At 45.6% G+C, this 141,587-nt stretch overlaps 5 protein-coding genes across 9 annotated transcripts in view; 3 read left to right on the top strand and 2 right to left on the bottom strand.

The window, feature by feature from the left end:
- The window catches only part of RSRC1 (arginine and serine rich coiled-coil 1), a 362,234-nt gene extending 352,951 nt beyond the window's left edge, over positions 1-9,283 (top strand). For all 3 annotated transcript variants that reach the window (XM_079100402.1, XM_079100401.1, XM_079100403.1), the window contains exons 8-10: positions 438-544; positions 7,387-7,536; positions 8,109-9,283. In XM_079100402.1, the coding sequence (XP_078956528.1) occupies positions 438-544; positions 7,387-7,536; positions 8,109-8,201 (350 nt within the window). In that variant the 3' untranslated portion in view covers positions 8,202-9,283. The remainder of the gene's footprint in view (positions 1-437; positions 545-7,386; positions 7,537-8,108) is intronic.
- Positions 9,284-24,600: 15,317 nt separating this feature from the next.
- MLF1 (myeloid leukemia factor 1) lies at positions 24,601-44,163 on the top strand. 2 transcript variants are annotated; one of them, XM_079100715.1, is made up of 8 exons: positions 24,601-24,757; positions 31,792-31,939; positions 35,242-35,283; positions 36,100-36,183; positions 37,526-37,654; positions 39,034-39,193; positions 40,709-40,847; positions 42,252-44,163. In XM_079100715.1, exons 1-8 carry the CDS (start codon positions 24,711-24,713, stop codon positions 42,355-42,357), a joined length of 855 nt encoding a protein of 284 aa, XP_078956841.1. In that variant the 5' UTR covers positions 24,601-24,710; the 3' UTR covers positions 42,358-44,163. The 2 variants fall into 2 exon arrangements, with proteins under 2 accessions (XP_078956841.1, XP_078956842.1); XM_079100716.1 differs by lacking the exon at positions 35,242-35,283.
- A 3,434-nt stretch (positions 44,164-47,597) lies between these two features.
- On the top strand, positions 47,598-87,103 carry GFM1 (G elongation factor mitochondrial 1). 2 transcript variants are annotated; one of them, XM_079100397.1, is made up of 19 exons: positions 47,598-47,753; positions 48,634-48,786; positions 49,764-49,896; positions 50,332-50,536; positions 52,780-52,896; positions 55,513-55,663; positions 59,178-59,335; positions 60,016-60,100; positions 63,608-63,745; positions 64,994-65,095; positions 66,689-66,745; positions 68,532-68,669; positions 69,389-69,471; positions 78,072-78,234; positions 80,017-80,161; positions 85,142-85,302; positions 86,042-86,095; positions 86,229-86,371; positions 86,993-87,103. In XM_079100397.1, exons 1-18 carry the CDS (start codon positions 47,706-47,708, stop codon positions 86,358-86,360), a joined length of 2,223 nt encoding a protein of 740 aa, XP_078956523.1. In that variant the 5' UTR covers positions 47,598-47,705; the 3' UTR covers positions 86,361-86,371; positions 86,993-87,103. The 2 variants fall into 2 exon arrangements, with proteins under 2 accessions (XP_078956523.1, XP_078956522.1); XM_079100396.1 differs by having other exon boundaries at positions 86,229-87,103.
- LXN (latexin) lies at positions 69,489-75,298 on the bottom strand. The gene is made up of 6 exons (XM_079100407.1): positions 75,086-75,298; positions 74,032-74,094; positions 72,744-72,921; positions 72,317-72,453; positions 70,076-70,138; positions 69,489-69,832 (listed from the first exon to the last, which is right to left on the bottom strand). The coding sequence occupies exons 1-6, from the start codon at positions 75,212-75,214 to the stop codon at positions 69,734-69,736; spliced, it is 669 nt and encodes a 222-aa protein (XP_078956533.1). The 5' UTR covers positions 75,215-75,298; the 3' UTR covers positions 69,489-69,733.
- Positions 87,104-90,616: 3,513 nt separating the features above from the next.
- On the bottom strand, positions 90,617-119,408 carry RARRES1 (retinoic acid receptor responder 1). Its single transcript, XM_079100406.1, has 6 exons — positions 118,823-119,408; positions 103,124-103,186; positions 100,878-101,058; positions 96,287-96,423; positions 91,391-91,453; positions 90,617-91,311 (listed from the first exon to the last, which is right to left on the bottom strand). The coding sequence occupies exons 1-6, from the start codon at positions 119,096-119,098 to the stop codon at positions 91,162-91,164; spliced, it is 870 nt and encodes a 289-aa protein (XP_078956532.1). The 5' UTR covers positions 119,099-119,408; the 3' UTR covers positions 90,617-91,161.
- Positions 119,409-141,587: the final 22,179 nt, after the last annotated feature.

Genomic DNA, 141,587 nt, shown 5'->3' with positions numbered 1-141,587 from the left:
GCTGTTTTTGTAAGTGTGGCTCTGTAGTATAATTTGAGATCAGATATTGTGATTCTTCCTGCATTGCCCTCCTTGCTTAGAATTGCTTTGGGTGTTCTGAGTTTTTTATTCTTCCAAATGAATTTTAGAACTGATTTTTCTAGTTCTGTGAAGACTGTCATTGGTATTTAGTGGGAAATCTATATGTTCCTTTGAGTAGTCTGGCCATTTTGACAGTGTTAGTTCTTCCTATCCATGAATATGGGAGGTCTTTCCATTTTGTGTCTTCTTCAGTTTCGTCTGTATTCTCTAGTTTTCATTGTAAAGGTCTTCCACCTCCTTGGTTAGATTAATTTCTAATTTCCAATAGAGTTACTTTGTAGAAAGAAAGAACATTGCTTATGTATGGTATTGACAACTTACACCAAAAAACACTCACATTACACCCTCTCTTTTAGAGCAAGCCACCTTGGGAGAACAAGTAAAACGAGTGAAAGAAATCGAAGCCATCGAAAGTGATTCTTTCGTCCAGCAGACATTCAGATCAAGTAAGGAAATTAGAAAGGTAAGCCCACACAGGCATTGATTTGGCCTGAGTAGTCGAGGAGGCCTCAGTCTTGGCGGTGAGTGCCGCCTGTGGCCGGTGAATGACGGCACCGGTGAAGCATGTTCAGGGCGAGAGTAGCTCCTGCGGGAGCACAGGGTGCAGATGGAGCTGGTGTTGATTTTACATTTACTAAAAAGGACAAAGATGTCCGAGGATGGTTCCGAAACAGTCATATGCATTCCATGAAAATACGCAGTTTTCTTTTCAAATGTATACATCTGTTTTTTAAATTGACATTCCCAGATAAAAGTTAGGGAAGCACTTTAAATGATAAAACTATCACCTAAATAGTAGCACTCATCTCTGTTCTGTGTCCTGAGGTATAGCGCTCAACTCCAGTTAAAGGACCTTTGAATTACATTTTTGCTTCTGTTGAGTTTTTCACGTATTCTTTCACTTATTAGTAAGGATGGCTTTACAAATCTATATTCCTTTAGTAGGAAAAGAGTCAGGAAAACACATGTAGTCTTTCATAATGTTCATATAAAGAAGACATGACTACCACCTATCCTAAAATAGTCTACATTTGCAAATGTGTTAACAGCTGTATAATACCCTGATGACGAATGTAATGCTTCATTTCTTTTTCTTCTGATATTAGATATTTAAATAGTGATGTTTAAAGAGATATGACATGTTTGCAAATATCCATTATTATCCTCTCAAAATACATTTTTGTTTAAGGTCACATTGTTTAATATGTTTCCAAAGTTATCCACTAAAATCATTGTGCCAACTCAAATTCCACCCAAAGTGCAAGGTGCCTCTGCCTCTGTGTTGGCCTGCAGGCTACCAGGCCCTCCCGTCACACTCTGCCTGACCTGATGGGCCCCTGCTGTCACAGGCGAGGTGGAAGTCTTTAATTTCCAAACGCTCTTGAAGTCGTCCCTCCTGTTGTGAGTTGGGCATGGGTGCCCACGCAGGCCCTGGTGCTGCAGAGCCACAGGCCTGTGCTGTTAACGTGCAGGGCGTCTTTGGCTTCCGGTGAATCACCATCTCAGCTCCTAATCCTGCAGCTGTGAAATGGACACTCGTAACTACTGTCGCCCATCTTACTTAACATCTTACTTTTGCATATTTTAAGGACCTTCTTCTGACCTAGTAGAATTACTGTAATTTATTTTAAAATTTGCCCTTCTGGTATCTGTTTCCTGATGCCCCCCTGACTTCTCAGTTCTTACTGAACTCTTCTAATCAGTTAGCATTTTCTCACCATGGAAATGCTTATTCCTCTATACTTCATGCCCTGGGTTTTTTTCCAAATGACGTTTTGCTGTTTGACCCAATATTATCTCACTTTAAATTCATTTTTTAATCCAGTGCATCTCCTTCAAGAAATCGTGCATTGAAAGATAGGAAGTGGTATCAACAGGAGAACATGCCAGAAAGCCTCAGCATGACATTTGCATTGGTGGATATACAGTATCAGGAGTCTCAGCCATCTAGCCCTGAACTTGTATTAGTGCCCACGCTTCAGATGACCAGAAGAGCAGTGATAGGCAAACAGTGGCGTCTAAAACAAGGGGCACCTTACTGGCTGGTTCTGAAACGCTGGTGTCTGCAGCATTTGCCAAGGATTCATGGTGCCCCCGAAGCTGAATTGTATATCAGGAGGTGATTAGCAAAGAGAAGTGAGACCTCAAGGGTGGATGCAGGTCACAGGGAACACGTCAGGCTGTCCCTGGTACGTGACAAGATGACTCTCGAGGACTCTGCCCACTCCTCTTGTGACACTTCAAGCCCTGGGTGTGACACTGTGTCTCCGAAGGAGGCTGTTGGGTGCTGGCCGTCCTCAGCTCCAGCACAGCCGTTTCTCAGCTGAGCTGATCCCACTGATCGAGCCAGGGAGCTCGGCACCAAGAGCATCCTAGACAGTGTCTCCTGACACCTGTTGATCTAACCAGTTTACCTCTCTGAAATCATGTCTCTGGCTTGAATAGACAGGGAGTCTGGTAGTTCCTGATGCATCCTTAACTTTAGGAGCCACAATGCGGCTTGTCCCAAACTGCTGTCCCAGACGAGATTGTCCCAGGCCTCAGGTCCTGCCTCTGCCAGGTGGCTCACCTGTGCACAAGAGGGGCTCAAGAGCCAATCCCTGTGGGCCTCGGTCCTCTGCTTGAAGTACCTTTTAAAGCCGAATTTTTCAAATTGAGCCACCAGGTGGCAGTGTCACCCAAAGCCAGACGTTCTGTGGGGCCCATTTTGAGGTTTTATAATCAGGGCAAAATTTTCTCCTACACTTTTCTTCACTTAAATAAAAAAAGCAATTAATGATTCTCCCCACATTTTCCAATCACATGTTGTTAAATAATGTTCATGTTCTGATCCTAGCCTTGGAGAGCTCCGCCTTGTGTTTATATGCACTTCCAGAGAAAATGCTGCTGTACCCCACAGGCAAACACAGGATGAGATGACCCTCATGTCAGATGGGCTCTTGTCTCCCACCTGAAGAGCAGTGGTCCATGGGTGGGCAACCAGAATGACAGCAAGGCACCTCTTGTCAAGGCTGTTCAACATGGACAGCTGCTAGCTCAGCCTGGTGGGAGCATTGTCGGTTCACATGACTGCTCTGCAGGCCACAAGGACTGCCAAGCACTGACCTCTGGCCTCCAGCTGGGCACACTCCCCCTTCCCCAAGCACAACATTGGGCTTTGTGGTTAGATGTCCCCAGTGGTCCCCAAGATATCATTAAGGCCATGAACTCCTGTACCCAATGTTTGGAGACATAAAAATGTTTGAAACCTGGGCTTGGAGGTGTAGGTGTTCACTCCAAATTGTAAGAACCAAGTAAAAACTTTTAAAGCATCTTACTGTGACTGTTTCAGGTACACATTATGCTGTGGTGTGCACACTGGTAAACAGCAGCACACCTTTGCTTCACAGTCACCTCTCCTGTGCACTTGCTCTGGGGACTCAAATCTGCTTGTGACATGAGTCCCTGTAGTACAGCTTGGTCAGCTTTGTCCACTTTTGCTCTCATGTTGACTCAGAGGGTCACCTGTGGTCACTTGCTTTCAGCCTGAAGAAATCCCTTTATATTTTTTGTAAGTTGGGTCTGCTGGAAGGCTCTCAGTTTTTTCTGAGCATGCGTTCCTTGTCTGCCTCTGTCATTGAACAATAGCGATGTTAGATGCAGAGCTTTCGGTTACAGCTCCTGGCTGGGCGCTTTGGACACACTGTCCCAGTACTTCTGTATCCACTGGTTCTGTTGAGAAGTCTGCCTTACTGTCGTGGGTTCCCTTGTATGTGGCACGTCGCTTTCCTCCTGCTGCTCTCAAGATTTTCTCCTGTCTTCAACTTACAGTAATTGTACCATAACATGTCTGTGGGTCTCTTAGTGATTATCCTACTTTGATTTGGTTGACATACCTAGAATTAATTATAAGTATATACTATTAACATACCTGAATTTATTTTTTAATGAATTTGAGAAGATTCCAGTTATAGTTATTATTTCTTGGAATATTTTCCCTGTGCCGTCTCTGCAGTCCTCTGGTAACCTCATCACGTGTGATCTCATCAGTGTGCTGAATGGCATCTATATTTCCCATGTTTCTCTGAAGTTGTCTTTTTTTTTTTTTTTTTTGTACTGGGGATTGAACCCAGGGCACTGAACCACATCCCTAGCCCTTTTTATTTTTATTCAGAGACAGAGTCTCACTGAGTTGTTTAGGGCCTTGCTAAGTTGCTGAGGCTGGCTTTGAACTTGGAATCCTCCTGCCTCAGCCTCCCAAACCCCTGGGATTACAGGTATATGCCACTGCGCCAGCTGGTTCTATCATTTCGTTATTGTGAATTGTGCTGCTATAAGCACACAGGTATCTCTATAGTATGCTGACTTTAATTCTTCAGAAAAAATACTAAGAAGTGGTATACCTGGGTCATACAGTGGTTCCATGCCTAGTCTTTTGCGGAACCTTCATATTGATTTCCATAGTGGTTGTACTAATTTTCATTCCCACTAACAGTGTATGAGTTCTTTTTTCCATGCATCCTTGCTTTTATTGATATTTGTATTCTTGATGGCTGCCATTTTGTCTAGAGTGGAATGGAATCTCTGTTTTTTTGTTTTTTTTTTTTTTCCTTTTTGGTCCTGGGGATTGAACCCAGAGTTACTTAACCACTGAACCACATCCCCACCCTAGTTTTGTTTTATTTAGAGATAAGGTTTTGCTAAGTTGCTTAGGGCCTTGCTAAGTTGCAGAGACCGGCTTTGAACTCAGGATCCTTCTGCCTCAGCCTCCCAAGCCCCTGGGATTACAGGAGTGTACCACTGTTCCCAACTTCAGTGTACTTTTTAACCCAATAAAACTTCATAAACATATCCTTAAATATCTGTAAAAGTAACATTGTGATAAACATAGCATCATTTATTGTTTGATGTAGTGTTCATAAACACCTCCAGATTTGAAAACAGTTGGTAGAACTCTGTAAGGGTTCCTGGACATGCTTAATGACTGCCCAGAGATCTGCCATCAGGATGCTTTTGGCTTCTAGAGTGTTAATCTCTCCCATGAATATGGACCAGCTTCCACTATCATGTATGATTACACGAATGGTGTGAATCTACAGCATGTGCCCCGTGTGTGTACAATGAATCAAAATGCATTCCGTAAAAATAAAATAAAAAAGTAAACGCACTGTTTTTAATTGAGTAAAATACTTTACGAGGATCTTGGATCAGGAGTTGACTTCTGCCCCTGAGCACCACAGAGCACCTGCTGTCAGGCTTGCCCTCCTGCCACTAGGCGGCTTGAGCAGATGCGTGAAGCCCAGTGCTTGGCATCGCCTGGCAAGCCGCACAGCCTGGGATCCGAGGGAGGAGACTGTCCACCCAGAACCCGTTTCCTGCTGTGGCCCTGAAAATGACACCCTGTGGAGTGGTGGCATGCCCCTCATCCTGGCCGCAATGGCCACTGTTCCTTTCCACTGTGCACCTGCCACTCAAGGCTCCTTTCCGGTCTCCTCCTCGCAGGGCACTCGCTGTCCCTCTGGCCGAAGCACTCCCTCCTCCCATGCCTGGCTCCCTCTCTTCAGGTCTTGAATTATGCCCCCCGAAGGATGGCATCCCCGGCCCCAGTCTAAAGTAGAACCCCTCCCTGGTCCCCATCCTCAGTGCCAGCACCTTGTTTATCCCGACAGCAAGTGCTGCAGTTGGGGGAGTATGTCTCCATGTGGTGTGTGTGCTTGTAACCTGTCAGCTCACAGCAGCATATGACCTCCAGTTAGGCCAGGGCATATCTGTTTATTCTCCCTGTGTACCCAGGGCTTCACAATTGGCAGTGCTCCCAACCTGGGGACATAGAACAGTCCTCCAATCCTAAGGTAAATAGGTCTAAGAAAGGAAGAGCCACTTCATGCACAGTTCATTCACTAGACATTTTTCCCAGTGACATCTATTTTATGCTTCATTCATAAGAGTGAATGATTAAAAGTAGGTAAGTCAAAAGAAGTCGGGTGTAGTGGCACATGCCTGTAATCCTGGGGACTCGCGAGGCTAAAGCAGGAGGATTGCACAGCCTGGGCAACTTCGTGAGACCCTGAGCAACTTAGCAAGACCCTGTTTCAGATTTTTAAAAAAAGGTCTGGGGATGTGGCTCAGTGGTAAAACACTTCCAGGTTCAATCCCCAGTACAAAAAAAGAAAAGAAAAGAAAAGAAAATGGAATTTGAAAACAATAAGCATAGAACCAGCAGATGCAGGAAAAAGTACATGGGAATCATTTCCCACTCCTTGCTTCTCCTCTTTCAGTTGTATTTTAACTTCTAATTTCAAATTCTGATCTAACCCATTTAATATTATTCTTGCTACCTTCTGCTGAGCCGTCACCTCCATGGTTGCTTCTTTCCAGGGAGAAGCAAGTTGAAGCTCCTTGAGGAAGCACCACACTGCTGGCTCCCTCAAGGCAGAAACGCTGGTTCACTAATCTTTGTGTCCCCTGCACTTGGTACAGTACATAGCACTTGGTGAATAGTCAGTGTGAAAAGAATTGTCTGCAGTTTGCAAGATGTTGTGATAAATTGTGGTTTTATTTCTTACCAAGATATGACATACCTCTATAAAACATTTTTTTATATTTTTAAATGTCCTAAGTAACCTTAAAAGATAACCTCTGAGTCCATCAACTTATACATGAATAAATAAAATCTGGTAGCTCCATACAATGGAAGATGAAATATCCAGAATAGACAGATCACTAGAGAAGGTACATTAGTTGGCTACAGAGGGATGAGAAGGTTGAAAGGAGGGGAGACAGTTGCTGAAAGGGATAGTAAAGATGACGTAAAGATGATTGGGATAATAGTGTGGGTGTTCTAAAGGCCATTTGCTATGCACTTTGGATGTGTGAATTGTGTGGGGTGGAATCATGTGTGAACAGGTTACATTCGTGTTTTAAAGAGAACCTTTGGTTCTTCATCTCATGCCTAAAAAAAGATCAAGTAAATACTGGGGATTTGTTGCATGCTTATTTATTCAAATTTAGACACAGGATAGATAGGTAGCTAGAGATAGATAGATAGGTAGGTAGATAGATAGATAGATAGATAGATAGATAGATAGATAGATAGATAGATAGCAAGTATAGGCTGATATGCACTGTTTTCTTTAAAATATGTCAGTTGTCAGAAATGGCAAGCATCTCCTCCACATTTTTGTATTTGTTTAAGGAATAATTGTTTCTCATTCAGTAATGAAGGACATTTTGACATGAATTTCATCTCAAAGGAGATAGCAGTTATTCACCATCAGAAATATTCAATCAACTTGTTATTAAATCAACATGTGCTGCATCTTCCAGGTGGTGGAGCCTAGTGAAGTGACGCATGCGACTTCAACAGCAGGCCCAGCGTCAGTAGTTGCTGACCCACCCAGTGCTGAAAGGGAAGTAGACCCTGCCATCCCCACTGCTATCAAGTACCAAGACGACAACTCCCTGGCTCATCCAAATGTAAGATCCTGGAGCCTGTGGGTGTCCATTGAGGTCTAGTTAGCTGAAATCAGTCCAGACTGGTGTCCTTTTATTCTGCACCAAGAAAACCATTGGAGGACACGGGATCCCGCATCCTCTTTGCTACATGTAGGTGGCTGGTCTCCAGCCCTGCGGCTTGTGGTACAGATTTGAATCTAGCATGGCCCAGCTCATCTGGCCTGACTTCTATGCTTAACAAACGGGTGAAAGGAAGAGCTTTTTAGTAAAGAGATTGGAGTTCCTAGTTCTGACTGAGTGACAGTTCCTTCTTTGGCTGTGAGCAAGCTGCAGCTATCATGTTTGTCTATCTCTGAAAGGGTGTAAGTCCACCATCTCTCGGAGGAACTCACACTGGAGGTGCAAACTCATTAACCAGTGTTAGTCCTTCTCCCAGGACCTTCTGAACGGTATTCATTCCCACAGATGGACTGTAATGGAGTAGTAATCTGGGGCCAAACAATATTCAGACCTATGCTGAGAGGGTCTTTCACAAAGGTGGTTTGTATCATATATGGTCAAAGTCACATATTCCTTTCCCTTTTCTATTGCAGTTATTTATCGAGAAAGCGGAAGCTGAGGAAAAGTGGTTCAAGAGATTAATTGCTCTCCGACAGGAAAGACTAATGGGCAGCCCTGTGGCCTAAGCAGTACACCTGTGATTGAACTGACAGTAGCATTGGAAATTTAGGTTTTCAAATCCCAATATTAACTTTTACTCTTAAAGAATTCAGCTGCTTATAAGTAAAAATAATCTCATTTCTTTCTCTCTTTTGTGGGCTTGAATATTTGTTGATTTGTATGAAATTTCACAATGCATGAAAATGTTGTACTGTTAAAACTAATCATAAAAACATCAGTGTTAAAATAACTCATACTCACTAGTGTTTCTTAATACAATGTGAAAAAGTCATGTAAAGACCCAATATTGATTGATTATGTGTATATAATCAATATTGATTGTATACTATAAATTTGAGATTCCATCTGTGAATCTCTTATCTCACCCTATTGAAAATGTTTAGACACAATAAAATGCACCCTAAGCAGTCGAAGCAAAATGAACATGTTAAACTTAAAGGAATAACATGTTTATTTGATGTCTCTTGAAAATTAAATGAAGGGATGGTTTTTGACTGGAGAAAGAAACTACTGGTGCCCCTTTTTACCCCAAAGCAAATCCCAGCTCAGCCTTAGAGAAGTCATTTGCTTATGTGAACCTAGCTAGTTGGTCACGTGCCTCTGCAGGGAACCTGCTCTCGCTCTGGTCATCCCTGGCCACTGCTGTCCCTGTGGAGGGGCAAGCTGAATGCTACCTGGGTGAGGCTCTGTCCTCACCCAGTGAATCACCGTCCACGTGCAGCCCTGTGCGCATACCAGAGGAAGCGCTCTGGCCTCACCTTGCAGAGTGATCGCCTTCCCCGCTGGGCTCAGAGGTCCAGCCACTCCCGTTCTGTCTCATGAAGACTAGTGCCTGCGCCCAGCAAGCAGGAGAGTCCTCAGGGGAGGGTCACCAATGTGCAGGACATTTGGATGCCATCTTTTTAGTATTTCTGGAACTACTAAAATTGTCATCTATTGAAAATGAAAATTGTCTGATGTAAAGCCAGGTATGTGTGGTTTTTAATACAGACACAAAAATTTTCAGTTCATAAAGAGGTTATCGTTTCTGAGGTATTTTGCATTTCATTCTTTGCACAACTTGTAAACTGTAAAAGTCCTGCCATCATCTTGGCAGGTGTAATTTGTTTGTCTGGTCTGGGCAAGAACATGGGCCATCTTTTGTTTCCCTGGTGAGTCTCTGAGAACTGAGACAGATGCTTTCCTCAGTTGCCTGATGTTCCTCATGTGAAAAGTAGTGAAAATACCAGTGTTCCTGTGACAAGAACCCCAAATACAGTCACTTAATTTACAAAAGAGGGGGCTGGGGCTGCAGCTCAGTGGTAGAGCACTTGCGTAGCACGCATGACGCACTGGGTTCGATCCTCAGCACCACGTGTAAGTAAAATAAAAGTCCATTGGCAACTGAAACAATATTTAAAAAGAAAATTTGTAAAAGAGTTATATTTTAAAGCTAAGTTTTTCATGAAGAATACAAATTCAAGTTTTTTTGTATTTTAAATGAACTAAACTTAGTCTCTCCAGGAACTCAAATTCCTCTGTCATTTGATATCTTATTAACTTCATTCACCTGCATTTCTGTATGAAACCACACAAGCCAAGTTCAATGAGAGACCTCTCAGAGCACCACTGACCTGCTGAAGTCAGTGGGGTGACTTTCCTGGCCTCCTCTAGCACCAGCGTAACGAGCAGTGGAACACAACAATCCCGGTCAAACCACTTGAGTAGTGACAGCAGCTTGGACTTACCTGAGGCCAAAAGTGTTCTTTGAAACACTGATTTCCTATGAAATGACAGCTGCTGATAATGTAAGCTGGCTTCTTTCTTGGGGTTGCCAAGTGTGCTTTCAGGAAGATGGAGGGAGAAACTGTTTCTGATGCTCCCCAGGCCCAAGGAGGCCGACACCTGAAGAGAAGAGGGCAGAGCTCTGAGTCCGGTGCACACCCAGCTCACATCCTAGCATGTGAAATGAGGGCACGAGTTGTGGACCTGCCTGCTTTGATTTCTCAGTAAAATGACATTAAAGAAAGTCCTCCATAGAGAACATGCTGTTTGTGCCGAGGGAACATTTGGGGTCTTAATGAAATATGGAACAAATAGTTGCCTGGGATGATTTGAAGCACTGCACTCCAACCCCAGCATGCTTGATACAGGTGCTCTCCACCTGCTGTGGTCACAGCCCCCATCCCAGCCTCGTCCCCAGCATGCCTGCCCTCCCTCCCTGCCCAGGCCATGCGCAGCCCTGCTTCTCCTCATTAGAGACCAGTAGGGACCTACTGTCTACTTATTTGAGAAAGCACAGCCTTCTCCATCAGGTTGTCTGATTACTCAGTGACGTCATTCTAAGTGCCTAGTATCTGCTGGGTGAATGTGTGATGCTTGGGGGACTCACGGGTGAGTCCAGCGGGAACCCGCCCTCCAGAGGCTTACTTACGACACACACATAATAGGAGAGATGGAGCACTCAGTGGCAGAGGGGATGGCTGGATTGTGAAGGGCGAAAACTAAGTGAGAACATTAAAGCAGGCTTCACGGGAGAGATACAGCTGAACCAAGGCTGGAGGGTGAGAAGCCTGCAGCCCAGGCTCTGGCACCCGTGCATCTTGCTGAGGCTACTACAGGACGCTGTGAGCCAAGGGCAGCGTCCTTATGGCGGGGTCAAGTGCAGAACTGGCTGGGCAAGGCAGACCTGGCGTGGCTGCTGGCACTACGTGGTGCATGATGCCGCCCATGGTAGCCAAAGGGAAGAATGGCACTTGCCCTAGCAATCTGCTCTGCACCATCGTGGACAGCATCTTCCGGAACTAAAAGATGCAGTTCATTCGCCTGTCATTACATCTTTCCCCAGACTTTCCTTTGGTTTGGATCTCAAGTGAAAATCTTTTAAGTGGACAAATAAGATAGTCACAAAAATTAGACATGAAATAAAGGATCAGCCGTTGTAGGTTTCTAAACTTCACAAGAGTTGATCCAGGATGGTTGGCACCCCGTCACGCCCTTTCTTCCTTTCCCTGTCTCGGAACCTTGCATTACGGCAGAGCTTATACCGGCTCCTGGCCATCTTCAGCTGAAGCCTCGGATTGTTTCGACAACTTTTGACTGCTGTCCTGCGGCCTTTCTCTGTGGAACTCTTGATGGGAAAGTGGAAGAGCAGGTCCTTTTGATCAGAAAACATCTGAGTCTTTACAGGGAGCAAAAATGGAGGTAAGAAAGAACACTACAAATTCCGTACTCATCTTAACCACGTATCATACAGATGGACATTGATACACATTCACCATTTGTGTTTTTTTTTTTTTTTTTCCTTAATCAAAGAAAATGCCCTGACAGAATATATTTCAACATTAGTTTTGCGATCATTTTGTCCCTGGAATTTGGCCCAATGCCTGACATGGAGGTCTTGATAAGTACTTTTTTGTGAAGGAAGAATTAATTTGCCAGTCTCACATGGGAAGTCCATTTAGCAGCCTGGTTATTTAAGTTGCTCAAGCAGGGCTGTGGGCAGCCCAGTGGTAGTGCGCTTGTCCATCATGCCTGAGGCCAGTGCTCAATTCCTGCACCGAACATAAACATAAGCCACTCAAGCCATTTGGAACCTGTACAAAAATAAAGTGATCTGGGCACAGATGACTTGGGAGCTGGCAATCCCAGTGACTTGGGAGGCTGAAGCAGGGGGATCACCAAGTTCTGAGGCCAACCTGGGCAACTTAGCAAGACCATGTCTCAAAAAAGGACTCAGGATGCAGCTCAGTGGTACAGCCCCCTTGGTTCAATTCCTAGTACCTTAAAAGTGATAATAAATTAAGTAAATAAATAAGTGAGTAGATTTTGTGACCACATTAGTTGATTTCTCTGATCTCTTTCTCCAGCATCTCTAAACTGACAGGCCTTTGGAGATCTTGAACTAGAATGTGCTGCCCCCCTACTGCCTTAGGGATTAGGGGGAAAGGCTGATGTCTGAGCCAGGATCTTGTCAGTCCTACACTTGTGCAGACCTTCATTCTGGTCTAATTGTTTATTGTATAAATATTTCAAATGATGTGGATGCGATCTTACGGGGTACACCCTCTATCTCCTGTGATTTCTCTCCTAGGTCAGTTTTCAAGAAATAAACCCTTCCATCACAGTAAGACAGCACTCCCACTCCACAAGGTAATGGTTTATTTTTAGGTCCTGAGGGATGGCAAAATGATCCCACTGCAGTCCTCAAAGCATGGTGAACTGAGCTGACCTCTTCTTGGCATCTTGTCGCATGTCACTCAGGAAAATCCCACAGTATAAAGCCTGGTATAACTCCCTTCATAAACTTTCTACAAAGGAAATGCAAAATCCCAGGTTTTCAGTAAAGTCCACAACTTCAGTCTGTTCACCTGTACATGTTCCAAGACAATTTTAAGAAACCTAAAATGGAATTAAAAGCATACAAAGCAACTGGGAAATAAATACCAGCACAATGGATTGAATAAAGATTGCATAAGACATTCCATAATTTTATTACTTAGCCATATAGTAGCTTTTCTCTTTCCTCCTGCTTTGGTCAGTCTAATTGATGGAGCAGACAAGTTAGTATGAGAAAAGTGTTTTCAAAATGCTGCGTATTTGAATCAGCCACAGGCTAATCACGTGAGAAAATGGACGGTCATCAAGTTATAATTGACAATAAGCATGCTGTTCCCCGGCTTTTAAGTGTTCATAAAAACAGTTTTTGTACACCTATCTGGAGCGTAAGTGGCAGCCCTTGCCCTGTGTCACCTGACAGCTGCTTCACTCAGAAGGAGATCAATGTGCTGCAGTACCCGCAAGTCATTTCTGAGGGACATTGCTCATTTAATTCCTGACTACCTTGGAAGGGGATTTACAGAGATCCTGGAGAGCTGAGAAAGCAAGTGTCATGAAAACACCGTGCTCTTTCCCTTTCTTTAATAGCAGACGCAGGGAAAGCCAGGGGCTTCCATCCTGAAATCTAAGTGCTCCACGTGAAATGACCACGTGAAGCTCCTTCAGTCTGAATGGGGAGTTTTATGGTTTCTTCCACATTTTGTGATTTTTTTTTTCATTAAGAAGTACCAGAACACAAAAGGAAAAGACAGTCATCCTAGTGCAGCCAGCTTCAAGTGTGAAGCAAGTGCCTCTGACCAGCGGTCTCCTGCCCCACCCTCCCCAGCCTGCCCTGCCCAGAACAGGTCGTCCGCGAAGAGACACGTGGGCTTGCTCCTGAGACGTGGAAGCCCGCAGGCCGGGAGAAGCACCGTCTGCGCCATCTGCTGTCTGACTACATCTCACAACTGCAGAGCCCATCACCTCTGTGCTCGGGTGATGCTGCGTGGATCCCTCACGGGCTCTCTGAGCCTTGAGGCCTGCACTTCTCACTTCCTGACTAGTAAACACATGAGCAGCAGCAAGAAGTAAATGTTCCTCGGGTGATTTCGTTTAAGTGACAATTTTATCAGTCTCTTCAAATCACTTGAGAACTAAAAGGTGATTTTGCAGTTAAGATCAGCAGCTTGAGCTCTGGCCTCTGTGCCCTCAGGATCATCCTTTGCCTCTCTCTCCTGCCATGTCCCGGAGGCTTCACTCTCTTCACATCCAACTTGCCTGGCCCTCTGCCTGCTGCTTGCCTTCAGCCAGAAGGAGGTCCTGGCAGGATGTCAAAGGACAGGAGGGGGAGAAGCAGTGTCTGCCCCCTGCTGGGCCATCTTTCAGTGTGGCTGCTGCTTAGGCCACAACTCTTGTCAGCCAGCCCCTCTGGAAGATGCGGCCTTTGCAGAGTTGCTCAAACCCTGGTTGGTTCCCTGAGCCCTGCCCGCTGCTCGGTATTTAATGACTTCTCTGTGTCCTTGTGAGTGTTCCCTCTGGTTCCTGCTGGGACTAAGCTGAGACAATGGATCATTTAGAATTAAGTACAATTAGCTTTGTTCCAAAATAACAACAGCAACAAAGTAAAGGGGCTTAGATAAGAGATATTTCTCCAGTGAGAAGGCTTAATGGTAGGGCCCAGGCTCCCTCCATGTGGTATGAGAGATGCTGAAACTCTAGCCATCGTGCCCACACTCAGGTGGCATGAAGGTGACTCACTCCTGTTTGAGGTGTAGTCACTTAAAGTCAAAGAAGCTCGTAAACATATGCCTCATCCACTGGAATTGAGCCAACTGATTTGTTGCAGGAGAGATTAGAAATATAATATTTCAGCTCAGTCATGGCAGAACGTATCCCATAATTATGAATCATAAGAAAATATTTTCTTTAAAAATATTGTAAACCTAGCTACATGGCACATATACCCATTCCAGTGTCCACTGATGAGTGTTTCACAGCTGGTGCTGGGTGGCATAACCCCCTGTTCTCCAGAAGCTTCTTGCACAGACATCTGGACATGGAGTGAGTACCATTCCAGCCCTGAACCCCTGAGCACCTCTGCCCTCAGTCCTCACCCAGGCCTGTGCTGGTCAGTGAGCCAGCCCTCCGAAGCTGATCCTGTCCCACAGAGACATGGCAGGAATGTTCCCACTTGACTTGGTGTCGCATGATGTGTGTTCACGGGGGAGGGTCTGAGCACTGGAGCCACCAGCTCACCAGGCCCGTTCGCCTCCTTGCCTGTGTAAGTAGTTTCTGTGTCTTTGCTAACTTCTCTGCTCAGAGAGAGCTTTTCATTCGTCTATTCTAGATGCGTGGAACATGTGCAATTCCATTCTAATTCTACATTTACCAGCCAATCTTCACTTTATGATTTCTGTCTCCATTAGCAGCATCTTTCTGTCAACAAGTATTTTAATTTGCTAAGGATTGAATTAATGAGTGGGTGAACTGATGTGATTGAAACAATAAATTCCATTTTTTCCAGCCTGCACTTGGTCCTGAAAAGCCAAGAGAAATTGTCTGAGGGAAATGGGAGGCGTGACTTCTCTGCTTTGGAAGAAAGATTGAAAGGGTTTGGAAAGATGGAAGGGTAATGCTTACCCATGTCCTTGGCCAAGTATCAGGGTAGCAGACCAACTAGAATTAGGGGTCAAGTTTCATCCAGCAGGGAGGTGCATGCACCTGAGGAACCCTGTGCTCATGTTTCCGGGAAGCAAATGGATGGACAGGAAATGACTGGACAGAGAGTGGGTCCAGTGAGGGAGACAGAGTACAACTCCAACATGGAGCCACAAGGAACAATTACAGTAGGGTATTTGTGACCCTCTGTGATGGTTTCGAACCCTTCTAAAGATTCTTCAGGTCTTTGACTTTGTATCAGTCTCAGTGACCTGCTTGTAACCAACAGATGGCCTAGGGGACATGACCTGGCCTGCATTACCACCTTTTTCAGGAACGGTGTCTGCCTAGTCCTCTTGGAACACACCCCTGGGCCCAGAGCTGCCATGAAGGTGCCTAGCCATATGCATGAGCCACTATGTTGTGAGGAAACTGGGCCCCTGCAGAGTCACCTGTGGGTGTCACCTAGCTCACAGTCCCACTGAAGTGTTTAGCCAGAAACCAGCATGACTGTGTGCAGATCCCAGGGGCAAGGCAAAACATTTACATCCTGGTCTAGGTCCCTCACCCACGGGACCCGTGCACATGATGCAGTGGCTCTTGGAGACCACAAACCCCGGGTGGTTTGTATCAGCAATAATAGCACAAAAAATGCCATTGAGCCATGCACTGGCAAGTACTGATGTTTACACAAAAGTTGGCTTGAAGCTGGGTGACACTGCTGTAAAGGCCATGGCCACACGGCCCAGTGCTGTGACCTGGCTGCAGATTCCACCTTCAGCTTGGCAGCTGCCCCCTAAGCCCACCTCAGGACCCAGCCGACTGCGTTGTGATTTCTGCCAAGGCCAGTTCCCATGTGGAGATGTGAACCAGCACAATGCCTAGGGAAAAAGTGGAACCCATAGCAAAGAGTTCGAAAGGGCCATGGGAGTGTATCTGCCTCTGAGTTCTGGCTGCTCCCGGGGGAGCCGTCTCCTGTTCTGGGAGGCACAGTCCCCAGGCAGATGCACCTGTGAGAGCGTTTGGGTTAAACGTAAGTGCAATCAGAGAACAAGAGGACAGGCGTGGAGACAAACTGGGACACTCAGTGCCTCTGGCTGGACTAGAGCGCATCCGGCGGGGACTGCCTGAGTCAGATGGAATGAGCCGTGATCATCAAAGGGACGGAGAATTAGGAGGGAAAATTAATTCCCAGAAGAAATCACTGTAGATCTCATTATTTCAGAAGTAACCCACCTTAGGACTGTAATTAAAAATAATATTTATTCAAAATAAGCGCCTGCTGGCAGCTTTCTGCAGAATCCGTAATCCCCGTTATGCTCCATCTTCGTTGAGGCAGACGTCATTCATCGCATTCGGGATGCCCTCCAGTCTGACAGCTCTGACAGCACGGGGGCACTTTCTTGCAGAAGCCTTTTTATCTTCACAAAAGAGTTACAGCTCATGCACGTACCTAATGCAGGAAGGCCCGGGCATCAGAGATCCACACCGGCACTTGGTCATGCCAGCAAGCCTCTCCTGATGGGTTTGTTCTCCAGAGGAGGCAGAACAGCACCATCAAGTTAAACAGCGGTGACTTTTCTGATTTTATTCACACCTACCATTCTTTGTTGCAGAAAATTATCAGCTGTTCTATCAAAATGCATAAAATATGACCAGATGAAATACACATTTCAATAAGTCAATGGAGAAAATGGAGAAGAGAAGAGAATGAGAGTAGAAAAAGGTAAATGTGAAGGACATTAATATCGAGAATGTGCAATGTAAAGTTCTATGGGAAGATACACTTTCAAGTTTGCCAGTTGATGTTTGGGTCATATTTCAAGTCTACATAATGCTTACCTCAGAGAGCTTTGTTCTTCACCCATTCTGATCATTTCTGTGAAAGTCCTTAATAGATTCGTGTACCAGGTTAGTCCCCCCATGCATGTCTGCCTGTAACCTATGAATGTGACCTCACTTGAAAATAGGATCTTTGCAGATGTAATTAAGTTAAGATGAGGTCGTACTGGATCAGAGCAAGCTCTAAATCCAGTCCGTGATGTTCTTATAAGGAGAGGGATTTGGATTCAGAAACAGCAGAAAGGTCATGTGATCACAGAGACAGAGCCTGGATTGACTGGGTGAGCCAGGGAACACTCACAGAGTGTCAGCAACCAGGACAAGCCAGGATGAGGCAGGAAAGGATTCTGCCCTAGAGCGCCACAACAGCTTGACTTGAGACTTTCAGCCTTCAGAACTGTGAAACAATCAATTCTTGTTCTGTTAAGCCATCCAGGTTGGGATACTGTTATAGCAACCTGAGAAACCAATCAAATACCTAAACGTTTCCCCCCAAAGGCCCTGGAGTACAGACTCAGTATGAAAATTTGAAAGGGAGAAATAAAGTGAAAGAAATAATGTCCTAAAAGTATTGGCTGGTAAACTTTTGTTTAACATGGATGACTCCTATATTTGCTGACAAGTAACAAAGCAGGTAACAGATAGACAGATGGTCACTATTAGAAAAGCACCTCGGGAGCTGCGGGCCCCATGTCGTTTACCAGCTCATTCTCGTGTGGACTCATGGGCTTTGGCTCTTTGACCACACACATTGTTGGAGTTATTTTTGCCAAAGCTCTCCAGAGAAGACAGTCTTCAACAAACAAATCAAAAGGCAAGCATTTTAGGGCAGAAGCCAAGATGATTTCAACCCACTTTAAGATGGACTAAAGAAAATATAAAAAGTAGTTTGGGGACTGGGGTGTGGCTCATTGGTAAAGCACTTGCCTAGCGTGCCTGAGGCACTGGGTTTGATCCCTAGCACCACATTAAAAAACACTAAATAAACAAAATAAAGGTATTGTGTCCATCTACAACTAAAAATATATTTTTTTTAAAAAGTAGTTTTATACCCAGACCTGAAAAACTTGCACTAAACCTTTGCAACCCAAAAAATTAGTTTATAATCTAAACACCCTACAGAAATGTAGCTACTGCCTCATGACCCTGAGGTTTTAAAATACAAACCTCAGTGATGTGATTGGAACTAGTCACAGCCGAAGTCCTGCTGCCTGGGTCAGGACACGACTCAGCCTCTTAGCTCACAGCTCGCCTTCAGCACGAGCAGAGTTACACCCGGAAGCTGGTAAGTGGATGGTTCCAGGCTCCCGTCTCTTTCCTGCCTTGAACAGTCTCTCCCAGTAGCCAGATCCCAGCTTTGCTCCCTCCTAGCCCTTACCATCAATAGCAGGCTCCAAAAGAAGAATTTGACAGTAAGATGTCCTCCACAAAACAGAGGAAACAGCCTCTCCTGGGTGGACTGTGAACATGCCACTCAGAACCACAGTAAGATGACCTCCACACAACAGAGGAAAACAACCAGTCCTGGGTGGATTGTGAACATGCCTCTCAGAACCACAGTAAGCTGTCCTCCACAAAACAGAGGAAACAGCCTGTCCTGAGTGGAGTGTGAACGTGCCACTCAGAACCACAGTAAGCTGTCCTCCACACACCAGAGGAAACAGCCTGTCCTGGGTGGAGTGTGAACGTGCCACTCAGAACCACAGTAAGATGTCCCTCCACACAACAGAGGAAACAGCCTGTCCTGGGTGGAGTGTGAACGTGCCACTCAGAACCACAGTAAGATGTCCCTCCACACAACAGAAAAAAAAAAAAAAAAAGAAGAAGAATTTGACATTGGAAAGTTCCCTTGGTGAACTCAAATTTCCTTTGGATTTTTACTTCATTGGTGGAAGAACCTGCACCAGAGAGTGCTTTTCAAAAGGAAAGGGCTTTCATTGCTATTAGGTCAAGATAATTCCTTATTGTGCCAGACAGAGCCACACAGGGAGGGGATGAAGGCACCTCAGGGACACAGCACATAGGTGCCAACTACACCTTCCACTGTACCTGGGAGAGGAGGGGCTGCTGCCAGTGAAGTGGGAGCCCAGAAGATTGACTCGGTTCAGTTGCAGGGAAGTGAAATTACATTTCTTGCATATGGGTTTGTGGATGGAGCTTGGCCTCCTTACGCCTGTCTGGAGAAGACTTGAGCATCAGGAGCGGCTCCACGGACGAGCGTGCAGTACGCAGACAGCACCAGTTCCGCCAGGCACAGCGCGGACTTGTGTGTCAAGATCATCCTTCCCATTAATGGAAGTAGCTTGAGAGAGGAAATTTTTTCTAATTTGAGCAAAGATGCTATATGGGCTAGAGTCATCCCTGACGAGGAGTCTGAAGATCTTGGGAACTGTGTTCTTAGCAGGTAAGTCACTTAATCGCACTACGCCTTCCCACACCTTTAGAAGGGTATAAACCCACTGGTAAGACAGCTGGCTAACATGGAGGTGAACACTAGGAACAAAGCATGCATGTTAGAAAAAAAATGGGCCCATAATACAAATTTTTTTTTAATTTAAAAAAAAAATTTTGGTTGTAGATGAACACATTTTTTATTTATTTATGTTTATGTGGTGCTGAGGATCAAACCCAGTGCCTCATGCATGTTAGGCAAGCACTCTGCCACTGAGCCACAACCCAACCCCTATATTTTTAAATTCGAAGGTAAGAAAGACTATGGGTTCCCAAACCGAGTGCCTACGCCTGCAGTGCCTCAGTGGTTTCACAGGGCCACGTGTATCTAGAGGAATGCTGAGCAGGTCTATTTAAGCAACTCTGTATTTCTGTCCTAAGAACTTGCTAACTTTTAAAAAATGAAGCACATGAACAGTTTTAACTCTAAAGTAGTCACAGCTACTAGCAGGCTGTGCCAGTCCAGCACAGCATAACTGCTCAGACCTCGGAAACAGCCGGACGGCTGCCACCGTAGTTTCCTGCTCATTTCTGAGTTTCGGGAAGTGTTCTTTTAATCGTAGAAATTTCCAAACCCTCATTTCCCAAAGATATGACAGTATCTAAAGCAATACAGTCAATCTAATATTGAAATGTGTCATTAACCCCAGCTGCTACGTGGCTCCATGTCCAATATGTGCCAGAGTTCTGTTCCCCCATTGCCTGTGAATTTCCTGTGACATCGCATCCCACAGTGCTTCTGAACACTGTTTAAGACAGAAAGATCCAACATAGGAATCCTAGCTACACTGAAAATTAACCGTGGAGAAGATGTTTACAGTGACCTAATACCTTGGCTCTGGAGAGCAACAATCAAGTCAAGGCCCAACACTCACAAGCCTGCCTGTTTCTTACATGGCACCTGAGATAATGGGAGCTTGGTAGCCTCAGTGTGCGCAGTGGTCTGGATGTAGCTGGCCTTCACCGATGTCCAATGGGTCAATGCCAGTCTGAACTCTCAATGTCTTCAATGGAATTGTGGACTTGACTTGGGTTTCACTCCTTCCTTTGTATGTTCCTGGTCAGTGTTCTTCCAAATTAAACATGAGCAGTTGTGTGACTGGAGACCACACATGTATAAAGACCTCCACACAGATGTGCTCAGTAAGGGATGCATTTACTTTTTCTAAATAGGGAGGCAAAGCAAGATGGTGGAGAGAATATAGACTGGAGTAGGATGAGTTCCAGAGCTGCGAGCTGTGGCCCGGGCAGGCCGGAGTGTGGAGGGCAAGCACAGGCCAAGGTGAGCCAGGGCGCGTCCATCTGCTGCATGATGGCAGCATGGCCAGGCCTGGCGAGGATTCCCACCCCACGCAGCCCTGCAGCCTGCAACCCCAGCACCCACATCCATGACCTGACAACAAGAAATCAGGAGGATTGCAGGATTGACCAATAGCGCTGATGCTTTCCCAAACCCTGATTAGCATAAATTTGGACCATTGTGCCCACTCAAATGCTACATAAGCCTCGAGACTAGCGCACTCAGGCGGCAACCCCTGTGGGTCCCCCTTGCTCCTAGGAGAGTTCTGTTCGTATTCCTCAGGTGTGAATAAATCCTGCTCTTGCATTCTGCTGCCCCGTGAATTTCATGCTTTGGATTTGTGAGATAAGAAGGAAGTTGGCAGTGAGCTTCTGGGGTCTGTTGCAACACTGCAGGGCATGGCCCCCATTAAGGGCTGCGACAAGGAGAGCTTCACACACCACTTGGTGGTAGTGGAGGAGACTTGAGATTCACTGGCTACGACCCTTGGGGCTCACACAGTAGCATCCCTGCTATGATTTAGCTGTTAACACTAAGACAGGCTTTCCTGGCACTAGAGGCTGCAGCTGATAGGATCCCCACCCACCAGCAGAAGTGGAGTTTGATCTCGCGCCCAGTTTCACAAGTCTAGGTTTGAAATGGATGAAGAAGCATCAACTTTGCATGTTGGTGTCTCCATATGTAACCCAGGGCTAACCGTCTGGGCATGCATGCTTAGTATGAGAGTTAGAGAGAATAGGTGCACGGAACACGTAGGACAGTGCGTGGAGCACAGGAAGTCCACAGGGAGCTACTCTCCTACCGGGTGATTTCCACTTCACATGGCTCACCTCTCTGCTGCCTCTGAAGGTGAGCTTCAAGGTGTAGGAATGAAACCCTACATCATGCACACCAGGTTCATGCCACCTTATACCTCTGCACTGATCTGGAATGTTCTTCTGATAGACATCTACTCCTTCCTCTAAGTTTTTGCTTAAATTCACCTCAGTAAGGCCTATGCTCTATTTTCTGCAATTGCAAACCTCCACCCCTCTCCCTGAACAATTGTTCCCCTAGCACTCATTGCTTTTTAATACACTACTTTGTTGTTCATCACAGTAACACAAACCTTGAAGGGCAGAGATTTTGGCGAATTTTGTTCATGGATGCCTTCGTGTGTCTAGCCCATGCAGGAAGGCACTTAATTATTTGTGGAACTGAATTGACTTTATTTGGATTTCATGCTTTGTGGTTAGGGTTCACTTAGCCTGTTGGACTGATTCTGAGAAGCAATTACCTACTTTTATCCTGCACCTTTCATTGCTACTGTGTGAACCTTGGCCAATGGCCTGTGTCTCAGTGGCATTGTGTCTATGTGGGGACAAAAGTGTCTTACTCCAGGAAACTGGTGAGCATCTGACAAGGTCTGCACACACAGCACTGGCATACTCAATAACGCTGGCCGCTGTGACACACTGGAACCAAGCCTAGGCCCCTGTCCTCTCCTGCTCCATACCTCTGCTGCTTGCTTGGTGGGGTGTTCACTCTCCTGACCCACCCCTTCTTTTTTGTCTCCTGCCTCTTACTCATCAAATCAAGAACTGATGGTCAAGGTATCTTCAGCAATCTCTCCACCTTTTAAAAATTTAAGCATTTGCCATTAGATCCAAACTTCAGAAGCTCAGACTAACTTATGCCTAAAATAAAACTTTCATGTTTTAACAATGGGATTCTGAGAAAAATTTCCATGGAACAAAAATGAAATATTTTCACAAGTTTCTTTATTTGATCTTAATCCAGAACTATTACATAGTTCTGTCACATAGCTTACCATATTTCATTTTCTTCACCATTTCACTTCAATTTGAGGTCCGTTTAATTAGCTTAGCCAAACTCTGTGTCAAAATTCAAATAATTAAAAGAACTGGGGATGTAGCTCAGAGTAGAAAGTTTGCCTGAGCAAGACTGAAGCCATGTTCAGTCCCTGGTACTGAAATTGGAGGGATAGTTATAATAATTTGTTTGCCTTAATATCAATTCAGAATTTCATTAATGTGTGTATGCCTTGGGCTTCATTCCAAAGCCAAAGGAAAAGAAAATATCCTATTCCCTGGAAGGGCTGTTCACCTCACTTGAGGCTGTGAAGTCTGCCTTGCCTCATGCCACCGGCCTTAGCAGGAGGAGGTTGACAGAGAACTTGGCTAAAGGTGGGGGTGAGAGGTCCAAAGGATTAAATTTCCAGTTCCCAAAATAACTCAAGTACCCCTGCCACATCCAAATCAGTGTCTGCTGCTTATTCACGCTGGCAGAGTGCCACCTGTCTAGCCTGAGAAGCCATGGATGCCCCTCCTCTTCTCAAGCCCTCCAGACTCTGGGGGCCACGCTGGATTAAAGGTGCACAGGCAGGAAGGATTCTCTTGTACCTGTACCATCTCTTTTAATCTCCCTCTCCCATCTCTAGGCTCTTGGAAGGCCCATATTAATGCTTTTAAAGCTCCGTAATTTGAGCATCACTGTCATGACATCCCCCTTTCCACCTCACCATATCCAAATCCCACCAGTACTATTTCTTTTCTTTCCCTGTCTTCCTTCTTTCCTTTCTTTTTTGCTGTGCGGGGGATTGCTCTCAGGGCCTCATGCGTGCTAGGATATAGCGCTCCCCACCTGTACTATTTAAGTTAGCTCACTTTTTCACTAAAAAATTTAAAGTCTAGCCTCGAATTCAAAATCAGTTTTTGAATCAAAATGAGTTTTCTCGACATAAGTGAAGTCTCCTTTATAAATATAATGAAAACAAAAATACATAGTAATGGAATTTCAGTTGGATATGGCTGCCTGCCCTTCAGCCCTTGCTTCTTATTTCTGCTGTTAGGTCAAGGGGTTTTTCGTTTTTGTTTTGTTCTACATGACAGTAGAGTTATACATGACACATCATACACAAATGGAATATAATTTCTCATTCTTCTAGTTGTACATGATGTGGAATTGCAAAGTTGTGTAGTCATGCATGTACCTACGATAATAATGTCCAATTCATTCTACTTCCTTCATACCCCCTCTTCACACCTCTCTGCCTAATCCAAAGTACCTCTATTCTCCCCTAGCCCCCCACCCCCGCTCTATTGTGAATTAGCATCCCCATATCAGAAAACGTTTTGCCTTTGGTTTGGAGGATTGGCTTATTTTTCTTAGCATGGCATTCTCCGGCTACTTCATTTACCGGCAAATGGCATAATTTCATCCTTCTTTAAGGCTGGAGACGTTTTTATGGGCTTCAAAATGACAGGTGGTCCTTGGAACAGACATGGGAGAGGACCAAAAGAGAGCACCTTTCTCTTTTGCTTTTTGATCCCACGTCTACAAGATATGGCTCAAGCGGTTCGCTCTCTGGGAAACACGCTCTGGGATTAGAGTCACTAAGGGCAAATTTGTGAAATGTGCCTTGCGCCCCCACGCCCCGTTTCCCTCGGGAGCGAGCGCGCCCCTTGCCGACTGAGCTCCAGAGCGCCGTGCACGTGTTTCCTCGGCGGGCACCAAGTGCGGTCGGCGGTTGACCCCAGCTACCAGCCAGTCCCCAGCATGCCCGTCCGCACGGCCTCGCGGTCTACGAGGGCGCGGGTCAGGCACTGAGGGGTACAGTGCCTCGCAGCGTGGCTGCAACCGCGGTTGCCATGGCGGCGCGCGGCAAGCGCTCTGCGTGCGCGCCGCCCGCCCCCTTGTGACGTCACGGACAGCGTCCTATGGGAGGTCGCCTTGCCCACAACTCCTGCCGGAATGCGGCTGCGGTTGCCAAGGCAGCGCGCGTGTCACGCCCTCTTTGTGACGCCACTGGTCGCGTCCAATGGGAGGGCGACCCGACCCGCTCTCCCCCCGGTGAGGCGCCCCAGCCGCTCAGAGCGTCGCGGGCGGGTTGCTGCGCGCGGGCGCGGCGGGGTCGCCGTTTTCCAGCCGGTCCGCGTCCGCGTCCGCCGCGCCGGCGGCAGCCAGGATGTTCAGGATGCTGAGCAATGGCTTCGAGGACGATCCCTTCTTCTCGTGAGTATCAGGCCTGGAGGGAAGGGAGGACGCGCGGACCTGCAGGGTCTGGGCGCGGGGGGGGCAGGGTCCGGGGACGCGGGGCCAGAAGGGCAGAGGACCGCAGGGTCCGGGGTCGCGGAGCGGCACGGGAGGACGTGGGGGCGCGGGGCGAGTCAGGGGACGCTGGGCCAGGAGGACTGAGGACCGCAGGGTCCGGGGTCGCGGAGCGGCACGGGAGGACGTGGGGGCGCGGGGCGAGTCAGGGGACGCTGGGGCCAGGAGGACTGAGGACTGCAGGGTCCGGGGTCGCGGAGCGGCACGGGAGGACGTGGGGGCGCGGGGCGAGTCAGGGGACGCTGGGCCAGGAGGACTGAGGACTGCAGGGTCCGGGGTCGCGGAGCGGCACGGGAGGACGTGGGGGCGCGGGGCGGGTCAGGGGACGCTGGGCCAGGAGGACTGAGGACTGCAGGGTCCGGGGTCGCGGAGCGGCACGGGAGGACGTGGGGGCGCGGGGCGGGTCAGGGGACGCTGGGGCCAGGAGGACTGAGGACCGCAGGGTCTGGGGTCGCGGAGCGGCACGGGAGGACGTGGGGGCGCGGGGCGGGTCAGGGGACGCTGGGCCAGGAGGACTGAGGACCGCAGGGTCTGGGGTCGCGGGGCGGGACTGGAGGACTTGTGAGCGGGGAGGAGCGGACGTTGGGGCGCGGGGCGGGACGGGAGGACGCGGGGGTCACGAGGGTGCGGGCGCGGGGCGGGAAGGGTCCGGGGTCCCAGGTCCTGGGGGAGGGGAGGGAAGACGGGAGGACGAGGGCGGGACAGCAGGGTCTGGGGCGCAGGGTGGGACGCGAGCCCTCGCGGGTGCGCGCCGCGCCGCGCCGGGCCCCCCGACCGCCCTGGCCTCGCGCGCGTTCGCCTTGGCAGGTGCGGGCCCGGCTGGCGACGCCGGCGCAGCTGCTGGCGAGCTAGGCTCTGGGCGCCTTTTCACGCCCGCGCTCGTTCCGAATCCGGCCTGGGAACATCTCTAGTACCCTGTGAGCTCTTAAAGTGGGGACGTTTAGGGCTGCCTGCTCGGTGTGAGTAGGGTGTGACCAGAGCCTCAGGTGTGACAGGTTGCCAGGTGCGCTGTTTGTTTCTTTGGTCGCCTGGCTCACAAAGCTAGCCCAGTTTGGAAAGGGACCCTTTCCAAAGGCCCAAAAGGACAGGGAAGCAGAAGGGGGCCTCCAACGCCTGGGTGAACAAGAGCCGTCACCTTGTGAGCGGTTCCCAGGGAGTAAGGGTATGCCCTGGAAGAAGGCGTCTGGAGTTCAGTGTCGCTAGGGTCCAATTTTCTTTGTTATTGTTGTTTTTTAAAAATTCTTTCTTTGGACATAACATAGTCTAGTTGGATCGTCACGATAGCTAGCTTTGCGAGGCTTCTTTGCCCAAGTGTTTTGCCAGTTTGAATTTTGACTTGCTGCCCTAATTTATTTTGATTCTTTGAATTTTGTCTGTCTTGGAGACCTTTTTTTGTTTGTTGTTTTTTAAAGGTTAAAATGCTACAGCTTGCTACCCAGTGTTTTTAAGTTGTTTTTAAAAATGTTATATTGACTTAAATGTGTTTGTTAGTACTAATTTAAAGCCAACAACATAAAATGGTAATTGAAAAGATAATGATTATTAGAAAGAAATGATTGAGACAAAAAATAAAGTGATTAACATTTTACCTAAAGGTTATTCATTATAATTAAGGGGTACATGGACTCAGGCATTTTATTATACCATTTTAATTAACTTGTTTCGGAGCTCTTGTGATATTTGTGGTCAGTGTCATTTTAATAAGCTTAAAATTTTGTGTTAAATTTTTGAGTTTTCTATTTTAAAAGCCTCTGAGAGAAGACTATTCCTAGATGAGTTCAGTCATTGAGTAGTTCTTATGCAAATGTGTCATCAGTTCAGTGAACAGTGTATGAGTTATCTTATATCCCTGATAATATGGAAAGGAGCAACGACCTTAATTAAGCCATGAATGTAATTAGTGTCTCCTTTCAAATGTCTAGCAGAAGTGTAATTTAAGTGTTGGATGAGTCCTTCAGGGCAAAGCCATGGTTGATAGTCAGGGTCAGGAATAGTAACAGACTACAAATAGTAGGCATGGATCAAAGAGCACTCCTCTGTGCTGAGCACGGAGAAGGCCGTCAACCACCGTGAGCAGGACTTTCTTCACTTTTTGAAGCTGCCTTCAGACGAGGACAGCCATATCAAAAAGTAGAGTAACATGATTGTGATTGCCTTTACAAAACCAATTCATGCTTGTAATTTCTTTTCTCTGTAATTATACATGGAGTAAACACTTGGGGATACAGGAAAAAGAATGAATTAATATTTTATTTCAGATAATATGTCATTTGACTCATCCCTTTTATTCTAACCCCGAAGAAAATGAGTATCCATTACTTAATATGAGTTAAAACACAAGGAATTCAGACATGGAAAACTTGTTAAAACCGACTTATCTTAGGAACATAGAAGGGAAGTGGAACACATAGTCTGTGTCCACCATTTTCTTATGAATACTACCTGGGTTGTGAGCATTGCATGTGGCCTTTTGATTCCCTAGTGGAAAACTTAACAAGGGAAGTAGGTAATAAAAACTGTTCAGTGGTGTTCTGGTGTCCTTCACTCTGTCTCGTAGTTAATAGTATTTTGTTGATTGCTGAAAGCAAATACTGTTTGCATTCAACAAATGCCATTAATTTTGGCATTTTCTAATTAGAGCATTACCATTTTCTACATAGTCCATTAGTTCACAGTTGATCCTAGTGAATACAAACGCATTCTACTAACTTAGAAATTATTGAAAAGTAGATGGATAAAAATATATAAGCTTCTTGAAAATAAAATCAGAATTATTAGTTTCTAACAAAATAGAAACAGACTAATAAAATACAGTAGTCAGATTATTAAATGTTTAAAATATTTGAGTAAAAATAATTCTGTCCTTTTGAATTCAAGTATATTCAGTTTCAGTGTTTACCTTTTCATAACAGTATATGTTAAATGGTTTATCAGAAAGTTAAAAGAAAACTTTTAAAGTGATAGTTTAAAATTTGATGTTTCACTGTGTACTTGGGACTTAAAAAAACATTATGTATCTAACTATGTCAGGAGCCAAATTTATTTCAGCCAATTTTATTTCTGAGGTGCCAGGGACTGGAATCGCTGACCCTGTGCTTGTTAGGCGAGCGCTCGCCAATAGGAGCTATTCCTTCAGCTCTGAGAAAATTTATTTTCAAATGTGTTTTCTTAAATAATACTGTAATTTGGTTAAAATCACAAGTGTTAAGCACATCCTGCCATGCAGTTTTCACTCACGAATACTGCTTTCTATCAACTTGTATTTAATTTTAAAAACTGTGTATATATATATGTGTGTCTGTATATAATACATATATATTTAGATATGTATAGACAGGAAAATTAATTTGAGGTTAAAATGATTTTAGCATCATTTATACTCTCAAGAACACAGATTATAAAACTTTATATATATTTAGCATAAGGCAGACTTTCCTACTTGGTATAGAAAGATGAACTTGAATCTTCTGAGCTACCGAAATGAATTTCTGAACTGGTAAGTCTACAAAGAATAGCTGTGTTCCTACTTACATTGGTTAGAAATGGAAGGCACAGAGCAGACTGGAGGATCTGCCTTCTCTTGGGACTCAGTTACTGTGGTATGAGCTAGCCAGCTCTTCATACGAGCATCACATTGAGCTGACTAGCCTTTGGTCCAGGTTCCTTGCAGGTTTTCACAGGAGTTGCTGTTTCTGTCATCTTTGGGTCTGCAGGAGGTAAGATGCCCATGCCGTAGCGTCTGCTGTTTCTTGTGCACTGCAGAGGTGGTGGGTTGAATGGAGAGCCCTGCTCTGACCTCTGGGCACTGAGGGGCTGAAGCACATGGGGACTGTTCTGATGGTTGGGAGCACTCTCACAGCAGGAAACGAAGCAGTCACAGTATTCAAGGCCACTTCCATGTTTGCTTAGTCAGTCTGTGGAGGGCCCATCCCCAAGATGTTACTTATAGTTGGGTTCAAATTAGTGTTCTGACACCTCTCATTCTAATCACTTGATAAAGACAAGGAGATTACTCAGTTAAAATATAGGGTTGTGATTTTCAACTTTATGCTAAGATCTCAATAGCTACTGTGAACTTAGTACCTACAGTAACTTTTTAAGAAGTATTTTAATATGGAAATTTCTTATAAGTATATTTTGCAAGTGTGAAGATCCTATTTGAGGGTTGGGTTGTAGCTCAGTGGTAGAGCGCTTGCCAAGCATGTGTGAGACACTGGGTTCGATCCTTGGCACCACACAAAAATAAATATTGTGTCCTTCTACAACTAAAAAATGTTTAAGAAAAAAGATCCTATTTCATAGAATGAAGCTCTGTAATCCATAATCCTTGAATTAAAGTAATTTCTCAGGTAGTCTTATTTGGGGTATTATTTCTAGTGTCAAAACTTGGATTACCTGAGGTGTTTTTGTTTTAAGGGACCAGTCTATTTCATTCAAACTAGGGAACATTTTTTTTTTTTTTTTCTTGGCGGTGCTGGGGTTTGAACCCAGAGGGCTTGTGCTTCCAAGGCATGCACTCTACCAACTGAGCTGTATCTTCTTTACGATCAAGAACTGCATAATCTTCTGACCAAATTTTTACTAGGACTATGTACCATAGGAGGGAGGGAGTCCCCTTAGTGAATGGGAATGTCATGTCTGTAATCTGAGAACCTATATAATGAAGAATGAAGCAATGCTTTTTTACTTAGAAGCCCAGATCTCTATATACAGACTAAAGAAAATTGTAACTTGGGCAAAATACGTATTTTTGTGAGAGAATCTTTAAAACAGGAACTCAGTGTGAAAGAACAACAACACCACCACAAGAACAACAAGAACAACACCACAACTTTTGTATTTTAATAATTTGAAAAAGACTTAGCTAAGGGTTTTGACACAAACCTTTTTGGGAGAGGCAATGATTTATTTTCCTGCTTTGTGAGATAATCTGAATGTAAAAAAAAAAAAAAAAAAAAAAAAATATGATGTAGAAAGAACTTTAATTCTAGGACCAGAGTTCTTTGAGCTTGGTTGTAGTTTGAGTTGACGGTCCTGAAAGAGCTGAGGTGGTCATAGTGATAATAAAAATGAGTTTGTGCTGTCTTAAATGAAAATGCACTCTCATGAAAAGTCTGAAAACCATAGAAAGTTTGGTAAAGAAAATAAGGCAACCCATTATTTGGTGTTTTTTGTTTCTATTTTCCACATATGAATTCCTCCCCATTGGGACCCAACTTTATGGTTTAATATTCTGTTTACTCAATATATACCATGAGCACTTCCCTCATCTTTGGCACTCATCTTTTCAAGTGTGACTTTAGAGTCTGCAAAATGTTTGGACACACAGAGTATTTCAGATTATTACAATCGCCACCCAATAGGTTAACAGCATTACAGGTAATAAAGACGTTAGATTTGGGGGCTGGGGTTGTGGCTCAGTGGTAGAGTGCTTGCCTAGCATGTGTGAGGTGCTGGGTTCCATTCTCAGCACCACATAAAAATTAAAAAAAAAAAAATGGTCCTTCAAAACTAAAAAATTGTTAGATTCTAAATGGGACCTCTGACAAAGGTCAACTTCAGATTATGAGCGTTGACCTTTATAAAGCCCATAGAATAGGTCCTGGAATGTCATCATTGCTATATATGTATTTTAAAGTAAATTGCATCCTTTTTTTCATGGGAGGTATTTAATGATGAAATAATAGGGAGTGGCACGCACATGAGTTAGAAAGAGCAGATAAGAGGAGCCAGCATTTACTCAACGAACCACGTGGGTCAGATTCTGGGCATTGTGCTTTCAGGTTACATGATTTAATGGTGTTTGATTTTGTCCTTTTTTCCAACTGTTGAAACAGCCTCAGGAAGAGAGGCTTGAATTCTAATTCAGGTATCACCCACACAGAAGGGTCCCATTCCTCCAAGCTTGGTGTGGGCCTCCTTGAGATAAAATCCCCAGAGATGTGTGTCTGCTGAGCACTCCAGAGCTAGTACATTCCACTGGGGCTTCGGGTGAACAGGAATCTGCACTGCCAACCAACTTGTGGGTTAGTTTGTAATCTCAAAAAGTTTGAGAAACACTATTAAGATTTAGTGGGGTGTGGAAGAAGTGGGGGGGATCCATCCAGATAGAAGATAGATCAGTGGTCTAGACGGAGGAGATTGGGGGGTGGGAGGAATAAGGGAAGAATTGTGGAATGAACCTGACCTGACTGTCCTGTGTGCATTTATGAATGTGTCACAGTGAATCGCACCATCGCGTACGTCCACTAATTAAAAGGGAAAATTAACACCAGAAAGACGGGTAGCGGGAAGGGGAAATCCCGGGGAGTGAGTTAGAGCAAATCATGTTCCCTGCTTTTATAATCATGTCAAAATGAATCCCAGTGTTAAACGTACGACTGAAAAGAACCAAGAGAGAATGTAGCAGATACTTCTGCTGTGCGATGATTCTCATATCTGTAGATCTTAGAACAGAAGTCAGCCTCAGGTTGTCTGTGGCTTTGCTAAAACGTGGCATCTTCATGGTGTTCCCAACAGCAGTGGTTCTCCGTGTTCATATTTCATAAATAAGAGTTAAGTGTAGGCCAGTGTTCTCTATTACTCCTCATCAGACTCTTAACTTGTTGACTACCAGAGTGGCCTCTGCCTTATTATCCAGGTTTCTGGCTTTACCATTTCCTCGGTTTAATCTGCCTGAGATAAATGTTACTTCATATTTACCATTTTTATACAAAACAGGATAAATGAAGGTATAATTTTATTATCGTAATAAGCGAATTATAGTGGGTAACAAGTAGAACAACAGGTTTTCATAAATTGTATTTATAAGTGGTAAGTTTTTTAATGAAGTAATTCTGTTCTTTTTTTTCTTTAATAAGCATATTAGCCCCAAATAATTCTCTGTTTAGCCCACTTGTTATTTAAATTCTAAGTCTTACCATCTTCTCTGTTTTCAGTGATTCTTTTCATTCACACCGAGAAAATATGCGGCACATGATGAGAAATTTCTCTGATCCATTTGGAAGAGACTTGCTCAGTGTCTCTGAGTGTGGAGGGAGAGCTTGCAGCCACAGGGGATGGGATGATGGCGAAGACGCCTTGACTGTGAGTTCCTTGAACTCGTTAGTGAGGGACCTGTCAGGACTTGGGAAGTGTCGCCACACATGTCTGGCACAGCTGCAGCTGCAGGGGCCTCCTGTGCCAGCAGAGCCTCCAGGACCACAGGGTTGTTGAACCACACTTCTCGCCTCAAAGCCTCCTCTTATGTCTTAAATTTAAACAAGCCAGGAAAATTTCCCCCATACACTCTAAAAAGTCTGTTGACACAGTGATGACCCTTGGAATATAAGGTTTATCTTATTGCACCAGGACCCAGTGACCTTCTGCTGGATACCTCTTCTTCAGAGCGTGGCCAACCTCAAGCAGCACAGCATGTTCCTAGGTCTCATCTGAGAGCAGAGCTGAAGGCTGCAACGTTGTCAATTCAGAAAGCTCAAGGATGTTCATGTGTCTCCCCGTTTTCTTTTTTGCCAACTTTGTTTCGCCAACTTTGCTTTCAGCCTGGGGAGTGGCAGTTCTGGAGTCACAAATCCACAGGCTTTCTCTGCTGTTGAAGTGGATCTATGAAACTCAAGGAACTTTGCATTGGCTAATGAGAAACCTCCAGAATCTTCCAGAAAAACATTTTCTTATTTTCTCTTTGCAGTAAGCTTATGTAAAGCAAAATATTTTAGACAGTCCTAAGAAGTTTGATGAAATAAAATCACATTTGCCACTTACAATGAAAGTAGCGGTCACATTCTCTTTCATCAGTATTATTGCCAAGCAACAAATCACAAATTCATTTTCTTTTAATTAGTAGTGCTATCATTATATCTAAAAAATATATATTATAGATAAAATATACATGACACATTATATGTATCTTTTAGTGCTAATCAGTTTACTTAAAAGTTTAAAATTAGCATCAGAGGAAAAATTTTCAACGAGGGCAGAAAAATGAATTATGGACATGAAAAATCATCTGAGCATTAAACTGTTTTTATGCCTGCTCTAACCACAGCAAGGAAGGAATAGCCTCTATATAGCACTTTGTATTTACATGCAGAAATTGGCTACTTGCAGCTTTTATTCAGGAAGCAGGAAGCGGCAGTTTCATTCCCTCACTTGTAAGCACAGCAGGGAGACCCACTGAATTCAATTGAGCTTTCTTATTGAAGGTACTTAAGCAGGCTAGCTGCAGCTCTGCTGATCATCCATTGAAAGCAGAGGTGAGCGTTTCTTTCCTGGACGCTCATGCTCTAAGCACTGAATGTTTAACAGGAACTTGAGGAAGAAGTATACAACCAAATGAAAAGAAAATTTTGTGGAACTGTGTAAGTTTTATAATTTAGCACTATTAGCATTTTACCATGTTTCATATTACATTTGCCTTGAGAAAGTGGCTGTAAGTCAAGAAAAAAATAGCCAAAGTATATGGTTGCATAATTGTGATGATCAAATAAGAAAAGCAGAATATAAAGGTGAGTCAAGACTCACATTTGAATACAAACTAAAATAGCCACTCCTTCGTTCTCATAATTGGACTGCCATAACAAAATCCTTTTGCCTGGGTAGCTTACAAACAACAGAAACTTATTTTTTTACATTTCCCAAGGCTGGGAATTGCAAGAAAGTGTGAGCAAATTCTCTGACGAGCTTGCACTCTGCTTCATAGACATGGTGGAAGAACAGCGAACCCCTCAGGCCTCTTCTGTACACCTCTGCCTCAGGACCTAATCATCCACTCGGGGACTCCACCTCTTCACACTGCTGAGCTTAACCCTACCCCTGCTGACTGGGTTTCAGCATGGAGATGGCAGCGTCCTGAATGTGCACTGTGCGATACGGCAGCCACTAGCCACACACCTTCTGACCTCTTGAGATGTGCCTCCTGCTCACGCAGAAGCGAAATTAGACAAAGGGACAGTATCAAACCAAAAAGCTGCTGTACAGCAAATCCAGACAGTAACAAAGTGGTGAGATAGCCTGGAGAATGGAAGAAAATGTTCACAAACCATATATTTGTAAAAGAACATCCAAAATATGTGAGGAACTCAAAACAACTGAGTAGCAAGAAAACAAGTAACCCTAATTAAAAATGGACAAAGGACCTGAACAGACATTTCTCAAAAGAAGATAGGCAAATGACCAATAGGTACATGAAGAGATTTTCAGCATCACTAATCATTAGAGAAATGCACATTAAAACCACAGTGAGCCAGGTGTGGTGGCATATGCCTGTAATTCCAGCAGCTCAGGAGGATCAAGAGTTAAAGGCCAAACTCAGCAACTGTGCTAGGCCCTAAGCAACGCAGCCAGACCTGTCTGTACATAAAATACAAAAAAGGGCTGGGGGTGTGGCTTAATGGTTGAGTGCCCCTGGGTTCAATCCCCAATACAAAGAAAAAAAAAAAGAAAAACAACCACGATGGGATAGTGCTTCACCTGTTACAGATAGCTCAGCTGGTAGAGTGCTTGCCTCACAATCACAAGGCCCTGAATTCAATTCCCCAGTACGGGGGGGGGGGGGGGGGGGGGGGGGGATGAAAGATAGTACATGTTGGAAAGGATGCAGAGGAAAGGGAACTCACACTGTTGGTGGGAATGTAATTACCTCAGCCATACAGAAAATGGTGTGGCGCATCCTCAAAAAATTGAGAGTCCCCATTGACTGAGTAATCCCACTTCTGAGGATCCAGAGGAAATGAAATCAGGTGCCTAAGGGATGTCTGTACTGTGTATACATTGTAGCATTATTCACAGTAGCCAAGAGAAGGAAAGAACTGTCTAGCAACAGGTCCATGCATAAAAATGTGGTATATGTACATAATGAAATATAATTCAGCCTTAGGAAATCAGCCTACGAGGGGAAATCCTGTCATTTGTGACAACAGGGATGAATCTGGAGAACATTATGCTAAATGAGAGAAACTAGACCCAAGGAAACAGACATTCCTGATCTCACTGGTAGTTGGTTACAGACAAGATTAACAGATCTTATTAAAGTATAGAATAATTGGGCAAAGGAAAGACGACTTAATCATAAGCATTGTACCTTATGTATTAATTAACTCTGGTATGAAATTGCATTTCCTTTGAGAAATGGGTAACTTAATCTGTAGCACATATATTTTCTTTCAACTGCCCAATCATAGAGTAGTCATGCTTCAAGTGACATATGGCCTCCCCATTTGTCCGTCAGACTCTATGATGAATATGAGCAGATGATTGAGAAATACATTTGAGTCTTTTTCATTAAAAGGTTCTGTAGTATTGGTAGCTGTGAGCGAGGTGGTTATTCAGTGTGTTTTTCAGGGACTATTATATATATCATAACCAAAATTAATCGGACATTATCTTTCTAGGCCAGGAGTTCTCTCAGGCCTTTCGGCAGTTTTGGCTGTTTGGTGCGTATTATGAGACATTAATCATTTTAGCAATTTTTCTGACAGATATTTTTCATTAACTCATACTGAATTGGCATGCATCTCACTAATGCTCTTCAAAATGCTTTTTAGTATTTGTACTGAAAACTTCCCTTTCAAATTTTAAATTTATCATATTATTTAGGCATGTCACATAAAAATACACAGTCTTCAGAAATAAAACAGATTTTGATAGACTAAGATTCAATTGCTTTGGCTTCCCAGTTGTGTTTGAGAGTTGGAGACCTTGACATGCTTGCAAAGACTTTAAAGGTGGGGAAAGAGTATGGAAAAGCTCAGACTGGCGGCCCTCACTAGAATTTTGTCACTGGCGTGTCCCCGCTGCTTTTCCTTGCCCACACGTGTGTGGCTGCTCTACCTCTGTCATTTCTCCCATGCTCAGTTCTTTGGGCTTTGGTTTGAGTCTGTGTTACTAGTTTCCAACATACTTAAATGCATTCCAGGTAGTTGCACGAATGTGGGACATTTATATCTTCTCTTGAAAGTGTTTTTCTATTCATTTGTGCTAGATTTGAGTCATTTGGCATATGTAACCTACATACACATGTATTTAGTGTTATGATTCCCTAATCATTTAAAGTGTTTGACAAGTTGCATATGCTTTGTTTCCTTAACAAACTGCTCTCATTTTATAGTTTTTAAATTATTTTTACCTGATTGCTACATGAAATCCCATTAAGTGAACTGGGGAGAAGTTTGTCAGCTCTTTTGGGAAGATTGATTTGCTGCTTTTCCATGGTACCTTGGGCAACTAACATGCTTCCTACTGTCCCGCAGCGTGCCGATAGCAACCCTTTCCAGGCAATGGACCGAATGATGCTAAATATGGGAAACAATATGCAGGAATTACAAAGAAATTTTGTAAGTACTAAAAATGGTGATGAGAACATGGTTTCAGTTATCAGTACCCTATATTAGAGTAGCTATTTATTTATCTAGTCCCAGGGATTGAACCCAGGGGTGCTCTACCACTGAGCCTCTTCCCCAGCTCTTATATTTTATTTCGAAACAAGGTCTTGCTAAGTTGCTTAAGAGCCTCACTAAGTTCCTGAGGCTGGCTATGAACTTACAGTACAGTACTCTATTCTGTATATATTTAAGTAATAACTAAATCACTTTTCTGCCTCAATTTTGCAGATGAAGGAAACCAGGAGAGCAATGAGAGATTCTGACAGTGGACTAGAAAAAATGGCCATTGGCCATCATAAGGTTAAACCTGTTTAACCTTAGTCCACAGCAGCGAAAAATACATCTTACATGTTTAGCCCATACAGTGTACTTACATACTTTATAAATATACCTGAAACAAAGGTTTCATGAGAAAATGATCATAGTTATATGTGTGCTGATAGTTTCCATATCATTCCATGTTTTAAAATTCCTGATCGTGTTCTACTAAATTTATTTCACAGCCTACAAGTGGGAAAAATAACATTAGATATCTTTTGTAATTAAAAAAATTTCAACCTCTAAAACATTATTCTGCTGAGTAACTGACATGCTTAAATATTTATGTGAACTTACTTATTTGACTTATTTGTAACCTGTCTACGTAAAAGGATTTATAGCATCTAAGAAATTAACTTTCAGTATTTAAAAACTCTGAAAACAGACACTTCAGGCATGATGTTGAGGTGCCAGGTAGATCCATACAGTCTAGGTGCTCATAAACTAGTCCACGGGCTCCTGCCTTTCTCCTGTATATTAATGTGGAAAGCACTGGACTCCTTCTGAAGAAGGCTTGACTCACGTACACATTGGTTTGGACTCTGTAGGTTGTTCAGGGTGCCCCAGTGTCAGGCGTTGTCAGTTGTTCTCTAGTGTCACGTACTGATAATCATGGAAAATGTGAAACTTCCTGGCGTTCTTATGGTTGCCAACATGGGCAGGAGTGCACTGGACGGTCAGCCACTGGGCACAAGTCAGTCAAGGGCACAGAATCTTTACTTAAATCTGAGCTACAGGGACCCAAAGACTCAAGTGGATCACTTGTTCTTTGCAAGGAGAAAGGCAACTGGTACAAATAGTGAAGGCTATTAGGACCCCTGAGTGCCTCCTGGATAAACCACACTGGGTGTGTAGGAAGCTTGGTAGAGTTGATAGCTAGTCTTGTTACTTATTTGGACCCTTTGGTATTAAATCTTTGAATCTGACTAGACTCTGAACTACTATTTTTTTTTTTTTTTTTTTTTTTTGCCTCTAGGGTCAGCTTTCAATGGATCCAAATGGACATTCATTTTGTTCTTCCTCAGTGATGACATACTCCAAAATAGGAGATGAGCCACCAAAGGTTTTCCAGGCCGCCGCTCAGACCCGTATGGCTCCAGGAGGAGTATGTATCTCATTGACCTTCTCAGAACTGTGTGAAGTGGGGGTCATGGGCTGGGGGCTGTCGTGGCTACACAAGCCAGAGCTGCTCAGCTGTGTTCAGTTAGGGTACTTTGTTGGTGTCCCATGAGTGAATCCCTTCACATGAATGTCCCTTCACATTACCTTTGAATACTGACAGGGGGACACTAAAAGAAGCCTTTGTGTCATGAATTGCCTACTTAAGTTTATTTGATGAAAATGAATTTAATGAAATGTTTTAAGTATACAGAAAGGATATGTAATGGATACCTTCTTCCAGCCACCCAGCTTAGTCAAATCATGTTTCTCTCATTTGACTCAAGTTGTCTTAAGTAAAAATGTTAACGCTTCCAAAATGTTAACACTTCCAGGGTAGTCCTTCTAGGTCCCTTTTCCCTTTCTTTCTCCAAGAGATAGCTGTTTTGTAGTTTATCATTCTCATGAGTATTTTTATAATTTTATTATTTATGTATCATAAAATATAATGGGTTATTTTTTCAGGTTTTTATATTTTCTGCATTTGGCATTGTTGCATGTGTCCTGTGCAGCTTCTGAGATTATTTAAGTTGATAACAGTAGCCTCACTTTTTTAATTTCAACTTCATGTGTACCTTCATCTTAGAAATTACCAAGTTGCTATCCCACAGTGACTAAAACTGTTGGCTTCTACAGACTGTGACTGTGGAACTCACACTTCTCCACATCCCTGTCAGTACTGATAGTAAAATTTCAGGCTCATTTTGTATTCTTACACACGCGCGTATGCTCTCTGGTGCTGCCCTTGTTGTAATTCAGCAAATGCATTGTGCACATTTTGATTTTCACTTGCTGAAAGCAATGATGTCTTAAGTGTAAACAGTAGAATTGTGGCAATCTTACAGCAAATCGTGTTGCTATCTTTGCCCATCATAAACAGTGTGCTAACACTTCTGTAGAGCTAAGAGCAGCACCGTGAGAGTCAAGCCTGTCAGCATGCCTGGGGAATGAGTAGCAGCCCTTACTTGGGTGGGCTGTGAACTAACTTCTTTTACACTGCCAAAGACTAAGCCCACTGAAGGCAGGACACTTGACAGAAGGGAGGCATCCTTTGTTTCAGTATTTGGTTACAGTTTGGAAAAAAGTTAAATTGTATTTGTTCTGTCCTGGAGTCTTCATTTTTAGCAGTTCAGGAAATATCAGAGACCAGGTGCCAGTTTTACGACATTTGGTGGTAGATCCAGAATGGACTGGCTGCTGGGTAGTTCTGGAGCATGATTCTGTGGCCTTGCCTCCATCCTGGGCCCAGGATATTTAGAGTCAAAGCCATTTATTCTGTATATATTTAAGTAATAACTAAATCACTTTTCTCCCTCAATTTTGCAGATAAAGGAAACCAGGAGAGCAATGAGAGATTCTGACAGTGGACTAGAAAAAATGGCCGTTGGCCATCATATCCAGGACCGAGCTCATGTCATCAAAAAGTGCAAGAACAGCAAGACTGGGGATGAAGAGGTCAATCAGGAGTTCTTCAACATGAGCGAGAGTGAGTGGCAGGCTGCCTCCGCCTCCCATGGGGAAGCAGCTGCTATGTGTGCAGGCTTGGCTCTCTGTAGAACACATCATGAGCTGCGCTTTATGAGAAACGTAACACGAACTGGTCAGAGCAGTAAGAGTGGTCTCAGCGCCAACGGCAGATCTGTCTTACAGGGGTTCTTGGCAATGCAGAGTCTCATTTACTTTTCTTGTCTTATAAAATGTATTTTTTAAAATTGTTTTAATATCAATAAGCACAATTAGTTTTTCGATATGTTTTATTATCAAGGAAGTACATATGAAAAGGATGATATAGAAAATAAAAATCATCTACAACTCAACCCCACAATAAGTGCCATTGATGCTTTAGTGAATTCCTTCCCAGCAGTTTTATGGACACAAACACACAAACATTTTTCAGGTTATATTTGACTACCTAGTTCATTTTGTGTATCTTAACTCACCCACCCCTCTTGTTGTGTTTCAGAAACATTCTAAGCAGCTGCCTAAATGTCATATCACAAATTCACCATCATTACATAAACCATTCTGCATTTTGAGCTGTTAGATCTAAAGATTTTAATTCCTAGCATATGCCATATAAAATATTATATATATATTCATTTTCTTGATTTCATATTCATTCTTCAGCGCATTTAAGCCCTTCCAGTATCTTAACCTAATTATAGTTTTTAATTATATTAAAATGTATTAACAATCTTAATAAACATTTTACTTTTTAATTTTAGTCAATATTCATAAGCTTTTGTATTTTAAAAGTGAAACTATTTAAATTTGATTATATTCAGAAAGTATTTTATTTGCAGAAAGTATTTTGAATAATGTTTTATAGTGAAGGGTTTAAATTATCATGTCATTTTAGAAAACATAATTCTATTGAGATGGAAGTTTGATAAAGTCATTCTTATGCAATAAGAGGAAAGCCACCATATCTTGACCTTTTTGTAATTGTAACCTTTATAATTTTACCACTTGACTTCACTGAGAATTTCATATTATCAACATGCTGGAGAAAGTGTAGTTCAGGAAAACACCACCCGGGAGGAACAGGAACTGTGGTCTTTCCTGGAGGCTGTGGAGCCTGGATTACCTGCTTCTTGACACCAGAAGCTGAGTCAATGGAGGAGCCTCTTAGGGGAGGGACAGCAGAGGCGAGAGTCCCTTGGGTAGGAAGATGGTGAATAGAAAGCTACCCAGAGGGTTGGGGATATAGCTCAGTTGGTAGAGTGCTTCTCTCACAAGCACTAAAGCCCTGGGTTCAAATCCCTAGCACCACAAAAAAAGAAAAAAAAAAAAAAGAAAGAAAGAAAGCTACCCAGAGGCAGCTGCGCAGCACAGATGTCCAGGCAGGCCAGGGAAGCCAGCTGTCAGTGATGGGGAGAGGCAAGGGCAGCAGGGAGGCACCCTGGCCCAGACCTGGTGCCTAGTGCAGCCCTGGCCTCCTGGAGCTGTGGCCCCTGCTGCATGCAGTACTACTGTAGCCTGTGCTTTTGTTTCAATGCAGGCGACGCTCATGCCTTTGATGATGAGTGGCAAAGTGAGGTCTTGAAATACAACCCCGGAGGGCGAACACGCAAAGTGGAGAACACCAGGATGCGCAGTGTTGGTCACGAGAATGCAGGATCCCGAGAGCTGAAAAGAAGGTAAAGGCCATTTCCCAAATAGCGTTTTTAAAGGAAAGTTATCCATTTTTCCTCTTAACCAGCAAGTGCTAAGTCCAAGTCGTATGCACAGTATCTTCCTAAAATATGTAAAAATTTCACATTATGTCTGAATTGTCATCACAAATTTAACTTGGTATTTAAAAACCAATAATATTTTAGCATTGTATGGTCAGTAATTCACTAGCAAACTGCACTTCAGAAGAGGCCAAAATCATCCTAAGGAAAATTGATATACTATACTATAGTTATTTTCACAAAATGAATTCTAATCTGCATGTGGATAAAGTCCCACACGTCACATGAGCTGAAGATACTTGCATCTAGAGGGATGATAAAAAGGAGAGGGAGAGCTGTATTTGGAAGACTAACTTCCCTAAAAGTTCAAATTTTAACATTTATGGTAAATGAATTTTTAGACACTTGTATAGTATAATACATAATGACAACATAGCATATGAAATACCACACTTTATGAATAGTAGATGATTTGGAAGAATTTTACAAAAACTTTAGCCTGTCTTGGAATTATCCTTTGAATAGCTGGGAAAAAATAAATGTATTGAAAGCATACATTATAAATTATAGGTTATACATTTAGTACATATTCTGGAGTTACCATGTAATTTGGTTCTCTGGAGGAAAACTGAAAGCGATACCTAATTCGTAGTTGAAATTACCCTGGAGAGAGCACGGCCTCCTCAGGCCTTCAAGCAGAACTCCGATGAGGGCTGTGTGGAAGGTGGGGGTTTCCTAAGCCAGAGGACAGGTGGTATCCATCCAACCAGAACCTTTTCTTTTGAAGTACTTGCTCAGGAATTCAGAGCCCTAGTATTTTCTATTAAATGCTTAAATACTTGCTCTCATCTTAATTTTAGATAATATCTGTCCCACTTTGAAAAATTGATGGTTAAAAAATCTAGTAGTACTAAGTTTGAATATGAAATCCAGGTCCCAATTAGAGAAGATAAATACTCTTTATGGATGATCTGTGGCTCTAATTAGCAGCAGTTTCTTTTAACCAGTTCTGCCCACCAGCATTTTCTAAAATGTTTTTCTGCAGTAATGAAAATATTATGTATTTATACTGTGCAATATGGTAACTATTAGGCACGTGGCTATTAAATCACACTGGAATGTAGCTGGGACAACTGAGAAATGGAGTATTTTATTTTAATTAAATATAAATGTGGCTAGTGGCTGCTTATTGAACTGTACTATTAAACTGCAAACAATTAGGTCTTAGGTAGACAGCTGTTGCTTTCTTAACTGTTCAATGAAGTAGTGCTTTCTCAAATTACAGTGGTTTGTAAACATGTTTACAATGACTCAGAAAATACTGAGTATTTTACAAGTGGTATCAATATGCATATGTACATTTCTCAGGGAGAAATCTCATCAGAGTCCAGCCCTTGAAGGTGGAAGAAAATCAAAAGCTTTTGTGGACAAACTCAACATCAAAGGATCACCTGTGAAAATCAACAAAAAATAAACAGCCATGCCCTGGACTGATTTCGTGTTGGTTATTTTAATGACGTCGTAGTGCCAGGCCACGTGCGTGGGCCGTCTCCTCTTGTGAAACATCCAGATATTCTTGGACGCTCTAGCTTGTATCGCTCCTACTTTAGGAATGGAACTTTGATTTTCAGCAGTGTGTTCAAATTGTTGAATCTTCTGTAAAACTCTTGAAGACAGTATCTAACTTTTAAAGGTCACATGCTGATTTTGCTTTCTCAATTTTTTTTTTTTATTGGCTGTGTATTCTTATAGAATTTCAAGAGGGATTATATGAGTTAGTTCCATTACTTATGAGTAGTTATAAGAAAGTAAAATGTTGGGCTGGGGATCTAGCTCAGTTTGTAGAGTGCTTGACTACTAAGTACTAAGGCTCTGGGTTCAAATCCCAGCATTGCAAAAAAAAAAAAAAACCTTAAAAAGGAAATTCTCAAATTATGCTTGAATGATGTTAATTAAGGTTTAAATAGTTTATCTCAGATTTTATAATGTGTTGTACAGCCAGCTACCATAAGACTTTAAAAATAATAACCTAAACTAGTAGTGCAAATTAGCTATTATTTTGACAAAGGGAAAGAATAATCAAATAGTTCATTTTCAAAAAAAAAAAAAAAAAAACATTTTGGCTGGTTGTGGTAACAAACACCTATAATCTCAGAGGCTTGGGAGGCTGAGGCAGGAAGATTGCAAGTTCAAATCTGGCCTTAGTCACTTAGTGAGGCCATGTCTCAAAATTTTTTTAAAAAATACAGAAGGACTGGGGATATCGTTTAGTGGTAAAGTGTCCCTGGTTCAATCCTCAGTACACAAAAAATAAAAAATAAATAAAAAATTTTAAATTGCTAATGCACTTGATTATTGTATTCCAACAGTATATTCTTTTTAATGTTACATACTTACCCCTTATTAGAATTTTTACTGACCTTTTCCTCTGATTTCTTAAGGTGACATTTCTGCTCTTTCCCATAAACAGCTGTCTCCACAGCTAGCATTATAAAGTGGGAGGGTCCTTGGAAGAAGTTTTGCTTACCCTTTTTGACATTTAGAAAAATACATTTGGTAGTCTGAAAAGTAGAATGATTGTCTCAAAGTTTGTTAGACCTATGTGTTGTTGAGCAAGGTGTTTAATAATTCAGTTTTTCTTTTAATTATACCATTTTAAAAGTGTGGCCTAGCCATTTTACTCTAGAATTCAATCAATCTATTTTTATGAAAACTAGGAATGAAATTTATAAGAGTATAAAAATCTGAACTCAAGTCTATTAAGATAGTACTTCTATCAAGAAAAGAACAGAAAATCTACTCTGTAATACTGATTTCCTTTTTTAAGTTTAGAAGTAAAATTATGTGACTCTGTTCATTCACCTCTAATGTTGTAACTGCTTATCCTAATTTTCTTTAGTTTAATCTTCTTTAGCCCATTAGTTTTACTTGTGTGTTTTATGCCTTTAGTCACTACAATGCAATTGTTTTCATTTTAAGGCTAAAATTAATTGGCATAATCTTGTGCATACTTTAGTACACTAATACCATTCTAGAACACAGTGGGAAGTTGTCAAAAGGCATAACTTTTTAAATAACACTTTTGGTAAATTGACTTGACCACAAAATTTCAATAGATACTTTCATTGTTCTCCTTTTGCCTAAATTGTTACCTTGATAACTTGAACAATTATGTTCAAATCTGAAAACATATTTTAATAACTGTGCTTAGTAGGGGCTGGGGAGATAGCTCAGTCGGTAAGGACCTGGGTTCAATCCCCAGCACCCCAAAAAATAAAAATAACTGCTTAGTAGTGTAATTTCTTCCCATAACTGCAGAGAATTCATAGAACTTTGTTCCTCACAAATTATTTGCCAAGGAGATAAAAACTGAAGTAAACCTATATTCTTATGACACAATGTTTTCTTAGAGGACACTTATAAAATGTGACACTTAGAGATCATCAGTGCCCTGTATGTGGTCTCAAGTGTATATGATTCTTTTTTTCAATGGTTCTACTTGTGCCCTAAAAAGGACCCAACTCTGGAAAGTTTCTCATAGACAAAGGAGACAGATTCTGATCGCCTGATGCATTCACAGGTGTTCAAAAAGAGAATTAAGACTTGCTAACAAAGTATTCATCAGTATGCTATAGGTGCATAATTGTTTTTTATAGAAATTCTTTGACCATTAACATTTAAACTAATAAACTGATCTTCCTTCTAATTTTTAAGTCTTTTTTTTTCATTTTGTTTTTGTTTTTTGGGTTCTTATTTTTTTTTTATTGTAAACAAATGGGATACATGTTGTTTCTCTGTACATGGCGTAAAGGCATACCATTTGTGTAATCATAAATTTACATAGGGTAATGTTGTTTGATTCATTGTTATTTTTTCCCTTCCCCCCCCACCCCTCTTTTCTCTCTATACAGTCCTTCCTTCCTCCATTCTTGCCCCCCTCCCTAACCCTAACTCTAACCCTAACACTAACCCCTCCCTCCCCCCATTATGTGTCCTCATCCACTTATTAGCAATATCATTCGACCTTTGGTTTTTTGAGATTGGCTTATCTCACTTAGCATGATATTCTCCAGTTTCATCCATTTGCCTGCAAATGCCATAATTTTATCATTCTTTATGGCTCAGTAATATTCCATTGTATATATATACCACAGTTTCTCATTTTTATCTAGTATAAATCATAAAGGTAAAATGGCTTTTTGTAAAAGCCATAACATTTCAGTCAAATATTCAAATTAAGTTTCTGAGTTAATTTACATGCACTGAATGCCAGCTTAAATTGCTGAAAGTAAAGGCAGAAGTTTGCTTTAAAAATTAAGCCCTGAGGCTGGGGATATTGCTCAGTTGGTAGAGTGCTTGCCTCTCAAGCACGAGGCCCCCAGGTACTGGGGCTTGTAGCTCAGTGGTAGAGCCATGGCCTAGTGCCTGTGAAGCACTGGGTTCAATCCTCAGCAGCACAACATAAAAATAAACAAAATAAAGGTGTGCTGTCCATCTGCAAGTACAAAAAAATTTTAACAACAAAAAGACGAAGCCAGAGCCTCAGTTCCCGAAAGCAGATGTCCCGAAGCCACTCTCCCTCCCCTGTGATTACTGGCAGAAACAGTCGCAGAGGTAAACTGTTCCCTCGGTTTTAATGGAATTAAAAAAGAGATGTTCTTGATTATAAAGAAACTTTCTTGTTCCTACATTGATAGGTACAGAATTGTATTAATTTTTATTGATCTCTGAGACTTCAAAATCATCCTCTAAACACTGGACTGCAGTATAGACGTTGGGGGCATGCTGCAAAACAGGTGTCAGGTTTGCCTGAAGACCACTGGCGTGAGGAAGCACAAGCCTGCAGCTTCCAGGAGCCAGAGAGAGAGCGCCTCGCTGGAGAGGAGGTCCCCGGTTCCTGGGGAGGGGTGTGTGCTTTTGTCCACCGCTGCTGGTATTTCTGGATTAAATGATTCTTTCAGCACCCAGTCTGGGACTGACAAAATGCAAAAGGGAAACAAAACCCAGGGGAACCATTGCCCATCTTAAGAGCCAGATGCATTAATTAAAATTGTGATTTTTCAGATTCTTGATGGGAGAATCAGACAATAAACACATTTGTAAAATGCCAGAATACATCCAAGACACATTCTGAAGGAAAACAAAGCAGGGTGAGAAGCAGGGAGGGCACTTCTTGCTGGGGCCTGAGGGAAAAGGCAGGCAGGGAAGGTGCTGGCAGGAGCTGTCCAGTTTCCAGGAAGCCTCTCCACATTCTTAAAAATCTACCTGTTAAGGAAAACACGACTCACACCAACCAAAGCAGAGCGAAGAGCAATCCCACTTTCACTGGGTGGAGCAGTTTCAGCAGAGAGGCCCCCGGGGACTTAAGAGGACCACTCAGTCCCTGGGCCTTAGCCAGGGCAGAGGCAGGCAGGCAGAGCCACAGCAGCACCAGGAGGAGGGAGAGGGGACAGTGTGGAGGGAGCACCAGGAGGAGGGAGAGGGGACAGTGTGGAGGGAGCACCAGGAGGAGGGAGAGGGGACAGTGTGGAGGGAGCACCAGGAGGAGGGAGAGGGGACAGTGTGGAGGGAGCACCAGGAGGAGGGAGAGGAGACAGGTTTGCAGCACCAGGAAGAGCGAGAGCGGACAGTCAGGTATGGAGCACCAGGAGGAGGGAGAGGGGACAGGGTTGGAGTACCAGAAGGGGGAGGGGGCAGTCAGGGCTGGGGCACTAGGAGGAGGGTGGGGACGATGGAGGGAGCAGGAGGAGGAGGGAGGGGGATAGTGTGGAGAGAGCACAAGGAGGGCGGGGAACAGTGCATTGGGAACACGAGGAGGGAGGACAGTGCGGAGGGAGCACGAGGAGGAGGGAGGAGGACAGTGCGGAGGGAGCACGAGGAGGAGGGAGCACGAGGAGGAGGGAGGGGAGCAGTGTGGAGGGAGCACGAGGAGGAGGGAGGGGGACAGTGCAGAGGGAGCACGAGGAGGAGGGAGGGGGACAGTGCAGAGGGAGCACGAGGAGGAGGGAGGGGGACAGTGCAGAGGGAGCACGAGGAGGGAGGACAGTGCGGAGGGAGCACGAGGAGGGAGGACAGTGCGGAGGGAGCACGAGGAGGAGGGAGGAGGACAGTGCAGAGGGAGCACTGGGGGGACGACAGCGCGGAGGAGGCACCGGGAGAAGGAAGAGGACAGTGGGGGGGGCCACCGGGAGGAGGGAGGGGACAGTGGAGGGGGCACCGGGAAGATTTCCTCCCTAGAGCTGGAGGGCTGCTGGGAGGATTTGGAACTGGAGAATCTCCGACGGTGTCCGTCCAGACACGTGGCAAAGGCGCTGGCGTCGGAGCTGCAGATGGCCGCCTTCCACCCAGCGTGGCCGCGCGGCCAGCCCGGAGCAAGGCAGCGGGCGCGGCGAGAGCGCTCACTGCCGGTGGCCGTCGCCCTCCCCTTCCAGCGCCAGGGCTGGCCGCAGGCGCAGGCGCGCAGGAGTCCGTAACGCCGCGCGAAACCAGCCGGCAGAGCCGCGCTCTTTTCCCCGAAGTTCTCTACGGACACCGCCCCACGTCGGAGTACGGGCAGACGGCGGAGTTTAAGGACTGTCACAGCCGTCGCGCTCCGATCGGGCTACGCAGCTCCCCGCGGCGCGGGCTCGGCGCGCGGCGCATTCCTCCTCCAGGCGGCAGAGGGCGCCGGCCGCGCGTCCGCCGGAGGCTCCGCCCCTTGCGCCTCCGCCCCTTGCGCCCCCGTGTGTCGCCCCGGAAGTGCTCTGCTGAGCGGCCGGCGTGACTCCCAGCGCTTCCGGCGGGAACCGGTGCGGCAGGACTGGGCTTGGGGTTAGTTTAGCCATGCTGCTGGTGCGCGCCGCCTCGGCTCTGTGCCGGCGGGGGAGGCAGGTACGTGCGGCGGGCCGTCAGCCCTCGGTGCCCAGGAGGAGCCCTGTGTGCGGCCCCCCGTGCCCAGGAGCTGCCTGAGCCCCGCGTCTGACCCGGTCGGCGGCCTGGGTCATTGACTTGGCGCTCCGCTGCGCGTGCTTTGCGGTGTGCATATCCGCTGTAGGTTCAAGTTCGTAAGCTAAAGCTCGTGGGGCCGGGGCTGGGCCCAGGAGCGGCTTGCCTGGCCTCCCGCCTCGAGTGACTCGCTCTCTCTGGATCAGCAGGGCTGTCATCTTCTCCAAGTCCTTTTGCTGCCTCCTTCCCAGAAGTGGCTGCTGTGTATTTTGGATGTGCAGTTCTGTATAGGAAGAGGATTATGTTTTGGCCATGAAATAGTGCCCCGCCCCTTCCTCGTGTAGTTTGAAAAAGAACTCATCATTTTGTGTAGAGAACCTTTGGAGCTTTTGGGGGTCTGTCTTGACGCTGCTACTTAGGACATGGAAGTCCTTAAAACGCCCTTGCTGTAAGCCACAGTGAAGGGGAAGGGGAGGAAATGCAGAATCCAAACTAAGATTCATCTTTCCTATTGAAGTAGTTGTAGGAGCTATTTTCTGACTTTTTTTTTTTTTATCAGCTTCAGTGTATTTTCAAACTGACATTTGGCAAAGGTATTTGCCCCTTTTTAATTTAGCTAATATTAAAGAGTGTATGTCCTCTGCCGCCTTTTGTGGCTACTTCTTTAGTAATGGTGTTGCAAGTTTAAACATTTCTCCTCTGCCTTTCCAGGCTTTCCTGTGTTCACTGCAATTTTTTGGAGAAAAGATATCCACCATTCTTTCCTTTTAATTGTCAGTTGCCCCTTCTAAAAAGTGCATTGAATTGAACCCTTTTGTTTCTTCAGGTTAATTGGAAGGTCTGCCGATGGTGTTCATCAGGGATAATTCCCAATGAAAAAATCCGAAACATTGGAATCTCCGCTCACATTGATTCTGGAAAGACCACGTTAACAGAGCGGGTGCTCTACTACACTGGCAGGATTGCAAAGATGCACGAGGTATGTGGTTCACAGTTGATGCCAGGTTAATTAGAGATTGGTTTTAATTGTCTTGTGCTTATGATTTAGTGAACTTCATAAAACGTGAGAGAATAATAACAACAGTAACATTGACTCTTTAACCAAAGTCACATACACACAGGTGATACAGAGACTATCATTGTTAGTATCCTGAGCAGATTGTTGTTTAATATTTAAAACCAATAGAATATATCCTTAAGCAGCTGTTAAAATAGTTTTTATATGCTTTATAATGATGAGTAGACATTTATAATGTTAAATGGATACATGGATTTAAAATTATACATAGGTTTGAGCTTAAAAATGCATTGGAAAAAATTATTTTAAAGAAAGTTGAAGCTCCTGAACACATGTATCATGGAGTAATCACTTTGCAGCTTGAACTGTTTCTTCAGGTGAAGAATCTTTGTTAAATCGTATACTTTTTATTTTTTAAAAAATACTTGTTGTCAGTGGAACTATTTATTTATTTATTTACTTATTTATTTATGGTGCTGAGGATCAAACCCAGGACCTCACACATGCCAGGCAAGCACTCTGCCACTGAGTCACAACCCCAGCCCCAAAAATGATATACTCTTAAGAGCAGAATCCTTGCTGTGAATGCCTCTGTGTCCAGCTGGGGCAGAGTGGGAAGGATCTGTTTTCTGAACACCTGCTAATGAACTGAGGCAGGGATGGTGGGAAGGAGCAGTGCAGAGGGAGCAAGGATATTTCCAAGACCAGGATGTTCCCCTGATCTGTCCTAGCAGTAACTGAGAACAGCTGTGAGAGAAGTGTGACCATTAAAATGGGGAAACCTGCCATCAGTTATCTACTGTATGAGATGCTCTGTTTTAACTGTTAGACATCTGAAAATTGTCTAAGTTTACTGTGTAGCGTTTCCATTTCAGTAAGGATTTCTTTTGTTGTTAGGATGCAAGGACAGAAGTCTGAAATGCTGTACTTGTGTTTAGGTGAAAGGTAAAGATGGAGTTGGTGCTGTCATGGATTCCATGGAACTAGAGAGACAGCGAGGAATCACTATTCAGTCAGCAGCCACGTACACCATGTGGAAGGATGTCAACATCAACATCATAGATACCCCTGGTGAGTTAGGGTTTTGCCTTTATTGGAGCTCTGTCAAAGAAGCACGTTGGGTTCTTTGTTCTGCTCTGACCTAGTTAAATTTTGAGTATCAAATTAAAGAAGCATATTACTAATGATTTCCTATTAGAAAAGACAGATGTGAGACCTGAAACACTTGACACGTACTGATTTCCTGGTAAAACAGTGCACATAAATATGAGTGTAAGTCCTCATCTTTCACAGAGTCTAGCTGACTCCGGAGTTGCGCAGGCCCTTAGGTTGTGAAGGAGTGGCCTTGTGCTCTGGATCTGGTGGGAGGCGAATGGTATTGGCGAGCTGAGGAGACTGCATTCTCATCGGAAGACTTCCTGAGGAGTGCTTCCGAGCCTCCTGCAGTGCCTTGCTAAGACTTGAGACTGCCCTTTTAACACCCCGCGTGCTGCTTTGTCTCTCCAGGCCACGTGGACTTCACCATAGAGGTGGAAAGGGCGCTGAGAGTGCTGGATGGCGCCATCCTTGTTCTCTGTGCGGTCGGAGGAGTGCAGTGCCAGACCTTGACTGTCCATCGTCAGATGAAGCGCTACAGCGTTCCTTTTTTAACTTTCATTAACAAACTAGACCGGATGGGCTCCAACCCAGCCAGGGCCCTGCAGCAGATGAGGTACTGAGCCTCAGAAGAGAATGTGTGCTGATCTGGACAGCTAGCCTTGTATCCAGAAGGGCCGATCATAGCATGTTGTCAAACTCTGTTCTTACCTTTTCCTTGCTTAAAAACCATGTGTGTAACATACCTTAGTAAGTGAAGCATCAAATTCAGTAGTTCGGACTATGGTGTGATTTCATTAGCCACTTCCTCTGTGAAAGGGGGGAAAAATGATGAACTCTAGGGAGGTTAAAGATGACTTCAGGGACTGTAGCTCAGTGGTAGAGCACTTGCCTAGCATGTGCCATGCACTGGGTTTGATTCTTAGCACTGCATCTAAATAAATAAATAAAGGTCCATTGACAACTAAAAAAAATATTTAAAAAAAAGATGACTTCAGACGATATCTGGCAGTTGATGTTGTTTTGCCATAATTGGAGAAGGTATAGTCTAGAGTAGATTCTAGAAGTAGTTTGCATTCTGTTTGGACAAACCCGGAGGATGACTTCTGTTTTAGCTTTGAGGGGTTTTGATATATTTTAGTAAATGCCCTTATGTAGCCTGCCACAGAGATGAAATCCCCTTGTCTTCTGATAAGGCATTAGCAGGACGATAGTAAGGCTTCCCTGCGAGCTGCCACCAGTGGTGCTTACAACCTCTCAGGTTCCCCACAGTGTTCCACCTGTTTCCAGTGAGGGGCTCGCTTTTCACCCGTGGATGTGAGTGCAGCCATAATGTCCTGCTCCGGTTTTGTAGCACAGCTAATGGGGGCAGGTGGTAGAGGTGTGGATAGGCTGAGGGTGATGTGTCTAATGACAAAATGGAATGGGAGTGAGATATTTGAGAAAGTGAAAGTGACGTTTTTCTCCTGGGGCTGTTTGTAATGTTTTCTTGGTAAAACTAACGTTTTTACTTTTTGCCCTGACTTTCTTGGACTGAGCAGTAACTGGATTCTTTCTACCTAGTCTTTTCCTGAACTCCCAGGAAAATTGTCTTTCATCATTTTTTGATTACTTTGGTTCTTTTTTTGCTCCACTCCTATTTATCTGCTTTCTCATTTTGTAACTTTAATTAAGCTAATTTTGGAACTTTGAGATTTGGCCTCTCTGTCTTCACTTTTCTGTCAGGCTTTTTGTCTCCTCATTTTGTGCTGGATCATGAGATTTTTTTTTTTTTTTTTTTTTTTTGGGTATTGAGCCCAGGGGTACTTAACCACAGGGTCACATCCCCAGTCCTTTTTTTATATTTTACCTAGAGACAGGGTCTCCTGAAATTGCTTAGGGCCTCACTAAGTTGCTGAGTCTGACTTTGAACTTATAATCTTCCTGCCTCAGCCTCCTGAGCCTCTGGGATTACCATTTTTTGCGCCCCCCCGCCCCCCTAGCACTGGGGATTGAACCCAGGGCCTTGAGCTTGTGAGCAGACACTCTACCAACTGAGCTACATCCCCAGCCTACCATTTTTTTATTTTGAGACAGGGCCTCGCTAAGTTGCTGAGGCTGCCTTTGAACTTGCAGTCCTCTCTCCTCAGCCTTCCAACTTGCTGGATATTTAGCCTATCTTTTGAAAATATTTCAGCAATTAATGTAGTTAATGTCTGTAAGCTTTCTTGTTTATGGCAACACTTTTAATTTTCTTTCTTGTAACTCTGGAGGTTAGCGCTGTTTCTTGAGTTGGTGTTTCTCTCACAAGCTCTTGGTTTCCTTCAGGTGGCAATTCTCAGATGTCTCTCTAGTCACCCAGGCAGGTCTAGAGTCTAGACTCAACAGTGCAGCTAGAGGCATCTTCTCCCCGGGAATCCCTCCAGGTCAGTGCAGTTCCTGTTCAGTGGCTGTGCCTAGTTGGGGTGCAGCCTGATGATGAGAGTGTTTCCTATGAAAATTCTATCTTCAGATGGTTGCACTCAATTCTGCTGTCAGTTGATCTGAGAATGAGAGGAGGTGGCTCAGCCGTCCCTCCATCCTTTAATTTCTTGGCCAGCCCCTTGTTTTCCTCTCCCTTGTGTTTCTGACTTCTCATATTCAGGAGAGGCAGTGGGAGAGCTCTTCCTCTGGACTTCTTTTTGTTGCCTTTAGCAGGGTTGTAGCTTCCTGAGCTCCTGGAGGCTGGCTGCTGGTCTGCTCTCACTGCTTTCTCTCTTCTAACGTACTGATGATACCCTTCTCATTTGTACAGTGTCTGCCATTGATTTATTTTTACATTTGTTATTTGAAAGAGAGTTTGAGAGAAAAAAAGGTAAATAGGCTATTTTTATTTTTCAGGTCTAAACTAAGTCATAATGCAGCCTTTGTGCAGATACCCATTGGTTTGGAGGGTAATTTTCGTGGAATTATAGATCTCATCGAGGAACGTGCCATCTTTTTCGATGGAGACTTTGGGTAAGTGCTAAAAATCCTTTTTTTTTTTTTGGTGCAGGAGATTTAACCCAGGGGCATTCAGCCACTGAGCCACATCCCCAGACTTTTTTTGGTTGTTGTTGTTGAGACAGGGTGTCATGAAGTTGCTGAGGGCCTCATTAAGTTGCTGAGGCTGGCCTTAAATTTGTGATCCTCCTGCCTCAGCCCTCTGAGTCACTGGGATTATGGGTGTGTGCCTCCATGCCCAACTAAAAGTACACCCTGGGGCTGGAGTTGGGGCTCAGTGGTAGATCGCTTGCCTGGCATGTGTGGGGCCCTGGGTTCGCTATGCAGCACCACATTTAAATCAGTAAAATAAAAGATCCATTGACAACTAAGAATAAAAAAAAATACACCCTTATATTTTTATACTTTAGAAAACATCAAAGAGGCAAGAGTTATGCTCTTTAAACATAGAGTAAACTTAGAGTATTACAAAGGTAAAACCGTTTATATGTAAAAATGGTTAAAATTGTATGCATGTCGTTTATGATTTTTTTTCCTTCATGTGGTGCTGGGGATGGAACTGAGGGCTTCATGGATGCTGGGGAGGCACTGTGCCCCTGGGCTGCATCCCCAGCCCTTTCTATTTTATTTAAGGCAGAGTCACACCCAGTCACCCAGGCTGGCCTTGAACTTGAGACCCTCCTGCTTCAATCACCCAAGTAACTGGGAGTCCTTACAGGTGTGTGGCACTGTGCCCCACTTGGTAACTTTTCCACATGCTATTTGTTCAGTCGACATTTGAGTGACCTCTGCCTGCACACAACTTTCATTTTCCACTGGTTGTCACATCTTGATATTCATACAAATCTCCTCAAGAGCTCGTTAAAACAGGTAGCCTGGGCCCACCTCCAGAGATTCTGATTTAGCAGCTCTGGGGTAGGGGCTGAAATTAGTATTTCTAGAAAGTTCCCAGGCAATGCAGTACTGCATTTCTGCAGATCACACTTGGAGGCTACAGATCTGGTGATACAGAGAGTCCTGTGTCCTGAGGAACGAGCCCATAGCAGGTCGCTTCTCCAGAGCTGTGTCTTGAGGGACCCTCTGCCTCTGCTGTGGAGTTGGGATTGAAGGTCTGGCCAGCAGGGAGTGGCACTGGGATCATGAACTATGGACTCTGTCCTCATCAGCCAGCTCGTAGGCAGGAAGAGGATGGAGGCTGCCCAGAAAGACGGTTCCTCCCCCTGTGTGACAGCTGAATAAGGATGGCAGTGCTGGTCTGTCATTCCTTTACATAAGGCCCAAGGTGCTGCTGTTGTGGCTTTGCAGTCCAGCTTTTTCACAGCAAGGACTCAGAAAGGTGTTTTTGAATGAGTGAAGGGGTCCACTCCTAGAATTAGGGAATTAGCAGGCAGCTGTTTCTCAGGTAGAGGTCCTTCTGTGTTCTTTTACATTGGAACTACAGACAGCCTCTCAGTGTGCGTGGGGGTGTCTGCCTGTTAAAGGATGCAGAGAGCCGCTGGGATGCAGAAGTCAAGATCCCAGGCTGTGAAGAGTGCTCTTCAGGTGTTAAGGATTATTTTCTAACTATAGTATCTTTTGTCTTAATGTGTTTTTCTGAAAAGCTTATTTTTTGCATTAATTTCCATTTCTAAATAAACACCTTGAAAAGCCTTCAGACTGACGTTAAATAAGCAAATATAGTGACTTTCCAGGTTTGCTTTTTTTATTTGGACTTTACTGCTTGGCTCCTAGAGTGGAGATAAGTGTAAAGATTGAAATATGCCACATTGTCTTACCTTATTTACTACAAACTGTGGTCAGGTTTGTTATTTAAAAAAAAAGAATAGTGTGCGATCTCTAATCCTGTTTGCTAGAGAATATGGTGTTCTAACAAACAAGTTGATAGTATGTAGGATTTTCAAGAATTCAGGTGGACTTCAAACAGGCTTACTTGCAATCTTGGCTCTTCTGTTATTAAGTAGTACAGCCTTGGGCAAGTTCATCTGCCTGTTTTAAGTTTACTTATCTGAAAGTGTAAATAATAGCAGCTACTTCAGTCGAGATCAAGATTAAAAGACACCTGGTTCAGTGCTTGCTGCAGATAAGCATGGGTGCTCTCTTGACTGTGTACTTTCTGTTTAGAATACAGTAAAATAATTTCTGTAACTACATTGAAAAGAAATTTAATCTTTGCTTTAGTTGATATAGTTCCAAGTGATTGTTTGGATTTTATAGTATATATTCATTTTGGATTTCCAGAATAAGGTCAGACTAGTTTGTATTAAATTGGGAAGGATTTTGCATTACATCATTTATCATAATCTTCTGTAAAACTTGACTTGCATAAAAATAGAATTGATCTCTATTATAAAATGAAGGTTTCTTTCATCATTATACTGGACGATTATTGCTCTCCTGTGTGCTAGTAGTGCAACCTTGAGCAAGTTACTTTGCCTGTGGAAGTACTTTTGTTCAGTATTCTCAATGAATTTTAAAGACATATTAGTCATATTTGCTATTTGAGTGCAAATATATCAGGCTCTTCCTTACCTAAAAAAATATTTTAGCCATTAATTATATCTTTACTGGCACTTTTTTTTTTATGTTTAATTGAGTACCATTAAAGTTCTAATGTGAAACTTCTTCTCTCAGTCAGACTGTGCGGTATGGTGAGATTCCTGCTGAATTGAGGGCTGCTGCAGCCGACCACCGGCAGGAGCTGATCGAATGTGTTGCCAACTCAGATGAGCAACTTGGGGAGCTGTTTCTGGAGGAGAAAGTCCCCTCCATCTCTGACTTAAAGGCAAGCACTCTCAAAATAATTCTTAGCAGGTGTGGTAGTGCAACTCAAGAGTCTGAGGCAGGAGGACTGCAGGTTCAGAGTCAGCCTCAGCAACTTAGTGAAAAGGGCTGGGGTGAAGCTGTGGTTCAGTGCCACTAGGTTCAATCCATGGTTCCAAAAAGAAGACCAAAGAAAGGAGCAATACGATTCTTATACTAGCAAGAAGATTTTTTTTCTTCTTTATTTTGGGGGGAGTGGGGAGGGCACAGTATGCTTTTTTTTTTTGTAGATGCACATGACGTCTTTATTTATTTATTATGTGGTGCTGAGAATTGAACCCATTGTCTCACAGTGCTAGACAAGCACTTTACCACTGAGCCACAACCCTAGCCCCCACATAATGCTTCTATGCATGGGTTTTATTAACAAAATATGAGTGAGATTTAACATAATTGCTTTCTTGAAAAGTATTTGGCATGTCATATTACTTTTTTTGAAAGTAGTGAGTTGTGTAATATCTTCAAATGAGAACGGGGTCATAGTTTGTCCTAGGAAAAGGATACCGAAACAGTTAACCTTTTGGGTATGTCCTTACTAAAAAGAAAGAAGAGAAATATTAGAAAGTTACAGCAGTAGGACAGGTTAAGATATGAGATTGCTAAGTATTATCAGACTAATTCCTGGTAGTTACACTGCTGTAATGTTTGGAAACGTTACATGAAGCCTTATTGGTTCCTTCACTCGATTGTGGCTCTATACAAATAGAGAGATTCTTGTCTAGCACCAATTATCATTTTTTTAATAAACATTCTCCAAAGCAGATGTACCGATGGCAGTACATGAAAGGATGCCAAACACTCCTGATCATTAGGGAAATGGAAATCAGACAGCAACGCAATTCCACTTCGTACCCATTAGGATGGGCCTTATTCCAAGCAGTGAGAACTAAACAAGAGCTGCTGGCGAGGATGTGGAGGTCAGAACCCTTGTGCATTGCCGGTGGGAGTGTAAGGTGATCAGCTGCTGTGGAAAATGGCATGGCAGTTCCTCAGAAACGAAAGACAATTACCATTTAATCCAGCAGTTCTCCTTCTGGGGCATGTCCAGGGAAGAAGGGTCCCAAGCAGTTACACTGCAGGGACTACAGCAGCACTCCTCACAGGACCAAAAGCCACAGCGGTCCTTGTGTCCTTCAGTGGACAAATGCATAAACAGAATGCATTTTTTTAAACCTAAAAGGAATGAAATTCTGATACATGTGACAATGTGGATGAGTCTTGAAGACCTTCTAAATGGAATAAGCCAAGTTGCAGAAGAAGAGATATGTAATAATTCCACCTCTAGTTGTAGCAGGGGTTGTGGGAGGGTTAGTGGGAGTTATTGTTTCATAGGTACAGTTTCAGTTTGGGATGATGGAAAAGTTCTAAAGACGAGTGGTGGTGAGGATGTACAACCTTGCAAGTGCACATAACGCCACTGAACTATACACTTGAATATGGCAAAAATGGTATGTAGCTTTTACCACAATTTAAAAAAAAGACTGATGTTAGTTTTCCCAAACCACTTGTACTCTTAGCAGAGATCAGGTAAGCAAGTGTTGTGTGTAAGATTTATGGAGCTGGTAGTAAGTCAGGCACAAAGAAAGACCCTCTTATAGCCAAGGGTGCTGACTGATCTTTTTCTTTTCATCCTGTGTAAACTGGGACTGTATCTCATAACTTGAATCCTTTATCATTCACAAAAGCCTTAGCACTTCAGCCCTCTGAGGGTAAGGAACGTATGGAGAAAATGTAGGCCTGGCCCTAAGTGAAGTCGAGCATTGTATCCTGGGAACCACGATAGAGAGAGGTGTTTGTCTATTAAAGGGCTCTCCAAGACCACCCCCGGGGTCAGTGATTCACTAGGATTCACAGGACTTGGCACAAAGTCATCATTACTGTGATTTTTTTCCAGTGAGAGAGTACACAGCAAATTCAGCACAGGAACATGGCACATGAGGTGAAGTCACAGGAAGCCACAGGTCGCCTCCACAGTCTTCTCCCAGGGGAATCACACAGGACTGCTGAGGTCCTCTGGCATGGTGTGGCACATTAGGGAAGCGCCTTAGGGATGGGGTACTCTGCATAGACACCCTCTACCTTGCTCATACTCAAACTCCCACAAAGAAAGCAGGTGTTTGGCACACACCATGTTGGCACAGTGAACCATTCTTTCCAGTTCTGAGAATGGCGAGGATCCTCCTGAAGTCCAAGTTCCCAGAGAGCAACCAGGGGCCAGCCTTTCAAGGAGCCTTTACCAGGAAGGCTGTGGCCCTGTGGACTCTGCTGCCCAGTGTGCATGGCATCCTATTTCTGAATTGTGGTTGGATGTGTTACCAAGGACAGCGGAGAGGCGGCAACTTTAAGTGTAAAAGTGATTCTTAAGAAAACAAGAGAGCATTGGGGAAAACAAAAGACTTTGTTGGACAGGTTTTAGTCTCATTTCTGTTTCCCTACCGCTCTCATGTGTTTCTTTATTCTTTAGGAGTAGCAAGTGTGGGAAGATGACCATATGTCCATACTTGCATATTCGGGAGAAGTGGGGAAGTCAAAGATGTGATCTAGTGGCTTATGGTAGCCTAAGTGTTTAGTGACCTAACAACTTCTGGTTCCTAAGAAGAGCAGAAGCAAGGCTTTAAGACAGTTTTCAGCCATAATTGCTAATTTACCATGCTTATTTTCCTCTTCGTATACCTTATTTTATTGTGTTCAGCTGTTGCCCTACTTTTCCTTGTAATGTTTAGAAATCGTGTCTGTACATGTTCTCCTTGAACTGTTTTGGGGTAACCAGTTCTGTGTTCTCTTGTGAGGACTAAGAAATGATTACATGCTGCCATTTTCCTGCAGTGGCGATTCATGACCACAGCATTGTTGGCCTCTTCAGCTGCTAGAGTTGACACTCCACCGTGCTCTGGCTGAGCAGCCCTCAGCCTGCAGAACACGTTGGTTGGGCTTGCTTGAGGGAGGAGTCCCTATTCTAGAGTCTGCTACTGTCCTGTTCCTTCAGTTATGAGCTGTTTGTACAGTTTGGTTTCCTGTGTGTATTCATTGTTTTTTAATTGTTTTTTCATACAGTTTAGACCTTTAAAAAGTGTATTCCAAGGCATACAGTAAAAGCCCTCCTGTCTTCTCCCATTTTCCCAATTCTCTGCCCCTCCCTAAAATAGGTTATTGTGAATAGATCATTTTCTGCATATGTATTGCTTTTCCCTGTTTTACACAATTATTAGTATACAGTTTGCATTGTTCTACTTCATATATAATTTTTGGCCAAATCACAAATTGGTGAAAATTGGTGATTTCAAGAGTATCAAAATGTGAAAAAGGAAATTATTATTGTATTTTGACCTTAAGTTATAAGTTATTTGGGCCTGATGTTAATCTCTAGTAGAGCCAATGCTTTGAAGAATATCAGTTCATTTTACTCATTTGTAGTTGCCCTGAAGCATAAAGTTTTATGTTAATATGAATTATTAATTTTCTTTCTTTTTTTGAAGCTTGCCATCCGAAGGGCTACTCTAAATAGATCATTTACTCCTGTCTTTTTGGGAAGTGCCTTAAAGAACAAAGGAGTCCAACCTCTTCTAGATGCGGTTTTAGAATACCTGCCAGATCCATCTGAGGTCCCGAATTATGCTATTCTCAATCAGGAGAAGTAAGTCTTGGCACTTGGATCTTAATTTATGCAAAAACACTTCAAACCCTAACATTGGTTCTTCTAGTCACATTTGTGATTTTGTTTCATAATTTGCAAAAATTGATCACAGTTTTAGTTGGGTAACTATTTGGGCATATAGAAAGATGTTTGCTATTCAAGTTCCCAGTTATGTGTGTGCGTTACAAGTACGATCTGTCTCTCAAGCTTTATGTCATTAGAAGGTTTTCTCATTTGGGACCAGCTAGTTTTAGCTATTTTCTCACACAACATCTATATACACAGATATGTGTGTATGTGTATTTATTTTTTGTTGTTGTTGTGCTAGGAAACAACCCAGGTCCACATGCATGCTAGGCCTCTGCACTACATCCCTATCCCAGTCACACAATATTTTTAAAAGCTTTAAGAAACAGACTTTTAAAAAATCTCTCATTTATTGTTCTTCTTTTATTTCTCTATCAGACCTTTTTAGTTTTTTAGTGTACTCCAGTCCTCTCTCTATGTAGAAACTAAGCCTAAGTACTTAACTCTTAGTGATCTCTTTCAGTGAAATTTCATTGTGGGTGAGCTCAGAAATGTCATGTGTGCTTTTTCTTGAACAATACTCTGATAAGATAAATTGCTATAAAAAATATCAAATGTTTTACCCTATAGATTTATATTTCTTTAATTTTCAGTGACTCAAAAGAGAAAACCAAAATCCTAATGAACTCCCAACGAGATAGCTCCCACCCATTTGTAGGCCTGGCTTTTAAACTTGAGGTAAGTGGTTTTCCTGAGTATTTAACTGCTGTTAGGGGAAGTTTTATTTTCTTTTAGGCCCTGTTCCTGTCACAAAATGACTCCATACCTCATATGAAAGATTTGGAAATTAGGAAAAGGAGAAAGAACGAATAAGGAATTTCCAAAGTCCTTGGGTTGACAGTCCCTTATTCCTTTCTCTTCCCTTTGTGGTTTAAAATAATAGATTTTTTGATGTATCATACTACTTTATAACTTTTGTTTTCATTTAACATCAAAATACATATGACCCATGTTTCTATAAATAGTTTAAACACTATAAATGGCAACCTTATTTCTGTTAAGTAGATTTACCATAATTTGCTTAAAAATGTGTAATTATTGAACATTTTTGTTTCCAGGCTTTCACTGTTGTAAATAACAGTGGGTTTGCTTTTGGGAATCTGTCCTTAGGAACTCGAGAAGGGTCGTGTGTTAGCTCCAGTTTGCTCACATCTTTGTTGATAAAATGGAACTCTTAGAAGTAATTGAAAGTGTGCAGAAATTCTAGTTCAATTAAATAAATTCAGGTAGATCCTTACAGTGGAATATTACTCGAATTTCAAAAATCATGTTTAGGTGTGTATTTCTTGATGTGGAAAGATGTCACCACTGACGGACCAGTATTGATACATTGTTACTAACTAAAAGCCATGTTTTATTTGAATTTCCTTGGGTTTTGCCTGTGTCCCCTTCATGTGTCCCCTCATGTGTCTTCATGTCTCCTTAGGCTCCTCTAGACTGTAACAGTTCTTAGACTTCCCTTGTTTATGACCGAAATATTTCTGAGAAGTGCTAGTAAAGTGCTTTGTAGACTACCCCTTGAGCTTCGTAAGTGATCAGCCTGGGGCCATGGTTTTTAGGAGGATGACTACAGAGATGGTGTCATTCTTGTCACATCACATCAAGGGCACAGACTGTCACTATGGCTTGTCACTTGGTGTTGGCTGTGGTAGGGTTTGTCAGGTTTTCCTGCTACCAAGTGATTCTTTGCTCCCCTTTCTTACTGCTTTCTTTAGAAGAAGTCACTGTTCACCACACTTATGGGTGGAAATTCCTCTCTACATCTTTGGGGGAGCAGGATCTACGTAGGGTGACTGGAATTCTGTATGGAGACTTGCTCCTCTCCCACATTTGTTTATTTATTCAGTTGATCACTTATTTTTAGTGGTATGAACTTATGAATATTGACTTTGTATTGAAGTTATAATCCCTAGTTGGTTATTTTTGTTGCTCAATTGGCCAGGCTTGCCACAGGGAACACTTGCTTGCACTGTGTCCCCTTCCAGCTTTTGTTGTGTTGAATGCTTCCTTGCTTCCTGTCACTGCAGGGCGCTTCAGGCTTGGCTTGTGTGTTCCATGCCCAGCCATTTCTCCGAGGAGTCTGTTTCCTTCTCTGGACAGTAGTGTTAGAATCCAAGATTCAGTGCTGAATATGTTTTTGTTGGGGTGTTGCTTCTGTTCTTAATATTTTAAATGGGGAAAATACTGGATAGATTGCAATTGTTAAAAGTGGTTATTTTGGGGGTGGGATTTTACTTTGGGGACCTTCCTGTTTTTTAAAGAAATTTTGTTAACATTTTAAAATTAGAAAAAAAAAAGTTTGAATTAAAAAGTTTAACATTGCAGTGAAAAGATTTATGCATAAAACTTAGGTAGAGGGGGGTGAAGGGAGGGGAAGGGGTATGGGGTAGGAAGGATAGTGGAGTGAAACAGACATTGTTACCTCATGTACTTATATGACTGCCTGACCTATGTGATCCTACAATATGTATAATCAGAAAAGTGAGAGATTACACTCCATTTATGTATGATTTATCAAAATGTATAAATGCATTCTACTGTCATGTACAACTAATTAGAACAAATTAAAATTTTTTAAAAAAAAAATACATATGTCGGAGTATTTTCTTAGGATTCCTAGAATGGTAATTACTGTGTTCAAGATACAAATTATCTTAATGTTTAATGGATTGGTTTATGTGGCCAGATTACTTCAGATTGCTTTCACACTCAGAGTTTGTGCTGGGTTATTTCAGTGACTATAGTGCTGAGTATTAGGATTTTCCTGATTTAATTAATGAAAAATCCTATAGTGTTTCATCTTGCCCTACTTCCTGCTGACAGAGAACTCTCAGTGGTGTTTTCAGTGCAGTTAGGCTTCTTCTTTTCTAATTGTCTATTTATTTTGTCTGTTTTTTCTTATTGGAGTCAAGTGTGTTATTCAATTGTGCCACCTTTTTTTCTAAGAAAGTTAATGTTTTAGAAAATAATTAGTTTAAAATTTATATAGTCAAGTATATCGTCTTTTTCTTTTGTTGTTCCTTCATTTTTAACCATAGAAACCCTCTTCTTTGTGTATCGTAGGTAGGATTTACTTTTGTTTCCTTTGCTTTCTTATGGTTTTGTTTTTCCACTGTTAATCCAGCTAGAATGTGGTTCTGGTGTACATTGTAAGGTAGATCTTAATGTATCTCTTCTTACTCCAAGTAGAAATCAGTTGTCCAACTGCTAGTTTATGAACAATTCAGTTCTTACTTTTCCACTGATTCATCATGTTTCTTTTATCAACTATTGACAGACTTATTTTACATTTTAGAAACTTATTTGTACTATACTGTATGGACTGTTAAGTCTAATTTGTTCTGATTCTGTATTTTTTGAGCACCTAGTATTTTTATATTAGTCAAGGTTAGTTTCTTCTCTTTACCATAGTTTTTGAAAAATTTGTTTTACCTGAGTGAATTTTTAAAATCTACAGTGGTGCACCCCTTTAATCCCAGCATGTCCAGGGGCTGAGGCAGAAGGATCACAAGTTCAAAGCCAACTTGGGCAACTTAGACTGTTTAAAAATTTTAAAAGGGCTGGAGATGTAGCCCCGTGGTAGAGCACCCCTGAGTTCAATCCCTAGTACCAAAACACAAAATAAAAAAACAAATTTTAAAGATCTGTTGGGATTTGACTGCTATGGTATTAAGCCTGTAAATCGGTAAAAATCGGCAGCTTTTAAATATGTGTTTAATTGTTCAGTATTAATATATTCATTTGCTTCACAGAATTCTTGTTTTTTTCCCATGTGGTTATTAAAGGCTGCTTTAGATATGTAGTATGCTCCTGCTATTCATGGTGTTTTTATTGTCTTTTCAATATTATGCCTCATTTTTGTTTCATCTCTTCCAGTAGTAAACTGAACTTAAGAAATAATATTAGAAGGCAAAGGGATACTTCCTTATGTAAACAAAAAATTTCTTTGCTAATAACTTTTATTTCAGGGGAAACATAAAAAGTATCTTGGGTTGTGATACCAAAAGATGGATCAGCAGCAGCCATTTAATTTGTCTTGTTTTCAAAGCCAGTGTCATGTAATTTGTGATGATAAACGGAAATGTATATAAAATTGAAGATATTTGAAGGTTGCTGAGAAGCTTTTCTCTAATTCTGACTTATATTTCTCTTTGTTCTTCTTCTGTACCCCGTCTTGACTTCCAGGCAGGTCGGTTTGGACAATTAACTTATGTCCGCAACTACCAGGGGTTGCTCAGGAAGGGCGACACCATCTACAACACGCGAACCAGGAAGAAAGTGCGGGTACAGCGGCTGGTGCGCATGCACGCCGACCTGATGGAGGCAAGTGAGGGGCGGGCCACCCTGCTCTGGCTGGACACGCGTCCTCCTGGCCTGTGTCATCTCCAGGGAGCCGTCGGCTGTAGCTAAATGGGCAGGTACTGGGACTGGTCACCGGCTCCTGGTTGTGAGTCCTCCGTGGCAGCGTGCAGGGAAAGGACAGGTAGGCCCCTAGACTCAGCACGAGGCGCAGCCCTCTCCTCAGTGAGCGTACCAGGTAGGCATTTAGGACAGCAGAATGTGGTTCCTGTGGGGTGGTGAGCGTGACACATTCATGTGGCAAGTGTGAAAGACCAGTGTAACCTTAGGGCTTTTAGTCCTGTTGTCCAGCCCCTCGCAGGGCCATGTGGGTTCCAGAATCCACCTGCAGGGTTAAATCTGCTCTGACTCTGCCCTTGCCTTCTCGGTCCTTTTGGTTAGGGCTTGGCAGGAACACGGCCTGAGTGCATGAGGTCGCACCTGCTCCACTCTTCCACTGTACGGCCCTATGTTCCTGGGGAAATTCTTCAGCCTAAGCAAGATCTTAAGAAGCTTTGGGGGGAGCCATGGCTTTTCTCTCTCCTGAGAAGACGAACGTGCCGTCTTGAAATCGGACAGCTTGGCTGCTTTGTGAGATAGGCAGCTGGGGCGGGCTGGGAGGATGAGTGCTTGTCACGGCTGTCTCATGGGCCAGCTGCCAGGAAACACATACACCTGCGTAGTCATTAAAGCAAGGCACACAGTGCGCTCACTGCTCCACAGCTGCTGTGTATGACTGTCAATCTCAGGGGACAGCTCTGGGAAGCTTGGCAGCAGTGCTTGGTTCTTTGCCTTCCTGTGTTTTTTGACTGCTCGCATCTATGAGATATCTGATGTATTTTTAGTACAATGTGCTCCATTCTCCTTCCATTGAAAAACTTCCTTTGCAGTTTTCCTTGTACATGCCTATTGTACACGATCTCATTGTCTAACTGGGTAGCACAGATAGTACATGCTGTTTAATTCTGGGAAAACAGCTTTAAAACTGGGGCACAGTCACTACTTGCATACTTCAGATCCTTTGTGTGATGCAGCCGTAGCTCTGAATTTTCCATCTAAAGGAAAGTCTTGTGTGTTGAGGTGTAGTGTAGTTCAGTAAAGACCCTGCTGAAGCTGTCCTGGCATAGTTGGTGGTTGGTGCTGCCTGGGGGGAAGTTCTGCTTTGTGCTGTACAGTTTTTCTTGTGCAGTTACTTTGTAGTCCTGTCTTGATTTGCATTGCTTCTTTACTCAGGATGTTGAGGAAGTGTATGCCGGAGACATCTTTGCCCTGTTTGGCATTGACTGTGCTAGTGGAGACACATTCACAAGCAAAGATAATAGTGACCTTTCTATGGTAAGCCCTTCCATTTCAAAGCTTTTTGTCATTTACATTTCAAAAGTGTTTTTATTTAGTGTTTAGTACTTCAGAAAAACAACTACCAAAGTTTCATTGTGTGCCACAGGCATCAGGTGTATTGTGGCTTTGTTGACTGTAGCTCTTGAATTCCAGTTAGACAACTGCTCTGTGTAAGCAAACTTACTTGGTTTTTCTTAGAAAAATCATTCTGCAGTCCTCCAGAGTTTAATGTGGAGAAAAATCTCCACTAGGTACCAGCTGGACTGTGGTCCTGACTCCTCCACGGAGCTCTGCAGCCCAGCTGGGTGCCTCCCTGTTGCCAGCACCATGAGTCTGGTTCCAGTGAAGTGCTGCTTCTTCTTAAGAGCCAACCAGTGGACCATTCTCTCATGCCAATCGAGCAGTACAGGACCAGACCATAACTCGGAGACAGCAGAACAGGGTGCAGCCGCACAGACATACTGCAGCAGCTTGCCTTTGGAACTCAGAGGTCCCTTTTCATTGTCGAGGGGTCCTGAGGGAAGAGAGTGCTCAGGCAGCTCCTGCATTGAATCCCGTCACTCACTTCTCTTTTTTGCTGCTATAGGAGTGGGCACTCCTCCACTATGACCACTCGTTCCTGAGAGTGGCCCCTCCTGAATTCAAAAGGGTAGAGTCCTTAGGGCCCAGGTAGTTTACAGGAGGTCACTTCCACAAGAGCTGATCTGACAGAGGAGTACTTTGTTGCCCATGTCATAAGATGAACTCATGATTTCATAACTTCAGTTTTTTGTATAAAATTTTCTCTCTTGCCTATGGAGTTTACATGTTGATTTAAAACACTATAAAAATAACAAATCTAGAGTTTCTGTTTGAGATCTAGATGGGAAAAGCATGCCACGTTAGCACTGCGAAGGGAGTCGTTGGGGGCCCTGCCTGCTGAGGCCTGAAGAAGTTGCTCCTGGCTGGAGGCCTCACCTCTGCGCATTCCCCCCCCCCACCCCACCCCCGCCCCATGAGCTGTGTTGTCGTCCTTCCAAGTCTTTCACGACTGTGAAAGGGGTTATAGCTGCTTGTTGGAGATGTGATTAAGATGTCCTTTGTAGAAAAACTTTTTTAGGACTTTGTTTTCCTTATAGTAAATTTTAATGAAATACAGTAACTTATTAGAAGACTTCAAATGTCAAATATAGCCAGGAATTCCATGTGTCAGCATTTGGATTCATTGTAGGACTGAATAGTTAAGTAAATAAATAGATGTTATTTTATTTTGGAAGGGAGAAGATTGTATTAGTGAACAGCTTTATTAATATGTTACATTAATGTATTAACTTTTTTAACATAAAAACAAACCAAGATATATATTGTCTGGCTAAAGATGTTGGCTGGCATTTGTCCTTTCATAATGTAGCACAGGGCTGGGGAGATAGCTCAGTTGGTAAAGTGCTTGCCTTGCAAGCACAAGGCCCTGTGTTCGATTCCCAGCACTGCAAAAAAATAAAAAAAATAAAAAAAAATAATATGCTCATAATGTAGCACAGTAAATGAATCCATCCTTGATCTGTTTAATAGTTTTTGAATTCTTCTCTGTTCTTTTAAAAAATATTTTAGGAGTCAATTCATGTTCCTGATCCTGTCATTTCAGTAGCAATGAAGCCTTCTAACAAGGTAGGTGCTTGATTTAAAGTTCAGTATATCACAATAAAAACTGAGCTCTTTATTTGTCCTGGAGTGCACATGGTATTTTGTGATAACCAGCAGTCCTAATGGTCTGTTACCTCTTTTGGTATTAAGATTTTTTTTTTTTTTAATTTTATCAATATGATCCTATTAATTCCTCAGTGTTTTTTAAGAAAATGGTGGCATTTTAATATTTTCCAGGCTACTTTATTGCTCTTTGCTATGTTACAGTGGTCAATCTTCTTTCTTGGATTCTTAAAATATGGAAAAAGGGGAAATAGGAATATTTGTCCTCTGTTTTTGTGAAGCCCACTGTAAAGCACATGTGTATGATGGGTAGATGTTTTAGTTGGCTTTTTCACTGCTGTAACCAAAAGACCTAAAAAGAACAATTAGAGGAGGAAAGGTTCATTTTGGGGCTTATGGTTTCACAGGTCTCAGTCCGTTGAGAGGCCATCCTTCACCTGTTTGAGGAATCCTGAGATTTTCCAGATCTTTTCTCAGTGTAGAAATGAGAAAGTGGAGGAGGCCAGAAACACAGAATGGCTGCATCTTCCCAGTGACTCCAGGAGGGCAGCCTTCCTCCTTCCCAGCAGATGTCACCCTTTGTTCCAGGTGCTTAGATGAGGGAAGTGCGAGTCGGGAGTTTAGAAATGAAGCATAGTATTCTTTTCATTCCAAAGTCCAGAGCTTATGTAAAACATTTGACTGGATAATTCAAATGCATTCATAATCCACAAAAGATTTTTGGTGTCTCTCTGGAGTTGTTTATATGTTAAAAAGTTTGAAAAGTGTCTGCTTGTTTGTAAATCAATTTAAATCCCTGCATTAAGCCATGAGTCTCCACAGGGTGGGCAGGGAACATGCTTCCACTGTACGGAGGGTGTTGGCTGGTGTGGGGAAAGGCAAGAGGCCAGCCCATCACTCACCCAGAATCAGTCCCAGTCTTGCCACACCAGCTGCGCGTAGCCTTACGCAAGTTGCCAGACCTCTCTGAACATAGTTGCCTCCTCTGTACAAGATGGATAGTTCTGTCTTTCAGCATCGTGGTTAGGTTTAAGATGATGTGCAGAGGGCATGTTTTGGTTCCAGGCATGTGGGAAACCATGGCTGTGAGCACTGGCGACATGGGGCGTGACGGTTTTCCGATGCCGCCGTGAGATTGCCGCAAGCTTCGTAGCTTACAGCAGCACAGGCGTATGCTGTAGTCCTGTAGGTCAGAGACGCACACATTCTCAACGGGCTACATATACCAAACAGGGCTGGGTTCTTTTTGGAGGTTCCAGGGTAAAGTATCTTGCCTTGCTTGCTCAGGTTGTGGACAGAATCCAGTTCCCTTGGGTATATTACTGGGGTCCCCATTTCCTCACTGCCACCTGAGCACCATGCCTAGCTTCTAGTGACTGCCTACCTTCCTTGGTTCATGGCTGCCTTCCGTCTTTAATGCCAGCAACAGTGGGTTGAGTCCCTCTCCTGTTTTAGATCACTGCATCTCTCCCCCATCCTTCTGCCTTCCTCTTCCATTTTTAAAGGTCTTCATGATTCCTTTGGGTCCACCTGGATAATTCATAACAATTTCCCTATTGAACGCTGCTCTCTGGCTGTGTGGTGTTCAAGCTCATACTTTTTTTTAAAAAGGCATGGAATAGACCTAGATAGGAATTATCTTTACTTCTTAATTGCTGGGGTATTTGATTTCATTCAGTAATGTTCTTTCAAAAAATATCATTGCTTATTGTGCTTTGTAAAACGCATGATTTTTCTTCTTTTAAAGAATGATCTGGAAAAATTTTCGAAAGGTATTGGCAGGTTTACAAGAGAAGATCCCACATTTAAAGTTCATTTTGATACTGAGAGCAAAGAAACTATTGTATCTGGAATGGGAGAATTACACCTGGAAATCTATGCTCAGGTAATGACTAACCAGGAAGTTAAGGGGAATTATATAATTACTGCTAAGTCAATAGTGCTCAGCGTAGTGACTATAAACTCAGTGCTTCTTCAAGTTTCACTCTGGTTTGTATCCACATGTGGTCTATAGTTTCTTCCACTGTGTGTTACAAAAGAGTTATGTTTTTTTTGTTCTCTGAACTTTTATTTGTTCAGTCTTGTGGACTCTAGAATCAGGGCTGAGAGGCATTGCAAGCAGATCATCCATCCCCAGACCTTGGGTACCCGGTCATGGTCCTAGCCTTGGGGAGACAACTTGCAGTTGCATCTACTCTTTAGGCCATTTCTTCTAAAGTCGGGCTTGCAGATCATTATAGGGCAGTTAAAGGAGGCTGTTTCTGGGAAAGGTCATACACGTCCATGTAAGTGAGAGCAAAAGGTATGACTGGAAATTGTGGAGTGGCCATTTCTTTGAGGCTGAGATAGAAAATTCTGGCAGCATTTATGTAAAAAACAGGGAACAATGGTGAGATGTGAGCAGATAGATAATTGGCCGTAAGTATAAATTAAGCATTAAATATCACATATTTAATCCTTAATAAGATCCTGTAATGATTTAAGATCTGTTATATTTGAGTGAATGCTACTGGTGCTTTAAGATGCTTAGGATTTTTTCTTTCAGCTTATTTTTAAAAGTTCAATATATCAAAAAAATTATCTTGCCTTTTTTCTTTTTTTTAGAGAATGGAAAGAGAATATGGCTGCCCTTGTATCACAGGAAAGCCAAAAGTTGCCTTTAGGGAGACCATTACTGCCCCTGTCCCGTAAGTATGCAACGTAATCATAGACTTCAAGGATGAAACTGTAACTTAACTATGGGATGTACAGAATCATTCCTGTTACAAAGACATTTTCATGTAGTGGTACTTTTTATTATGGAGTAATATGCAGTTCTCTACTATAACCATGACATTATACAGAGTGATATTTCGGGATTTGTTTGGCCCCCCAAACCAGATACCAGTGAGGACTGACGTGCACATCATTAGTAGATGTGTCTGCGCTCCATCTCAGTGAAGGGTCTTTTTACTCCTTCTGTGCTTCCTTTGGGAGACGACTGTTATGTTTTACTTTTGTCCCATATTGTGGATGCCAGAGAACTTGCATTTGCCAGGGGATAATCTCCTGGAAGTAAGGAAAAGGGGGGGTATGATAAATTTCAGAGAACAACTCAGAAGACACAGTGGGTTCATACTTTGGTGGTGACTACACAGTCTCCACCAAGAATAACAGAAAGCAGGCTAAATGCCACCAGTGTGCTCTGTCGGCCTTGCCCTGTCTGAGTCTGCCCAGGTTCTGAGTTAGAGGCAGATGAAGGAAGTGCACTGTGGCCTCAAAGGCATGGAACAGAGACCAGCGGTACTGTACCTGTGATACGATGTCGTGGAGCAGGATGGTGTAGTCTAGCTCAATGAAGTCATCGTTCCTTTGCTGTGACAAACAAAAGCCTGGTGTTTAAAACCATGCAGCTGGCAAAATGACATTTTAATTTTAAAATGGGCTTTGATTATTAGATGATTTTAATACTCCCACTTAGGTTAAAGAAAAAAAAGAATGTCATGATTTATTTTAATTTAGCCTGACAAAAAATTAGTCTCTTACGTAAGCATTCTGTCAAACTACATTTTAAAGTCATGATTTTCTATTCTCTTAATGTTGTTTGTATGTTTTTACCTTCCAAGTTGTGGGAGCCACTTAGCATCATTGTGTGTAGCTTATTACTTAAGAACCATTAGTGTTTCCGTTGTGCAGAAAATCATCACTTAAGAGAAACCAGAGCATTGAATGGTTATCTCATTTTGTAATTAAATCTTTGTTCTATACTGTTTATTACTTTGGGGATAAAACGTATTTATGCCATCAGCCACACAGAAATGCTGTGCCTGCACAGTTTAAAACCATCACCAGAGATTTGCTATGCCGTACATGTCTCCTTAAGGATTAGGAGTGACGTGCCAAGCCAAGCCCTGGAGTCCAAGGTGCAGCGTGGCTCCTGGGGCTCCTTTGTTGAAACATGATTGTAAATGTGGCCCCAGGGCCAGGTAAGAGCATGCTCTTCTCTCTATAGTGTCTTCAAGTAATCTTTTCTTTGAATATATCAGCAAATAATAGTGCATACATCAATAAGGGTTTTTATATGTTGGATCTCAATAAGTAAAGGTAGATAATATATAGAAACTGAGGCTAAACTGAGTTAACTGAGGTTAAACCCCTCTATTGAGGTTTTCGTTAATACTTTAAAAATCACAATTTGGTGAAGGGTTACAGGAGTTTTTTTGTTGTTGTTTTTGTTTTTTGTAAAACTACTAAATTGTCTTGCATACATATTGCTAAAGACAAAAATGTTGGAAGCAAAGTTGATGTCTGTGAAATCTGTTTCTCAAAATGTTGTGATGTGTAGGTTGGGCCTTTGGCATCGACTCTGAGTACTGTAATTGGTCATCTAAAGTGGTTACAAAAGCCTGCAGAGAAAAGGCAGGCGCTCCAGCTGCCTCACGGTTTGTCACCAGCAAGCCAAAACAAGTCGGCAGGGAAGTCCTTTTGTCTCATGGAGCTGACTAAAACTGTTGTGGCTTCTTTGCAGTTTCTTGATTTCCATTAGATACTAGTCAGATTTTTTTCTCCTCTTAACCACTTAATACAGCTAAAATCAAAGAATTTATTCATAGATTTTTAAGGTCTAGAAAGACGCCCTTCCTAATGGTCTTGATCTCAGACATAAGGAAGCATAAGGGTAGCAACAAGACGCGAGGTTGTCAGGTGTAACCAGGTGGGTGGTAAAAGAAAACTGCAATAGGCTCAGGAAGGAGTAGTGGGAGCGCTGAGGGGCAACATGCCGGCTCCACAAAGACTGCGGTGCTTCTGCTCTCCTTCAGACTGAGCCCGGGGAGTGGCACCAGTCTTCCACAGGGACAGCGACAAGTGATGTGAAAATGAATTGGGGTTGCTAAAGGGAATAATCTGTATTGGGCACAAAACTGCTCTCAAGACTTCACTTCTTGAGAACTCAGCTTCACGCGACTGCCATAAAAGGTGGTCCTGAGGACCTTTCCATAGAAGGTTAAAGATAGGCCAGATCATTACAAGGATTTGGTGTGCCTGGGGTTCTCTCTTGCCTCTACCAATAAAACTCTCCAGAACTTTTTGCTTGAGAAGAAGGTTTGAGTGAAGCATCAGAGTTAATTAAGCCTAGCATGAAAGGTTAAGAACCATCCCGACTGAGGCGCTTGGGAAGTGCAGTGTAAGTACTGCTCGTTACGAGAAAGTGTTTCTTTGAAACCCTTGGCTTTGCCCTGCTGCTGCTGTGCTTCCTTGTCAGCCTGTCCCAGGGAATGCAGACTAACATGGCACTGGGGGGAGGAGCACAACTTTTGAAGCAAGAGGGGCCTGTGGTTTGCATCTGTTGGCCAACCCAACCAAGTGACTGTGTCAGTTGCTGTTCTTTGGACTCTTCCTAACGCCTTGTACTCTCTAGTCAGGACTGACTTCTTCAGAACACCAGGTTCACTACATTAAATGCAAGGTGACCAGGAACACTATCCAACTAAGAATAGCAATACTTTGTTAGCATTAATCCTGCCAGTAGTGTGCTTTATAGAGAGTACTTACCACTTGCTTGACAGTTTGAATTTTTACCATTTTATACCATGTGTTTTCAGTAGAATTCTGCCATATTATGTAACCACAGGCAACCCAGGCTAAATGCCGAACTGGAGTCATTTGTGGAGATACATTTCCGAAACTGTCTGGTGGGAGAGACATTTATATGAGAAATGTGATCATGTTATATATACAGTTCTAACCTTAAAAAAATTTAAATTCTAAGTCATGTCTTAGTTTTCTTCAAATGTGTGCAGAAAATAATTTAATTAAGCCTTGGATCTCTAAAGTTCCAAGTCGTCTTTCTTTGTTGGCTTGATAGGAAATCAATCTTGTGGTCAAAGCCAGTATATTTCCAACATGGTTAACATCTGACATTTTAAGCATAGAGTTAATTGAGATTAATCTTAACATTTTTTCTATATCCTGTGTATACCTGGGATATTTTGTGCTTGTAGTGGTTCCTTTGTGGACTTGAGTCTTTGGTAAAAAGTGTTATCCTCTTCATCTGGGCTCTTCCCAGTTTCTCCTTGAAATGTGAAGGAGACTTCTGGTGCAGTGCCTTGTCCCACTGGTGGGTAAAGTACTTCAGCTGTGCAGTTCACTGTGACTTGCTGTTGGAAACATGTTTGTGAAATATCCGTATGTAGAGATGGCATGCGTTACTAATTATTGTTCTGTGACACAGGCTTCAGAGCATTGACCCTAAAGGGGTGTCAGACTTGATCCCCAGTGCCTGATTTCAGAGGCGTCTAACTGGCCTGTCCCATTCCTTTTCTGTTATCAGGCAAGTACCCTAAACTGGAATTCTTATTTATAACTTACTAAGTCTCACAATCTTGTAAATTTTAATCCTGAAACTTTAAGTATATTTCAGTATTAATGGAGCATCCATTTGTGAGACCAGATTTTAGTCTCATTTTACATATCAACCCAAGACTGGTTACTTTTTAAGTTTTTCCATTACTCTTAACTTCCTGCTCCTGAAATAATCTCAAACACAGATATAGCAATCTCTAAGACATAAAATTAACAGATTGCAGCATTAAATTATGCTTTGAAAAGCTGTCCTTGTCTAGCAGCTCAAATGCTGGTTAATGAATTTCCTTATATTAGCCTGTAGCTCTTCAGAATTATACTCAAAAAAGCAAGACTTTAAAAATTCCAAGATGGTTATGGTGAAAATTGCAGTTTCTTTTAAGTTTATTTAAATAATTCAACAGGTATATAATTTTTTTAAATTTCTGTGCCCCACAAGGGGCCTTAGCAGTGGTCTTAGTTGGTCACTGGTTGCTCATGGATACCTGAAAGCACTTGCCTGCCTTCTCTAAATGCACAAAGACAGAACTGGCAGGGCAGGCGTAAGGAACGGAGAGTGAATGACTTCACTCAGCCATAGTGGGCAGAAATTGAGACTGCCCTGTGAGTATGTCACTTCTTAATGTATTTGAACTGAAGCATGGTCTGTTTTCTAAATAGTTCAGTCGAAATTATTCAGGATATATATCAGAGCACACAAAGATAGTAAATTTTGGAGTAAGCTTACAAAGCTGGCCCTTGTAAGCTTTGACCATATGACCATATGGTCAGTGTTTAAGAGAGTCAGGGATTTCACAACAATTTTTAAAAAGTAAAAGTCTAAAATGCTATGGATTTGATCAAAAAAAGGTGATTTTGAATATTCAGAATAACATTTTATTTGCTCAAAAGGACATTTCACTTACTTTTTGTGTCATTTCTTCCACAGAAAATTTAAGGTGATACTTGTGTCCTCTTCCTGGAATATCCTAAATTTAAGAAAATGTTAGGAGAGAAAATAAGTCAAATATTCACATTTTTAGGAAATGCATTCTTCTTTGATGGGGAGAGGAAGGCTGGCTATTGGAGGCATGATTAACGCCATGCATCTTGAGAGAGGCATGTCACCAGTCAGCTAACATCCAGTTGAGCAGATTTCTGTCCTGTCTGTCTTGATCAGGACCTGAGGCAGATTACTGCAGTGTTTGGAGACTGGCTGCACTTAAGTACTGTTTTAACTTGTGTATTAGCAGCCCTGCAAAATGATTCTTGAACAGTTTTTACAGGCTAAGACAAACATTTAGATATTTCACTTGTAAATCAAGAGGCAAATTGGGAGTTTCTACTGCTTGTACTGTTTGTTGCTGTTTCTGAGGAGAAGCTCTTCCCTGTCAGCTCTGAAAACCTTCGGTGGTTAAAAAATTGTATCTGATGAATAAAAATAAGGGACCACCGAAACCTAGTAAGGTGGGCATCAGCAGTCTCGAGCATCCTCCAGTTCCAGCCTTCCGCTGGGCGCAGCCCAAGGCGGCTACAGCCAGGCTCAGCCCACAGGCTTGGCTTTTCTGACTGGATGTCAGCTTCTCCTGCTCTTTGTTTCCCCCTTGATTTTGGTCAAAGGATCTAACAAGGATCAGTTCTTACAATTTAGGCAGTGGAGTCGTATGGAAGATGGAGTAGCAGTTAAGAAACAGTAGCAGTTTTAAGATTCTTTTGAATGATTGCTATGGTGTCACCTAGGAAAAGTGCTGAAGTTAGCTTAATTCCCTATTTCCTTGTCACGATGGGCGCAGAAATGGTATTGGCTTCTCTCCCTTGCCGTGAAGAGAATGAACAGTTCCTGCTGTCTGCAGGGACCGGAGCTTAGACCACCCCAGGAACGTTAACTTGGGGAGCCGGAGGGCCCGGGCCTGCACCACCCGCTGTACTCAGCTCCCCGCTTGATCGGGGTCTGCACCCGGGACACCTGGCGGGACTCACCTCCAGGCGGGCCTGCTCCACCTTCTGCACCAGGAACACCTGGTGGGGGGTCCCGTGCTGGTAGTTGATGCAGCTCTCGGCCACCGAGACCGCCCTGGAGGCTGTGTAGTGTTCTGGCGGGATCTCCATGCTACCGAGCTGCCTAGACCCAGCGCTGTGCTGCCTGGTCGAGGCGGAAACTCCGCTGCCTGGCTGGGCGGGGCGGGGCGGGGCGGGGCGGCGCGGCGCGGCGCGGCGCGGCCCTCCCCTCCCCTCCCCTCCCCTCCTCTTCCTCCTCGCCGGGGAGTCTGCTGCGGCCCCGCCCGTCCGCGGCTGCCGGGCCTGCGCCGCCTGCGGGATGGCAGGCGAGGGCTGGCGCTGGAGCAGCAGTGGCTCGGTCTCTAACCCCTGCAAGCCGCGACTCTCCTTTGCGCTGCTCGGGCGTCTCAAGGCCTCCATCTGTGTTTCCTTGGAAGACAGTCCGGCTGCTTCTCTTTCAGATTGCAGCACAACTTTCTTAAGACGGCGAGAGCTTTACACAGGGCAGGTTGTGGAGGTGTCCCAGGTAGTGTGATTTGCCCCTTCTTTCCCAGTTTTCTGTGAGTTTGGGTCACGTCTACTCAAACCTAGGTATGAGAGACTACAATTTATATACAGTATTAAGTTGGGGACTAAGTAATTTGGATCAGGGGGAAAAAAAAAAAAGATGCCCCTGCACACCTCTTCTCCTTTGCTGATCTTTGAAAGGTGAGGTTTGTATAACACCATGCATCTAACTTTAATCCCTTTGAATATTTTACTCTGAAATGTACCTAAAAACTGAACACAAAGCACTACATCAAAGTAGCTTGTGACAAAGGTGAGGTTTTATAGTTGCTTCAACAGGACAGCTTTTAGAAGGCAGTGCATTTCTACTTTCCTGTTTTTTGAAATTATCCTTTTGCCATCTTTAAAGATTTGCAACTTAGGCATTTCTCTGGGTTTGCTGATGATCAGGAAGTGAGGGTTCCTTTTCATGAGAGCTGTGGCCAGAACTTCACCTTAACTGGTTGGCTTGGAAATAGAGATTCTTTTCTTTTTTACTTAAGAATGGGTTTTTGAAGTTTTATGGCTTCATTAATGGTTAGTTCTCAGGCCATTCTCCTCAGACTTGAGTATTGTGTAGATTTATGATTCAAAGTAAGATTTATGATTCTTTGGGATCAGGTAAACTATACTACAATATGTGACTGTACAAGCATAAAACAAAATAAAAATGACTGTGGCTTGCAACTTTGTTATGACCATAAAGTGGAAACAAATCTATAGTGTAGAGATAAACAGCAAAACCAATACAGTTCTAATTTAACATTAATTTTAATGTGAGGATGAAGTTTTGTCAAAACTACCTTGCTTTTCACAAGATGAAGAGGTTTGACTGTAGGTAGGGGCTGTTTTGCCGTCAGCTGGTCTGTTTACCTCTTTGCTGGGTGTTCTCTGGTCTTCAATGTCTTTACCTAAACCACTGCAAAATCTGTCTGCATGAAGCACCTCCCAGCAGACTTTGAAGTGAATGCGTCTTTTGTGGGTTGTCAGTTTATATCATTAGCCTTCCAGAAAAGAACTTGGTTAAGGGCATTGTTTTGGTGCAAAGGCCCTGGCTGTGCCACTTAATAGCTCTGTCACAATGGTCGAGTGACGTGGCCTTTCTGATCCTTGGGCTTCCTATCTGTAGAGTGATGATTAAAGAGCAGCGACTTCAGGGGTGCATGCTAAAGAACAGGTAGGACAGTCCGTATCCAGTGCTGCCTTGTGCAGCAGCCTCTTGGTCCTAAGTTCAGGCAGGTCCCTGAAACCGTGGGTCTCCTCATGTGTGACCTGGTCGTCCAGAGCGTCGCTGCCCAGCAGAGCTCTGGCAGTGGGGGAAGTGTTCTGTGTCTGCCATCCAGATGGTGGCCATCCTCCACGTGGTGCTCTTGAGGGCTGGGGTTGTCCTGGTGCAGCTGAGGAGCTGATCCTTCATTTTATTTAATTGTAGTTATAAGTAGCCAGAGTTAGTGATTACTGTGTCGATAGTGCAGAAGTAGCGTGTGCGTTGATGTTATATTATTATCAAATTTAAGACAAGGTTTAAAATGCCACGTGGAGAACTTCATGTCCCTGTGCCCTGTGTGCTGTGGATTTGGAAATCCCCCCCGTGGTGGTGCTGTGGTGATGTGGCATTTGTTTTCTTGCTCTCCCTTCAGCCATCCTGAAGCTCTTGACCACTGTGAGGTTATTGAGAGGCAGCTAGTCCTGCACCTTCATGCTCAGGCGGTTTAGGAAGGCTGTCTGTCCCAAGCTGGAGTCTTCTACCCAGGCTGACATTTACACCACCAGTACACAGAGCTCTTCCCCGTTCTTGTCCAGTTACCTGCAGATACACCTGAAAGTGACTGGCCTCTTCCATCTGTGGTCTTGAGGAGGATGTCAGGTTAAAGCAAGAAATTGCTTGCACACATACTCATGAGGTGTTTTTCCTGTGAAATAGCCTGTGTTTACATATTTTAATATGCATATAAAATGCTTGTTCTACCTATTTGTGTTGCTGTGTGTGCCATGGAACACTCACTGACTTGTGTCTGAAGTGACTTTGGTGACTTATTTATGTTGGTTGCTGTCGTTTTGCCATTAATCATTTTCAGGTGTTGATTATTCCATCTGGAACACCCTTATAATCTATAGACCTAAATAGCAAGGCCAGATAGAAATGACCTGAATAGATCAGCTGTCCACAGTGAGAGACTCCAAAAAAGGAGTGTTCCAGGGAAGAGAGGATTCCAGAAGTGGGCAGCTCCCTGGAATGCAGGCTGTTGGAACAGGAGCCTCCAGCTGGACTCTTAATCACCTTTTCTTTTGTGCATTGGTGGTATACAGAAAAAGTGGGGTTTTTTGTTTGTTTTGTTTTTTCATTTAAATTAGTAGAGTTATTCCATCTTGGTAGTCATATGATGCTGCGTTGGTTTTCTGCCTCTGAAATCACTTCCAGGTTCGAGTTCACACATAAGAAGCAATCAGGTGGCGCAGGCCAGTATGGGAAAGTGATAGGTGTGCTGGAGCCTTTGGACCCAGAGAACTACACCAAGTTGGAGTTTTCCGATGAGACGTTCGGGTCAAATGTTCCAAAGCAGTTTGTGCCTGCTGTAGAAAAGGTACATTTTCACAAAATTTTGCTGTTTTCACTTGCTGACATCAGTTCACTGAGTATGGAATCATACGTGTCCGCCCTGTTCATTTTGGCTGCGGGGCCTGCTTCCCTGGCCGATTATCAGGCTTTACTTCTGACTTGGACCCTGCAGCTCCCTGAGTCGCCCTGAGGACCTGTGCTGTGAGGATGATGGGAACCCGTCTGTTTCTTAATTGTAGCTATCATGTCCTCTTCCTGAACTGAAACTGCTGCGTTGCTTTCGTCAGCAGTTCACCTCTGTCCTGGTCCTTGGGGGTTTACAGAAGGCTCGTGCCCTGTTGTGGTGGAACATTTATTCAGATGCCTTGCACCTGGGTGCTGAGTCATCTTTGCTGCTTGCTGATCAGCCCGCCCCTTGGTCAGTGGGCCTCCAGAGCCAGTTTTCTCATTTGTAAACTGAGAGCAAAATACTTCAGCCTGCCTCCTTCACAGTTCTGAGGTCAGATGGCACTCTCGTGTCCTGGGGAATCACGAGGTGCTCTGCTGTCTCTGTGGTGTCTTGTACCTTCAGTAGTTGTCCACCCTTGCAGGCTGAGGTTTTAAGTTTTTTTGTTTTTTGTTTTAATATATTTTTGGTCTTTAGAGTTTTTACACACACACATATATACATACATGTATATGTGTATGTGTATATGTGTGTGTGTACATATATATATATAAGTATATATATTAGATACTTTTTTTTTAAGTTGTAGGTGGACACAATGCCTTCATTTTATTTTTATGTGGTGCTGAGAATCAGACCCTCGGCCTCATGCATACTAGGCAAGCACTGTATCACTAAGCCACAACCCAGCCCCTTAAGTGTTTTCGTTTGTTTTTTAGCCTTTTAACTTAAAAATCCTTGTTAATGGGTTATTCTTTTGGTTTTAGGGGTGGTGGTGGGTTTTTTTTAGTGGGTAGTGTGTTCTCTGCACTGTACCCTTACTTCAAGACTATTTTGTTCACACAATTCCAAAAATATTATATCTCTCAGAGTAACATGAGTGAAGGAGAGCTTAGATATTTTTCATCAAACACAATTTGCAGGTTTGTAATGTTGGAAATATAGCATACTGTGTGTGCAGCCATGTGATGGCTTGGCAGGAAAAAAGGAATCGTAGGAGTTCTGCATGACTGGGTAATAAGAACTGCCAATTTACCAAATTTTACTCTTAAACTCGTGTAGCTTATTGTGTAGCCATTACATCTCAACAAAACTGTCTTTTTAAAAGAGAATTGCCTTTGGGAAAGCAAAATTATCTTTTAAGGCCAGTTCTTACTGGCATCTTCTGACTTCACGCCTTGTGTCTTTGTCACCAGTGAGGTGCCCTCCAGGCAGAGCAGTGCTGGTGTGAGGAGAGATTTCTGACCCAGCTATGAAATAAATGCCAAAGCTGATGCAAGGTTTCTCTTAGACGGTTCCTTAGATTTGCTGTTCCTCTGTTTCCTCATTATAAAATTAAGGTCCTGCCATTGTCTCTCCACGGGCTGTGGGTTGAGCCATTCTGGAAGGCGAGGCATCCTTTCCAGCCATCTCACACCTGAGTGTCATGCTCTTCCATCGAAATGTCACAGTACAGAGACGTAACTGGTAAATGTGTTGATGGAAACTTCTGAAAAGGTTCTTGAGGGATGAAATATGGCTTATATCCTAAGAACAGGAATTCCGAACAGGCTAGTGCATGCTTTCATTTGACATTTTTGATAATGCATCTTTTTGACATGAAATCCACTCCTTCTAAAAGTTGTTTTCATTCATTGATAGGGGTTTTTAGAGGCCTGTGAGAAGGGCCCTCTTTCTGGTCACAAGCTCTCTGGCCTCCGGTTTGTTCTGCAAGATGGAGCACACCACATGGTCGATTCCAACGAGATCTCTTTCATCAGAGCTGGAGAAGGTGCCCTGAAACAAGGTGAGCTGCCCGCCGGCGCCTACAGCTGTGCCCTGTTTGCTTTGAGAGCCTCTGAAGGCAACCCTGCTCTTAGTCTTCCCACCCAGGCACGGCACACACAACCAAGGAGTGCGGGAGGTAGTGCACACACATTTATAGAACTGAACTGAAGTGGGGGTTGAGTACCATATTCTCTTTCTTGCAAAACTCAAAGCCTACCTGATTTTTCTAAATTATCTCATTTTTTTTCCCCACATGTTTGAATGCATCAAGTTCTGTTTTTAATAGAAAAAACAAGTGCTCACAATTCCAAGAAATGTTTTAAAGATACGTTAATTATAGTCATACTATTTTTGTTGATTTATTTAAATGTCAGGAAGTCCATGAATTTATAAGTAGCGTTTTCTCATATTACATTGCAAGGCTTTTAGGCATTTTAAGGATAGAAAGGATTTTGTCTAATCCAGGGGACTTCTATCCTCCCCCGACACCCCACTTATTGTATGTTAGTGAACACATATCAGAGAGAACCTTTGTTCTTCTGTTTTTTGGGATTGGCTTATTTCACTTACCATGAGTCTCCAGTTCCATTCATTTACTAGCAATTGCCATTATTTCATTGTGGCTGAATAATATTCTGTTGTGTATATGTACCACATTTTCCTTATTCATTCATCTGTTGAAGGGCATCTAGGTTGGTTCCATAGCTTAGCTATGAATTGAGCTGCTATAAACATTGATGTGGCTGCATCACTGTAGTGTGCTGATTTTAAGTCCCTTGGGTATAGGCCAAGGAGTGGGTCTGTTGGGTCATGTGATGGTTCCACTCCATGTTTTCTGAGGAATCTCCATACTGCTTTCTAGAGTGTCAACAAAGGGGCTGTGAAGTTGTGTCCTGGAACCAGAAAATTCATTCTGTGTGCAGTCTCTTCCATAGCTATTATTTGGTAATTCATAAGTAATGTACAGATATGTCTTCATACAGGATAATTGTGATTCACAAAATGTGTCAAATATTTTCCTCAAAGATGATTAAAATAGACAATAGAGAGTTAATCACAGCCCCATTCCCTGAGCATCTGTAAGTCGGGGTTTGAAGGGTTCTGTATGAATTTCGGATCGTATGTTGCCTTTGGCTCAGGTTGTGTCTGTGTTCGGGTATGGGGCACGGTTGGAGAAGGTTGCTCATTCTTTATTGTACTTGAATTGGAGCCTTCAGAAATTTATGTTCCAGTTTCCCATTGTAAAATAGAAAAGGACTCTCCATTTCCTTTATGTAAGCTCTCTATTAAAAATGCATCTGCAGTCTGTGTTATGGCATTTGGTCACAATCTCAAGATTGTGTCAGAAGGAAACAGGAAAATAAGATCACAAAGAAATTGGACTTTATTAAACATGATTTCGATTAGAATACCTGCTTTTTGGCCTCTAAGTCTTGACCACTTTAGTAAACCTTAAACCAACAAATTAGTTAAAAATTTTATATGTTTTAGAAATACATTGAAAACAAACTTAGCACCATGTGTTCTGTGAAGGCTCTTGCCTGGATGCTGGTAGGAGCGGCTACAGAAAACCAGATGATGGATATGGTCACCAGTTAGCAGGAACTCCATTCTTTTTATATGATTCTATGTTTAAATAGAATAAATATGTGTTTATGTCATCGTATACCCACATATCCAATGAAAAGTCAACATTAAACAAGTTTACCAGCGAGTAGAGGTACAGAGGAAAACACTGAATTACAAATGCATCGAGAGGCTTTATTTCCTTCCTGCCAGGTTGTGCAGGTGAGCAGGGTGCCAGCATGAAAAACAGATGGCTTTGGGTCTTCTTCATCTGATCCGATTTCTCCATGATTAAAAGATAAAAATGTTTGAAACATCACATTTTGCCCCATAATTCTTATTTGTCAGTTGAAAATAAATAAAACTTAAACATTGGCATGGAATAAAAATTAAAATAGACTTAACATTCCTAAAAAAGATAAAAATGTAAAATATCAGATATGAGGAAATTCTTGCCAAATTTACTAAGAAAATCAACTTTATAATACATATACCTCTGTTGAATGCCATATCAGTTTCCATGTGAAAACATTGGTAAGTGAACTTCGTATAAGAATAGCTTATAAGTTATTGTTATATGATGACAAAGTATATTGTATTTTATATATTAAGATTAGAAGAAAAATAGTTCAAATTTTCATGTATTCCGGTTTGAGTCAGAATTTAAACTTCATTCCTGAGAGTAATCGGTGGTGTAACTGAAATGTGAAGTGTGAAACGAGATGTTCAGTTTGGCTGCATTTCTCTATTCGTGCGCTCATTGCCATCATTTTGTGGCCAGTCTTTAGAGAGTGTGCCGTGCTTGTTCTCTCCAGAAGCCCTGAACCTGTAACCACTTTGCAAGGGAACCGAAGGCCCAGCCAAGTCATGTTCATTTGATGCCACAGTCTGCTCTCGTGTCCATTGCTCACCAGCTGTGAGTGAATCTTACTGACTGTGGACATGGGCTGGTCATCTGCGCTTCACCGGCCTGCTGGGTGGTGATAACTCCCAATATTAAATGTGTTGAACTTGAAAACACCAACCTACTTATTTGGGCTTAGTGAGTGCCAGGTCCTTTTCCTGTCATACTGCTTTTGACCTCATGTTGTGCCTTGCCCCCTATTCCCCAGCTCATTGTCTCCAGAGTGGCAGTAATGACATTGATAGCTTACTGTGCTGTGAATTATGTGAAGCACGTGAATTATGAAGGTGAGTTGCCGTATCTCACAGTGACTTTATAGCTGAGAAAGCTGAGGCGCAGAGCAGCTAGTTGAAGACCTGAGCTTACATGTGGTTAGTGGTGGAGCTTAAAGTTAAACCTGGGCCAGGCTGCCTGCTCACAGCCGTGTTAGCACTGCCTGGTTATGTGGATGTTACTGCTAGTGGGTTGAAGTGGAGACATTACCATCTCCACCCACCACTTTGGCTTAAAAGGTCCTATGGTGACATTAGTACTTTGTCCCCATACCATACCACATTGAACCTACTTTTAGGACTGGGCTGCCATATGGCTTTTGAAAACTGACAGGGTGATGTTAGCTCTGGGTTCCTGTGCTACAGAGTTAAAGGAAGGCATAAGGGCAAGGCTCACTCACAAGTGAATCGGGAGATGGATTTGGGACAAAACAGAGTTAAACGGAAAGAATGGGGTGAAGGAATGTGACCAGAACTGGACAGACCACCCTCCACAGTTGGGTGATGGGCATTGAACATGACCCTTTCCTTCAGAATATGACCCCTTGACAGTCTAGTTCTACATTACTGATCTGTTGAAAATGGAGGACAGTGTGTAATTCAGTGTAGACAGCTGCTCACATCTCTTGTTCTGGGCGCCTTTTCTGTATTATTTATGTGTCCTCAGAGCCAGGGACATGCTACTGTTGTGCTAACCTAAGAAATTACGCAGATGAAGCTGCACCTGCAGCTGGGGCTGTCAGTCTGCTTCAGGTGGCCGTGAGGGGTCTGGCAGAGCCATGAGCCGCGCCAGGGAACGTCCCAGTTGGTGATATTTTGTGAGTTCAGGCATTCCTCTTGTCACGACACAGTTTCACTAATTCAGGCTGTTAGTCAAAGATAATTTTGAGCTAGAATATGACTTGAATTAATATTTCTAAGAAGGTGAATTCTGACAGCCCTCTGTATCCACCGGTTATCTATCTGTGGAGTCAACCAACCAGATTGAAATATTCAGAAAAAAATGCCAGAAAGCTGGAAAAGGACAAGTTGAGTTTGCTTTGTGCTTAGTGTTAGTACTGTGCCGGATTCAGGAGGGCGAGGTCCCAGCAGGCACGGGCCGCCGTGTGCCACTGTGACAGCCCTCGGCCCCGCTGCTCGTTGGCGCAGCATCACTGCCTCCTGTCCTGCTGGGTGAGAGTCTACCGCTGAGCCACAGCCCAGCCCCTAATAGTTTCTTTAGAAGAGGTGCGTTAACGAATTTACAAGAATGATTTCCAGTTTATTATAAACAAGTCAATCTTCTGGAAAGGTTTTAAAAACTTTTATTTTAAAACAAAACAGTTTCTTCATCAACTTTTCTGTCTCGCTTAAAGCCTTCATTTGGAGGTCATGTAGCCAGTCAGACTGCAGCATTATTCTGAACTAGCACAACTTCTGAAATAAGTATAAATGTTTGAAATTTTATTATACACTTTCCAAATTACAGATTTAAACATCAGTCAGTATTTGTAACTGTAAGAAGTGTTCTGATTATATATCAAATGGGATAAAAAACAAATATAGACACATTTTTACTGCTGAAATGGTTCTTAACATCTAGTCCAGGATCTTTATTTTGTAGGTGTGGAAGCTTGAGACCTGAACAGACTGTTTTCATAGAAGGCATGTAGACTTGTTAGAGGTAGAGCAGAAGCTGGAAACGTGGTCTTCAGATTCTCAATCAGGTAGTGGAATTGTTTAGCCTAGAAAGGAAGGAGATGAGGTGCAACTTGATTGTTATTCTAAGCATAAGGGGGCACATTGTGTACCCTCGCCCACCCTGTGATAATAGCTCTTTACTTATAGTAAAAAATAACGTCTTCCAGGAATGAGCAAGGAGGCTTGGGTTTACCTTGATTAGAGACTTACGACTTACCAGTTCATGTCGTTAGCCCTAAAGATCTCCAGAGAAATGAGCAACTGGGTAATTTACCTGGTATAAAGCATTCGATGAGCAAATGATATTTTAGGATCCTTTTATGTTCTATGAAGTTTAATGCATTTTAATAATAAAAATATGATAATGGAAATACTAATACTAGAATTAAATGTTGTCTTATTGGAATTTCCACATAGGAGAATGACTTACTGGTACCAGAATGAGTCCTGACCAGATACTTGAAGTACATCATTTGTGTGTGTGTGTGTCTCTCCCTCTCCTTTCGTAGAGCTGGAAAGGGAAGAGTGTCCAGTTTGTTTAACTGCTAATGCACTTGTTTTTGTTTGTTTAACTCAGCTTTGGCAAATGCAACGTTATGTATTCTTGAACCTGTTATGTCTGTGGAAGTTATAGCACCAAATGAATTTCAGGGACCAGTAATGGCAGGAATTAACCGGCGGCATGGGGTAATCACAGGACAAGATGGAATTGAGGACTATTTTACACTGTATGCGGATGTAAGTACCATTGATTATTTTCATCCACAGAAAGAAGTCATTTAGCTTTTGTTTTTGGAAATTATAGAGCAAATTTATATATTTTTCTATTGAATTTGTGCTGTATGTACCTGGGAATTTCTGTAATCTGCTGTTAGAGAAATTCTTAAATGCAAAAAGCAAAAATAAGATTCATTTTTCAATGTGGCCTGTTGTAAATATGCGAGTTTCTCAGGTATAGAGTTGTTGACTTTCTCCTTTTAGCTTTATTTGCACAGCCTGCCTTTCTGTCTTGACTTAAATCTGGGGAAGAATGCTGGCCCCTGCTTTACACTGCTACCAGCACATGTCATACAGGACCCAACCCAGGGCTGGGTGGGACTCAGTGTTGGGGCCTGCCCAGCACCGTAGAAGGAACATAGCCAGCATCCGGTGGACATGTATATTAACATTTCCACAGAAGGAGCACCTCTGAGTACTTGGGCCTGGGGCAGGTGGGATGGAAGGCAGGTGGGCATCAGTGGCATCTGCTCCGAGGGACTGATATTGGTTTCCAGCTGTGACCACCAAGTGAAATGATTTTCAAGTAGGGTTTCCACTTGGAATGAGGCAAAAAGGTTTCTCTTTGGCTTTTAAGTCTTTTAAACCAAAAGTAGTGAATTGAAACCTAAATCTGAAGGCATTAAGTAGCCAATATGTCTTTGTATTTTTCTCAGGTATTTTTTAGCAAGCAGTGCTTACATCTCTTGTTTGTTTTTAGGTCCCTCTGAATGATATGTTTGGTTATTCCACCGAACTTAGGTCTTGCACAGAGGTAAGCAAGTGTTTATCTTCACCACAGTGCTCTTCAAAAGACCATCCTACACAAGATGAGACTTATGGAATTCTGACTTCATGCGACTTAACAGTTATAAAAAAATTCTCTCCTCTGCCTCTTAAACTCCTAGGGAAAAGGAGAATACACAATGGAGTATTGCAGATACCAGCCGTGTTTACCTTCCACACAAGAAGACCTCATTAATAAGCATTTGGAAGCGACAGGTCAACTTCCTGTAAAAAAAGGAAAAGCCAAGAACTGACTGTCTTTCTTGTGAGTTTAGTAACTTTAAGTGAATATGCAAGGCTTAGATATGACGGATTCCAGTGGAATGAAATCAGGTTGCTGAAACAAGTTTTCGAAGCCCTTCCTATTTTACATTCAGGAGCTTCTATTATATTCTAAGATAATTCTATATATATATCTCAACTCTGTTGGTTTGTTTTATAGTTCATTGAATAACCTCAAAATATTACTGAAATATACTTAATATTTACTTAAGGGAAAAAGAGATTATTTCAGTTATAGTCTTCAACTTAGAATATGTATAAACTTCCTTTCCACATTTTCTTTTTCATGAGAATTTTCAACATATGGAAAAACAGTACAGAACAGCCATGTTCCTTCCATCCAGATTCAGCAGTGGGCACTTTTGTCAATCATGTTTATCAAACAATAATTTTATTGTCTGTGTCTCCTACATTGAATTTTTAAGTTATTTTGCTGAAGACTTGCAAGTGAATTTTGTCTCATGTCATTAGTGGGCAGGCTGTCCTGTTTAAGAGGACATGTCCTATGCCCCTACTATAGAACAGCTGAGTTTCTAGCTGGTTGGCATATGGCTGATTGATTCAGTTTATGGATTCTGCAAATTTGTAACTGCCTCTGTTTTAGGAGTACACGTTACGTGCGGTCCTGTAGGAAGTAAATGAGATCTTCCCATGTGCTCTTCTGGTTTGTGTTCACCTCAGTGTTCTTATAGCCCTAAATAATAAAGTGTGATTTCAGAGTTGTTGCCTTGTCACTTCACCCACCTGGTAAATGCTAGTTGAATTTGAGTCTGCTAGAATTTGTCATGTATTCATTGAGATTGTGAAAGAACATTCAGCTTTGGTTTCTACAGTTGGGTTTCCTAGGCAGTTTTACCAAACTATGCAGAATTTCTTCACCCAAAAATTACCTTATACCATATTCACCTCATAGTCTTTTTCCTTAATAGATTATAAAAATGAAATAACTGGTTTTAAATGCATTTGGTTTTCTTGATTTATAGACTTTATAATCTAAGATTTCTAGGTTGAAAAAAAGGATTAAGTATTGAGCATATGTTTTTAAGACATTTGCTGAGTAATTTAAGTGTATTACCTATTTTAATTCTCACAACCCTGTGTGAGAGGGTTTTTTGCGATAGGGAAACAAAGGTACAGGGAAGGTTAATTTTTGCAAGACCACACAGCTCACTAAGTAGTAAAATGGATACTTAGGTTGCTTTTGAGGAAGCACATTCCCCACCAACACAGCTGTTGCTCCAATAGCATCAGACCTGGATAACGTGGTTGCTGAGGCATTTGGTCAGCACCCTGGAACCCTTCTTGATGACTTTGAGAACTGTTCCACACAAGCCAGTACACAAGTTGTGACAGGGCACATCTGGCCATTGAGAGTATCAGAAAGATGGGTAAATTTGGATACATCCTTGATTTGTTAAATATTCTGGTTAATAAAGTCACAGTGTCAGAAAGGACTCTAGATACTAGTGCATCACCTGCATCTCATAGGCACTGATGCAGACCTAGCTGGGGGGAGTATCTGGAACAGCACCCTGTGGGACAGCTCCAGGACCAGAACCCACAGTTCCTGCTAACTCATTAGCTTAGTGGTGGTTAGTAAACACTACCTGCCAACCAAAGCCCAAAGAATGGAAAAGATGAGTGAGAGTATTCATAAATGAGTGCTGTTAAAGTGCTGTGTGAACTGGTAGACTCAGACTAGGAAAGCACTGCATGGGTGCCCAGGCCTGACTGCACCTTGAAATCACCTGGACCTTAAAAGTAAATACTCAGAAACTCTTCTAGGTGATTCCAAAATGCATTCAGTGCTGAAGACCACTGCGGGATGGTCTGCACTTACGTTGGAGACAGGAAATGAAAGATTTTTGCAATTCACGTGTGTCATATAATTAATGTTCATTTGTGTGCTATAAGAATCTGGGCTCTTGGTTCACCATTGGTGACTTTACCTTGAAAGATATTTTTCCTGTTATTCCTTCCTCACTGCTTATTCTTAGATTGAATGGTTTGCAAAATCACTAAAATTTAATCAGTTCTGAAGATTAGGATTTTTCATGTTTTAATGTTTTTGAAATTGGAGTGTCTCTTACATTTGGCAGCCACCAGAAAGGAATGAGTTGAGACGTACCGGGGTGTGCTCCATTTGCATTGCTAGCACTGTAAGCTGCTAAGCCGGAGCTTTACTGCCTGTTTTCAGATGAACACCACCGTAATGCATCATTGAAATGCAACTCACAGGCAACTCAGGTGGACATTCCCTCATGTATCCATTCAAATAAGTGCCAGACAGCGTGGGACGATTTTTGTACTCAGAAAGCTAGGAAGGGTCAGAATTGTCTAAGCTGAGAAAAACTGGTGTGATAAACTAAAATGTTGTAGACATTTAAGTGCCAAATATAAGGCCTCCCTCTGACTTTCAGAAGAACTTGTTAGAAGTTGTCATTTGTAAGAACTGAAAATTCAGGTGGGAAAAACTGGAACCGAGTGGAATCAAGGGGAGTGCAGGGAAGTCCTGGCACCATTTCAAGTTTGAAAATTGTGAAGAGAGTTCAGACAAATGAATGTGGTGCTGGAGGGCATTATCATTGGCACCGAGGGTTCACACTCCTGAGGAACTGGGAACTGAGCTCAGGGAACTCGGGTGTTCATTTTATGCCAAGCCAAAAGCAATAGTTTTTCTCTGTAGTTAGCTAGTAAAATCAGTGTTAGAAAGATCAGGCCAGCAGTTTTAGAGTTTGTGCTCGAAATAATGTTCTAATGGTGATAGTGAAAAAAGTTTAGTTGGTTTAACTTTTGTGAATTAGATAGTTGTGTTTGTATGTTCTTTGCCTGTGTGATTCTCCTTCGTAACTGTCACACTGAAGCAGGGTCTGTTGGAGGGTTACCTTAGAATCCTTCCCTGGTTGAATTATGGTCACATTTGTGAGCCTAATGTCATTAATGGAAATTCCCTTTTGCCAGTGAGGACCTGCGAAAAGCTGACACACCCCCACCTGCCCCTTTCTAAGTCCCTAATGTGATGCTAAAAAAGGTCAGAGATCACAGGACATGGAGTATGCTGAAAGGATGTTTTGTTTTTTACCTTGGATCGAACCCAGGGGCACTTAACCACTGAGGCACTGTTTTGTATTTTATTAGAGACAGTCTTGCTGAGTTGCTTGGGGCCTCACTGAGTTGCTGAGGCTGGCCTTGAACTCATCATCTTCCTGCCTTAGCTGCTGGGGTTACAGACATGCCCACCATGCCCGGCAAAGTAATGCTCTTGAGATCTCCTTCTGAAGATGATTCGGGGAAGAAACGTCAGTTAGAGGGGTTTATCTCTTGATTTTGGCATGATAAACATAGCAGACTGTTTATGTTTTCAAAGAAGTACCTCTCTTCACTGTTGCATATGTTGAGATTGCTGAGGTTGCCTTTAGATGATTGCTTACAGTGCTTCAGAGTTCTTAGAACTCTTTAAAAAAAAATTGGATCTTGGGAAGGTAAATGGAAAGTTGGGGTTTTAGAAAGAAAAACACATAAGTTAGACCTGCTTATCTTTTATAAGAGTCCTTGTCTTTTTTGCCTTTAGTATAAGCTTTTCCAGTTACCCACTAGTGCAGACTAGTAGACCATCCTGACCCTAAGGGGTTTTAACTTCACAGTGGTGTGCAAGTGATATTTCTTGGGGAGAAGCCATACAAGTTAGCAGTGAAATGCTGGGTGGTACTGGAGCCGGCACCTGCCGTGAAACAGCCAGCACTACAGGGCACTGTTGCTAAGCCAGGATGTTTGGTAGGTTAGGTGTATTAAATGCATTTTCAACCAGAACCCCCTTGTAAGTCAAGGTGTGTGTGTATTTTGTCACAGTTTAAGGCTAATCACACATTGACTGAGGAACCTGGCCGAAGGTTTTAGACACTGATAGAAGTGTTCCATTACATTATAATATTTCTGAGAGGGAATGATGGTAATATTTCCTGGGTCAATTCTTCCTGCCTCAGGCAGGTACTCCACTGAATTTGATTATGGTACATGTTGTTTGCTTTTATAAATGACTTAGGCCAACTCTGGATCCAAATTGTCCTTGTAAATGAAGATTGCAAATGTTTGGTATACATAGAGTTGATGTGTTTGCAGGCAGCCACTTGATCTAGTGAGATAATGTATTAGTTTATAATTTAAATCAAGCAATATCAAGATTTTTATTTAATTCCAGCTTAGCACAAATTTTGCCCATACATACAAATCTCTGCAAACACATTCAACACCTTTTATTATTTAGAAGCATGAACATTTATTTAAAAGTAGATGCCAAGTTTAAAAAGAATACTTGCTTGAAATAACAAAACAGTAAATTTTCTTAAAAAGTTATTTTCCCTACTATTTGCTTTGATTGAAAATGGTGGTTGACATACAGGGCAGGAGCAATTTAGCAACATAAAATAGTTACAGTATATTAAGAAGAGTGAGAAATACAAATTCAGAGATGGAACCATTTTTGTTGTTGTTGTTCTTAAAAAATAAAGATCAGCCTCTGCATAGGTACTGATGGCCTGGACTCCACGTTTCAGGGCTGAAACTCCGAGGAGCCTGCTGGCAAGTGCCCGGCGCTGAGCTGAGCTCAGTGTGCCCCTGCCGCCCAGAGTTGGACTGCACAGACCAGCTGAGCAGCAGCTGATACCTTTCAGCTTTGGAGCGTTTGCTGGTTGTCACAGGCTCCAGAACTAAAGTGATTGTTTAGGCTAGGAGAGCCATTTTGTCTAGAATTTGGTAGAACCAGGTCATTGTTTCTTAGAAATTACTAAAATCTGTCGGTGCCACAGCTGATCCTTCCTCGGTTCCAGAAGAAGCTTCTGAGGTTTGCATCTCCTCACAATGGTAGCTCACTTTAAGCCACTTGCCAGGGTACCAGATCAGGTGAATATGGCAGGGAATGATTTCCTAGAACACAGAGGTATAAAGTATTAAACCCTACTGAACCTAAGGTAGAAACACTTCTCCATGCAACGTTGTGTTTTACCTGTGTTGGGAATTCATGCAGCAGGATGATGTAATCAAAATCAATTGCATGATCACTGGTTTTCTGGAGGAAAAAACAGAGAGTTAGTATAACAGAGTGAATCTGTGTGAGCTCACCATGGGGGGCTTGGACACGAATTCTTGGTTTGGAGGGGTTCCTTCACTCTTCACTGCCTCAAGATTGAAGCTCATTTCCTTCATTGTATTCTGCTCAGTGCATCAAGGTGTGGATTCTCCCTTTGGTTTTTATCACTGAGTTGCACAAAATGCTGGCTGGATGTTGTTACCACTTTTTTCTTTCTGATGCCTGTAGTTTGGGAAGGGGGCCGAGATCTGTGGGGTTGGCAGGCTCCTGGCGGCCTTGGAGACCCAGCTCTTGTGTACATTGCAAGCTGCTGCATAAAGCCCTGCCACCCCAGGCTGCAGCACAAGGGGAAGGCAGCCAACATCCCTGGAGGCTCTGCCAACAACCCTGTTCATGCCAGGCACTGCTCACACACTCGTGTGGGTCTTCTCCCCCCGCACCCCCCAGGTGACTGCCCCACACCGCCTTCATTGTGTACGCACCGTTTCTAAGCCAGAGCACTGGGGCTTCTCGGCAGGTATGCTCTTGTTTATGCGTTTTCTATGCATTTTACTAGTGAGTAAGCCAATTTTGTTTTCTTCCTGACATTTCCTTTTTTTAATATCAAGGGTACTTATTTCTTCACTAGTAACAGTGGAAGACAGGAAAAAATTCTTAAAACCTTCGATTTGGAATATAGTTTTAGTATCCTACCAGGTTTTTATTGAGACTACTAAAGAATTTGAAGAAGCAAAAAAAACAACAACCAAAAAAAACTGATGTTAGGTCTTGTCTTCCCTTTGCCTGCACTGGAGAGTTTTTCCTGGTCAGGAAGTATGTGTGGGTGTGGGGGTACCACAGGGCTGAACCTGCCTGGGCAAATCACAGGTGGACTGCTTTTCACTATGTTGGCTCTTCCCTGCCTGGCAGCACACCCACTAGTGTGCACAGCAGGTGTCTGACACAGCCATAAGCCAGGGGACTCATCAGACAAGGCTCCAAGTCTTTCAGGAGAGAACAGGCTTCAGGAAGTTCCAGGTAGAGTTGGCGCTTCACATCCAGGTATTCTGCATCCAAGCCTGCAACCACCCAAGGGTCAAAATGTTTTTTGAAGTTGTGTCTGCACGGAGCACGTGTGGACTTTTTGTCATGATTCCCTAAACACTGCAGTGTAGCAGCTGTTCGTATGGCAGTGGCACTGTGTTACCTACCAAAAGAAATCTAGAATGACTGAACGTTTATGAGGCTATGTGCGTGGGTTATATGCAAATGCCGAGCCATTTCATATAAATAACTTGACATCATGGAATTTGGTATGTGGTGGGGGCCAGGAACCGCCCCCCACAGACACCAGCAGATGACTGTCAGGCTGGTGGTATTTCTTGGGGGTACAGTTAGCCTTGTTTGACCTTCATTTGGAGACGTCTTGAGCTTGGAAGGAAGTGGTTCTCTCAGGATGCTCCACGCCAGCTGCTGCTTGTGTAGCTGTCTCGGGCTCTGTGCTGTCTGTACTATTTCTCAAAGCCTGCGTACAGTGTGTTTATCATTTAAAAATTGGTTGTGCTTAGAGTGTTTGTTCAGGACAGTGTCTGGTCTGCTTTTGAAGGTAGCATTTCTGAAGGAGAGCATGGCAGTCTCCAGATGCTAGGCCAGAGAGCAGCAGGTCTTAACAAACGACAGGCCTACACTCCATCTGACTTGGTGTCCTCTGTCCACCCCGTGTCACTCACGGTCTGATGCCAACATCTGAATGACCGTGGTGCCTGGAAGCCCTGGCGTTGATGCAGTTGCAGAACCTTTAGCCTGTAGGAGGATGCACCCTTGACCCAGACCACCGTTGGGGAACTGCAGAACAGGACGTTGCACTTCCCAGTTGAGCCGAACGCCCTAGGATGGGCCCACCCTTGCCCAGTCAAGCTCTGCCAAGAGGTCATTATTTTTAATATTAATTCAGAAACAATCTCTTTGGCTTCTATTCAAATCGACACAAATGCCAAACCCTTGCCTTGTAGTCCAAATTGATGGTGATTTAGCATTGCAGTTTTTTACCACCCAGCACTCTGATCTTCCTGGAAGCAGCCTGGACGTTTCTCTGCCCTGGTAGAGAGTAAGGAGGCTGAAGTTAAGATCAGCCGTTGCAAGGAGCTTTCTCGGCAGAACAGGTTAGTGGATGGGATGTTGCTGATACATGCCTGTGGCTGCTGGAGTCACCCTGGTGGCAACCACATGCTGCTGGTTATGCGGTTGGGTGCTTACAAAGTCTGGCACCATCAGAGCAGCTTGGAAGGCACAAGGTCAAGGCTGAGTGCACGGAAGTCCCCGTCTGTCTCCTAGCTAGTGCGTCTCCCTTGTCCTGTGGTATTGGGAAGACATCAGTCCTTCAGAGGTGGGTCTCACTTTGTAGTTGTCTTTGAATCTTCCTTTGCCCACTCTCAGGCCTTGCTCCCCTTGCACAGTTCCACTGAAAGGTGAGTTAACCCCCATGGAGAGAGTGTCTGTGCTTCTCTGAGCGCCACTGGTCACTCCTGGACCCTGCACCCTTTTGGCTTTACCTGCCCCACTGCTATTTCCCAGAACAGTCCTTAGAGCTTTTAAAGCACACTGTTTGCTTCTTGTTTATGTTGCTGGCTCTGCTGAAAGATTCGGGAGTCCTTGGTGGTCACTGAACAGCAGGATTCGGAAACCTGTGTGGATGTGTGTCTGGTACCTCTCAGTAAGAGTGCTCTAGGCCGAAATGCCCGTCCCGCTGGACAGCAGACTCCCACTGCCCCAGCGAGTTAAGCTGACGTTACTGTTAAGGCTTCAATCACTTTGTTAGTCCTCGTTGTAGGACCTGAGAGATGAAGTGACTTGCCTTGAGTGACTTAGGTCAGTTGCCTACTCAACCATTTATCTAAAATTCAAACCTTACAGGGTTTAAAAAAAAAAAATCTAAAATTCGTAATAACCATTCTCCCTCATGGTTTTTTTTTGTTTTTTTTTTTTTTCCGTGGTGCTGGGGATTGAACCCAGGGCCTTGTGCTTGCCAGGCAAGCACTCTGCCAACTGAGCTACATCCCCAGCCCCATTTTTCCCTTTTTAACAGTGTAGTTTTCATTCATGTCCCCACTGTCCCACCTGCAGTGTGAGAGTCAGATTTCTGTCTGTCTAGCTCTATGGCCTGACTTGTCATATAGCAACAACTAGATGGTGATTTCTATTAAAAATCACTCTGGAAGGAGAAGCAAAGGTAAGTAAAGAACTAGGCCATTAAAAGTGGCCTGGCGGGGGCACACCAAACTTCCTGCTGCTGAAAGTGCTGACTCATGCTGGCCAGATCGTGTGCTCAGGGAACTCACTGATGGTCCATCCAGGGGTAAATCCGTGAGAAAATGAATTTTACTTTTGGTATATGATGTGAGGTGAAAGTCAGTTTGGTTTTTAGCAGTTATTGACTATCTAACTTTCCTATGGTGCTAGGGATTGAATCCAGGGTCTTGTGCACATGCTAGGCAGGCACCCTACCTCTGAACTACATCCCGAGGCCCCTAAAAATAATTTTAAAAGAATCTTAAAAAATTGGCACTTGTGATTGGCTCAGCCTGCCTCTCAGAGAAGCTGATTTTGTTTTCTGTGGAAATGCCCCTTCTCCCATCTCACACTTGGCGGACAAGGACCCCAGCGTGGCTCACACCGCTGAGCGGCTGGCCCTCTCAGTCAGGCCTTCTGGGGCCCGTGGGGCTCACGCTGCCCCTGCACTCCAGCGCCTCTGGGCCCTGCTCTCTGCTGACGTCTGCCTCTCGTGAGAAGACCGAAGCCACTGGCATAGAGGGCAGCTGGCTTCCACCTCGGCACCCACCTCCTGCCAGCACCCCACTGCTGTCCTCTGGTCTCCAGGCAACTCCACTCCTGTTGGAGGTCGAGTCGGCAGGCTCCAGGATTCGTCCCTGAGCAGCTGTCTCTCCCACTGCCCTCCATCTCATCTAGTCCTGTGGCTTCATATGCCCCCCGCGTAGCCATGGCTCGCCCACGCCTCCCCCATCAGACTTGTAGGTCCAGACAACTACCCAGGCTCTCCTGCCTACCACAGGACAAGATCACTTCCTCCAAATCTTGCCCAATCAGAAAATGTAAGCCCGTCCTTCTAGAATCAGCCCAGGTTCTAAGGTCATCCCGACGCTGGCTGTTTTCTGACTCCCACGCCTGGTCCAGGAGCAGATCCCAGCAGTTCTCACACCACCTCCTCTGCCCGCTGGCCTCGCCCCTGTCACTGCAGTAGTAGCTGGTCTTTCTGCTTCCCCTGGCCTCCCTGCAGCCTCTCAGTGTAATGAGAATGGTCCTGTATTAATCAGGTCAGGTCACTCCTCTGCTAATAAGTTCCAGACTCTTCTGATGGCCTCCAAGGCCTTGCAAGAGTGACTGCCTCCCCACGTTCTTGTCCCCTGCACAGTTCCCTCACTCGCTCCTTCCCTACTGTAGCCTCACTGCTGCCTCTCCAGCCCAGAAGCCACACCTCTACCCGAAACTCCTCCTGGGTTCCCTGGGCCTTGCTCAGCCAGCCTCACTTCAGGTAAGTGTCTCCCATCGAGGCCCGCACTCCTGCCTGCCTGCCTTCCATCACACTTCACCGCTTGCTGTGCACTTATTAGTTCACTGTCTTGTCTTCTCTCCCTGGAATTCATCTCAGTGAGCAGCAGCATAGTTCTGCTCGCTCTCACATCATCAGTCCCTAAAATAACATCTGGCCTGCCACAGGCACTCGAGTACTCTTTGGGCGAGTGAGATGCAGGTAATTCATGCTCAGTCTACGAGCACCACACCGATGAGTGTACCGGGGCGCCTCGGGTTTCTTACCCACTGCTTGACGCTGCTGATCCGTAACGGGTAGTAGTATAAAAACTGGGTTGTCCTTTCCCACATCACGTAAGAGCTGCCAAGAACAGCCAAGTCCCACATGGGTCTCACAGAGGGATCAATATTTCCGTAATCATCTGGGGGGGGGGGGGGGGGAAGCACATTTGTTAAGCCATTTTTTGAGACAAAATTTCAGAAGTTTAAATTCAGAGGTTTAAATTTTGTCATATCAGGTCATCTCTCACAGCAAGGCCCTGAGGCAAACACACAATTGTTGGCATCTGTTTGTGTTGGCATGGAGATTTATGCTTCAGCTAGCCATGGACACCTACTGTAAGACAACTTTGTGGCTGTTAGCTGTATGCATAGCAATAAAAGCTGTAATGGTACTGAAAGTGAACTCAGAGCTGCTGAGAAGCGTTAGTCATGAGGTCAAAAAAGCCTGTCTGTGATCTCCACGTGACCTGGTGGTTTGGACTTCCTTCCTTCCCTCCCTCCCTCCCTTCCCTCCCTCCCTTCCTTCCTTCCTGTACACAAATGGGGTACAACTATTGTTTCTCTGGTTGTACACAAAGTAGAGTCGTACCATTTGTGCAATAATACATATACATAGAGTAATGATGTTTACCTCATCATTCTGTTCTTTTTCCTTCTCCCCACCCCTCTTTTTCCTCTATACAATCCATCACTCCTCCATTCTTGCCTCCCTCCCACCCTGACCCCCTCCGTTATGTATCATCATCCACTTCTCAGAGAAATTACTCAGCCTTTGGTTTTTTTGGGATTGGCTTATGTCAGCATGGTATTCTCACCTGCATCCATTTACCTGCAAATGCCATAATTTTATTCTTCTTTATGGCTGAGTAATATACATACCACATTGTGGTATATATACCATAGTTTCTTTATCCATTCATCAACTGAAGGGCATCTAGGTTGATTCCACAATCTAGCTATTTTGAACTGAGCTGCTATAAACATTGATGTGGCTGTGTTACTGTAGTGTGCTGATTTTAAGTCCTTTGGTTATAGGCCAAGGAGTGGAATAGCTGGGTCAAATGGTGGGTCCATTCCAAGTTTTCTGAGGAATCTCCATACTGCTTTCCAGAGTGGCTGCACTAATTTGCAACTCCACCAGCAATGTATGAGTGTACATTTTTCCCCACATCCTCACCAACAACTTTTGTTTGGTTTGAGTCTTTTTAAACTCATTGCTTCCTCATCTGCCAAATGGCTTTATCTCTTACCATTGACTTTAAAGCTAACCAGTGATTGGCAGCATCTCTCACTTCTTTTGAGCACCTGAAGAAATCAGACCGGTTTTTCCTGTGGCATTGTTTTTGCACCTAAAATCTATAATTCAGGAAACATTTTTTAACCTACTTAATAGTAGACTGCTGTGATTATTAATTTGCCTTTCAGGACTTCTAGAAAGTCAAATCTCAGTAACTTGGAAGATAACTTTCATGGCTCATCATTGTCTGCAATTTGGTGGAGACACTCTATTAAGATAGTCACAGTACAGTATGTGGGGATGCCCACAAGCTGATTTGGAAACTCATTTTTCTTGGTAGCATAATTTTAGCTTAAATTCTGCTTATTAACAGACCTTGGCTTGACTGGCCTAAAAATGACAGGCAACTCCCAAGATTGCTCCCTTTATCTTTGTGTGAGACAAGATGGGTCTCTGCCTCCACTTGGGTGTCAAGAGATGCAGCCATGTGTTCCTAAGACAGGAGGGAGCAGAGCTCTGAAAAGTTTCTCTGGGCTGGAGGGACTTGGGGGGCTTCAGAGAAACGAGATTTCAGCAGGCTGTGGCTTCCTGTTGTGTATGTGGTGGGAGGAGCCCAGCACGTGAGCCCCCTGAGCGAGGAGGGCACTGGCAGGTCCAAGAGCATCAAATGCACTGACCACGTGCCGTGCCGGCAGGTGTGCACTGATTGCTAGTAGGCAGGGAAGGCGACTTGCTTCTGTGCACGGGACAGGTGGGGGCGACTGAAACCCGCAGACTGGACAGGAGGCTCCCGCAGCAGTCCCGGGAGAAGCCCTGTGGGCATGAAGGATGGTGAGGTTGGGCACGGGGACGGCAGGCAGGATGGGTCCAAGTGCTTCCCGGAGACAGGCTTGATCAGAAATGGTGGCCAGTTATTAAGTGTTAGAAAGTTACCAAGGAGTCCAGTCACCAACTATAGGAGAGGAGTAATACTATGAAATAAGTGACCAAATGTGCAGACCTTTGGGTGGAAGTAAGCTGAGTCCATTAGGGTTATTATACATGGTGTGAGAAGAGCCACAGCCAGATCCAGGAGAAGGAAGCCCACCAGGTCTGGTGAGCTGGGTGGTCTCCGGCGACCCAAGGGACAGCAGCTTCCATTATGTAGGTAGGGCAGAAGCTGGCCAGGAGGAGGCAGTGTGTGTGGAGAGGTGACAGAATAAGGAAAGAGGGGGTCAGTCTTGGCAGGGCAAGACAAGGAATGAGTGGACAAGGCTTCAGAGATGAGAAAGATATCGATGGGCACAGTCGTGGAAGAAGCAGGAAAACTGGAATCAGGGGTCTATCAACTCGAGGGAACTGGGGATGGGGACAGAGACTTGGTGTCTGGGGCTAAGCAAGCAGAAGGAAACTCCTGGTGCCAGGGAGCTGCGATGTGAGCAGGTCAAGGCTGAGCCGAAGGCAGCTCCAGACTGACTTCCTGCCCGCTTCGCCTTCTGGGAAGGGGCTTCTGTTCTCCGCACTGAGCAGCTGACCACTGGGATTTCAGACACGGTGCCCGGTAGGACTCCAGCACTGCGGTGACACTGTCCCTGCTTCATTAAGGCCCCTCACCCTTGTCTTCATGGAGACCTCCCTGTCACAGCTCCCTCACAGGTCGTCATACAGTGTGTGAGTTTAGAACGGGGACGGCACAGCCGCTCCTCCTGGAGATGGAGGAGTCGCACGGGACACCCAGGCCAGCGAGGACGTGGAGAAGGTGACAGCCCCTGCTGGCTATCCAGCTCTGCAGGCTCTTCCTGTGTACTTGGGAGCACTGATGGAGGTGTATGCATTCATTAGGAAAAGCAACAATTTCTAAAGGGAAAACCAGTGTGGAACAAAGTCAGATCCTCATACGTACGAGCTACGCATAGTAGTCCAGTATCTTGAACTGACTAAACACTGAGCAGAATCTGCTAGGGTTCCAACTAGACATTCCAGGGATATCAGCATACTTTTTATTTGCTTTATCTAACACCAACCTTTGTGGTTTTAAAGTAGATAATTGTGTGTCCATGGACAGGCTGCACATAGCACTTAAGTGTCTCAGTGCAGAGCCTGCAAGTACTGTTGATGAGCAGCCGCCCTGTTAGGATTTTCCCGAAGGTTCGTAGTAGCACATTGAGGGCTACAGAAGGATCTTATGAGTGCGCAGAACTTACTGATCAAGGGCCATTAGCATGTGCTATTTAAAAGTAACCCAAATCTAGTGATTCTGTGGAAATATTCAAAGAAAAAGGCCTATACAATTTCTGAATTTGTCTCTTAAGAAAAGTGAATAAACCCTGTTTCCCAAACTGAAGGGGAAAATATCCCTTAACAACTAGGTGCTCAGTGTTATTCATTAGCTCAGTTATTTCAAGTGTCCTGCTACAATCTTGGGTTTAGAATTACTTCTCATAATCTTGTGACATAGGATTCAATCCAAATTGTCAGGGAACCGTTATGTGAGAATCGTCCATGGCTCTGCATCTGAGAACACAAGAAGCAGCATTCCACTTCTAGGTCTTAAGAGCATCCGGTCAATACCAGCAAGCCCGAGGGGACAGATACCTTCAGCCTGCAGCCTGCAGTCCTCTGGAGCCAGCCTGGGGCTTCAGGGTGTCTGGGCAAACAAGCAAATTGAAGTGAGGCTTTGTAGGGGGGGGAGTGTGGTAGGGGTCTGGTGGCAGGCTTGATGCCCAAGTGCAAGTCCAGAGACGACTTCTGTGGTTTTAGAAATTGAATCTGCCAGTAAGTGCCAAGTCTCAGCTGCTGCCCACACACCGAGTACTCAGATATATGAACTCTGCTCTGCCGCAGCTGAGTCACCACGGAGAGGGGCCCAGCCATTAGAGATGGCACCACTGCCATTAGCCACTGACCCGAAGTGACATAAACGGCTCCTCCACTCAGCAGCCCAGAGACAGCCGTTCGCCTGCCTCCTGCGTGGGGCAGAGTGGAGGCTGGAGGATGGCTTGTCACTAGAGTTTCCAAGGCTGCTGCCCGAAACTTCTGGAAAGGCCCCTCGGGTTCTGGACTCACCCTGAAAACTGCACCCCGGTCACATCCTGTGGAAAGACTCCTTTACCCACTACCTGGGGACTCAGCCCTTCCTGGGCCCCCCTTAGGGGGAGTGGGCAGGAGAGGCCCACACAGCTTCTAGAGTAGTGACTCTGCTGTCCCCAGAGGAGGACAGAAAGATTCCTCTGAATTTTGTTGAAATGAGGAAGTGTGTCAGGAACTATGGCTGAGTCAAAGTGCCACTCGAGGGGTACGTTTAGATGAGCACACTCTACGGGCTAGTGACCACAGTCGTGAGGTCATGAGCACTGGAAACCAGAGGCCGACTCATACCAGGTATGCTGCTCACGTTCAAGGCGTCCTTCAGCTGCTTCAGCTGCTTGAACAGCAGGCGGTCCTCTTGGAGCATGCTCTTCTCGGGGAGCGGGGCGCACCTCACGGTAACGGCCGGTCCAGGTTTCTGATTCTTGAAAAGCACCTGAGCAGAGCATCTCCCCAAGCGGCGCTCGCGGTCCTGAGGTAGAGACGCGGAGTCAAGCAGGGTGGTCACTTACCGCCCCCCACACAAGACTGACAGCTCCTCAGGGCAACAGCCGTGCCCGGCCTTGCAGTAAGGGAATGTGGGTTTGCCGACCGGTGGTCTTTCACGCTTTGCCATCACCTAAACTCGTCTCTGGGTAATGGCGACCTAGTTCTGAGACGCTGTCTGTGGAGCGCCGCTTGGCCCAAGGCTGTAGGGTGACAGAGACCTGGCCCTCCTCTGTGGACCAGCACGATGCTTAGCTGGACTATGAGCAGACTGTCCTCTGAACAAAAACACTATGTTTGTGCTGTCTTATGAATTAGCTCCTCTCATTCCAGTTTTAAAGACTAAGATGCTAAAGTTTAAAGAGGAAGCTTTTTGTGTCTCCCAGCTCGTAAGTGGTGAGCACTCGCATCTGAGCTCGGCTTACTGAGGTCACACCAACCCGTCCGTGCTGTGCCAGGTCCAGTCCAGAGGTGGAGGTGCAGGCCCTCCGCCTGGGTTGACCAGCTCCCTGGACTGCACTCGTTCATTCACGTTTAAATGGAGGTTACTGGGTATCCTGGGATCACCCTCACTTATCCAGCCCAGAGACATCTCAGCTTCAGTTAGACACTAGGCAGGACTCATTTCTAGGGCAGTGAGTGGTTCTTTGCCCTTTTGGTCACAGATTCCTTAACCGGATAATAAAAGCACATTTTCATTGAAAATGTGCTTGCTCATACCGTCAACACCAGCCTAGAATTTGAGGAACTGTGTGGGCCTCATACCCAGCCATGGGCCCCTAGTTAGAATTTCTCCTTAAAAAGTGGATGCAGTGAACTTTTCACTTCTAAGGTTTAAACAGGGAGGAAGCCCAGTTAAAACCACCACCAAAACAAAGAACCCAAGGGAAGAGCAAAGGTGATCTGCTCAGTAAGTCTGTTTCTAGAACCCACTCAAAACATGGAGGTGGGTTTTCCCGTGGGCAGCTTTCCCCTGTGAGTGCCAGCTTGGAGAGAGAGAGATCTGGGGTGCATTAAGATGCTAATTACAGGTGCAAGGGAGCAGACAGTGCAGGGCTCTCAGGAGGAGGGTGTGAGAGGTGTGACAGGGTCTCTCTGGCTCCTTTGATGTTTCAGGAAGGAGAAAGAGAACAGGTATTGCTCTCCCTCCTCGTTTTGTTCATCCTCCCCAAACGCCTCCAGGGAATAAAGCACCTGGTTAGATGGAAGACCTCCCCGCAGCAGGGATCCCGCCCTTGGTGCACCCACAGGGTCACCAGCGGTGACCTACTACTGTTCCTAGTAACTGGTGTTCCTTCAGCTTCAACAGGTTTGCAACAGAGAGCTCACAGGCATCTTCCTAACCCTTTAACAGTGTGAGTTCTGAGGTCAGTGAAGTCGGGCACACTCAGTTCTGGTGAGCCATCTTCCAGAAGCCTGGAGTGGGGACTCACACCTTCACCCCAAAGCTCTGCCCCCTGGGACACTTTGATGCCAGGCCCTGCCTGCCTTCCCAGGCTCCCTGGCTCCCAGCACCACTGGGGCAGTCTGGGCTGGTCTCCCGGTGTCCCTTGCTGCCTCCCAGCCTGCCCGGCACATGGAGTTCATCTGGCTCTAACCTCTACTTAAGTTTTCTGTTTACTCTCTTCCCGAAAACAGGGCAGTGGAAACTTGGCAATGGGGACTGCTCGGTGGGAACGGCAGTAGGCTAGTGCCTGTCGCACGCAGGGCCCGCTGTTTCATAGGATGCCTCTGTGTGGATCCTGGAACCAGCCTCATGCTGTGCCGGCCTGGTAACCAAAAGTGTCACCAGCAGACACGAAAAAGGACAAGTAGATGTTTAGAGTGAGTCATCCGGAGGGCTCTGAGGTCAGGGAGGGGTCCTGGAGGTGGGGTGAGCCGCGTGATCTGGGATGCGCGTGGCACAGGGCCACGAAGTTGAAGCAGCTGGATCCTTGCCTTCTGCCTGACCCGTTCTCCACCCCTGGAGGACGCAGCAAGGCAGGAGGCCCCGGACAGAGCTCCCGGGCAGTGTTCACAGAGTCGCCTGAAGGGCACTCCTGGCTGCTTACCTGCAGGTGGTAGGCCTGTGTGCTGAACACCAGGTTGACTTGATAGCCCCTCGTTGGATCAGCCTGAAACAGAGACAGTCGTAGCATTGTAGGCGCGCCATTGACACCCTCATGTCCAAGAATGCACTCTTGGGTGGTGCGGTGTGAAAGTGCTGATTTTTCTTACAAACTGATTTTGCCCCTCAGTTTGCTAGTTTGACACACAGTGAGAGGCACAAAGGGGACAGGGTGTGTTCATCTGGAAGCTGACTGTAAGAGCAGCGAGGCAGGCTAGGTGCAGGGAGCGGGGCTGAATTCCTCTACCCGCTCCCCAGCTGGCCCTGCCTGGCACAGTGGGCTGAGCTCAGGAAGCGTCCAGAGCAGGCGAGGCTGAACTACCACTCCAGCTGGCCATGGCCAGGCAGGTGAGTGAGGGTCCCAGGACTCCTGGCACCTGGGACTGGGAGGCTGGAGAAAGCCAAGTGCAGAGAAGGAGTACAGGGCTGGCACTCGAGAGGGAGTGAGGCAGGAGAAGGCCTTTGAGGCTGGAGCCTCACTTCTTTTTAAAAATATCCGCTTAGTTTTTGATGAACCATTGTTATTTATATGCAGCGCTGAGGATCGAGCCGGGGCCTCACACGCTCAGCTCTCCTCCACTGAGCCACGCTCCCGGCCCCTGGAGCCTCGCTTTTTAATGCAGACTTGGAACCGGAGCCCAAGCCCCCGGGAGCCCCACTGAACAGCCATAGTACACGGGGTGTTGTGAAGGATGGGGTGAGGCATAAAGGTGGGCCAGGGCAAGTCAGGTGTGTTTCCTATTTTTATTAAAATCTGGGGTCCCGAGGCCGGGAGAGCCGTGCTGAAGCCTGAGTGGCCCAAGCTCGAGGACAGGGAGGAAGTGACCGACTCCACCCGGGGTGCTTTACCTTGCCCGCCCCTGGAGCACCCGTGAGCAGCGGAAGGCCTGCAGGGCAGCTGCTGGGACGATGCCCCAGGACCAGTGTCCTCAGCACCCGCCACATGGGAGGAACCCACGACAGTGGGCTTGCGACCTCGGTCCCACCAGCACAGGCTCCAGCCCTGCCGCGGGCCAGCATGGGAGGAGCACTGCCTCTGTTCCAGCTGGGCGTGGGGCATGCTGGCTGGAGGCCATTCAGGAGGAGAGGAGGAGGACGCCCGCTGGACCGTGCTGGTGCGGGACCTTGTGCATAAGGATGCACCAGGGGTGTGGGGCAGTGCAGGCAGGTCTGGGAGGCGGGGGGCCAGGACATGAGCAGTCTCCCAGAGAGTGGGAGGATGGCCGCCGTGCCACACCCGTACCGCCCACCCGTGCCCCCGCGTTCTGAGACAGGGGCGCCTGCTCTAAGCAGAGGACTTGAGCTACAGAGCCTGGTGGTTCCTCTGAAACACAGGGAGGCAACGGGGGCCTCTGGCTCTTTGTAGGCAAAGAAGCAACGGCCTTAAGCTGAGGCAGTGTGGGGTCTGTCATCTGAAGAGGTATTTTCCTGGCTGCTTTGATTCCCTTGTTTTAAATTGACACTTTTAAAAACATGTCCACATTTCATCCAAAATAGGATTTTGGTGTTTTGGTTGTACTTTATCAAGATGCGGTCCTTTGATCTCCCTGAGAGGCCTCTCCCCTCCCTTCCTTATGGTCACAAGTCCCTGGGGGCCTGCTCAGGGCCACCGTGGTGGGCACGAGGCGTCTCGTGCTCCTGGGCTTAGGATTGTGTCTCTTGCCTTATTCGGAATACTCCCTGTGCCCAGGGTTTCCCAGGGCACACCTACTCCAAGCACGGTGCCAGGTGCAGGCACTACAGTAGGCAGGGCAGCAGTCGCCCTGCCAAGGACTGGGGAGACCATGAGCAGGCCACTGCAGCGTGGACTGCAGCCCACCATGGGCGGTGAGGGAGACCAGAGGACTGATCTTGTGCAGGGACGGGAAGTGATACTGCAGTTGAACTCTGCAGGTGAAGGAGTTGACTTGGGGGCTGCGAGCAGCTGGCCAATCATTCCACACTGAAGGCACAGGGCTCCTGGCCCCAAGGAGCTGCAGTGGGGCCAGTGGCCAGCTGGCAGGCAGGAAGAGGCTGACCAGGTGGGGAGGGATTGTGTCCTGAAGGAAAAGGAAGGCTGCGGCCTAGGAGGAGGGACTCCGCATAACTCCTGCAGGAGTGGGGAGGTATCCAGCGGGGTGTGGAGAGTGGAAGGCTAGTGGGTGGGGGCAGGCTGGGACGGCGGGGATGGACAGAGCGCATGGTGCAAAGAGGGGACCCCATCAGCAGGAAAACGGGGGCTGGGATGGGGCTGGGTGCTGGAGTACTAGCCTAGCAGGCACAGGCCTTGGACCCACCCCAGCACCCTGTGCGCACCCGCAGAAGGTGGTAGAGGGTGAAGTCCTGAGCAGTCGTGCACCGCACAGAGACATTCTGGTCAGGGAGCGCCACGCTTGCAGCGGTGGTGCCCCAGGATGATCGTGGAGCTGAAAATCCCTCTGGCTGGAGACATGGTGTAAACAGATGGCTGCGGTGGTGCGTGGTGGTGACGCATGGCGCTGGTTCAGTGCCTGCTCCACACTGTCATCTTAGAGTGTGCTCCTGATCACCAAAGGTCACTGGTCATGGCAGCAGCCTCCCGATCTCATCAAGAGGACAGCGGGAGCAGCACCTTACGCCGCCTGCTCATCAGGAGGACAGCCGGAGCAGCGCCTTACGCCACCTGCTCAGCGCGGAGCAGCCAGGCCCCTGTTGGAGAAAGTGTCCATGGAACTTGGCCTCCAAGGCCTGGGCTTATCACGTGGGCTCAGTGCTGTTTCTAGGTGAGAGAAGTGCCCCTTACATCCTTAGCAAATCAGTAGCAAGCACCCGCCAGCCGCTGCGGTGGGAGTCACGATGAAAGATCTGTGCATCCGGATAACCTCTGCGTGGAGGGAGGTGGGCGGTGGATGGCACCGAGGGAGCTTTCAGGGCTGCATGGACGGCTCTGCTCTCCAGACGAGGCACAGTGCCCAGGTGCTGGTTCATACGAAGCCCTTGCTGTTATCCCCATTTTGAGGGTGAAGAGAGTGAGGAGCTTGCCCCAGATTACAGAGCTGTCCAGAGTCCCGGCGCTGGCCAGTGGCCAAGCCTGCCCCCTGAGCAGCCCTTCCTGTCTCCTGCATAGGCTGCACATGTGGCCCAGTGACTCCCTTCTAAGGAAAGGTGGAAAGCAAGCTGCTGCTGGTGAGGGGACGGCTGCTGGCCTGGCCGGGCTCGCGCTGTGCTTAGAACCAGGCTCCTGGGACAAGACCCACCGCCACTCTCTGGGAACGCCACAGCCAGGAAGGGCAGTGCGTCCGTCTGCTACAGCTGTCATAGCAAAGCACCACACACGGGTGGTTTAAAACAATAGTCTGTGCTCTCAGAGTCCTGGAGGCCAGACGTCCAGTATCCAGGGTCAGCGGGGCCGGCTCGCTCTGAGGCTCCTGCTGGACTCCTGCCTCTTCTAGCTTCAGGTGGTGGCTCCAGTCCTGGCCTTCTTCAGCCTGCAGCTGCATCTCTGGTCTCTGCCTCGACCTGTAAGTGGTGTTCATCCCTCTGTGTCCATCTGTGTCTGCACATGGCCTTTCATAAGGACACCAGTCATTGGATTTAGAGCCCACGCTAATGCAGCCTGAGCTCATTGTAACTTGATTACATGGCAGAGACTCTCTTTTATGCCTTCAGGCAGTGAGGTTGGCACTTCAGCGTTTCTTTTTGGAGGACACAATCCATAATGGCATGGGAGTAAGATGCCCTGAGGCCAGAGAAGGAGCTCCTGGGTACAGACTCTTTCACACAGGTTACAAATGGAAGCAAGCCCTGTATGGTGGCGAGTCTCCAGAAAGGACCAGGACACAGAGGAGCCAGGAGAGGCAGGGCATATGTGGGGCACAGGGGTTACAGCCCAACTTGGGGACATCAGCAGGTTAGTCCCGGCAAATGGGCTGAACAACCGTAGGGGGTGGGGGCCAGAGTAGAGACGCTTCTGGAACGGCGCAGCCCCCGAGGACTGATTCAGCGAGTGTGGGTCGTGGAGAGCCTGCGTCTTATCAAGCTCCAGGGGAGGCTGCGGCCCCAGGGATGGCACCAGAGAACCTCTGTAGCTGCTGAGTGGAGCCTGGCATCATGGGGACAGCAGGAAGTGACTGGCAGCTCCAGGAATGTCACTGAACACAGCCCAGTCACTAAGTGGGAAACTGAGGACAAGTTTCCAAAGGCTGGGGTGTCAGCAGGGCCACGTGAAGGGGAAAGCATCACAAGCTGGTTGACATGGGAGCCGGAGCCTCAGGCAGTTGGGTAGGGCTGCCCGCTGCTTCAGTGGTGCTGCTGGTGGCCCGCGGACACTGGGCATGTGCCCTTTTCAAGGAGGGACATTTAGAGAAAGCAGTGTGGGCCAAAATGGTTTCCGAAAGAACATCGCTCCTTGCTTCTTGTCGCACAGGCAGGCACCTTGCTACACAGCAGGCCCCCCATCCACAGGGGCACATTCCAAAACCCCCAGTAGATGCCTGAAACGGTCGGGAATGACAAACCCTATATATTCTGTTTTCTCCTATTAATAAATGCCTATGAAACTTTATAAATTAGGCACAGTAAGATTATGAACTGTGATGGTTGGTCGTCGTCATTGAATTGACTGGTCTGAGAGGCACATTCCTGGGTGTCTCTGTGGGTGTTTTGAGAGACAACTGGCACGTGGGTCAGCAGACGGACCTGGGAAGGCTCACCCTGATGTGGGTGTACCGTGTAATAGCTGAGGCCAGCTGGAGCACAGGGCCGGGGGGACACTCACACGTACATGCCGGACTCTTGAGGGATCCTGTGTTTGCTGCCACCATCACCTGTGGACATCCACTCCAGATTGTTCTGCCTTGGACATGGCCCCTCACCAGTGACTCTCCAGTGGCTCCTAAGCCTTCAGCCTCTGGCTGGGGCTGCTTCCACTGCTCCCTCTTGTTCAGAGGACGGGACAGCCACTGGTTTCTCCCAGCCCTGTGGATGGCCTTTGAGAGACTGTCCAGCCTCTGACTGTGGGCACCAATCTAAAATCTGCCAATTATAAATATGTTATATTGGTTCTGTTTCTTGGGAGAATGCTGAATATAATAATAATAAAATAGAACCATTTTAACAATATGCTGTACTGAGTTTGCACTTTGCAGTCATTATGAAGTAATACAAGTTACTTGAACACAGCACTGTGACACTAACAGCTGGTAGCTGCGACAGCTACTAAGTGGCTAACGTGTGGGTCACATGTGCAGTGTGGATACGCTGGGCAACAGGACGGTCCACATATAGCAAGACAGCACGAGATCTCATCATGCTACTCCAGATGACATGCCACTTAAAACTCGTGAACTGTTCATTTCTGGGATTTTCCATTTAATGTTTTTGCAATTGACTATGGATAACAAACCACAGAAAGAAAACCCCGGGGTGGGAAACCTGCTATATAATGGTATTTATGTATGTATCGAGAAGATAAAACCGCATGTTCTAATAGCAGCTCTACGGACTTGTCGTTTTTAGCAAAAAGCTGTTTATAATAAAACACAAAGCTGTCTTCATCTTATGGATCAGAGATTTTCTCCCTATGTGTCTGGCCTCTTTTTACATTAGGCACTGTCCAATAGAGGGGAGAACAGTTATTTATTTAGCCGAAGACCACACTTTAAAAACCTAGCTCCCCCTTTAAGCTCGCTCAGAACACAGACACTTGGATGACGTGCTAGGGAAGCCAGGGTGAGGCTGCCACGGGGACCCCAAAACTCCACTGACCCCCAGTCTCCAGCCACACGGATCCCCTGGAAGCTCATCTTCAGAAAAGAGGGAGCCCCATACTTTGGGGAAACACTCCCCTCTTTTTCCTCCCTGTGCCATTGGTTGCTAAGCACCGGTCCCTTCCCGTTGTCTTGTGACAACTTTAAACTTCACATTTTCGTGCCCAGGGGTGGGCAGCGAGAGCCAGTCTATGTTAAGAGCTCACAAGGGATTCTAATCTCCCCCGCACACACCCTGAAACCCAGGGGTCAAACAGCTTCTAAATGTCCCCTCCAGCCTACATAGTTGGTAAGAGAACAAATGTCATGCTATTCCAGTAAAAGCGAACTTCATTTTATAAGGTTACTGTATGAGTCAGGCTCAGTTAGGGACAAGCAACTCATTTGTGAATAAAAATTGCTGTTCTGCTCTCAGGCTCCGCACAGATAGAGCATTCGGTCTATTGCGTTAGCCCTGGAATTACCTTATCAGCCGTCCTCCTCTCAGGCCAGGCCAGAGGCAGGCCGGCCTCGGCCACTGGGCTCGAGGAGCGCTCTGCGTGCGGACTGTGGAGAACGTGAACGCCGTGCGTGAGCCTCTGCTCGGCCGAGTCCGGTGGGAGTTCTTGACTGGCGTGGGCTGCCGGGGAGGTGGCCACCTCCTCCTGCTGCGGGCAGTGTGGGGACCCTGTCCCGCCTCTTCTCTATGGGCCCCGGTGGTAGCAGCGCCCTTCCACTACTGTTCATGTGACCGGCATTTAACATGTGTCTCCAGCAGGGACCGTGCTGGGGCGAGGAGGAGGCAGGGGTGAGGGCTGGCCCCACCAGCGGGAGGCAGCCTGGGGCCAGGTAGCAAGGTGAGCGTGGAGGGCCGGCTGCCACGTGAGGGACCAAAGCCCTGGAGACCGGCCAGCAGCAGCGGCCGGCAGTGTGGGGAGTAGCTGTGGAGGTTGGGGTGAAGAAGGCCCCTAAAGATGGCCCCATCCTACAGAGGGGCCAGGAACACACTGGAGAAAAGACCATCGTTAAAAAAGAAACAAAAAGTGCTGGGAAAACTGGCACAGGCAGGGACTTTCTCGACAGGATCCCTAAACTCAGGAAATAATGCCGAGTTAATAAATTAAAAAGATCCGCACAGCGAAGAAAACAATTAGGGATGTGAAGAGAGAACCCACAGAATGGGAGAAAATCTTTGCGGGCAGCTCTTCTGACAGAGGGTTAATATCTAGAATATATAAAGAACTCAAAAAGGAAAGACTGGAATGAATCCCATATAACTTTCCTATGTACGTGCGCGAACACCCAGTGATTCTCACCAAATGTACAGCCACAGATTGGGATTCTAATTAGACTAAGACATATTCTGTGTTTGTAAAAACATGACAAAATTTTATACTGTATCGTGTATAACTAAAGAGAACAAACTCAAAAAAACTTGACACCAAAAAAATCAAATAGCCCAATTAATGAGTGGGTAAATCAGCTAAACAGACACTTCTCAATACAAATGACCTGTTGGTCAATTGTGAAAAAATGTTCAACATCATTAGCAATTAGGGAAATGCAAATCAAAACTACACAGATTTCATCTTAAACCAGTCAGAATGGCAGCCATCAAAGAATACAAATTATAAATGCTGGAGAGGGTGTGGAGAAGAGGGAACACTTACACTGTTGGTGGGATTAGTACAACCAATATGGAAATCAGTGTGGAGGCTCCTCAAAAAGACCAGGGATGGAGCCATCATATGACTCCAATATCAGTATTTATCTTAAAGAAAATAAGTCGTCACAATGACACATGAATACCCATGTTTACAGCAGCACAATTCACAATAGCCAAACTAGGAACCAGTCTAGGTGTCCATCGACTGATGAATGGACAAAGAAAATCAGGTCTATGTACACCATGGAGTTGTACTGGCCATAAAGAAGAAGGACATTATGGTATTTGCAGGAAAATGAATAGCACTTGAGACCATATGTTAAGAAAAATAAGCCAAATTCAGAAGGTCAGGAGCCCTATATTTGTGGAAGCTAGAAAGGAGGAAGGAAAAGAAAGAAAGGTCAGGGGGAATGTCATGAAAATATCAAAGGGAGATCGGAATAGAGGAAAGGGCCTAGGGTTGGGAAGCAGGGAGGGAGGGACAGAGCAGGGGAGTGACACTGGCCAGGTTCAGTTGTTCTGTTGTGTCACATACGAATATGCAACAACAACCCCCACCGTTACGTACAACTCTGAGGCACCAACAAAAAACGTGGAGAACCATTCACCTTCTAATCCCCAGGTTTTACAGTGCGGAGGGGTTGCCAATGCAGTAAAGTTAGTGATCGGGCAGTGCAGGAGTCACAGGACCTCAGAAGACAGCACACAGTCAGGAGATGGGGCAGAGCCATGAACTCGGAGAACAGGTGGCCTTTGGAAACCCCCAGCACCTTGTCTGTAGCCCGGGAGGTCCAATGACAATGTCTGGTGTCCAGGACTACAAGTGAGTAAGTTTGTGCGACGGATCCCCTGGGTTTGTGGCATTTTGTTGTCGCAGTGACGATAAAGAGGCAACTCCTTCCCTTTCCTTTTCATCTCTGTGAGTAGCTGCAACCTGCTAGTGTCTGCTTCCATTATCATGCTTGCTTAGCAGCTGGGCAGGAACCAGGGCTGCCTGGATCCAGAAGGAGACGTCAAGGGTATTTGCATACGGCAGTCTTGAAAGTGGGATGTCTGTACTGTATAAAAGATGCTGAGAACGCAGGGCCACGCTGAGCTTTCGGGGAAGACGCGCAGAGTCTGCACCTGGGCTGAATAAGCCCTGCCCTGCACCTCCAAGTGCCGCCTGGCTCTTTCCAGGGCCATAATTTTCTACAACATATTTTGGTGTGTTGGCCAGGAAACCCACAACCAAGCTGGCCATTTGTGCCACTGTTGTCAGGGAACTGGAGAAAGCCGTGGCCACTGGTGACAGACAGGTGCCACCTGGGCACGTGCTGGCCCTGGCTCTCACCGCTTCCTAAACAGACTCAGAAGGAGAAGGAAAGTAGGTTTCAGGAAGGACATGAAACTGGTAAGTCCCCTGGGGGCATCTGCCAGGCCCCACCCTATGGCAGAAGGGGAAACTGACCACTTCCCAGTGACCAGAGTATCACTCAGTACAGGAGGTCTGTCAGTTCCGGGGTGTGTGTGTGACTGCAGTGACAGAGTTCCTACTCCACCGCCTTCAGAGTACAGAGCCTAAGTGAGTCCTAGCTGTAGTTCCCTGGTGACCTCATAAGGCTAAAGGCAGCACCAACCCCTGGAGGACCAAAAGTCCCTCCCTTTGGTGTTGGCCTGGGTCAGGGGCTTCTACTGACCCGCACTGAAGCTAAGAGACACCTAAGTCTCTGCAAAGAGAATGGCAAGGTGTGTGTTCCCCCAGCATTGTGTGACACCACCTCAGGGCGGAAGCTGTCACTTAATGGGCAGCTCAGCTCAAAACCTCTATTCTAGAGAAAGAGGAGGCCGGAAATTCCCCAGACACCCTCTGGGCCTTATGTTAAAATATTTTTAAAAGACCAAGGATAAAAGGGAAAAAAAAATCCAAGAGATGATAAAACACCGTTGTTTTATTTGGACTCAGGAAGCTATCCAAAGCTCTGACTCAAACTTTAGGCCCCTTCCAGGTCCACACTCCTCGACTTCTACCTCCGGGAAAGAAAATCTGAGCCAGCTGCAGCAGCTCCCACCCTCCACCCGCCCCACATCCCTCACTATCCAGGCTGAGGCGGGACTCAGAGCAACGCCAAAAGGATGCTCGGGTTTTATTGTGGAGGAGGAACCAGGGACAATCTGGAGGTCAGCAACAGCTTGGGAGTAATCATGGCCACGTCATTTTTTGATTCAAAACCTCCATCTTGTTGAGGCTCAGGGTTTCTCTGATAAATTCACACTTGGTCCCACGTGCCTAAATGAATACCTTTGTTCCAGCTGATCTTGTTTTGTCCAGCTGGAATTTTTAGTCCTGTTTTCTTCTGCTATCTTTGTTCAAAGGTAAATTGTTCAAGAAGAAGTTATATTTGTTTCCTGATGGTTTTTATAGATGTTTTACGTTGTCTACACACATATCGTGTACATGGTATCAAAATTGGATTATAGGTAAATAAGTACTCAAATCTAATAAATGGATCCAAATGCTTTTTAGTCTGTCTGACTTATCTTTTTTAAAAGGTTCAATTTAAGTTGGTTAAACAGATAAGAATAAAAAATGCCTTTAAAATTACTAACCCACATGTTTTTCTAGGTGGTCAATCAATAGAGTGTTGGTTTCTATAAAATGTTTCAAGTGTAATATCCGTTGCTTCTAGAACTTTTCCTTAGCAGAACAAATGGCTTGTACTGTTAACTACACTTGTCTGATATCTTGATTTTTATGGGTAACCTAAAGTTAACTATTAAAATTAAGTAAATTAAACATAAATGAGATTAGTTTTCATAAATGTATTAGAAGAGACATTTAATTTACAAAGTTAAGATACTAAAATATAAATTGCTAAACATAAATTCAAGTATTCCTGACTTCTTAAATGCCATAGGTAATATATACTTGAGTATTATATATGTTTTTATAAACTGATAAAAAAAAATGTCCCTAATGCTTCCAAGGGAAGTCAGACATGGTCAACAAGACCCTTGAGGCTGGGGCAAAGGACAGTGGTCAGCATAGGTAATAAATGGTCGGGTGGGAAGGATGGGGGCTAATTCCAACAAAAGGAAAGGAAATGCGAACACCTCCAGAGTGTCGCTCCCCCAACACAGGAGCTGCTGAGGAGCATCCCCTGGACGGCTCTTCTGCCTTTTGGTCAAATGGGAAGAGGAGGTGGCGGAAAGGAAGGGAAACCTGGCCTCTAGAAGAGCAGCACGCCGCAGGCCCAGCTCTGGGTCCCTGGCTCCTCTCTGGAGGCGTCTTATCACCCTGACCCATCCTGACAGGTGACACAACTGGTTAAAAAAAAAAAAAAAAAAAAAAAAAAAAAAAAAAAAACAACAACTAAGGCAGCTGAGGGGTTTCTCGCTGTCCCCAAGGGTAATGCCCTGAAGACCCTCAGTTGACATCTATGCACAACAGGCTGGAGGACTCGCTGGCTAGGTCCGTGGGCCACTCTGATTTTCTATATTCGTCTATGTACGGTGACGCTTTGGCACTGCCACCCTCGAGCCCTCTCAGGTGCCACAGTCTTGGCCTTAGTTCTCGCTGTAGGATTATCAGCAACTGCTCCAGCTGGCCGACTTAGGTTAAAAAGCTTGCATTAGCAGCCTTTCCCTCCTTTTGACAAGACGCTTTGCCACCATTGGTTGGCTGCTCTGGCTCCCGTTTGTGGACCTGAGCTGCTCACCCGTGACCCACGTTTTCATATGACTCCATCAAGCCGAGGTCGCCACGACCCCACTCGATCATACCCACTATCTCAGGAACCTGGGGGTTGGATAAAGAGGTCACCCACATTCCAGTCCAGACCTGACGAGGTCCAAACCCCAGGAAATCACTCAAAAAATGGTTTTCAACTTTTGGAAAAATTCAAGAGCCTCCTAAGAACGGTGAGAAGCGCTGCAGGTAGGCCGCATGGGGTCCTCGCGCTTGGCACGCGCCCAGGTCCGCGCATGCTGGACATGGCCATGAGGTTCTTTTGTAACGGACTACCCTGGCTGGAGACATCCTGAACGACCACACACAGGACCAAGGGGATGCTTGTTACGGCTGCTGGCCCAACCACTACAGGAGCAGCTCTGAAATGTTCACCTGAGGCACCGGCTCAGGGCAACCAAGTGTCCTGGAGGTATGAAAGAACAACTGGGCGATTCACTGCCAACAGCGACACAGGAAGGGTCGGGTTTGAACTGGGGGAGGGGTGAGAGATGCATATTTAACATCCTGAGCCTCCAGCCTCCTTCTATTAATAGTTTGGGGGCAGAAGAATCTGCAGCCACACCAGCCTCCTGGTGGTCACAATTGCCGTCAGTGGAATGTCTTTGGGGGGCTACTGATGCCCAGTGGTTACACTATCCCTGGCTCCAAAGCTGGAAAGCCAAGTGGAAAATGTTGTGGACTGGTTAAAAAAAAATGTGATTTAAAAAGTTTATTGGAAGACAGTTAAAAGAGGTTAAAAACATTCCTACTCACTAGCTCATCTGGGAGCAGCTGGCTTGGGTGACCGGCAATGCCAGGGAAGACAAAGCCTTGGCAGGTGCTGGAGGGAACTAGATGCACCTGTGCCTTTCAGCACAAGCAGGGCTTGGGCAGGAGGGCCCCGTGTGCTGCGCCCCAGGGCCTGGGCAGGAGGGAGCTTCCGTGTCCTGCCCCAGGGCCTGTGCTGTACCCAGTATGCCGAGATCCGGGGCCTGAAGAGAACTGTTCCCCTCACGGCCACCCCCTCCCCCTGTTCTCTCCTGAGGGCTCCAAAAACACTGGAGAGCTGTTCTTACTGGAAAGACCCTCCGCTCGCTTGGCCCATTTGTACTTTGCTCCCCTTCGGGGCTGGAGCCTCCCCAGGCTCCAAACAGTTCTGGCTTATGTGGTCTACATAATGCATGGCTCTGCTGTTCTGAGTGATCACCTCTGAATTATTGACCTTAATGGAGAGAAGAGTTCAAGGGAGCAGTGATCAGATGATTATTTATTAAAGTGTTTTAAAGGTTGAGAGTGATAAAGCCTTTCTTAGAGTGGGTGCTCTCCTGCATGTGACCCGGGGACAAGCTGGGTTTGTGCCGTCAGATTCAGGGTGGCTGACTCTGGAAGGGCCAGGGCTTGGCCTCCTGGCCTCACAGGTGGCTGACCTGCCTCCAGTCCTACTCAAACCTGCCAAAAACATCACCTATTCACTTGATTAAATGCTTTGCAAACGGGTAGAATGGATACACAGCTGTCATGTTCACAAAGTCCAAGTTCAGGGCTTTAGAAAGAACTGATAAAGGCAAGAGTCTAAATTTTGCTGTTGAATTGGGTGGAGGTGAATCAAAGGTAGGGAAGGAAAAATAGAGGATTATGCATCTTATTATCTGCAAGTGTTCATGCCATTATAAGCCTAAGTGGAAACCGCAGACGGAGGACTGTAAGGAGCTCCATTAAAGGACAAGGCCCTATTATCAAAAAAGAGGCTGGGGATGTAGCTCAGTTGATAGAGCACTTGCCGAACCTGCACAAGGCCCTGGTTCAATCCCAGCACCGCAAACACAAGAGATGATAAGTTTACACTTAGCAATTTTAACTGAAATGGAGACCAGGCCTGGGGCCACACTCCTACCCACGCACACACTTTGACCAGCTGTTTCAGTGACTCCATCCACTGGTCCTGGTCCCTACAGCACAGGAGCTGATTCCCAGCCAGTTGACCTCCTCAAGAGGTCACACAGGAAAACTTGGGACAGCTTCTAATGAGAGGGAGAGGACCCTAGAACTCCCAAGAGGCAGAAGGGGACCGGCTGGCCAGGATGGGCAGGTCAACCCCCAGCTCTATCAGAGCCTCCCACCACCCCGCCCGTGGGCCTGAGCCTGTGCCTGAAGCCTCGCTAGCCCAGGGAGGGTGGCCTGAGGCCAGGAGGGGGCCTGGGGCAGGGCCCAGGGAACGCAGGTGCGCCCTGAGCCGCATTCTCTCCTAATCGGCTCCTGCTGTACCGCCTTTCACCACTAGAGGTCCGCGGCGTTTTTAAAATGAGGGCCCTTGCGAGGCCCCGGAGATCGCAGGAGGTAGTCATTCCAGGCCAGCTGGAGGCATGGCCATCCGGTGGTTCCCTGGCTTCTCCACTTTGCTCAGCTCTACCTGGTTCACACATGTCCGAGAGGACGCCCGCCTGTGCTTTCGTAGCCCTCATAATGAACCGAGGTGGGGTGTGGCCCCATGGTACAGCGCATGCCTAGCACGCATGAGGCCCGGGGCACAGAATCCCTGCACAGAAACCACAACGCCCGGACCTAGTAAATCGATGTCATCAGTCACTGGTGGGCCCCGAGTTTGAAAAACCCCAACTTGGCCCCAGCCTCTCATCTTGCAGTGGTGTGGTGACCTGCTTGCCCTGGTGGGTCCTGACTGCAGCACTGAGCACAGACGGGATCAAGTGGCATCTTCCCCAACTGCAGCCACTCCTTAAGCCACTGCGAGGATGCTCCACAGGACTCAGGTTTGCCCCTCAGACAGGCACCTTAGTGCTTCAGAACTGAAGGGACCTCAGAGGCCTTCCCTAACCACCCTGCCCAAAGTCTGAATCAGGACCTAGTACGCTGCTGCTGTCAAGAAACCCCCGAGAGATGGGCGCTGCCCCTGTGGTGGTAACTCACATCCCCAGACCCTGAAAGTGTGCGTACAAGCTGTGACGTGACTCCTCAAACCTCCTGGCCGTGCTGGCAGAACACGAGTTATTTCCATTCCAAATGGGGAAATGGCCAGGGGAGACTTCCATGACCATCTCTGGGATGTGAGGCGGCCAAGCAGGGCTCCCTACAGCTCCCCTGAGATTTTTTCCTTGGCTGCCTTAACTACACAAATGCTTTAAACCAGGGGAGAAATGGCAGGTAAACCCATGACAAGAAGTAGCTGCCATTTCTCAGGGACTCTACTGCCTGCCTTGATCCACTGATTTCCTTCCTTTCTTTCCCAGAGTCCCCTTTGAGGAGAAATCCGTAAAATTCAGGAACATCTCACTTTACAGATGAAAAGCAGTAATGTAGTCCTGTATGGAAGAGAAAGGGAATGTGTTTTTACTTAACTCACTCGGGTTTTGAGAGTTCAATTATTTTGTGAAAGGCGCCAAGTATGTTATTTTTCAAGGGGGGGGGCGATTAAATGCAAGAAATTATTATTTTTTAAACCCCTGGAACTTGAAAGCTGGTGTACTCTAGAAATCTGAGCTTGGTTTTCTGCAGGGAATCACCCCACTGGTGACCAGAGGGCAAATCTTTAGGATCCCTCTAGGCCTTTGTGGGGACAGTAACTCTCCCACCCTGATGAAGAGCTCAACCTCCCCTCTGTCTCTGCTGGACTAGAAAAACCAGATTTCTGCGTCCCAGAGGCAGATATGATAGTTAAAAACAGGTGACAAGAACAGGCTGCCTTTTCCTAGTGACAATTTTGATTCTATCATTCAATAAGGTTAGCCCAACTGAGTGCAGGAGGAAGTCTTTGAAGAACCAAGGCTGAGCTTCCAAAAGACATCTCCCACCTTCTGAGGCCAGGCCTGGGGCAATCACACGAAGATCTTGCTGCCACTCAATTTAAAACCCACCTGTTTAAATCCAACACTTCATTCTTGGTTGAGGCTGTGTGTGTGTGCAGGCTTTGTGGAATACTTGGGGTTTGCGAGATAGGGCCACTGTGCTTAACTTCTGTAATCTTGTTTGGTGAAGAAAGCCACTAGCTTCACATAGAAGACACCTGCGGCCAGCTCCTTGAAACAGGAAGCAGCCAACCAGGTAAAATTCCCATCCGTTCATTCATGTAGAAGATAAGCCCCGGTTCACGCCCTCCCGTCAGATTTAGCAGACACCCGTGCTGGAAGGCTGCTGCCCAGATGGCTGGGTGGAGTCCAACCACATTATCCTGAAGTCCTGCAATTAGCAAGTTTCTGCGGTCCTGCGTGGGAACTGGCTCAGATTTTGGAAATCAGATTTTGGCGGGAGCCACGGGTGGGCCGTGCCCTCAGTGCTTCCCGGAACAGACGTGGGGCTGGGCCTGGGCCTGGGCCTCAGTTTCCCCGTGCATCGTTCACGCAGGGGTGGGAGCTGTCAAAAGCCGGGACCTGCGAAAGCTCTGGCCCGTAGTAGACGCCGTGAGAAGGCGCCGGGTCCCGCGGTCTCTGCGCGCCCACTGCCGCTCGCGCCCTGGAGCCCTGTGATACCCCCGCGCGGCGTGGTCGCTCCCGCCCGGCCGCGCGGGCCTTGCAGGCGCACAGGTGTCGCCGACCCGCGCCCGCCACTCACCTGCCAGCCCACTTCCTGCACCTTGTCCAGCACTCGAAGCGCGCTGGGCGAGCCGGCGCGGAAGTTGAAGAAGTGCAGCGCGACGCGCGCCGCCTGCTGCAGCATCCCGGGCGAGGGCGGCTCGGGGGCGTCGACGGCCCCGGGGTCCTTGAGCGTCGCTGCCGCGCCCCGCAGCGCGAGCAGCAGCAGCAGCAGCGGGAGCAGTGCCCGCGGCGGGGCGAAGGGGCGCGCGGGCCCGGGCCGCGGTGCGGACCGAGGTTGCCCGCGGGGCTGCATGGACGCGGGCTGCCGGGGCTCCAGCGACGCGCAGCGACCGGGCTCGCAGCCTGGCGGGCTGCGCTGGCGGAAATAAGGCGGCGGGGCCCCTCCCTCCCCCGCGCCCCGCCCGGTGCGGCCCTGGTGGCGCCTCCGCGGCGCGGGTCCCGGCGTGTGCCCGGACGCGCGGGACCGACGAGGGCCGCGGGGCGGGCCCCGGTTTCTGCCCTGGGTTGCTGCGACTTCCCGATCCTGGATCTTAGAGCCACCTGCTGGGACTCTCCCAGGGTGGGGCTGAGACTTCCCTGCGGGAGAAAGAGGGGCGGCAACGGGACTGCAGGGGTCGCCGAGGCCGGAGTGTAGGAAGTGGCCAGGAGCCGGAGTGAGGGCGGAGAGGCGCTGAGGGTCGGGAGGGCAGCCGGGCGGTGGCCAGGGCCTTTGGCACGGACAGTACTGATAACCCCGCGTGGGGCAGATTCATAGGCGGAGTGGAAGCCGGGTCCCAGCGGGGTGTGGGTGGGCTGAGACCCATGGCAGTACAGGGATGAAGTCTCCCATTTCTAAACCGCAGACCAGAGGGATCAGAGTCCAAGGGGTACTGCAGGGCACTCGGGGGTCCCCACCCCCACCAGCAGCCACCCAGACCAGCTGTGGTTGAGGCCTGGGGTGCGGATTCTGGATGAGTGGGGAAGCCTCTGGATGTCATCTTTCTATCACGTCTTTCCTTCCTCTGAAGATCTTCGTGGACCACCAGCTCCCCTGGGCTCTGGGGAAATGAGGGTGCACAAGCAGATGCACATCTCTGCTTGCCCTAGAGAATGTGCCTTTCCTTGACTACAGCTGCACGCAGTGAAGAATGGAGGCAGAAAGGCCAGGTGGAGCCAGGGGGTGGTTATCATCTACCTGAAGAAGACAGGCGCCAGGTGGTGCAGGTAGAAAGAGCCAGGTAGGTGGCGGGAACTGCAAGTGCAGAGGCCAGAGCAGGAGTCCCCTTGGTCTGCTTCAAGAAGAGCCAGGAGTTCTGGCTGGAGGGAGAAGAAAATGAAGAGCACTTAACCCCTGGGTTATGGCCTGGTCGCCTCTGAACATGGCACAGGAAGTGCGCTCCATCTTCCCAGCAGCCCAAGGCGAAGCCATTCCATGGGTGGCAGGGCAGAAACAGGGCCGACCATGGCTTCCTGACGCATTGCCACAGTCGGGGCTTGTCTTCCTCCCTCTGAGCCCTGTGTCCACCCTATTCTTTTGCCTCAGGTTCAGTCTCCTTTCCCCACATTACAGCTTCTAGCAAAGGAAATGATGCGCAGGTTCGTCTTTGCTCTATTTGCTGGGCTCACTGCTGGGCTCCCCAGGAGTCTTTCCACGTGGGCGGGGACCAGCTCTCGAGCCAGGAGACCTGCATCGCAGGCAGCCACGGCTGTGTAGGTCGCTGTGTAGAAGCCCTGCACACCTGCACCTGCCCACAACCAGTCCATCAGGAACCAGCAGCAGAGCGGGAGGCCCCCAGGGGCCTGAGCTCTTGACCCTCCTCCCCTGAGTCTGGCTGTCAGAACAAAACACGGCAGACGCAGACGCAGATGGGAGGCTTGAACAGCAGGAATGTATTTTCTCCCAGGCCGGAAGTTGGAGAGTGCAGGATCTAGTGCCTGCTGATTTGGTTCCTGATGAGGCTCCTCTTCTTGGTGGCCTTCCCTCTGTGTCCTCCATGGCAGAGAGATAAGAAGCAAGCTCCTTTGTGTCCACTCAGAAGGGCACTAGCCCATCAGGACCCAACCCCCACGAGTGAATCTTAACCTAATCACCCCCAACGGCCCCACATCCGGTCGCCATCATGACGGGGTTAGGGCTTCAACATGAGTTGGAGGAGGAGCTGGTTCAGTCCATGGGATAGTACCCTCCTCTCTAGGAGGTTGGGCTGAGCGCCCAGGGCTTGCTCAAGCACTCCTGCCAGGAGACCCAGACCCAGCCACCCCTGGCCCATGGGCAGTGTGTAAGGGCCAGAAGCCAGCTCCCACGAGCCTCGGACCCTGAGAATGCTCAGAGAGCAGAAGTGGCCAGAGTCCCCCTTCCCCCTGGGGCTGCTGCTCTGATTTCCCTCTTCCAACTTCTCTCCGAAGCTGTGCACCCTGCTCTGCAGCTCCGACTCTTGCTTTCTGTTCACTGGGGGCTCGGGGATGGGTCGGACTGTGCTCTGGTTTGTGATCCAGAAGGAATTGCCAGAGTGCCTGGGCCAGAAGTTCTGCCCTCCCCAGAGCATGTGCTTCCTCCCCTTCCTCTCCCACAAGAGGAAGCCTGTATCCCCAGGGCCACTGGTGCCATCTCTCCTCCTCTGAATGCAGCAGGCCCACTGGAGGCAGAGATAGGCATGGAAGGAAGGCAGGTCATCGGAGATGTCATGGGCCGGCTGGATCCACCCGCCCCGGAAGCCCGCCCTCTCTGTGGACACTCCTAGGAACCTGTAAGCCAGCTGTATTGTTCAAGCCAACCTGAGCATCACTTTGGAACGTTGTTTGAAAGTTCCCAACATTGTTGAGGCAGCTACTATTGGCAGGAAGGCAAGTGCAGCTCTGGAAATCCCAGCTGGGCCCACCTTGGGACCACCATCCTCAGACTCCACCAACTGGAGGTCCCATTCCTTCCCCCCGCAATCCAGCCTCCCCAGGGGCAGGGCTGGGCCAAGCTGTGACCCAGGGACCCTGGAGTCTTCTGGGCGGGCAAGTGTCTGTCCCATTGCTGAGCCCTGTGGACCCTGCTGCTCTGGGCTAAGATTGAGAGAAGACCAAACCAGGGTGAGAGGGGAGAGAGGACCCTGGGGAAGGAGGAGGGATCCCTGAGAGAGACCGCAGCCTGGGCCATGACTGGGAGGAGACAGCAGAATCCCCAGGTGGAGGGAACGTTTCCCAAAGGTTTAGGACCCTCAGTTCTCAGTGGACACTTCTGAGTGTTCTCCTCTCTTCATGCCCCTGGACTGGCCGTGTAGGCGCCTGCCTGGGGACTGAGAGGCAGAGTCCTCAGCTGCTAGGAGGTGCACATCTGGGCATACCTGAGTGAGGCTGCCGAGCCTCCTTTCTAGAGGCTGGTGCCTGGGTGATGTCTCTAGAAGAGACAGTGTTTGGCTTCCTGTTCTGTCCTGAGAGGTGCTCAGGAATCGTGGGGGACTCAGTGTCCTAAATATGGTGCCCTTAACCTCCCTGATCTCACGCTGCAGGGAGGTGGTGCTTTGCTTAGAGCCAGGGCTTGGAGTCTCCAGGAGAGTCCTTGAGTGTGGAAGACCGGGGCCCTGGGGAAACAGCTCAGGAACGTTTTCTGGACCCACAAGGTTAAGGAGGGGCCCTTTCCAGCCTAATCCAATGGGACTGAATTCTTTGGGGATGTGAAACTGGAGAGAAGCCTCTTTCCTTAAGATGTCACTGCAAAGATGGTGGTCATGTTTACTCCTGTCATTAGGAAGGATTTTACATGCCATAGATTAAAAAGAGACCATGACATATCAGGAAGCCCGAGAATCTAAGTGGATAAGGCAGCCAGCATCATTCAATAGGACTTTCTGATGAAAGTCACATGTAGCCACCAAGTCCTTCAAGCGTGGCAAGGCTGGTTAAAGAATTTTTACTATCATTTAATTTAAGCTGATTGAAATACACACACTCATTTGTGGCCGGCAGTTACTGTATTCTACAGCACAGTTATAGACAACTGATTTTCAAGGTATGATTCATTTGAAGAAAGGGAAAGTATATTTGGGGACCTGGGTTTCAGACACAGTGCTAGGTGCTTCCCCCCAGAATGATCTGGTAAGTCTCATGGCTTAATGATCTGGGGACCAGAGAGAGGTTGAGCAACCTGCCTGGGGTGGGTTACCAGAGGGACCTGGCGGGGGGGGATTTAGACTCAGTCTATTTCCTTAGGGGCAGTCTTGAGCATTTCACAGCTAGAGCAAGGTGGGCTTAAGGGGCGAGATTAGCAGCCAGGAGAATCCATGGGAGTTGGGATGATTTCAAGAGAAGGATACTGAAGGTATGCAATGTTTAGTACCCAAATAAAGGTCATTTTTAGAGGAGAGTGGCTGATTGTTCCTGTCACCATCAATGAAGGCTGAAGCTTTCAATCTGGCTCAGGTGGGGGACACGGAAGGATGTGATGCAGTCTTGACACCAGGGCTTCTATTCACACGCCAACCTACCTGGGTGGACAGCAGGCCGTGTAGGGCTGGTGGGAGGTCCAGGAGGGCTGGGCAGCCTGGCCACTGCACCCTGTGAGTGGCACTGGGCTAATCAGGAACTGGTGGCTTCCACGGCGGACGAGAGCCACCAAGTCCTGCACTCAGGTCACTCGGCAGGGTCCACACTGGCTGTGGGCAGCAGTACACAGGAGGACCCTCTTTGCTCCACTGCTCTTCAGTGAGATGCTGCTCAGCTCAAGCAGATCCAGAGACTTCTACTCTGTGCATGTGAAATGATCCTCTTAAAACCCACCAGGCAGGACATTCACATTTGAAGCTAACAGTCATTTAGACTAGATGGATTCAAGGAAAATTGCTTCGGCTGTAAGGGTTTGACAAGTCCGTTTGGACACGTAATGGCCAACAGATGGTTTTTTTACATGTGATGAAATTAAAATGGCCAGTAGCCTGTGTTAGGTTTTGCAGTTTTCCAAGGTAAGCCCTCATTCGTGGCCTGTCAAGCTCCTTAAGAACACGCTGTCTTTCTAGCTCAATCAAGCATTTTCTGGTGAATTTGGAAAGGTATTTTGTTTTTGATCAGTCACTTAAGACAGGACATTTGCCCTTCCAAGAATGAACTAACATCCTCCTAGTAAGCTACATATTGAGATGTCAAATAGATTATAAAATGGGGCTTTTAATTTTCCAGTCATAGGGCATTTAAATAGAGCTCAAAATAATAAACTTCATTCTTTCCTGGTTAAGGAGATTCTGTATTCATTAGAGTGAAATAAAGGATTTTGAAGGTTTTTTTTTCCTAGCACTAATACTTGGAATTTTGCATTCTTCAAGAAAAATGTCAACAGAAAATCCATTAACAGTTGCCAACACTGTATACGGGGAGCTTCCTGGAGTGAGTGAGGGGGGAGACTCTATGACAGTAGTGCTTGCTAGTCACATTTGTCTAGTTTTCATCAGGGCACACCAAAACCAACTGCTCATGCCACACGGCAGGCCTCTGCCCATGGGTGGTGGCCTAGATCACAGGACACGGGCTGGAAAGCTGTTCTCTCCTCCTCGCCATTCTTTCCACGGGGCGCCTGCCAGGGCCTGCTTGTCATGGTGAGGACACGCAGGAGCACTGATAGGCAAATCCACTGACTCCAATCTCGTGACACATCACCTAGGTGACAGGATACGTAAACACACCAGACCGCGGTCGGTCGAGTTCCTCGGAATGCAGCGATGCCTTGGGTGGATCTTCAAGTCGGAGCTGATCAAGAAAAGCTGGACTTGTGGGGATTTGGAAGCACCAGCAAGTTGTGAGGCCAGCAAGGGGCACCTGTTCCAAGCAGGGCGCAGGGGTTGACTGGATACTGCCTATAGGAAGCTCCCCCAGGCAGAGAAAGGAGGAAGACCCAAGCCCAGCAATGGCACCTACTCTCGGAGAGGTCTCCAAGTCCTGCACATCCGGGCCGGGCGACACTCAGGCACAGGATGAGCCAGACTGTGTATGTGATAGTTCCTAAATGATGGCTGGTCTGAGAACACTTCCCCTTCACAGACAAGTGGTGGATCAGGCTTCAGGATAAGGAGGCACTATCTGCTAAGCTGAGTCTTAAAGGACTGACTGGCACAGTGGCATCTAGACCCAACTCAGTGACCCAAACTGGTCCATCTCCTCTGGGTAGCATGCTGGTGTAATGTATGAAGCTGCTCCCCCGCCCTTTCTGGTGCAGCCATTTTCCCTGCCTTCCAACCGCTTGTCAGTCTGTGAACATCCTGGCTAGCTGTTGGTTCATCAGTCAGCTTGCAAGTATCCTTCTCCATATTGGTCCCCTGTTAGCCCGGCAGAATTCAACCGCCATCTTTCCTCTCTTGCTTCTCTCTCCTACACGCTTGCTTTTCCTCCTCCTGGCTTTCCACTCTCTGTAGCACATGCCCTTTCTTTTCCTTTCTCTTTTCCTCTCATTTTCTCTCTTACCCTGCAGGGAGGCACTGTTTGCTTAATAAATTCCCTTACGTGATTTCCCGCGTCCGGCGTGGTTTCGTGGGGTTTCCTTACAGTGGTGCCATGACTTGGGATGGGTCCTTCCACTGTCTCTTAAGTGGGTGGAACCCCATCCGACGCCCCCGGACACGGCTCCACCTTCCATTCTGCCCGGACACTCTGCTCTGCATTCATCACCGGACTTCAGGTTGGTGAGTCCTCTAGGCTGGTTCCCCTAGGCCGATTTATACCCTCGAGGCGGCTGAGGGGTGGGGTACCCCAGCCACAACTTTTATAGTTATGGCAGCCCCTATAGTCGGTCTTCTCTGCCGGTGGATTCCTGATTTCATGGTGGAGATTCTCTCAGGGTTGAGGCTCATCTCGCATTCGCACTCGAAAACCCTGATATCAGGTCCTCCACTCTTCTCGGCTTTTGCCCGGCACACACATTGGTGCTTGTGTGACGACACAATCAATGTGCTGCCCCTCATCTCCAGCCCAGTACTCTGGCCTCGGGATGCCCTGGCCACAGACTCGGCTGTACCAGTCCCCACCATGGAATCTGGGTCCTCCAATCTGGCAGACTCAACCCTGGGAACCCTTCGCCCGACCCCCAGGACTTAAAGCCATCAGAATCCGTTTGTGTAATGGCACACAGCTTCCGTGAGCAGCGGGCAGATGGAAAGGGATTCCTCATCTTCAAGTCTCTTCTTTCTCGCTTCTTGGCTCTTCCTGCAGGCTCAGGCGCCTCCAGACCCTGCTTCTCCGTCCTCCCCTGCTTCCCATGTAATAAGCAGCCCCGTCCCCCACAAGTAGTGGGAGATAATTGTTTGACAGTTTTCTGTGTCCAAACCTAAATTAATTACTAACCAGGAAAAAGGGTTAAAAGGACCTAAGCATCAAGTTTCTGCTAGAACATTTTAGCCCCTTTCGAATTCAGATCTCAGTCGAGGCTACATTGAAATGTAAATGGAGGAAGGCGCAGTGGGAGACCAGTCTCAAACCCAGGGGAAAAAAAAGGGTCCATTTAAAATTTCTCCTGGGATACAGCTCAGAATACTTTTCTCCCTTTCACCTTTTCTCTCCTTCTCATTTTCTCATGCTATAATTAATGACCATTATCATTTTTCTTCTAGGACTTTTGTTTTTCTTAAATGCTATATTTTTGAGCTCACAATTTTGATCCTACATACTGAGGTTAATGATTTTTGATCAGTTCTTTTTATTCAACTCTAGAGTTATGTTTGAACATCCGTTTCATTGCAGTGGAGATAAATATTACAAGGCCTTTGCTTTTGTGTTAAATATAAGCGTGCATAAAAATTAAAATTTTAAAAGTGGATCCAAATATTTTAATTCACATGATTTAAAGAGGTTCAATTTAAATTGGGTAAACTAATAGAAAAAAAATGTCCTTAAAATTAACTCACAAGTCTCTAGGTGGTCAAACTAATAAAATGTTGATGTTTATAAAATGTCTAACATCAATTTTTCTAGGACTTTTCTTCAACAGGAAAGAGACGGCAAATACTGTTGGTACACTTGTCTGATATTTTGGTTTTTTTACAATAAGGTGAGTGAATTAGAGTCGACACGTATGGGATTACTCAAATGTGTTTGTTAGAGACAGCTAATTAATTTACAAAGTTATTCCATGGAGTAACATACTTAAAAACATTATTCTTTATATATTAAATGTGTTCATATTTTCCAGGTATACAAGCCTTTAAAGCAGAAAATTTATGAAGCTGCTATTCTCCAAATTAAACTTGTCTGTAATGGTAAACCTATCATTTGATGTTCTATTATAGGACCTGTCATCAATAGGATATATGTAAAATTTGTTAAATGTATTTCTAAAAGTTATTGAGAGCCTGATTTGTTTAAAGGTTAAGCATGAAAGCATTTTGCCACTTTGCCACACAAAAGGAAACTTAAAAGCTCTCTCAGCCTTTCTTTAATTCATGTTTCAGATATAATGTTAAATTGTGTTAACTAATGTTCATATAGACTCAGGAGTCAATATATGTAAACTTCTTAAAATGACATTTAAGAAAGAGTGTAATGCGCAGTAGCAAAAATGGGACAACAGTGACTGAGATTGGGGTCTCTGATGACCTCATGGCTGTGGCATGCCTGGGGCCTGGGAGTGCTCCTGTGCAGGGGCACAGGATGCCTAACTGCTGTGGCAGTACATTGATCTCAGCACACAGCTCTTGGGCAGGAAGGAATTCTTTTGCTAGATAACCAGTGTTTCATCAGCTCCCTTCCCTGGTTCCTGCCCACCTTACAGTAACTTTGGAACCTAATATTGCACATATATAAAGATTGCTGACATAACTCTTCAGATCCTCATTTCCATCAGAGAACAGAGCTCCATCTGATCTCAGCTTAATCTTCAAAATCTGTGTTTATAACCCTTTATTTTCTAATACTCCTTTGCCCCTCACTGAAAAGCCCCACGTTCTGCCTCACAACCCTGCTACACATTACAATGGCTCCAAAGTAAGCCAGACTCATTCAAAGTTGTGTTCAAAAGTTTGATGTTTGTTGTAAAGATTACTGTGATCTCAAACGGGATATAACTTAGCCAAAATTCAAGAAAGCTATTGCACAAAGTGAATGTTTTACTGTTGGTGATTCCATTTTGTATTTTCCTTGTAAACTCTAACTATTGCCTGATTAATATTTTGCAGAATTACTCCATAGATTAACTTGAAAAGCCATCACCTATAGGACAGATAATGTAGACCCCAATTAGATAAAAAGGGGTAAATAACTGTAAAGTTGTAGACATTGAAACTAAAGCCCAGTACTCTTACTTTATGACTGGTGAGACTGACTTGCTTGATGGTTAAGATCAAACTTAGAGATTGAGATTAAATACAGAGGTCAAGAAAATTCCATATTTGGGTCTTGCCCTCAAAGTCAGCCTGAACCCAGGGAACAAGAGGACATCTCCAAGGAGCTTTGCAACTCTGGGTCACACAACCTCCTGACCAAGGAGATTGATGAGGCCACTAGAGGAAAAGCCACTCAGTGCACCTGCTGCAGAGGAGGGTCAAGGAAAAAGGGAGACATCCCTGGTGCTTTCAAAGGAAGCCACCTCATCCAGGAGACCCTGCCTATCCAATGGCACTAATGGAGCTAAGAAGCTGCTCTTAAGTTCTCTGTGAGTGACCCCTATGGAAACTCAGCTGCCTCTTTAACAGACAGGAACAAGTCACTTTGACCAACTTGATCTTAAACACCTAGCAAAACAGTTAAGACCAAAATATAGCCATTCTTGGGCATTTAAAAGAAATAATACTTAAATGTAACTTAAGATGTACACTTGTGTTAGCCCACTAGAATAAAAATTAAAAGGTACAAAAGAGATTCGTAGGCAAATGTGCCTGATAACTATCAAGAGAAAGTGCCAGAGTCAGAAGTTTTAGTCAGTTTAAAGTCTACAGACACAGGTAGGCTTAATGTATGTTTGCTAGTAACAGAAGTATAGAGATCTCTACTAAATGTTGTGTTTACATTCCTGATAACCTGGACAATGTTAAAGTTTCCAAATAAAGGCCTTGTCCTCTCCAGCCTTTGCTAGGCCTTGTTATGGGAACAACTTCTCAGTTCTTCCACCCCCTGGTGAGGAATTATTGACTTCTGTCATCTTTATGATATGCATTGGCATGTTCCAGATTCTGCAACATTTATATTGCATCAATCTCATTTAAGTACCCATGTCTTTTTGTTCTTCTTTCATAGAAGCACCCATCCCCAGATGCCTTTACAACCTGCTCTTCCCCAACCGGACTTCTACCATGGATCTCTCAATTCACCTGATTTCTAAAAAGGGAACTCCAAACTGCTTGCCCCACGCTGCCCCTTGCCAGCTCGAAGAAGCCAGATCGGTCATCACCCCCTTTCCCTACAGCAGTGAAGGAGTTTCTAGAATTAGAGGGGTAAGTGAAGTCAGAATTGGGGACAGGCAGTTAGTGTAGAAAACCATCTGCCTTTGGAAGTCTGGAAGGAGAATGGACTTTTTACATCTCACCTGCAAAACCAGCCCCAGTCACTTAGGCAGGAAGGAGAGAGAAGGCTTCGGAAAGAACTGGAGAGCAAAAGATTTTCTTATAAAAACAGAAATGGGGGAATGTAATGTATAAAGCTGCTCCCCTGCCCATCAGGTGCAGCCATTTTCCCCGCCTCCCAACCACTTGTCAATCTGTGAACATCCTGGCTAGCTATTGGTTCATCAGTCAGCTTGCAAGTATCCTTCTCCATATTGGTCCCCTGTTAGCCCGGCAGAATTCAACCGCCATCTTTCCTCTCTTGCTTCTCTCTCCCACACACTTGCTTTTCCTCCTCCTGACTTTCCACTCTCTCTAGCGCGCACCCTTTCTCTTTCCTTTCTCTTTTCCTCTCATTTTCTCTCTTACCCTGCAGGGAGACACTCTGTTTGCTTAATAAATTCCCTTATGTGATTTCCCGTATCCGGCGTGGTTTCGTGGGATTTCCTTACAGCTGGGAGTAAGGTAGGCTGCATGTGCATTGGAGGGAACTTGCTGGTTGAAGCACGGTGGTCTTACGCCCCTCTGGCTGTGTCTACCCGGGGCACACGGCCTGGCTGAACAGCCTTCCTACCCTCCTTCCTTTCTTGTTTTGGTACTGGGGATTGAATCCAAGGGTGCTCTACCAATGAAATTTTATTTATTTTTAATTTCATTTTTACTCAACCCTTTTTATTTTTTTATTTTGAGACAGGATCTCACTAGGTTGCTGAAGACCTCACTAAGTTACTGAGACTGGCTTTGAATCTGCTATCCTGCTGCCTCAGCCTCCCATGTCACTGGGCTTACAGGCATGCACTACAAGCGTCCTTTCTTTAGACTAATCTTGGAAACACCTTCCCACCTTCTGCAAGTGCCCTTCTACCACCATGCAGGTCCCACATGTGTCCTTATCAGCAGATATTTTAAGTTTTTAAAAACCCAAACTCAAAAAGAATAACAGTTTAATTGATATGCCCATTGTTTGAATTGCATGTTTGAAATTTGATGAATTATATGAATCATGCTTTAATGATGGCAGCTGGGGTGGGCTGGGCCATGCTGCAATAACCAACAACACCTGCATCCCCGGCTCAGCAACAAAGGCCTTTCTGTGCTGCCGCTCAGAAGCACAGTGGGGCTGGGCCAGGGCTGTCTGTGCTGTCACTCTGAGGCACTGCACTGCATCCCCTTGTCCTTGTCTCATGGCCAGGCTGATGGACAACCTTTTCTTGAGTACTGCTTGTTCCTAAGACCAAGGGGAAAAAAGATCGGGGCAAATCATGTGAGCTCTCAAAGCTCCTGTCTAGGAACCCTTCTCACCTTTTATTGCAGAGTGTCACAGGCCCATGCCTGCATTCTTCAGTGGGTGGGACGGTGCTGTATCAGGGCGCGCTCCCCGAGGTGCACCGCTGGAGATACCTGAGATAGTGCACACGCCTACCACAGGGCCATGCAGGTGAGGCCAGTGTGGCAGTCTTTCCTGTGGGGTATTTGTCAGCTCAGGTTGCCATAGCAGAACACCACAGGTTGGGTGGCTAAAATAGCAGAAATTTTAATTCCCTGAAGTTCTGGAGGCTGGAAGTCTGACACTCAGGGTTAGGCATCCTGTGTTCTTTGGAGACCTGTGAGCCAGGCTTGCAGATGGCTGCCTTCCTGCTGTGTCTTCCCATGGCTGTCCCACTGTGTGTGTGTCCTGACTTCTGTTCTTGTGAGGAGACGTCTAATTGGATGAGGGACCACCCTTATGACCTTATTCTAACTTAATTACCCTTCAAAACTGTTTTCAAATAGTCACATTCTGAGGTACTAGGGGTTAGGAATTCAGTATATGAATTCTGGGGGACACGATTTTACCCCTGACAGAGAACATGTTAAAATCATAGTCTTGCCTCATTAACTGAAGCCATGACAATGATAGTAATCACCAAAACTTTTCAATAAATCTTATTCCTATATTTGGTGCCAAAAAGTCTGAGAAGATTTATTTTTGCAAATAAATCATCTTATTTTTAAACAAAAAATGTTTCAGAACCATCTAGAATGTCAACAAAACAGCATAACATTTTACTTTCGCAATTACAGAGAGGCATTCGGCAGAACGATGATTTCCCGGGAGCTGCCTGAGACACACTGGAGGTGAGGAGCCCGCTCTCCACAGCGACCAGCTTGTGCTCTGCACTAGGAGCCTGCTCTGAACCCACGCCCATCCCGGCCGTGCTGGACCAGCAGGCTGGTGGCCGCTGGCAGCACCCGGACAGGGCTGTCTGCAGACATTCCTGCGGGTTAACCCACAGAGAGGGCCCCGCACAGCTGGCAGACAGATCTCACCCGGGCCTCCACGTCCATTCTTTAAAGAGCGAGTGGGGTACAGAGGCTAAATGCCCAGAGACCGAAAACACCAGGGGACCAGCGGGTCCTCGTCGCCTCCTCCGTCATCTCCCCCTCCCCCACCTTTCCCCTCCCCCTTCTCTTTCTGGCCTTTTCCTGCCACAGCAGCCCAGCCTTCAGTAGCCCAGCCTCCAGCAGCCCAGCCTCCAGCAGCCCTGTCCCCACTTCCCTCCTGCTCAGCACCCTCCTGGGGAGGCGCGGAGGTCCCTGCGGGTTCCCTGGGGGTGGCCCGGGCACAGGCCAGCTGGCTTTGATCTGGCGTGGTACTGGAAGCAGGGGAAGGCCCAGGAGGACCCCTCACCGCGGGCTGCCCACGGCCTCTGCTGCCCACGGGAGCTGCTCTTCCTCGGGCCCCAGAGTCACTGGTGCCTGTCCTGCCGTCCTGCTCTCAGGTGTGGGGCTGTCCCTGTGCGGCTCTGGGCACTGTGGCCCTGTGGTAGGATCCCAGGTGGGTGCAGGTCCAGAGTCGTGAGTTCCCCGGGGAAGAGGGTAGATGAGGGGAGGAGGGAGGAGAGGTGGGACACGGGGTGAGGTGTCCTCTTCCAGACGGTGACTGCCAGCAGTCATTTCTTGCTATAACATTCAGGACAGACAGAGATGCTACAATTAAAATGAAAACATAAAAATTTTAGCCTGGCGTAGTGGCGTAGGCCTGTATCCCAGCAGCTTGGGAGGCTGAGGCAGGAGGATTGTGAGTTCAAAATCTGCCTCAGCAAAAGCCAGGTATTAAGCAACTTAGTGAGACCCTGTCTCTAAATAAAATACAAGAGGACTGGGGATGTGGCTCAGTGACCCTGAGTTCAACTCTCCCACCCCCCCAAAAAAAGCTTTTCACTGCAGCTGTGTAGAGGGCTTTTCCAGCTCACCTCACGGCCTAGACTCTCCAAGCACTTCAGGTAGCACAATATCCAGAAGGCTGGGTCCGCTTTCTGCTGGTTCCAATATTTGTTTTGTGATAAGTTAGAAGCCACAGCCTGGCTGTTTTCCTGAGCATTCCCCTGCTGCTGACATTGACCGCGGCTGGGCCTCCAACAGGAGCCTGCATCAGAATCCCCTGGAGGGTTTGGTAAGACACACTCCCAGGCCCCACCCCAAAGACATGGAGTCAGAGGGTCTGGGAGGCTGAAGGCGCTGTGTATCCGGCAAGTTCCCAGGGATGCCGACCAGGGGAGAGACTTCAGGATCCACTAGGCAAGGTGCTAAAACCACCTTCCTGTGTTCCCCTCGCTTCCGCTGCTCTCGTGGGAGGTGCAGGAAGGTACATCATGGGCACCTTCCAGCTCCAGGAAACAGCCTGCAAGCAGGACTGGCTCTGAGCCCCTCTCAAACCTTGTGCAGCCCATGTGTCATGGTGTGGGTGTGAGGTGTCGCTCCCAAGGGCTCACGTGAGACAATGCAAGAAGGGGCAGAGGTGGAATGATCGATTATGAGAACTTTAACCTAACCAGTGTGCGCTCCACTTAAACTGATTAGCTGGGTAGGAGTGTAGGCAGGTGGGCAATGGAGCTGGCTGTCAGCCGACTGAGACCTCTGACACTGTGCGCATCACCTAACCTCTCCTCCTCTGAAATGGCTCTGGTCAGGCCTCCTGGTCACAGTGATGAGAAAGCAGACCACTAATATGACGTGTGCATGGCTGCCTCCGCTTGGCCAGGCCGCAGTTGTTTTGTTTTTGTTTTTAGGACAGAGGGTACTGGCCAACATTCTTTGGTAACAGTTATGCTAATTCCACCAAAGTCTTGAGGGAAAAAAGTCTCTGTGTCCTACTGTGCTGTTTCTCATAAACAAAAACCATCCTGGGCCCACGCTAAGTGACCATGGCTCCTGCCGAGGCCCAGTGGGAGTTTCCCTTCCTGCCTCCTTACAGCCACCCCTCAGCTGCTGCTCCAGGGCTGCTCTTATGTGGGAAAAACAAATACTTACTGGGTGTGGGGGTGGTATGTGAGTGTGCCCACCACCACCAGGTCCTGAGCACCCGCCCCAGGTCAGGTGAGATGCCTGGGCCTGGGCACGCCATCTTTCCCTGGCAGAGACAGCTGCCCCGTGGTGCCCCTTCTTAAGGTCTTGATGTTTGGAGCTGCAAACAGGTCTGCTCCTCATCTGTGTCTCCTAGTTTTGTCTGAGGTGGGTTTCTAGGTCTCCCGAGACGCACTTGCATTGGTTAGTGAGTGCCAGAGGGAAACAGGTCCCATTCTGGGTGAACACAGCTCTGAGGCTTATTTTTTAAAGGGACAAGTTTCCCTTTTCCTCTTCTCCCTCTCCCTGTCCCTAACCTGGGGGCAGGGAACAAGGTTACCCTGAGCTATCTGTGCTCCACAGGAAGGAGATGTCTGCCAGAGGATCTAGGAAGTGAATTTTCCCCAATTAACAAGTGACTGTAACACACCAGGAGCCCGGCAGGGCAAACCTGGGATGTGGCCTTTCACACCTCTGCTCCTCCTGATGGGCAGGATCACAGCCTCTGGGACAGGGGTCCCCTGTGTTTCTCCTTTGCTAGCAAAACAATAACGCTCCTTTTTCATTTTTCTCAGAACCGTGTCCTCATTATTGAATTGGTATCTGGGACAAGGACCAAACGGAACTTTTGGTTACAAATTTATCAACCCAGATGGAACCTGAGAGCAGCCCCCGCTCTGGCTTTCTCGGCCAGTCCTGACACTCCAAGCCACTGAACGTCCATGCTGAGGATGTGACGTGAACTTTTTGAGAGCTGACTCCTGGCGAGTTAGGAGAGGGGAGAGCGCGCCTCGGTGGAACCAGAGGAGCTGTTCCTGCAAGTGAAGGGAGGCGCTGAGGGACTCCAGCAGCTGCCGGAGCCCCCTGTGCTTCGCGGAGCTCCTGACTTCCTTCCCGCATTGTGAGGACCGCCCCATCTTGGCCTGCTTTGAGAAAAGGAAACCAAATGCGGTAAAGCCGAGACACCTTGGCCACTCAGTAAGCTCTGCCTGTTTTAAAAGTTCCCGTCTGTCGGCCATGGTTTGGGGACCTTCTCTGTCTGCTGCTGTGACTTTTGTCTGCATTTGTTTCTGGCTCCTGAAGACGTGGTCAACACTGTGTTGCTCCTACAGACCGTTTCTTGGGAAAGATCTTGGCAGAATGAGCCACCTATAGGGATGAACCTGTCTAAGAAAAAGATGATGTTTTACTGTGACAATCTGGTCCTTGAATGGGTTTCTGAATTATCGTACAATCTTGCTCTGTCAGAGAGATAATAAGTGAAAGATTCCGAATGTACAGGCTTGTATGCAATTACATGATAAGGAGTCTTAACAGGTAAAAACTAAGTTGGATGCAAAAGGTGCTCCCTCTAGTGTGAGTATAGCAGGACAGCAAAGGGGGCTTTAAAGATTTTTTTTTTAAATTTCTTTTTAATCCAGAACAAGCAGTCTGAGTACTACTTCTCAGCCTGGCCCCAGGCAGCTGCAGATCACCCTGCAATGGGTCAGGGACACCAGTCCTGAGATAAAAGAGAAAAAAGAAAATCCTGGGAAAGCTGCCTGGTCTGTAGAAAATGGGCAAAGAGGCCTCTGCCCTGCTTTCCAGCCCCTCTTTGCCATGGGGATAAAATCAGAGTCTGAGAACAGGGCTGAGTTTGCTGCTTCTGCAGACAAATGAAATCCATGTGAGCAAACGGCCTCACTGATTTGCTTTCTGTGTTCTTGTCTCATGGGTTCAAAGAATGAAATGGATGGTGTCAGAGGACAAAAATAAAAGAAATAAAATCAGGTTTGAATGAGAGGAAGAACGGTGGAGCTCCCTGTGATGTGAGGGAATGGCGGAAAGCTTCCACGTGAGTATTCCAGTTCAGGGATTCAGGCTTCTGGAGAAAGGCACAGATCAGAGTCCATGCTGAGTGGACCTTAAAAGCATCGGGGCCAACTGTTGGAATCTATGCCGTACAGATGTTGGGAAGGTACCACGGCTGTTGGCTTGGCCCATGACTTTCTCTTGGCTATGTGCGGTTAGTCGTTAGGTCTGAATTTTTTAACCTCCATTTGGGTCCACCCCCATTTCCATTTTCCCTGCCACTCTGGGACCGTGGAGTGGATTAATGCTGAACCTCACAGGGTTGCCTTTACATTGGAAAAAAACCTTATCTGGGGCCCATTACACTCATTATCTGATAATTAACTAGCTTATCTTAATGGGGATGGAAGATGAAAGTTTCCTATCACAAGGAATGGGGTAATGGGTTCCAGTATTGTTAAATTATAACCTGGGAACAAAATAGTCTCCCCCTTTTTTTAAAGATCTGCCCTATTTGGCCAGGGGATACTTCTAGATGCAGCCCTGCCTGTAAATACAAAGGCCTCCCTGAGACCCCGTGAATTCAAGCATCTGCATCTTGGCCCTGCTGATTTCTGAAGAGAGACGTCCCTAACAATCTGTGCATGGTCATTGTGACCTTCGCTAGACAGAGTGCTCTAGATATATAGGTCTTTAAAGAGAGAGCCTCTGGGTACAATTGACAGTGGGGAGCTCACTTAGAGTTGATGGCATCATGATGATGATTAGGGAGACTGGTCACAGAACAGTAGCCTGTGTTCCAACCCCTTGAGTGCAAACTGGAAGAAGAAAAGATTTAAGGCACAGTGTTTTTTTTGTTTTTGTTTTTGTTTTGTTTTTTGTTTTTTAAATATGCCAGACTCTCTGATCCCTCTCCTGAGATAAAATTTGTTGTGGAAACTAAATGTACAGATGACATGCTCACCCCAAGATTAACAACTTCATTTGCAAGTGCCTCCCAGGAAAAGCCAACAACCTGCTCCACTGGAGGCTCCTAGGAGTTGAGGGAGGCCGCGGGACCCTGAGAGAGGGATTGGGGTTATCTAACCAAGGTTGCTTTAGGAGGAAATAGCTTGCTCTGGGGCTTGGGGATAACCCCTTAAGAAAGAGGCATTCATTCTCTTCTGGAGGAGAAGAATGTAAAATTGTAAAATGAGCCAGCTTTGCCAGGTAGCCTACTCTGCCTGTTAAAAACCTCACACTGATGAGGGCCGATTTGTGTAAGACGTGAGAGCTATAAAATATTAAAGTGTGATGTCTGTTGCTTTTAGGATTTTTCTTTGTCAGAGAAACAGATGACTTAAGATCTTGACCAGGCTTGATTTTCATGAATAACCTAATATACGTGGCGAGAGATGTGCAGGCATCTGAAACTAAATGTTTGCCTGACCGTATCTAAATGTTCTGTGAAAGTTTATAAAATGAAAGTTCTTATAGGTTTAACCAATAAGTCCTTTATACATTGCATCTGGCATGAAAGGGCCACACCGCCATTTAAAAAACCGACATATCTGTCTGCTTTGACTAAGTCTAATTCTGATTATTAACACTGTTCCCCAAACGTATAAGAGATTGCAGGCTATCCTTGATTTTTGCTAGTACTGCTAAACTCTGCAAGCCTGTAAATATCTGTGGAGTCTAAATTTTACTGTGAGAATTCAACATAGTTTATAAGGACGTCTGTGTAATGGTGATGCTAACTAGTAGTTCTTTGTATAGTAAGTATACTCATATTTTTCTAATATACAAAATTTAAAATATAAGGCTTGGAAGAGCACTTTACCATGCCGGTGTTCTCCAAACTAAAGTTGTCTAAAATGGTAATTTTCAACTTATAGAAATAATACATTTAATTGGAGATTTATATCATTTAATGTTCTGTAACTGGACCTGTTATCAATAAGAAAGATGTATGTAAATTTTTATGTTACTTTTACACTGGGGTAGAAATTTAAGTATATTTTAAAAAGATAATGAGAACTGATTTGTTTAAAAAAGTGGATATTGTGGAACATGAAAGTGTTTGGCCACTTTCCCACAAAAAGGATTGAGAACTCTCTCAGCTTTTCTTTGATTCACGTTTCAGATATAATGTTGTATTGCTATATGTGAAGAGCCACCTTACCTGAGATAAGGCTTTGCCTTTCGCCTTACTCCACGTTAGAATGGCTCCAAAATAGGCCAGACTTCAGCTCATTCAGAGTTGTGTTCAAAAGATCGATCTTTGTTGTAAAGATTACTGTGATCTCAAAATAAACAGGAGATATAATATAACTAAGTAAGCTTTGGGATTATAAATAATTACGTTTCTTGGACCATAGCTATTATACAACCTGAATATGTTTTTGCTATTATTAATTTCATTTTGTATTTTCCTCGTGAACTTTAACTTATGTTAGTGCCTTAGAGAAGTGTAACTTCTAATATAACAACCTGAGTTAATTTCAGATCATAGACCATCATCTTCAGAGGACGACAGAACATAAGGCTAACTTCCAGTACTAATATGGGCCCCAATTAAGTAGAAGGGGTAAATAAGTGTAGAACTATAGATATTGAAGTTATAAGCCGTTGCTCCCTCTTTAAGACTGGTGAAACTGGCTTGCTGGGTGTTTAAAACCAAAAAACTTGGAGACTAAAGTCAAGGAAGTAAAAGGGCCAAGGAAAGAGCAGCCAATATTTGACCCTTGCCCTCTAAGGTCAGCCAGTACCCAGAAAATGATGGAATCCCTCTAGGGGCTCTGAAACTGGTGAGTCACCTGATCTGCTGATCAGGGAGATTGAAAGGACCCTAGAGAACAGGAAGCCAACTGGTGGTGCACATTCTGCAAAGAGGAGGGTCAGTGGAGACAGAAATGTCCCTGATGCTTCCAAGAGAAGCCACGTATGGTCATCAAGACCCTGATCTGACCCATACTGGCACATGGCACCGCTGACAGGAAACCTAAAGGAGCCAGGAGGCTTTGCACACGTCCCTAAGAGTGACCTCTGAGGAACCTCAGCTGACTCTTAAGAATAGGTAGGAACAAGGTCAGGTTTGACCAGCTTGGTCTTAAACACCGGCAGGAGAGCAGCCTGAGTGGTCCTATATGGACAACAGAAAGGAAAGCCAATGTTTCTTTTTAACATGACTTAAGATGTACACTTGTGTCAGCCCTGCCAAAAGAAAGTAAAGCCGGAGTCTGTAAAGAAAGGGTTTTTATGTGGAAATGTCTAATAACTATCACAAAGGACTCTAGAGACACAAGTTTGTCCTGCGTTTCAGAAACTAGCTGAAACACTAATCGTTTTTGTATTAATTGTTTACCAAAAAAGTATTGCTTTGCTGGCTGGTTTATTGTTGTCCCAGCATGAACCTTGCCCTATGTGCACCTTGTTCAGTCCCCTGCCAGCTGCCACCATGGACCTCTGGACGGCTCTGATGCTGGAAACCCCTGTCCATACCCCCGACAGGAAACAAGGGCTTTGGGTCACTTCCCCTCAACTTCCTCCTTTCTCAGCAGGAAGCAGCTTAGAGATGCCATCGACCATTTTTCCACAGAAAAGGAATGTAGGAACTGACTGTGGGGAAATGTAAGTGTGTCCACTTGCCCTTTTGAATAGCGCTCTGAGGTGTGTGTGTGTGTGTGTGTGTGTGTGTGTGTGTGTGTGAGCCAAAGATTCTAAACATTTTATGGGAATTAAATCATGGGAATCTATGTTTTTTTTAATTCATTTTTATTGTAAACAAATGGGATACATGTTTCTCTGTACATGGAGCAGCAGCACACCATTTGGGTAATCATACATTTACATAGGGCAATGGTGCTTGATTCATTCTCTTCCCCCTCCACCCCTCCCACCCCTCTTTTCCCTCCATACAGTCCCTCCTTCCTCCATTCTTGCCCCCTCCAACCCCCAATTATGTGTCATCATCTGCTTTTCAGTGAGATCATTCTTTGTTGGTTTTTTGAGATTGGCTTATCTCACTTAGCTTGATATTCTCCAATTTCATCCATTTGCCTACAATAGGTGTTGGCGAGGATGTGGGGAAAAAGGTACACTCATACATTGCTGGTGGGACTGCAAATTAGTGCAGCCACTCTGGAAAGCAGTGTGGAGATTCCTCAGAAAGCTTGGAATGGATGCACCATTTGATCCAGCTATCCCACTCCTTGGCCTATACCCAAAGGACTTAAAATCAGCATACTACAGAGATGCAGCCACATCAATGTTCATAGCTGCTCAATTCACAATAGCCAGATTGTGGAACCAACCTAGATGTCCTTCAGTTGATGAATGGATAAAGAAACTGTGATATATATACATATATATATACATATATATATGTATATATATATGTATATATATATACACACACACACACAATGGAATATTACTCAGCCATAAAGAATAATAAAATTATGGCATTTGGAGGCTTATTTTTTAAAGGGACAAGTTTCCCTTTTCCTCTTCTCCCTCTCCCTGTCCCTAACCTGGGGGCAGGGAACAAGGTTACCCTGAGCTATCTGTGCTCCACAGGAAGGAGATGTCTACCAGAGGATCTAGGAAGTGAATTTCTCCCCAATTAACAAGTGACTGTAATACATCATCAAGGCGTCCTGGGAGCCCGTCAGGGCATACCTGGGATGTAGCCTTTGAAGAGCTCCTTTCAAACCCCTTGCTCCTCCTGATGGGCAGGATCACAGCCTCTGGGACAGGGTCCCCTGTGTTTCTCCTTTGCTAGCAAAACAATAACCCTCCTTTTTCATTTTTCTCAGAACCATGTCCTCATTATTGAATCGGCATTTGGAACAAGGACCGAGCTTTCGGTTGCACAATGACACTCACGGGACTGTTTCCTTGTATTTCTGTCAAGTCCCCCTCCAGCCCCTCTTCTGCAGTTGGTCCTTTCTGACCTAATCGCGGTTTGTTGTAATGTGTTCTCCCTGACAGTGCCTTGGGCTTTGCTGTCATTGATTCACATCACTGGTGAAGTGAACTATGAGCCTTTGTCCCTCCTACTGGTTGTCTCACCCAGGTTTGTGGCTTCTGAACATCCAGCAAACACACCTGTGTCCCCACCCAGACTGTCAATTAAAATGTTTGCAGCAGAGCCCTGGGGCACACCACCAGGGACATCCATAGACATCAATATCGAGTTGTCAATCAATTATCTTAGTTTTCAAACGGCCACCTGGGAATAGATGCAACTGTGTTTTGGACCTGGGAGGGCAGGGAACCCCCAAGGCTTTGGGCACATGCTAATGGAAAACTGAAGTCTCTTAGGGGTTGAGGCACATTCCAGAGAGGCTGGAGTGTGGTCAGGTCACAGCCTGAGTGAGCTCTGATGGAGGCGGTGACCCCGGGATTATGTGGGTGGCTTCTCTCAGCAGTAGCCTGATCCTCGACTGGATTGTTCCTCCCACTGCAGGTCTGAGTCACTTCCTCTCGTCAGTGATTTTTGGTAAACTTCTGGGGGATTCAGGTCAATTTACTTAATATTCCCAAATTTCATTGTGTCACATAAAGCAAGCAGCTAAGGAACTGGCTTTAGCTTTTTCTTCCTGTACCTGGGATTTTCTTTGAACAGTGAGTTAATACCCCCAGAGAAGAGTCAAGATGTGCGGTTGCAATTCCACGAGTTCCAACTAGCACATCGTCCACGTAGCCAGCACCCCATCAAGACACAGTCGGGCCTCTCACCTGGAGGGCCTGACCTCCTTCCAGCCTCCTCTCCCTCACCTTAGACTAACACTGTGACGGGTCTCGGACACCATGCAGCATAACCAGGGGATAAATATCTTATACAAATAAAATGAGGCAGAGACAGCCAGGTTGAAGTGCCTGCAGTTTAAGAGGCCTCGTCTCCCTCAGGGGCTGCCTTTGCCACATTCTCCATGATGGCCTTTTTAAATTTTTTTGGTACCGGGGATTGAACTCAGGGGCACTCGACCACTGAGCCACAACCCCAGCCTTTTTATTTACTCAGAGACAGGGTCTCACTGAGTTGCTTAGTACTTTGCTTTTGCTGAGGCTGGCTTTAACTCTCCATCCTTCTGCCTCAGCTTCCTGAGCCACTGGGATGACAGGCGTGTGCCACCGTGCCGGCCCACGATCGTCTTTGAATTCCCTAGTGCCACACTGTTCAAACACCTATGCAGTGTT

The sequence above is a fragment of the Sciurus vulgaris genome, assembly GCF_902686455.1.
Source record: "Sciurus vulgaris genome assembly, chromosome: 10".
In the NCBI taxonomy this organism is placed as follows: domain Eukaryota; kingdom Metazoa; phylum Chordata; class Mammalia; order Rodentia; family Sciuridae; genus Sciurus; species Sciurus vulgaris.
The sequence above is the reverse complement of the archived record's forward strand: the minus strand, read 5'-3'. Positions and strand labels throughout refer to the sequence as shown.

Bases quoted from the DNA above. Each gene is read 5' to 3' on its own strand.
- LXN (XM_079100407.1), bottom strand. From the start codon at position 75,214: ATGGAGATCCCGCCAGAACACTACACAGCCTCCAGGGCGGTCTCGGTG. The intron at 72,922-74,031 runs GTAAGTGAAATG...TGTTTCCAACAG, and splicing joins TGGAAGAAATGACACAAAAA to CAAGTCACAGTGAACTGCAC. The intron at 70,139-72,316 runs GTAAGTACTCTC...TGTTTGTCACAG, and splicing joins TTCAAACTGTCAAGCAAGTG to CAAAGGAACGATGACTTCAT.
- RARRES1 (XM_079100406.1), bottom strand. From the start codon at position 119,098: ATGCAGCCCCGCGGGCAACCTCGGTCCGCACCGCGGCCCGGGCCCGCG. The intron at 103,187-118,822 runs GTGAGTGGCGGG...TCTCTGTTTCAG, and splicing joins TGCAGGAAGTGGGCTGGCAG to GCTGATCCAACGAGGGGCTA. The intron at 91,454-96,286 runs GTAAGAAACCCG...TTTTTCCTCCAG, and splicing joins TCAGCAGCGTCAAGCAGTGG to AAAACCAGTGATCATGCAAT.
- GFM1 (XM_079100397.1), top strand. From the start codon at position 47,706: ATGCTGCTGGTGCGCGCCGCCTCGGCTCTGTGCCGGCGGGGGAGGCAG. The intron at 65,096-66,688 runs GTAAGCCCTTCC...AAAATATTTTAG, and splicing joins ATAATAGTGACCTTTCTATG to GAGTCAATTCATGTTCCTGA. The intron at 80,162-85,141 runs GTGAGCTGCCCG...TGTTTAACTCAG, and splicing joins AGAAGGTGCCCTGAAACAAG to CTTTGGCAAATGCAACGTTA.
- MLF1 (XM_079100715.1), top strand. From the start codon at position 24,711: ATGTTCAGGATGCTGAGCAATGGCTTCGAGGACGATCCCTTCTTCTC. The intron at 36,184-37,525 runs GTAAGTACTAAA...TTTTGCCTCTAG, and splicing joins AGGAATTACAAAGAAATTTT to GGTCAGCTTTCAATGGATCC. The intron at 39,194-40,708 runs GTGAGTGGCAGG...GTTTCAATGCAG, and splicing joins GTTCTTCAACATGAGCGAGA to GCGACGCTCATGCCTTTGAT.